This window comes from Stigmatopora argus, chromosome 22 (assembly GCF_051989625.1).
Source record: "Stigmatopora argus isolate UIUO_Sarg chromosome 22, RoL_Sarg_1.0, whole genome shotgun sequence".
In the NCBI taxonomy this organism is placed as follows: domain Eukaryota; kingdom Metazoa; phylum Chordata; class Actinopteri; order Syngnathiformes; family Syngnathidae; genus Stigmatopora; species Stigmatopora argus.
Window position 1 is genome coordinate 4632327 of NC_135408.1, and position 139527 is coordinate 4771853.

Here is a 139527-nt window from a genome sequence, read left to right on the forward strand (position 1 = left end):
TTTGGTGCGTAACGAGACGGAAAGAAACCAGACGGGAGATTTTGACACGAGTTCCGCGCTGCGTCGTTTTGGGCCTGCGGGGCAGACATTATGCTTTAGGGGATGTCTCCCTGACAGTCACTGGAGAAAATAGTTACAAGTGGAAAGGAATGTTGTCGGAATTTGACACACCGGAGATGAGAGTCGCAGTCGTCTATCGCCATTCGTGGCAGCCTTTGAGGTCAAGATTTTTTTCTTAAATGATGTTCGTTGGACGCTAAGGCTGATGGCTCCCATTTAAAAAATCTTATTGGTTTTGATCTGTTAAAATATGTTGTCATTCAAATACATGGTTCATGTCTCTTCTATCCGTATCATTTACAATTCCACATCAGAAAAAAATTGACCTGTTTTTACATTGTAAGGTTGTTTTGACCAAACTTGAATGATTAAATAAGGGAATTAGGATTTCAAACGGTCCAACTTCAAACTATTTTGCTCATCCATCAAAAAGTCAAGTATTGGACCTTTTGGAGTAATTTGACCTCATTAGCGATCATTCAAATTGAATTCAGAACCCAAAATGCCCATTCCCATTAATCTAGGACACAGGTGTCCAAGTTGCAGCCCGGGGGCCAAATCTGGCCCGCAGCGTCATTTTGTGCGGCCCGAGAAAGCAAATCATGAGTGCCTGTTTTAGGATCAAATTCAAATGAAGATTGCAGATGTATATTATATTTCCTGATTTCCCTTTTTAGATCAATAATTGCAATTTATTTAATCCTATTTTTGTTTTCTTTGTGTTTTTAGTTCAAAGAGAATTTTGTAAAACCTAAAAATAAATATAAAAATATTTTCAGTTTTCCACTTTAATATTGAACATAATTAAAAAATATATTTTGTTTACTTTTGTAATGCAAAACGAATTATTAAAAGGCGTTTTACCCTAATAAGAAAAAAAAAGCTCAAATAAACATTGTTTTAGATTAGTAAACAACTGAATATTTAGGGATTTTGATCCATTTCTTTTAATCTGATAAAAAAAAAAAAAAAAAATTCTAAATATTATATGTAAAAAAGTGCGTCGACGTCGAACTCGCAATGCAAAAACCGCTCAGAGCGCGGAAGCAACAATCGCCTTCACGGCTCCGTCCGCACTTAATCATTCAGCAGATGCGCCGTAAACGGCGAGCTGTCAATCAAACCGCCGGGCGCCCCTGTCGTAAGAACGATTTTTGTTTTTGACGTCTGTGTTAAACAAGGTGTCAGACAAATCCGCTCCCTGCGTGAGGCTTAGCGCGGTTACCTGGGGAAATCACGGCGCCGCCGCCGCGTGTGTCATACATATCCATGATGTCACCTCCGCGGACGCTAGCGTGTCGGCCCCGGCCGCGCTTTGCCGTTTGACCGACTCGCGGGTGTAATTGGCAGGCTCCCCGGCCCGGGCCGCTCTCAAGGGGGGCACTTAGAGGTCGACGCGCATCCCCCCTTCCGTGCCGCACCTTTCCTCGTATAGAATACATAAAAGCGTCTCGGGCGTATGCGGGGATTAGCTCCTGTCGGAAGAGGCGAGAGGGCGAACTAGTGGCGCGTGGGGGAAGTTATTTACTTATTTAGTCCAAAAAGGTGTGCTACATGCGGCAAGTAATTGTGGTCCATTAGCACACCATCAAATGTGATTTCATTAGAAGGTATAGTAATCAGCTTGTATTGATCCGTGAGGAATTATTCCACTTTTCCTGTGGATACGAGACTAGATGATCAGTTGAATTTTTATTTATTTATGTAATGAAATGGAGGATAAATGTTTACTTCAACTTTGAAATAGACCAGTATTTCCCAATCTTTTTTTTAGCTAAGGCACAGTTTTTGCTTTTAAAAAAATCTCAAGGCACACCACCACCTAAGAATCTTCTCCTTTAAAACGTTACCCATATATTAATAATATAAAGTGGTTTTCATCAATGTTTTATCATCAGTAATCAAATAAACTCCCCAAAAAGTATTTTAATATCTAACTTTTCACACCCACCTCATGTCGCCAAAAGTTGATGTCCACTTCCAGTTCAAATGATGTAAAAATAATAATTTAACGTTTTTAATCTCATAATTTTATGACTGTTTCCTCCGAATATTACTAACATCTCCTAAAATTACACGAAAAAACCCATTTTGTGCTGACACAAACTTTAAACATAAACCTTCCGGTCCATTCATTCATTTTCTGAACCGCTTTATCCTCACTAGGGTCGCAGGGGCGTGCTGGAGCCTATCCCAGGTGACTCCGGCCAATTGCAGGGCACAAAGAGACAAACAACCATTCAAGCTCACACTCATACCTAGGGGCAATTTAGAGTGTCCAATCAGCCTAATGTGCATGTTTTTGGAATGCGGGAGGAAACCGGAGTACCTGGAGAAAACCCACACAGTCCTGGGGAGAACATGCAAACTCCACACAGGTGGACCAACCTGGATTTGAACCCAGGTCCCCCACTGTGAGGCCGACGCGCTAATTTCTGCCAAACCAACACAGTGTAGTTTGGAGTTTTTGCATGGTTTTCAATATCAAACTTTTTTGATGTTCTCTTGTCATTAATGACGCTTTTTGTATATTTTCCTATTAATAAGGCATGCAGATCTCTAAAGTAGTATAGACATTTTTTGATTTTTTTCTCTCCAAAATGATAGTATGGATTGTAAAATATACACTGGTATGTATCTTTCTCCACAAAGATATAAATGATTTTAAAAAATATATATATCAGAAAACAAGATAAAAAAAGTTTGAAAACTCAATGAAAATAGTTATGATAAAAGATTGGTTTAAAAAAGATTGGGTCATTATTTCCAAAGGTAAACATTTAAAAACAAACAATACTCTATCTCAAATCTTATCTCACTTGAAAAAAAAAATAGTTGTCAGTTATCACGCTGAAAGAAATTAAAACTTTTTTTGATCGTGATAGCACTTTTAGAAAAATATTCATTTTAACATGGACGTTGTTGATAGTTGTTGCAACTTCTTGCATATTCATTTGATTTGCCGTTCCCTGATTTATGTGACAGGACGACTTTATTATGATTTATGGTTTGTGAAAAACGGATGTCATTTCATCCAATGAATGTCCAATTGTTGAATCTGAAAGCCAATGGGCACAGCTCAACTGAGCCGTACTAGTTCCATTGTTGTTTCCATCAAGTCGGCGACAGCCGGCGTTTGTGTTTTTGCAGTCGTTCGACAAAAGGCGTTTTTGTTTTCTGGCGCGTTCGCGACAGAACCTCCCACGCGCATAGCAAACACGTCAAAATCAACAGCGCAATGAAAATATCGCCTGGCAAAACCTCACACGGCTGCCAGCCACGACGTTTTGGAGGCTTTTTGTCTATTTCATTTCAGTTTGAAGGGTGTGGCCGACCGATGAGTCAGCGTTGCGTTGACCTCGTTTTGGAATCCTGTACAGTTGACAACAATCTAAAGTAGAAAATAATTGAAAAGTTGTCCATATTTTTGAAATTTCTCAGTAGATTGATTGCTTCATCAACATTGCAAGAATTAATGATCAACCTCCTTCAACACCAACCACACAAATACAAAATGTTTTTCTTTTTTTTAGTCTGTAAATTCATTTTCTGAACTGATTCGTGGGGTTGCTGGAGCGAATCCCAGCTGACTTCAGCCACGAGGCTGGAGACACCCTGAATTGGTGACCAGCAAATCTCTGACAATACAGTACCGAATTTTCCCGACTATAAGGCGCACTTAAAAGTCTTAAATCTTCTCCAAAATAGACCTCGCGCCTTATAATCCAGTGCGCCTTATATATGGAAAAAAATAAAATGTGACATTCATTGAGGGTGCGCCTTATTATGCGGTGCGCCTTATAGTCGTGAAATTACGGTATTTAGAATTTATTTTTCAATTAATACCCTGCCACTTCGCGGATCGACTATCGCGGATTCACCACATTGCCGCTCAAATCCACCATATGTATACCAAAAGTTTATAGTGTAGGAAAAATAATAGAAACTTGAAATAGGGGGGTACAATTTAGATCATTGTTTCCCAACCAGTGTGCCGTGGGAAATTACAAGGAGTCATACATCGTAATAATCCAAGAGAGAAATCTCAATATTAAGAGAAAATGTCGTAATATTACGAGATTTAAGTCATTTTCCTGTTTTTACGGTACGTGAACCGGAAGTTGTTTGGTTTCAGGGGCATCAACTTTTGGCGACGTAAAGTCTCTGTGAGCACATGACTTTTTGCGTAATATTGGGAGAAAAAGTCAAAAATTAAAATAAGGTTCAAAAACGTTGCATTAATTATTTTAACATCATTCGTACTGAAAGCTGTTTGCGGACATCAACTTTGATGACTTTAGATCGGTGTGAAAAAAATAGATTTGGGAATAATTTGGTGGGGGTTATTTAATTCCTGTAATTAAAACTTTGATGAGAATGACTTTATAATGTTAATATAGGTGACATAGTTTTAAATTAGAAGATTTTTAGCTAGTGGTGTTTCCCTTTTTTCAATGCAACAAGTGTGCCGCAGCTCAAAAAAGGTTGGGAAACATTTATTTAGATAGTATTTCACTTGGCACTAGGGGCAGTGTCAAAAGTGTTAAATAAAAAGACACAGAGGGTTTTTAAAAGTCAAAATAATATAAAATAGACACCATAAAAACATTGTCCCTATATTGCAGTTATTCACCTATTACGGCAAGTCTTGGAACCTATTAACCGTGATAAACGAGGTATGACTGTATTTCCATTCCTAATGGCAAGCTGTCCAGGCTATGCGATAGTAAAGCACCACAAAGACTTCCACACATCGCATTTCGGATAGGGTTTTTATTTAGTGGGCTATTTCTTTTGTCCTGAGCTAGGCTGGATGGAGGTCCACAATCACAGTTTTAAGCGACGAGCAGATTGTCGTGGGCAAAATGTAAAAGACAATTTCCCGTCTCTCCGCGCATCTCGCTACCAGAACACCGCGGCGCGCGTGTTCTGTCTGCTTCATTATCTTATCAAGACGCGTCGTCAACCGATCCCACTCTTAAGATCTGGCCGGAGGGCGACCACTCACCTCTGATAACCTGTCGCTTAATTGGCGACCCCTCTTGGAGCTTGTTCCCAAGCCCATACAATGGAAATCATTCTTGCAATGTATTTGTGCTGATGTCACAGAATGAGAATGTCTGTAAAAGCCAACCTTTTCTGGACTGATTCTTAGATTCCAATCGATTGTCTGGCGAGGCCACACGCAAGACTGGTGAAAAGTCATTCATTTACTGCTGGAAGGCAAACTGGAAGTAAACACAAACACATTAGTACTGTATTCAGTTAATCTAAGTACTCTGAGCCCCATCACCTTTTCCATAATAGAAAGAGCAGTGATAGGAATCAGTGAATGGGGCTGATCGTATCACAGTCTGCCTCACTTGAGTCTGTTGTGCTTTGGTGAAAACAATGGGATGCATCTCCGCAAAAGCACAAACCTGCCCCCCCCTTGGCTGGTAGAACCTGTAATCCAGAATCAAATGTGAAACCCCACCATCGGCCAGAGGAAAACAAATACAAACACTAGCAATTTCTAATCGTTCAACGTTGGAAAGGGACGAGCCGGGGGATCAAGATAATGCTTGTGATCTTGTTTGTTTACCTTCCTCGAGACCCCCAAAACTCATATTCCCCAGCAGTTCTGTCGTGGGTCTGGGCTCGGGAGGAAAACAACATGTGGGAGCTGTGGCCACACGTGGTTTTGGGTCAAACCAATCCAGTGCGTAAGTACGTGGACTCGTGGAATGCGCAAGAATCATAAATCGGATTTGGTAAATCGAGAAAGCCAACAGTAATGGAGTACGACTTTGTGCAATCAGGTGTCTATTTTACCCATTTCAGTGGTACTAGGAAGTGTGTCGTCCATGTTGTTGGAGGCGGTTGTGCACAGGTGTCAAAGTAGTGGAGCGGGGGGCCGGTTCCGGCCCACCACATAACTTTTTACCACCCCAAAGAATTATTTTTTATATACAGCACATTGGCAATCGTCAGCCTTATTACTGGAATACATGGCAGTTTGGCAGGCTATGTTTGTGGAGTCTGCTTCGCAAAATGTCAGCCATTTTTGTAGTGTCACAGGAGTGTGGTGTTTTGGGTAAAGTGGCTTCATTAATCAAACGTGCGTTAGTGTGTCGGCCATGTGTTGTAGAATCCCACACACTCACAAAAGCTCAGCTGTGATTGACACTCTTAAAGAAGCGTGCATTTAACAAATGTGTCTTATTGTACTTGTTGTTTCTGCACCATCATTACAAAGAAAGTGTTTTTCAATGTTTTGACTCTCACCTAAGCCCAACTTTCACGGTTGATCAGAAAGCTCTTCAGCTGATCCACCACATCGATGTCGGGGCGTTCACGGGCGGCTTGCCGTCAATCGAGAGCCCGCTCGTCTTTCGGGGCGCTGGCGTGCAAGGCAAAACCAACTGTGTCACATTCCTGTGACTCATCAGCGCTCGAGCAAATCAGACCATCATGTTTTCATTCACAGGTTAACAAACGATTGACCAATCTAACTGATCACACTGTCAAATGCAGGTGGGAAAACTTACCCGTCCTTTCAAATGTTTTGTTAATTAGGGCATCAACAGTCTGTTTAATGTCACTTTGACTAAAGCAGTTGCTTTCAGGAGTTACTGGTAAAGAGATAATTTCACCGTTCCATTATTCCATCAGGCCTTGAAGAAGCAAAGCACCCCCAAAGCATCACATGACCAACAACTCTTCCTCACAAACAAAATATGAAATTTCGCGTTCGCTTCGGGCTCAGGCCTGCAAATCAAATTAATTTGGCGGGTTCGGGTCAGGTTTTTAAACCGTCGGGCCGTGTCGGGTCGGGCTGGAATTTTTAAAGAAGGCCTTGGTGTCACCAACTCGAAATCTGATTGGTTAAACAACAGTTTTAACGATGCTTATTTTATACTACAGGGCCTGCAGAACTGATTGTGAAGGCCTCCAGATAGATTTCTGACCCTGGCAACTAATAATGGCTGAAATGCGATTGGTTAAATGCTTCAATCTGAAAACATACACCTGGAAGCAGCGCCACCAGGGGTAAAGCAATGAAAGGAAGCTGACAGGCAATTTGGAATTATTTAATAAATATTCATGGTCAAAATATAATTAACATCAGTCTGGGTTTTTTTAGGCCAGCAGAGAAGACCTTGCAGGCCCTGTCGGTCCACCACTGAGTTATTGTATGCAATACAATGAAGCATTCTTTGCGTTTCAAATGTTAAACTTTTAATGGAGTCAGAAGACCTGGAATAAAGGTGAGTTGATGTAAAATACTTCATCGCGAAGATGAAGCGCTTTGCTCTTGTCCTCTTTCTTTGGTTCGGATGTTTTGTCTGCTTTGAAAGGCCCCGCCTTAGGGGCAACCAGTGGCACGGTAACCCCAGGAGTAGGTGGTTTTGGGGGCAAAGGTTTGGAATGATCTGGTCTTGTTGGTTTCTCAATCGTCTCCGAGTCAAAACTCTTATTGATGGACTCTCTTTGCGGCGGGAGAGCCGGTTTGTCATCAGGCGAGCACGGGAGCTGGAGGCAAGGGTCCGGAGAAGGCGGAAGTTTTGTTAACGCCAGACTTCCAGTCTCTCAATTTGACTCGGGTGCAGGATTCAGAGACTGCGGGTGGCTCATCCGGTAAAGGCTTGGACCAGCTATCATCTGCACCCACGGAATTGGAAGAACTGATGTCTTCCTGTCGCAGCCGTTCCATCTCATTGGGCAGAGGGGCCAAGAAATTGGGCCGCACAGCATTACTTGTCTTCTTGTACTTCTCGATAAAAGTAGCCGGGGCCCAACCTTCTTGGTCGTCTATTTGAATGTACCACCAGCCACTGCCATTCTTTTCAATCACCTGGGAAGATAAGAATAAGTTGTTGCTGTGGTCCAGTGTCAACAACATTTTTCTTAAAAAACGGCATAATCTAGTAAGGCTTTTTTTTTTTTCTTTGAAAACAACATAGTATGGTAAGGCTTTTTTCATCTCCTAGGTGTTGCTGTGGTCCAGTGGCAAAAACATTGTGTCAGAATCTGAGGTGGGAACAAGTTCAACTAAGTAGTGAGTTCAAATCCACCACTCGCATCTTTAAAATCATTTTCCAATGTTATTGGGGTAATAAAGGAGAAATATAACTTCCAATCACTTTTTTCCAGTTGTTGCTTTGGTCCAGTGGCAAAGACATTGGGTCAGAACTTAAGGTGGACACAAGTTCAAATCAGGAGTGAGTTCAATTCCACTCTTTGCAATTCTCAAATTGTTTATTGAGGTAATGGAGAGGATGAATATAACTTCCAATCACATCATTACACAAGTCACTGTGGTCTAGTGGCAAAGACAATGCGTTGAAATTTAAGCTGGACACAAGTTCCAATCAGGAGTGAGTTCAATTCTACTCTTTGCAATGCTCAAATTGTTTATTGAGGTAATGAAAAGGATGAATATAACTTCCAATCACACCATTTCAGAAGTCACTGTGGTCTAGTGGCAAAGACAATGGGTTGAAATTTAAGGTGGACACAAGTTCAAATCAGGAGTGAGTTCAATTCCACTCTTTGCAATTCTCAAATTGTTTATTGAGGTAATGAAAAGGATGAATATAACTTCCAATCACACCATTTCAGAAGTCACTGTGGTCTAGTGGCAAAGACAATGGGTTGAAATTTAAGGTGGACACAAGTTCAAATCAGGAGTGAGTTCAATTCCACTCTTTGCAATTCTCAAATTGTTTATTGAGGTAATGAAAAGGATGAATATAACTTCCAATCACTTCATTTCAGAAGTCACTGTGGTCTAGTGGCAAAGACAATGGGTTGAAATTTGTGGTGGACACAAGTTCAAATCAGGAGTGAGTTCAAGTCCACTCTTTGCAATTCTCAAATTGTTTATTTGGTAATGAAAAGGATAAATATAACTTCCAATCATGTATAGGCGGGCCGCCTCGTGGTGCAGTGGGTTAGTCACCTGCCTGCGGCGTGGGTGTCGAGGGTTCACGTCCCGGTGTCGACGACTGCATGGCGTCGGCAGTCGGCCGAAGGCCGACTGTCGAACGCCACCAGGAACCCCCCCCCCCCAACTGTCTTCCGGTCAGCCGAAGGCTGACCGGAACAAATTGTTTTGCTGAAAAAAATGACTAAGTGTTTATTTTAATGAAAAAAGGATTACTCATTTACTGAACTACATTGTGTCGTGATCAGTCAAACGAGAGCAGGATTCGAACCCCAGTCTCCCACACGGCAGTCAAATCCACTAAATTGAGTTCTGACCCATTGTCCTTGCCACTGGACCACAGTGACTTCTGAAATGATGTGGTTGGAAGTCATATTTATCATTTTCATTACATCAATAAACAATTTGAGAATTGCAAAGAGTGGAATTGAACTCACTCCAGATTTGAACTTGAGTCCACCTGAAGTTCTGAAGCTCCTGATTGCCACCTCAAGTTCTGACCCAATGTTTTTGCCACTGGACCACAGCAACAACTAGAAGGAGAAGAATCAGGAGTCAGAAATTAGAATTCAGTTTTGTGTAAAGTTACATTAAACGTATGTTTGAGTGTCTGTATATATTAATCCAAGTTAATTTAAATTTGTTTGTTCCGTTTACGAGTGCGTTGTCATGGAAAAAAATACAAAATGTATGTATTTATGTATGTATGCATGCATGCATGTATGTATTTATGTATGTATGCATGCATGTATGTGTGTATGTATGTGTATGTGTATGTATGTGTATGTGTATGTATGTGTGTATGTATGTATGTATGTATGTGTGTATGTATGTGTGTGTGTATGTATATATGTGTGTATGTATATATGTGTGTATGTATATATGTGTGTATGTATATATGTGTGTATGTATATATGTGTGTATGTATATATGTGTGTATGTATATATGTGTGTATGTATATATGTGTGTATGTATATATGTGTGTATGTATATATGTGTGTATGTGTGTATGTGTGTATGTATATATGTGTGTATGTATATATGTGTGTATGTATATATGTGTGTATGTATATGTGTATGTATATATATATATGTATGTATATATATGTATGTATATGTATGTATATGTATGTATATATGTATATATATGTGTATATATACACATATATACATATATATATATACACATACATATATACACACACACATATATATATATATCCACACATATATAGGCACTCCTGGTGCTCCATAATAACAAAATATTTTGGAAAAAGTGGGTCATTATTCTTATCTAAAATGTCCCTTGACATCCCTTCATCAAAATTTACGCATTGATCATGCCAATGTGGTCCGATCTCATTGGGTGTTTGTTTAGACATGACCAAAAGAAGAGGGCGTGTGTCGTCTCGGTGTTCCTTCTTGTCTTGCGTTGTCATACAGCCGCGCGGTGGGAACCTCGCTCGCTGGCTTCCACTTTTTGCCCTCCAGCCAGCTGCTATTTTGTGCATGTGTCATGATGCTCTCTCAGTGTCAATCAAATGTAAATCTCTTGATAAAAGGAAAGGGATGCCGCTCACGGCCCATCCCTGTTATTTCCTACACCAAGGAGGTAATGCTTTTACTTGCCTAAAAAAAACCCTCGAGGACTTATGAACAAAATTGGAGAGGAAGTCGGTTACGTTTGCTGAAAGCATATTTTTCTTTCGATTCCTGGTCAATCATAAAAAGATCTTAGTCTTAAGTGCCCAAGAGCGTAATTCAACCAACGTGTTATATATCGCTAAAAGGTTTGCGACAAAGACTGTGCAAAAAGATTCTCGTTGCCAAGGTCACCAGGAATCCACACTACCGGCATATTGTTTAAGGGAGATGCCCACGGCTGACAAGTTAATCCTCTCCAGGAAACCAATTACTCCATCGACTCACCTGTCGGTCTGCAGCCCCGCCCACACAAGACGCAGCGGCGAGCGGCCATGTTTGTGGTCGTCACAACGCGTGGCCCAAGTGTGATCTGTAACATAAACTGAAGATCACACTTTGCTAAGCAGATATCAGATTTAAAATCTTAAGCCTTATTCAAGCGAGCAACAAATCTTGAAAGTTTTTCAAACGTGTGCGGGCACTCTCTAATCTTTTCATGAAAGGGTGACGACGCACACAAAAGCATGGAATGGACTATGTACAATACTATCTAAGTTTTATAGGCTTTTTAATTGTAAAGAAATACAAAATAATGTTTTTTTAACCTTATTCTACAACACTGCTCCTAATTTCTATCTCTATTTTCTTGTGAGAAACAAAAGCTTCCAAATAAAAGTAAATACTGCCCCTGTTTTTTTTATCTAACCTTCAAATTATTAATGATAATCATATTTTTCTTTGCATAGCAACAACTTAACAAAACATTTAAAGGGGTCTAACAACATTTTTATAATGTGTATCTCAGCAGAAAGAATCTTGTTTAATAGAACGACCACTCAATTCTATTTTTATAATGAATCGAGAACTTTTAAAAATCCCGTATTTCTAGAAAGTGTTCATCCATAGCGGTGGCTGCAGCTCGGAGGCTGAAAACCACTTAATTTGGCCCTCACCTGTCCCCCCTCTCTCCCACAACTAAATCCCCTCCTGCGGGAATTAAAGGTGCCTGGCTGCAGGAAAACATAGACCTCACTAAGCATTTGCTCTTTTTTTTCTTCAGCGTGTATGTCAAAAGAAAGGAATGAAGTCAAGACGGGCAGATCGTCACCCACCTTTTGTATCGCATGTACATTGCGAAGGAATGTAAGAAGTTGGGAGGGGAAGGGGGGGCGTAGGCGGTCTTTAGTAGTGATGATGCTAATGATGATACAGCCAATCAAGAAGCATGGGTGAAGCTGGACGGACCCCCACCATCCCATCCTGTCAAGAGTAGCAGACATGAGGTCAGGATCAACTAGTTTGTCTGTAAGCACTTTGGAGTATTATGCAGATAGGCTGACACGGACACGGCGACATGATGTCCCACTTTGCTTTTTTTTTTTTATCTTTCGGCTGAATGGCGGGGCAGAAACAAGTTCTGCATGAAAGTTATGAACTCTTTTGTCGTCCATGACAGTGATTGATGTCCAATCCAAACGGATTGGACAATCTCTCGCTGACAATGTCACTGAAACAGGGACATTCGTAACTATCGAGGCACCTAATGAATCTGTTGATTGCTTTGCTTTAAATGTAATGAAGTTGCCTTGATATACATTTAAATGTTCATTATACCCTCAGAGTGGAATCTCATTGTACCTTACCTTACTTCATCGTACTGTACTTTACATTACTGGACCTTACTTCACGTTACCATTTACTCGACTTTCTTTTAAAATGACTAATACTATTAATATTAAAAAACAAAGTAACTATTTATTATGAATTGTTTATTTAAAAAAAAAAATCAAAAAGGCCTAGATCAGGGGTGGCCAAACCGGTCCTCGAGGGCCGCTGTGGGTGCAGGTTTTTGTTCCAACCGATCCAGCCCAGGCACTTTGACCAATGAGATTTCTGCAGAAAACAAGAAGCACCTGACTGCAATCCACTGATTGCACTTGTAGGACACCAGATTGGTGAAAAGGTGTCCTCTTGATGGGTTGGAATGAAAACCCGCACCCACTGCGGCCCTTTGTGGAATAGTTTGGACAACCCTGGCCTAGATGAATGCATCTTGCAGCATGTTGAATAACATGGGGTATATATGTATATATATATACACATATACACATACATACATATATATACATATATATATACACATACATACATATATACATATATATACACATATATACACATTTTGTTTCATGTTTATACAACTCAAAATATATACATATATGCGTATATATATACACACATACATATATATATATATACACATATATATACGTATATATATACACACATACATATATATATACATATATATGCGTATATATATACACACATACATATATATATACATATATATGCGTATATATATATATGTATATGTGTGTGTATATATATATATATACATATATACATATATATGTATATATATGTGTATATATATATATGTGTATATATATGTGTGTATATATATACGTGTATATATATATATATACATACATACACATACATATATATATACATATATATATATGCATATATATATAGATTAGATATAGATAGAGATATATCTATATATACATACACACATATATACATATATATATAAATAAAATCTGACAATGTTAGACATCGAGCTAGTATTTCAGTTTTTAATAATAGTCGTGTCATTTTTCTCCATCCAATATTACAATTGAAAAGCGGGGGCTCTTGAAATCCTCGCAATCAACAAGAAGATAGATTGAACTTCCTGCAGTCGCCACAATTATCTGGAAATCCTCTAATGACTGGTAATTGCGTTTGACTCGCTTGCATTGCGGCGCGTCCACGCAGCCAAAGGCCACAACAACACTCGCGAGTTTGCTTCCTCTGTAATTAGCTAATTAGCTTAACTTGTCTGAGGGGCACCAGTTCCCTCTGGTCTTGCTTTGCCATGACCTTGATGGACCACCAAAGAAAGGATGAACAACTTTTTGGATGCCATTTAAAAAAAAAAGCAAAAAGTTGTCATGGTGGAGCCGCACCAAAATTGCAATACAATTACATACATGCATGTAGAAAAAGCTCTAAAAAAGTGAGTTACTCCACTCAATATTTCATTAGCTAGTTAAATATAGGGTGCTTGCCGAGCGAAAACTGAGCCGCATAACCGCTAAATACTGAATATTGTGTAAAAAGAAAAAAAAACATAAAATGTTTTATCGGGTCTATAATGAAAAACGTGTATCAGGATTTTTTTTCCCCGTAAATCACATTTTTTTTATGTGCATTAGTTAATAAGAGTGTCTACCACAGTACTTATTAAAGTAAAATAGCCTCCTTTTAAATTGTTTTTATCATAAAACACAAATTCATATCACAATTAACACTATAATATAATTAAAAGGTAGAATTACCTTACTCCTTTTTGTACTACATATATATTTTTTATTGCCACTGTATGTTTGCCTATAGTCTTTTAACAGTAAAAGTGCAAATGATTGTATACATTTTGACTTCTATTCTGTATAAATCAGTACAAAAAAGTCACAATTTTCTTTTGATTTACACATTTTTTTCCTGCTTGTAAATCTCCAGTTTACGCCATTATTTATTTCCGCCTCGAAAGCAGCAATCCCACGTTCTACATATATTTTCACCAAAGGCTCTTATTCTTTTTTCTCATGGCGTCGGCTTACCTCTGCTTTTCCATGATAAACTTAAGTTCTTTTATATCCCTTTGTAGATTTGACCTTTGAACTCACCCCCCCTAACTCCTTCCATCTCTTATTTTTAATTTTTTCATATTTCTTTTCCACCCGAGGCACATATTCTTTTTTTTTTCTCATGGCGTCGGCTTACCTCTGCTGTTCCATGGTAAAGTTAAGGCCTTTATATCCCTTGGTAGATTTAATCTTTGATCCTAACCCCCCCTTAACTCCTTCTATCCCCTTATTTTTAAAACGGACCGCAACGGGGATGACATTTGCGCAAAGGTTTTGGTCGCAAGTGACTTCAGGAGCGCCGCCATATGTTTGCTTTGCTTGACCCCACACTTAACCCAAAAATGATCAAGATTATTATTATTATTATGGGCTGCTTTTTGAAGTTTACTTTTTGGAAAGGTTTCTCAGCCAACCCACTTGATGCTTTTGCCGCTTTCATCACAAGGCGCTTAAGTCTTACTGTTTGTTTGCGTAACAATTATACACTTTTTTGAGAAACTTAATTCAATATTTTTAATGAGATGAATGGGGTAACTCCATTTCCTGTCATATTACTGGATAGGAATTCCAAATTGAATTCAGCCAGCTCAACAACTCAACAACTTTGCAACACGCTTATTTATTTATATGTATTTATATATTTATTTATATGTATTCATATATTTATATATTTATTTATATATGAATTTATATATTTATTTATATGTATTTATATATTTAAATATATGTATTCATATATTTACTTATATATTTATTTATATATGAATTTATATATTTATTTATATATTTACTTATTTATTTATGTATCTATTTATTTATATATTTAGATATATTTTTATTTATGTCTAAGATGTCTTTTACTGTGTCTGTATTCTCACCCTCTTGCTACTGTGACAGTGAAATTTCCTGAATACGGGATGAATAAAGTGATCTAATCTAATCAACAATCGTGGCACTTTTTTAACGGTACTTGATCGGACGAATCATATCTGAGTCATTGAGGACTAAAGTGGGCTAACTCCATTTTTGTCATGTTGCAGAAGATTGATTTAGAATTTTATTCTCGTAGTTGATGTTTTTTATTCAAAATCTCAAACAACTACACTTGGCTAAATTTTGTCATTTAGAGGAGAATGTTTTCAATTTCAAAAGCTGCAATGCAACCTGGAGGATTTAAACTTGATGATTTGTAGTACTTTTAATGTGTACTTGGGGTCTTTGAGGTTTTCCATAGTCTGGCATTTTGCCCAACGGAATGATTTGAATTTGGATGTGATAAAACAGCATGAATCCACAAAAGCCTCACTTTATCGTAGTGTTAAAAACCACGAAACAAAGACATTAGTGACCATCTTTCCACATCGTTTTCATCATGGTTCCTATGATTTTCAATCCGCAGCTTGCTTGTATGCGGTTTAAGTGGCTTGTTGACATAAGGCCCTTCATTAACTCTTCAAAATGAGGTTTCACACTCGCTGCCCCCTCATTAGATGACCACAAAAAAAGGGGAGCCTTTAAAAAGTTTTCAAAGAAATCCTGACATGGGCATTCCGAGGTCGTGAGGGCTATACGCTCAATTGGTTTGGTCAAGTAATGATTGAATTGAAATGAATGTGGGCACACACACATTCTTTTTTTCTCTTGTTGCCATCACTCTGCAAAAACTATTTAAATATGCACTGCATTATAATTGTGTGGATTCTTTCCTTTTTTTGTATTGATCCAAAATTATTTTTGTAATAAGTTCTTTTGTTGCAAAACAAAACTTTTATAAAATATACAGTATGTATGGAGGTTTATATACACTATCTGTTAATGTATACATATATATTGACAGTATGTATATAAAATGTCTTAATCTCATTATATATTTTGTTTTCCTCCAAATTTTGATGTTTTCTAAAAATATTCTTACATGTCGACATTTATTGAGTTTCATTTTCATTAGAAAGTCACAGCTATTTTGTTCAATTTATTAATAAGTGCCTTATTTCCAATTCTTGAAATGTAATCATTACAAAATGTCTGCTTTTACCTTCTTCAAATTTGTAATTTGAATGAATTTATTGGCAGTTCAAATTGTGCTTATCGATTCATTTTACTTTATTTCAGTATAGTCTTTTCCAACGTTCATTTTTACATACAAATGACAAAAATATTGTATGCTCTAATGCTTTTTATTTCTTAAATCCATAAACTATGATTTTTTTTAAAACCCTTGCTGGGCATTCATCGAAAATATTATATATTTGACAATGACATGGGCTTGCATTGGCAGAAGTGCAGCAGGTTTTAATTTCGGATGATAAAAGATGAATTTTTCAATCGAGTTGAGGGTTGTAAATGGAAGACATTTACCATTAAATAGACCAAATATTAATCTTCGCCCAAAATGCTGTGGGGCACTGACTCTCTCACCTTCACTTGCACCATGTTATGATGTTCTTTGTGGATTACTTCTTTCTCTAGCTCACTTTCAATTTCATATTCCAACTGGCTGCACGATGAGTCCACTAGTCTACCTACTCATTTTCCACAGTCTTACGTCCTCTAGCAGATCCTGTCCGCCCTTGCGTCATCGTATTTGAACACCGATCCTCAACCTTCCATCTTTTTTTTGGTACAATTTCAATTTCTATTCATTTGGGTGAGTCCTGATTATTTTATTATTCTTTGATAAGATTCTATCATTTAATTTAGTGTGTAAATATCTGTGAGGGTGGGATTTTAAATGAGATTAAAAAACTATTTTAGAGTTCTATGACCTGTCTGTATTTCTATTTTCATTCATTTGAATTCCATTAATTCTGTTTTTATTAATGTTATAATCATTCATTCATTCATTTTCTGAACTGCTAATCCTCACAAGGGTCGCGGGGCATGCTGGAGCCTATCACAGCTGACTTTGGGCACCAGGTGGGGGACATCCTAAATCGGTGGCCACCCAGTCGCAACCATTCATGCCACACTCATACCTAAAGGTAATTTAGAGCGGGGGTGCCAGACTCGGGTTGGTTCGCAGGCTGCGTTAACGTCAACCCAATTTCATGTGGGCTGGACCATTTTAGATATATTTAGATATATTTTTTTAATAAATGGATTAAAAGCACTGAATATTTAGTTTTTTACAGATCTAAAACAATGTTTATTTTAGCTTTTTTTAAATATATTTTTAGATTTTACAAAATGATTTTTGAACTAAAAAAACAGAAAAAATGGATTAAAAAATTACAACTATTGATTTAAAAGGGGGGAATTTTAATATACATCTATACTCTACATTTTAATTTGATCCTAAAACAGAAAGTCAGCACTCATGATTTCCCGGGCCACACAAACTGATGCGGCGGGCCAGATTTGGCCCCCGGGCCGCCACTTTGACACATGTGATTTAGAGTGTTCAACCAGCCTACCCTGCATTTTTGGGGGATGTGGGAGGAACTGGGAGTACCCGGAGAAAACCTACGCAAACCCAGGGAGAACATGCAAACTCCAGAGAGTGAGGACCGATCTGGGATCAAACCCACAAACCCGGAACTGGGAGGCCAACACGCTAACCACTTACCCACCGGACCGGACATTGTATCCATTTATACATATAATAAAGATAAACAATGTATACACTAATACAGTTAAATCTCGTTACTATACTAATGAAAAGGAGCAAAAAATGAAACGTTAAAAGTTTTAAGTGTCCATTTTTAAAAAGCTGTCCACTGTAGTGACCAAAGGGTTAAATTTGAGATTAAAAAAAATATATATATACATGTTAAACACCCCCACCCATTCAACGCAAAGGCCAGGGAGGCCAACTAGTGCCCCCTGTCGACCTCACGCGGCATCCTTGTGCCGATACTGACCCCCCCAAGCAGCAACTTTTTCCCATGCACAGCATTTAATTGACAGTAGCGCTTTGTAGCAAACATTCGAATTAAGGTCGGCGGCGGGTCTAATAAAAGCCAAGAAGAAGAAAAAGGTCGCGGCGATCAGCGTCCGTAAGCCCCGCATGGGAACGTTAATCATTGAAGGCTGTCGGGGGGTTAGGAGCTGCGCGGGAATGCCGGGAATGTCGGCAACGGGACCGCTTTTAATCAAGCCTGGATCTAGTTTTCAAATCCATGTTGCTGTTGTTAGACCGACAAATCCTCCATTTTATGATATGACGTCCACATGCTAGGGCAGGAAGTGCAAAAAAAGTATTTTGGGATGTTCCAAAAAGACAGATAACATTGAACATTTGCCCAGTTTAAAGCATGTACATGCACTTTTAATAAAAAAAAAATCAAAATAAATAAATATATATATATTTTTTTTTACATAGTGTGAATTTATATATATATATAGATCTACATGCATGATGTCTAAGTATAGTAAAGACAAGGCAATAAAGACCTCGTTTGCAACTGTAGTGTATTGTTCTTAAATGATAGATGTAAGTTTGTTGTTATAATGTCATACATTTCACCTTTTAATGTTGCATGCTTAAGGTTTAATTTGATAAGTTTAATCTTTCATCGCGATAAAGTTGATGTTTTAACTGGGTAGGTTTCACATTTCAAGTTGCATATTTCAACATGACACATTTAACAGTACAATGGGACAAATGTAATATTTTAATGTTTTACGTTTTCACCTTTTACCTTGAAATTTATTGTAATATAAAATACAAGCATTGAAAATATTTTAACATGATTTTATTTTCATTTTAAAGTTATAAATGTTGCATTTTAATGTTATAAGTTTAAAGTTTATCATGATGACATGTTTTAACATAAGACTCCTATTCCAATTTTAATGTTTTACTTTAAGTTTGACATTTTAATGTCATCAATTTCACATTTTATTCAGGCTGCTGTCCACCATTGGCTAGGATAGCCTCCGGCACCCCGTTCGATCCATGTGAGGATAAGCGATTAATGCAAAATTTCCCGTTTTAACGTAACAAGTTCCATCTTTTAAGGTTATCTTTCACATTTTGTTGTGATAAGTTTCATGTTTTAACATGAGGAGGTTCACAGTTTATTGTGACAGATTTCACCATCGAACATAATGAGTTTCAGGCTTTAGCATGACCTATACACAGATATGGAAATATCAATACTGATGCACACACAGACTTTGAAGACGCGAGGCTCGCTACTTGATTTAGAGCCCGGAAGGTCAAACGGAATGCATTAGAGCCTTTGGTAGGAAGACGCGACAAGAGTTACGAAGTGACGGGACGTACGCTGACACTTGCCTCTTCAATAACCGTCAAACAGGTTGGGGATGGGGAGATTCATGACACACGTGGTGAGGTTTGGGGGTGCGGGGGGGGAGGCCCAGGCGCTGGACCCCAGGCCTCACCAGCACGCGCCACTCTGAGCGGCGCTTCAACAAGTATTCCTGATTTTAATGGCAAAGCTAACCAGCTTTAGTGCGCTTATCTTTGTTTGAGCTGATTACGATGCGTCAATTAGCAAATAAATGGTCACGTTAGCCATTGGCCGCTATCGCGTCCCTACGAGCGTGTCGTTTGTTCAGTTTCGACTCGGCAAATCGCGGGGCTGATGGTTGTGGTTCAAGGGGCATCGCCTACGATGGGTTGAAACGACAGATCGCCATTCGGAGCTGTTGTTTACATCCACGTTTCGAACTCAGGAATGACAAACAGACACGAACGGGCTAAGTAGTACACATAGACTTGCGTCTGGACAGTGTCAGACTCACTTCAAAGCGGACCATCTCCACTTTTACAAGCCCGATGAGGCTCTTCATCAATGTCTGGATTGTGATGAAGCGTTGTTGTGAGTGCGTGCGTCTCTCTGCGGGTTTTTATTGGGTCTCGCTTTGCAAACGTGGACGCGACCGGTCCAGACACAGCATTTTTGAAGGCCTGCTAAATTCAACAACAACTGATGACTCATGAAGTCCATTAGAGTTGTTATTTATATTTATTTTTTAAATACTATTGATTTTTTTCCAATTTTTGTGAGCTGTTTATTCATTTATTTACCCTACTAATACTATTCTGGCTGCTTTGGCTATTTTTTATTTGTTTTAACCATCAAACATTTTTGATGATTGATTTATTTTGAAATATATAAATTCAGGAGAACTCAATTTCTCAACCACTTTACATTTTTTTAGATATTAAATTGGACTTATCTTTGCTGGAAACCAATTCAGGTTCCTACCAGTGGTTGGCTGGGATAAGATCCAGGTCCATCCACGACCCTTGTGAGGATAAAAAAAAAGTTGATTAAACAAATGCCATGTCTTTTTTTTAAACGTCACTTTTCATCCACTTTTTGAGACATTTTATTCAACATATAACATGAGATGACTGGCTAACAAATGACTTTTTATGTTACAAGTTGAATTTGACCTGCTCAACTATTTATAATCAATTTTTAAAGATATTTGTTTGGACATAGTATATATAAACAAAGGACTAAAGTGGACTTACCATGTTTTTTGATATGTTGCTGATGAATTACTGATCATTTTATCATAGTGTGATACGTTTTTGAGTTACCGTATTTTTCAGACTAGACTAGTCAAAAAGTGTACAATGAAAGGGTAAAAAATATCTAGTATTTGGTGCATTTTGAGAGGGAGGTTTTATCTATATATCAGAAATCAAGAACAAACATCATACCCTAAAGTAAAATAGAGAACAACAGACAAAATAGGCACCTGTTAATGGACAAATTTTAAAGTATTTTGGATAACTGTAGCCTAAAAACACAACATAAGCTGTTGGTGGTCAGAGTGAAAAGAATAAAGACATATATCGTATATAAGTCGCACTGAACTATATAAGTCCACTTACAAAATATGGTACTTTATTTGACATGAACTGAGAACTAGACTAGGCTAACTCCTATTTGGACATTTTACTTAAAAATAAAATCTTTGGAACAGTTTTGAAGAAAAAAAGTGTTCATTGTAGAGCGCTGCCTTAAAATGACAGCGTTATTTTTTCCACGTTGGCAACTCAAAGCATTTGTATCTCAAATTTGCGGTGAAATACATAATGAGACTTTTTGTCTTCTGTCAGTTGGTTTTTAGCTCCCTTTTAGATTCCTATAGATCTGACATGAGTTGATTTTGTTTTCGCCGTCGTCGTGGTAGCGGGCAAATAAATAAAACAGGGAGGGCGTTGACGAAAAGAGAAGGGGCGGGGCTAGCGGTTCTTTAAAAAAACACGGCAGCTCCCGTGAACGCAACTTTGACTTCTTTGTACGTGGAATCGACCAATCCCATGTGCATTAATAGCCACCAATTCAGACTAGGGGAAGCAGGACATGACTAAATTCTTGAGGTTTAATACAACTGTACCAATTTTAGATAGAAATCCCAATGAATTCATTCCCTCACACAGGTTGACTCTGGTTTTTGCACCATTTATCAATCTGATGCAGGCATATCTATAATTGGGGAAAAATGGAGTTGTGAAGATGATTAATTCTCATTTTTGGGGTCATTTTGGGTGTGCTTATTTGTGTGCGTGTGTGTGATCTGACAGGTTTTTGTGTGGGTGCTTGTTCCCACGCTGCTTTGACAAACTTAGTGACACCCTTATTTAAATGCAGTTATCTTTGTTTGTTTGTATATTTGTTCTTGTTTTTGTTGGTGCAGAAACATTAACTCGCTGTTGATTTCATGGTTATTAGATTAGATAATTTTATTCATCCCGTATTCGGGAAATTTCACCATCACAGTAGCAAGAGGGTGAGAATACAGACACAGGAAAATACATTCCAGACATAAATAGGTAATAAATAAGTTAATACATAAATAAATATTTAATTGTTATGTTTTTCCAATAAATTTGTTCTGTTTATCTTTTTTGATACAGCTTTTAGGGTGCAATTTCTCATTTTAAGCAATGAAGTGCCAGAGATGCTTTTGGAAATATAATAAAGTAAGTGAAGATTCAAGATAAAAAGTTGGTGTCTATTTTTTCCTCCCTCTTTCATGTTATTGTTTTTTTTTCTTCAATTATTTGATGTAGAGTATTTCAACTTTCCCCCTTTTCCTTATCATTGAATTCATATTTATTTGTATGTAAAATGCAGTCATTTTCTGATCCATTCATAGCTAATCATCCCATTTCGTATACTAAATCAAATAGCCATTGCGTGTATTGAGGCCATGTCGAATACTTGTTTTCAAGGGCTTTATAGTGTCTTTTCAGACCTCAATAAAGTTCTTTTTTTTCTTCAAGTGTCTAAAAGGCAAAGTAGAAGAAGCCAAAACCAACAAAAGATAACACAAAAGGTCCACTTTGAATCAACTGCACTTCTTCTTTGTCCCATTCACAGCAACGACTAATATTTGTGATGTATTCCGAGCGTGCCCATATTTTCCCTCCTTCTTTCAATCTGAAAAATGAGTCACTCAAAGGCGTTTTCAGTGCAGAGTAAACTGTGCGGAAAGCGCCATCCATCATCAAGTATGTACCGTGTTGCCTTTGCTCACACAGAAAGAGGAGGTTGTTTTAAGCGAGGGAGGGAGGCTTGGGGGGAGGGGGGTGCTGCTGCGTTTTACTGTGCCTACTCCCATGCATGGCAAGATTAACATAAAAGTTCCCAAATGATGCTGAAGGTTGCTAAGGCCCGCACACAAAGATCTTCATCATTGACAGCGATAGATTGGATGTCTAAAGGCATCAGTGGCATTCTGTTGCACATTCTTGTTCTTGAAAGGGTTGCGGGGGGTGCTGGAGCCTCACCCAGCTGGATTCATATACACATACATATATATATATATATATATCCAGTGTATGTATATATACACATACACTGGATATATATATATATATATATATATATATATATATATATATATATATATATATATATATATATATATATATATATATATATATATATATATATATATATATATATATATATATATATATATATATATATATATATATATATATATATATATATATATATATATATATATATATATATATATATATATATATATATATATATATATATATATATATATATATATATATATATATATATATATATATATATATATATATATATATATATATATATATATATATATATATATATATATATATATATATATATATATATATATATATATATATATACATATATACATATATACATATATATATATATATATATATATATATATATATATATATATATATATATATATATATATATATATATACATATATATACATGTATATATATACACATGTATATATACATATGTGTATATATACATTGTATATATCTATGTATATATACACATATATACACACATATACACACATATATACATATATACACATATATACACATACACTGGATATATATGTATATATATATATATATATATATATATATATGTATATATACACATGTATATATATATACACATGTGTATATATACATTGTATATATCTATGTATATATACACATATATATATATATATACATATATACACACATATATATACACACATATATACATATATACATATATATATATACACATACATATATATGTATATATATACATACACATATATAGATATGTATATATACACACATATATGTATATATAGATATATATATATAAACAACCATTTTCACTGACACTCATACCCAGGGGCAATTTAGAGTGTCCAATTAGCCTACCATGTATGTTTTTGGAATGTGGGAGGAAACTAGAGAACCTGGAGAAAACCCACGCAGGAGAACATGCAAACTCCACACTGGTGGACCGACCTGGATTTGAACCCAGGTCTCCCATTGTGAGGCCAACGTGCTAACCACTTATCCGCCGCGCCACCTGTAGTTTTTTTCTTTTACATATATTCATTTCAGTGACTGATTGGGTAACGCGTCGGGCTCATAGTTCTGGAGTTGAGGGTCCTCACTGTGTGGAGTTTGCATGTTCTCCCCCGGTTGCGTGGGTGTTCTCTGGGTACTCCTATTTCCTCCCACATCCCCAAAACATGCATGGAAAGCTGGTTGAACACTCTAAATTGCCACTAGGTATGAGTGTTGTCATGATCTGCCTCGGGTGCGAAGCGAGAACAGAACCCAGGATGCGAGAAGCAGAGAAGAAGGCGTGGGAAGTACTGGCGCACAACTTGGGATTTTAATACAAAAATACTCAAACAAAAACAATAAACACGGGGACCAAAATCGCGAGTAAACAGGGGGAGACGCACTCCCACAACAAGACATGCCAGACATAGGTGTTTAAATACACACACAAGGGCCGATTAACAATCACACACACCTGGCCACATAAGGTAAGGGGAGCCTGGAGGGACACAAGAGGCGAAAAGTACACAATCACCCGAACAGCACACACAAGGCAAAACACACACACATCCATCCAAAAAACCCAATAAAATGGAATTTTAATGAATGAAATAAAAATTAGGCCTAGATGAATACAGTATGTTGAATAATATGGGGGTACGCAGCGACCTTTTTCAAAACCTTAATAATACTTGTGCATTATTATATAAAGATCTGATAGCGTTCCACATATATCTAGTATTTTCAATTTTTACCTGTGAAAATTTATGTAAATTGAATGAATTTCTTTACAAATGTTAAGGCTACGGTAATTATAATTGCGTGCAAGTAGTAACAACATTGAAACCAATTTTGCCACATTGCCATTTAAAGGCGGAGGAAGACGAAAAGGACAAAGTCTTTTTCCCCTTGTCTCTCGTTAGTTAGGAATTTGTTGATCCTCTGTTTGGAGCCCTGACCTGTAATGGTGCACGAAGCCCCCCGGTCAACGCGGATTACCCGCGAGCGTGGGATGCCTCAGGGCAAACACACGCACGCACATACTGATAACAAGCCGGCCTAATGGAAATGAGTCCATTAGCCGCTTGTTTGCATCCATTGATTTTGCGATGCACTTTTTGTATCATTCATTATACTGCCCCCAAGTGGCCAAGGGTCGCGCAGCCAAAGGAGTGGCACAACGTCCATTGAGTTGAAGCAAAAATGTTTCATTCGTTTCTGTAGGTTTTATCAAAGGTTACGTTATACGGCGCTAGCTGTAAGGCTGGGCGCGTACATTTGACCACACAAAGCGGCATCCGTCATTCATGCTCGGACACGTTTGCCCGCTAAAGGCGGCGCTAAGCCGCGTGTACACATCGTCAAACTTTTGCCACTGTTTGCGCACCAGAAGGACTCCCGCCGCCAGGGAATGGCGCAGAGGACGCCCGGCTTTTGTTGGCCCTCATCCATTTTGCTATGTCCGGGCTTGTTTGAATTAAAGCCACTGTGAAAACTCATTTCCACTATCGAGCGTCGACTCCATCAAAGAGTTACGCGTGAATGTTTTTGACTGCAAAAAAAGTTACAAAAATATTTTTTGCCTCCCCCTAAATGGATGCAGCAACGTACCATTGTTTGCATGTTGACATTTTACCAATGTCATTTTGCAGTATTTTTTTTTCATTACATTGTAACTCATTCATTCATTTTCTGAAGGATCGCAGGGGGTGCTGGAGCCTAGCCCAGCCAACTATGGGCACTAGGTGGGGGACACCCTGAATCGGTGGACAGCCAATCGGATACATTGTATCTTTGTATTAGAAATAAAAATGCAATTCCCTCATTTGCTTCGTTGGTAGAGGTTTTGCCATCCTTCATGGGAAACAAAACATTCCTGTTAAGAACATAATTAACCTTTTCAGGGACAGTGGTCATTGCAGTAAACATGTTTTATTTGGCTTAACTTATTCATTGTCAGCCCAGGTCACAAAGTATAGTATTGAGGTAGTTAGTAAAGCAGGGAAATTGATATTAAAAAATCCATTCACAGCAATAAAAGGTCCAATTTATTATATTCCCATCAATGGCAACTAAAGGGTCACAAAAGATTTATAAAACAAAACAAGACAAAACAAAACAAAAATTTCCAAAGGAAAATACACACAAGCCATATTTATTTGTATAAATTTCTTTAATCTTTTTTTTAATTTATTATGATTTATCTCCACGACCATGTCAAGAACAAGCGGTGTTGATAATGTATTAATTTATTTTCCTTAATTTTTTGAAGTTTAAATTTTGTACATTTTATTTTGAAATTTTGACTTTATTTATTACCTATTAAATATGTATTTTTTTCTTCCCAAAAGGATTCCGTCAATTAACTCATTTTATTCTAAATTATTAAAGTAAAATGGCTTAATCTCACATGCAGGCAACACTAATACTGCAAATTAATGTCAAATTGGGGGTCACAAATATTGTCCTGTGGGCCGCAGTTGGCCCCCGGGCTGAAAGTTTGAGACCCGTGTCCTATCTGAATCTATTAAAAAATATTTAAGAAAGGATTAAGTGCATTATGCAATCTAAAGGTTGAAGTTGGGTGTTAGCGTAAGGACGCGACCTCTCGTTGTCAGCGCCCGAGTGTTCGGATTTTTAACGTTGTTATTTTAAAGATCTCAGCAGGGGTCAAAATGTCGTCCATATCGAAATCGCGCCCGGGAAACGGGCAACTGTCAGCAATGGCAACTCGCGAGCGGACGTGTCAGTCAGTTTGTATACAAAGATGGCTTAGCGGGAGTGCTAAAAAGCTTAAGCCGCTGACGCTTTTATACGATATAGTAAAGGGTTTCAAAACGACACGCCCAAGTTAGGTTACACAAATGATACCATAGCAAGTTTGTCAACAAATCTCAGTTTCCGAACTGTCTCCGAGGTTGCCACCGGACGCCCCCGGGCCACCGTCTGCCGGGCGACGCGGTCAGGCGTCGGCCCCGTGTTAACGCCTTGGGCGCGGTAGCCCGAGTCAAGCGAGCGGTTTGGCTGACAGACAGCCTCTGTCTGATGACCAAAGACAACCGCGGCCAATAATCCACGTGGGACATTTGGGAAGCTAACCTGCATCCCCCTTTTGACCCTCCACCTAAAAAGAAATGACCTCATATGTGGCACTACGAAGATCAAATGTGGGATTCCTCAGGGTGCAATTTTAGGCACCTTTTTTTGTACTTTATCTTTTAATTCATTTTGTGAGTTTTGTTTTAAACTCAATGGCTGACATTGATGGTGATGAATGAGAATTTAATATTCATGTTTTAGAGCAGGGGTGTCAGACTCGGGTGGGCCGGACCATTTTAGATATAATATTTAGATTTTTTTTTATAAATGGATTAAAAGCCCTGAATATTCAGTTTTTTACAGATCTAAAACAATGTTTATTTTAGTTTTTTTAAATAAATTTTTAGATTTTACAAAACTTGAACTAAAAACACAGAAAAAATGGATTTAAAAATTACAATTATTGATTTAAAAGGGGGAAAATCAGGAAATTTAATGTACATCTATACTCTTCATTTTAATTTGATCCTAAAACAGAAAGTCGACACTCATGATTTACTTTCCCGGGCCACACAAAATGATGCGGCGGGCCAGATTTGGCCCACGGGCACGCCACTTTGACACGTGTTTTAGAGCCATTGACAGTTACAGATAACGCATCTATTTTTACTGGGATGGCTTGTGTTTTACTTTCTTTGACTCTGATAGATATTTGCCACTTTTTAATTCATTTCTAATAGTTAGTTCAGTATTTCCCAATCATTTTTTTAGCTAAAATCTCAATGCACACCACTAGATAAATATGTTCTAGTTTAAAACTGTTACCTACATATTTACAATATAAAGTCAATTGCATCAAAGTTTTATCAACAGAAATCAAAGAAACACAAAAAAGTATTTAAATATCTCCTTACGTCGCCAAAAGTTTTAAGCCCATGGACCCTGAACAACTTCCAGTTCATGTGATACGAAAATAAGTAATGCATAAATGTTATTCTCATCATTGTATGACCTTTTCCACAAAGATGACTTCAATCTTTGAATATGACACAAAAATCAGTTTTATTGCCACACAGACTTTGCTTCGCTGAAAAGAACTAAACGATTTGAATCTTAAAATATTACGATGTGGACCGAGTGTCGTAATATAACAATTTTTCTCCCGGAATATTACAATGTACGACTTCTTGCCAGGTCATTTCCTGCGGGACACCTGACCATCGCTTAGGGCTGGTTGAGAAACGCTGAGTTAGTTTTTTACTCTTATTATTAACACATTAGCTGCCATTGACAGTAATAGACACATAACAAATTTGAATCAAATGGACAATTCCCAGTCAAAACGATCTGGATGTCAATTGCCGTCAATGAGATAATAATAATAAAAGAACCAATAAAAAAACTAACAAAAAAAGTTTTTAAAAAGTGCCAAAAATTGAACCTTAAGGTACCACACATTTCATTTTCGCATATTAAAATGTTCCAACATAAAACAGTGGAACCCATATTAATAAGATTGAGTTGTGGAACACAAGAAACTGTCGCGACAAATGAAATGAGTCTCTCCTGTCTGCAGACTTTTTCTTTTCATTTTTTTTGAAGGCCAATCCGCTGTCCGGGATCAACGAGAAAGCCGGTGCACCTTAACAAGGTAACCAGAGCTCTGCGGGCCAATGTGCACCAGCTGTGGGGGCTCATGTGCTACCTCACAAGGGATTTGGGGGCGACCGCATTGACTGTAATTGAGCATTAATTACAAATAGCGCAATTTCCCCCCTCAAAAATGAGTGCGTGGCGATTACGCTGATTTTTCAGATTGCTGGCTTTGTTGTCTCATTCTGCCTGATTTCCTGACACGGTGGCTTTGTTTACAAGCTTCACTTCCTTGCTGCTGAACTTCAGAATACTATATGGGGAAACCCCTAGTATTTCTTTTTGGTGCCTTTCAGTGTAATGCCGCATTTTGCCACAAGACTCAACTGAGAGAACAAGAAGCGAAATAAAAAATGCCCTCTAAATGGACATCTTGTGTAAAGTAAGGAGGACTGAACTCATTAGGGAGTGAGAAGAGGAGCCTTAATGGTGTCGGTGATGGTTTATCTTGACCCTCTCTGATTTCTTACAAGTATACAAATACCCGTGCGCTCCCTTAAGGTCAAATGGACAGCGGTGCTTTCATTCCAAAAGTCAAGATGGATGGACACTTCTATACAATGTAAAAGGTGTAAACAGCAGTCAATCTGCAAAGAGCTGGGGACCACCGCCGAATTTGAATTCATCAATGAGAAAATGAATGCTTTTTTTGTTCTTTTCTTCACAATAAAACTTCAAGTCAGCTAAGATAAATAACTGATTTTTTTTTCCATGGCCATCTCTATTGTAGAGGTTGCAATTTGTTGCCCCTCGTCATTGACTCATCCAAATTTTTCTGTAGGGCAGAAAAATAACTATTCTAACAATTAAAGGATGACATTAAAATAAGTAGAAAATACCATTTCTTGAGAAATTGCTGTTTTGATGGGTAACTTCTTCCCAAATCACATTGGAATTGACTGTTATTTCCGCCGAAAGAAATGACGAATGCAAACGTCATAAGAATTAACTGATATTTCTGTCATTGGAAATGACATCGGTATCAACGTTTAAAATTGACAAATATTTCTGTCCTTGCATTTGACCAAAACATAGCCGTCTTTGGAATTGAGGAATGTAGACGTCCTAGAAACTGACAAGCATTTTCTAAAACAATTATTAGTCCAGTCAATTGTGAATGTGCTTGTGGCCTTGTAACAAAAAGCAAAATGCCCCCTAAATAACACACACACACACACACAGACCGACACACAGGGTATGTTTATGTGTGAGAAGCCCGGCAGCAAAAGGCCTCAAATCCTCCCGTAAGCTCCTAATTGTGCCACATTGTCCTGATGGACTTTGAAGCCAAAATGGATGGCGCACGGCACCACACACCCACACTCTGTGTGTAGAAGTATGTGTGCGTGTGTGTGTGTGTGTGTGTGAGACAGGTCCAGGCTGGAGGTCCTGTCTTCCTGAATGTATAAATAGCCATGGCTTAAAACATCAAGATTTAGACACTCAAAACACACGAAACAAAAGATGTACATGTGTGGCCCGCATAAGCGTGATAACACACAATACACACTTTTCCAGAAGCTTTCGAAGCTTTTGATGTGTCATCCTGGCTTCTTTTTATTTCCCATTGAAAATAATGCCAAGGATATAAAGTGTTCCATAATTAAATGTATCCACCTCCACATTTTTTTGTGAAGTTATCTCTTTGGGTGCCATTGGCTGTGATAGCTGTCCAATCTATTTGAAGTAGGAGATGTGGCTGCATTAAATTTCTATTGGTGTCAATAGCCTTGAATTATGGTCAGCGATCTCATTTTAAAAATGTTTCTACTGTTTGATTGGGTTTTTTTTGTATTCAAAACATATTATTCTCTTAAAACAAAGTAAATTAGGAAAAAAAAATATTTTTTGCTATGTTGCCTTCTTTTTTATTTATTCTTTTAATATGTTCAAACCGATTTGATGTCTATCACAGACAAATACATGAACAATTCTTATAAGAAAAACTGAATTTCATAACCTACCTTTAAGGTGTTACACCCTTTTGGTCCAGAGCTGGCTATCACCTGAGGTAGGCTCCAGCACCCCCGTCCCAGACAAGGATAAAGGCCATTGAAAATGAATAGATGGATGACACGGTTGCCATAGAGACATCTTCAAAGCCTCGTGTCATGTGACCGCTAAGCCTGTGAGGAAATCAGACGGCGTCAGTCGGGCTGAATGAAAAAAAAACAAAAAAACATTGGCGCCAAGGACATGTGACTCGATGACAGGGAAGCGCCATCGGAAACTGCCAAATGCTGACGATGAGGCGGCGAACTAATGCGAAGAAAAGTTGCAGAGTCACTAAAGCTCGCCCTTGGGGTGAGCCTTTATCATCACCTCTCTACCTAGGTGGGTGTCAGAGGGGGTACATGAGTCTGTGAGGACATCAAAAAGCTTTAAGAAGGTTGGGATCCCAATTAGCCGCAGGCCAAGCAGCTATGACAGGTGGTCAGCAGCCCCCGCCCGCCCTGACACCAAAAACCTCCCAGGCATTTAGTGGAGGTGTGGCATTTATTGCAGATCAATATAGTTTTGTTTTGTTTTTAAACCCAGATCAAACATGAAATACAGCCATCTCTCGAAAAAAGGTGCTCAGTTTTCTAATAAAACGGAAAAAAATTCCAGTGTGCCATTCATTGAAGGTGTCTTACAGTGCGGAAAATACGGTATATCAAAAATAAAATACTTTTTTTCTAGATCCAAAACGTTTTGAAAGGATTCTTCTATTTAATGAACCCCACTGAACTGGAAGTGATAAATCTTTTAAGGTGGGAAAGGTGTAGTCTGCATTTTTTTTTTAATTTACAGAGATGCTGAATAAAATGGACTTTTCTCACGTCATTTTGCATTGCAATATCGTTCCAGCACAAACAAGAACTAACTTTTTTTTTAACCCATAAAGCCTCACAAGCACGCGATCCAATATGTGTACGAAGACATGATTTGCATGGAGATCCCCGGCCTGTCATCGCTGAGGCCGCTTTTATCTTCAGAGGTGCCTTGAGTGGCTCTCCTGAGCTACTACAGAGCGAGGATGAGCGAGGGAGGGAGTCTTCCCACAATCCTTTGGGGCAAAAGCACCGTGAATCACCTTGAGCTTAATGATTTGCAGATCTGCGAGAGTCTCGAAGCTCCAGGGTTGGAGTTTATCTACCGGGCTTGACCCCATAGGATCTGGCCCTCAGATTAACAAACGCACAGACAAACTACATCAGTGTGTGTGTGTCTGTATGTGTGTGATGGAATATGCAATCTGGGGTGGGAACATGTGTGCACGCGGCCTTGGATAACCGCAGTATGACCCCGGAGACCTGGTCAACACCAATAAAAAGCAATTTACAGCTGCCTGGAAGTTGGGCTCACAAAATGGTCTTCTATGTGTCATTGATACTCACTGGACACTTCATCAAATATAGTCAAATACCAGTGAGAATATCATTTTCTGAACCGCTTTATCCTGACTAGGGTCGCGGGGGGGTGCTGGAGCCTATCCCATATGACTTCGGACCAGAGGCAGGGGACACCCTGAATTGGTGGCCAGCCAATCGTAGGGCACAAGGAGACAAACAACCATTCACACTAATACCTAGGGGCAATTGATAGCAATAGACGTCTAATCCATTTTAACTGGAAGGTGATTCAACAATCAAGTCTTTACTAACTACCACAACACACGCACTTTGAACTTGGCTGGCAGTGAATGAGTTAAGCCATTGATAACTTTTGAATAGATGTCCATTGTTATGCATGTTGTTGCTTCACTGATTTATGGTTTATTCACATGGTTTGCCCTTTTTGTCATTTGTATGAATTGTATATTTTATAATATTATATTATCAATGTTTATTTTCCGACTCATTTAGTTTTGGGCAGTTATCTCTCATTATTTAATGGATTTTCCATTTTGCTTTTGTTTTTTGCAGTTCTCTTCACTGAACTCAAAGGCAAACTGACGACAGTAGTAATCCACGATGAATTGAGACGAATAGTGAACTAGCGCCATCTGTGGTCGTTTTTACGTCACTACAACTGTAATAATAATAATTTGAAAAGGCGCAGGTGGACCTGCTGATAACCAATGTTCCCTATAATTTTTCATATTATCTGGGCATACATAAACACACACTAAAGACCAGTGTGAGCAACATCAGAATTGCTCACTATGGCCACACACCAGTATAACATCTGCCATCAGTAGGTGCATTTTTACTTCCCATTAATGATCTAGCCATAACATTTCATCATTAATATCCACACATCAAGCATCTTAATGGATGACGCTAGAATTTGCACAAATCTGACTTACCTTATTTTTCACGTCTTCCCTTGAGGTAGTCTGCTTTCATTAAATGTCCATATTTTTTCCATCGGAAAACTTGCTCACAACTTTACCTTCGCTGCACGTTTTGCAGAACAGACGAAAAACACTCGAAAAACAAAAGATGTCCCCCAGTTTCGACGCTTGATCTCTTCTATTTGCACCCACTCCGACAGCGATTTCAACTTAAAAGATGCACCGTTTTATTTAACGCTGGTTTGGCGTGTCGACCCATTGCATTCACGTTAGCTGATTTAGCTTTAGCCTCGTGCGTAAGTGCGGTCAATGCCGTGATTGGCTGCGTAGCGTGATTGCATCGCATCCAACGATTGGCTGGACGCAGCACAGATCGGTGAGGTCACTGATTATTCAGCTGTCTAGGTAAACCAAAAGGTCAGAGGTCAAAATAGGCACCAAACAAAACAAACGAAAAGGACCTCAAAGCTCCTCCACCACAAGGCTTGCAAGCCTTACCCTAAAATCCGCCTATTTCAATTCCAACTACCTATTCAAGATAAAATATTTATCCTTAACCAACTGAACAGTTATATTATTATTAGTATTTACCAGGGAAAAAAATATGTCAACAGTGTGAGGGGCAAGTTGGAGGATCGCTGCTGTTTCACCGATGAGCATTGTGGGAGATGTAGTTTTCAAATGATAATAATAATTATATATGTACTATATTCATTATTAAGCATCAAAATACCTTTTTAAAATGAATATAATATTTTATTATTATAATTTGTTATTTAATAGAAATCTCTGTCTCAGTTTTGATAATATAGTTTAAAGCTATTTCCGAAGTACATTCTAAGTATTTATTTATTTGAATTATTTTGTTGAATTTGCCCGGGTATCTACAGATTAGGCATGACTTGCAGTTCATAGCTTTTCACGCTGCGGGGCGCTAAAACGCCAGATATATTTACAGCAAGGACGATGCTACTGTAAGATATTAATGTAAGTGAACTTGAAGGTGTAATACAAATTTAACGGTTGAAACGAATAAAAAATGTTACCTGAAAGAACTCCAAATTTTGTCAAACGTATCTTAACTTTTGTTAACCCACTCCCAGTCTTTTCCCCACCTCGGGATTTTAAAATAGGCCCAAAAACCTACTGAAAGACTAAATTAGCCTTTTTTTCATTTAATAGACATGCTCAATATTTTTCTTTTATTTGTGTTTGTTTTTAATTATTTTTAATCCTTTTATCATATAATTAATGGGAATTTTGTCAGTCTTTTTTAAATTAAAAGTTAAAGATAGTTAAGTCAGTTAAAACAAGCTTGAAAAAGCTTAAAAAGCTTGTTTCTTATGTTTTTATTTCAAAACAATATTCAAATTTTAAAATTGGGGGGACAAGATGAATATAGGCGGTCAGGTGGGAAAAGGTTAGCGCATGGGCCTCACAGTTCTGAGTTTGAGGGTTCAATTGCAGGTTCAGACCTTCCTGTGTGGACTTTACATTTTCTTCTCAGGCCTGCGTGGGTTTTCTTTGGGCACCCTGATTTCCTCCCACATCCCTAAACATGCTGGGTAGGCTGGTTAAACACTCTAAGACAGGGGTGTCAGACTCGGGTTGGTTCACGGGCCGCGTTAACGTCAACTCGATTTCATGTGGGCCGGACCATTTTAGATATAATATTTAGATTTTTTTTAAATAAATGGATTAAAAGAACTGGATTAAAAGCCCTGAATATTCAGTTTTTTTATAGATCTAAAACAATGTTTATTTTAGCTTTTTTAAATATATTTTTAGATTTTACAAAATGAATTTTGAACTCAAAACACAGAAAAAATGGATAAAAAAATTACAATTATTGATTTAAAAGGGGGAAAATCAGGAAATTTAATATACATCTATACTCTTCATTTTAATTTGATCCTAAAACAGAAAGTTGGTTGGCACTCATGATTTACTTTCCTGAGCCACACAAAATGATGAGGCGGACCAGATTTGGCCCCCGGGCCGCCACTTTGACACATGTGCTCTAAGGTATGAGTCTGTCTCTTTGTGCCCTGCGATTATTGTAGTGAGCTGGGATAGGCTCCAGCACCCCCCACGACCTTTGAATGAACGATGAATGTTCTTTTTTCATGTAATTTCCTTTTCACTTTTAGTTTTTTTATCATTTAAAACATGAATAAAATAGTAATTGAAAATTGACATCATGAAATTATACACCATGTTTGGTAAATTACTTGTAATTTTCACTACACCTAACACGGCGACCGCCCAAAAACTAGTCAAATACCAAACTAATCCTATTTGGAATTCAAAGAAGCATTTTTCAAATAGCCCACAGAAATGAGATCACAAACACATGCTAGATTTTACGCCTATTAACGGGAAGGATTGAGTTAATAAAATTCACATAGGAGGTAGAAAGAGAAAGAGAGAGGGAGGGAGAGGGAGGGAAACAGAGAGTGAGTGAGTGGTAGAGAGAGAAAGACACTGGGTGAAATGAAGCAAGAGTCCATAAGAGGATGAAGACGTAGACGAGCTGGATAACAAAGTCAACTCCAACACTTTGTAACATTTTTTGCTTTCACGTACCCGCGAATGAGAATAAGAATGCTGCTCGTGAGACGAACAACCTTCTAGAATGTTTGTGCGCGGTGAGTACCAAAACAACGCATCTTCAGTTTTGTGTGCATGTGCGTGTGTGACCTCTTGAGTCTATTTTAAACAATATAAAACTGTATATATTCTCAAATTTCTCATGTCCAGAATGATGATCATTATAATAACTCCAAGTAACAGCTTTTGCGTTTTAAAATAGTGACATACTGTATTATTGTTTGACCCAACATTTCTCATTTCATAATTTTTGGTGGCATTTAGTTGCTGTAATACCATTTTTTTTTTACTCCGGATGCCAATTCCGACACCTGGCTGTGTGGCAACGGCCAAAAGTGATACTGTACTGATCCTACATTTTTGAAAAATATTTTTTTCCTTTTATGCCGCATCCCCATCATGGCGTGGTCAGAAATTACTTAAATCAATATCTGCACTAGATGTCCAACCCAGTAGAAGTAAGAGAGTTGGTAGTAAATGAACATGAATTGTTGCCACCCTTCCAATTCAAATGGATTGGACGTTTACAAGTGATAAATTAATTTGTGGGAGGGTGCACCTTAGCCGGAGGAAGAACAAATGAAATGTTTTACCTCATTTGCTGCCACACACCCACTTAAAATGGATTGGACGTCTACTAGTGATAGTTATTAAAATTCACAGCAGAACAATAATTAGACGCCGTTTTTGTCCAACTTTACAACGTCTTTTTGAGTCTGTATCCGTTTTAGCTACCGCAACCAAGATGGCGCCGTTCAAGTGGCAGCCGGTGGCGGTAGCTCCGTCCACTCTTGCTCGTTTTGTGTTTTTGCTGCTTTTCTGTCTTAATGATTTGATTTGGTGATTCTCAATGATCCCATTTACTTTGATTTGCTTTGTACTTTGTGCTTTTGCTTTGTTGTTCTGTCTAATCACCCTCTTGCTACTGCCACAACAATTTCAATGAATAAAGTTATCCAATCCAATCCAATATTACGGCGGTGTGCGTAGCCATCTTGGTTAGGGAGACCAGCGCTTAGAAGCGAAATCCACAAAAGTATATATTGTGCAGCAATGATGCTAATTTAGCGTAGTATCGATACAATACGTAAAACACTATTTTTAACTTATCGGAAAGAGTGTTTGCCGCCATCTTATGTCATTACGGGCAATTATATGCGCGCCAGGTTGAGACGGTTAACGATTTTGAATGCCTTTGTCGTCAGAGCGAAGCGTCCCGGTTGATGGAGGTTTTGGGTGGGCTTAGCAGTCAATGGCAGTCATCCTAGAAACGGGTTGACATTAATCTTCTTAGGCCGTCGACGCGTCACGCGGCGTCTACTGACACGCCTTCGCTTTAGCTTTCCTGCGATGCGCTCACGAGTATTTTATTTTCATCTTCGTTGTCATCTTTAGCCTCAGCTTCAATTAGAAAAGATGCTTAGCTGGCACTTTCGGCCCACTCTACACTCACCATCTTTCTATTTTTAGTTCGTGTGAGTGACCTTCACATGAACTTGGTAAACACAGACAATTACTGATGTGAACAATGCAAATGGACATCTTGATGTTGGGCGCAAAAACTAAGGGAACATTTTATCTGAGTTTTTTGTATGAGTCAAAAATGGCAACACTCTGAGCCAATCAGAATCCCGAAATAGTCCCGGGCAGGAAGGAGACCTACTCAAAAATATTTGAAAAATGATTTCCAATTTGAATTTCCAACACACCGCGAGCCAGACACTTAGTTTGATTTGATGAAAGCAGACGGGCCTCATTTGCATAAGCAAATTAAGAAGAGAAATAACAATGTAGAATTTTCCAATAGAAGCCTGGATGCCAAAATCAATACAGTGGAGGAGGCTATGAAAAATAAGTGTGCATGTTGCCATGGTGACTGCAGTTTGGTATAAAGTTCCAGATCACGTGTGCATCTCATCTCCTTTTCTGAACCACTTTATCCTCACTAGGGTCGTGGGGGGTGCTGGAGCCTATCCCAGCTGACTCCGGGCCAGAGGCGGGGGACACCCTGAATTGGTGGCCAGCCAATCGCAAGACACAAGCAGACAAACAACCATTCACGCTCACACTCATACCTAAGGGCAATTTAGAGTGTCCAATCAGCCTACCATGCATGTGTTTTGGAATGTGGGAGGAAAACGGAGTACCCGTAGAAAACCCACGCAGCCCCGGGGAGAACATACAAACTCCACACAGGTGAACCGACCTGGATTTGAAGCCAGGGCCCCAGAGCTGCGAGGCCGACGCGCTAACCACTCATCCGCCGTGCCGCGCAGCGCGTGTGCAACCTTATGTAAATTTCTGCATGTTTACGGATGGTGCATAACATCCACAACACACCCACCCGCAGTGTGTGAAGCAGAATGCGGCACACTCACCGAGCTTATTTCAAGAATTATGAGCCTTTTCAAGCAAATGTTTATCATGGCTTGACTCGTCGACTATCTGAACATTTCAGAAACATAAACAGAAGCCTGCCGCGTGTTAGCTTAGCGACAGTCGTCGGACTGATCGCTGGTGTGTTGTCTGACAACGCCGGCGGGAATCGGCGCACCTGGCGCTAGAGTTGCATCCTCCAGGGAAGCGTCCTCATCGCGGGATGAAACAAACTTTGAAATGTGACGAAAATGAGCAAAAAGGGGCGGCTTTGGGAATTATTCTCAAGTTAAAAGGCAGGGAAACAATTTGTTTATAGCATCCACACATTTTTTTATTCATTCATTAACTCATCCCATTTTTCCTCACAAGGGTCGCTGGGGGTGCTTTAGCCTATCCCAGTCAACTATGGGCAGTAAGCTGGGGACACCCTGAAATGGTGGCCGGCCAATTACAGCCATTCACACTCATACCTAGGGGCAATTTAGTGTTCAACCAGGCTACTGTGCATGTTTTTTGGGATCTGGGGAGAAACCGGACACCCAGAGAAACCCCACGCATGCACGGGTAGAACATGCAAACTACACAAAAAGGTCGGAAATGACTGGGGATTGAACGCTCGATCACAGAACAGTGAGACGGACGTGCTAACCACATTTCTTTTTGTTTTTAAGACCACATTTAAAATGTCCCTCCCTGTCTATCCATTTATCATCTACGTCAGTCCCATTTTAGCAGATGGGAGATTTTTGAAGCAATCATTTATCAAATTCAACCAGCAAGATTTTCGGATCAGAGTAAAACTCTTTTACAAGGAAAATACATCTGTCGTAATGTACATCGATAAATTCATTGCATAATCGGTGTCTTTGGCCAGAAGGATGCTTTTTGTTGACATTTTGTGGAGATTAGTCCAACGCTTCAGAAGAGACCCAATTACTTTGGCTGTCACTCAAAAAGCAGCCACTTGGCATACACATACACACGCTTCTTTTCCAGTTGGCTCGTATGCAAATGCTTGCATGGCCTTGTGTTTGTGCGACCAAGATCACTTTGTTGTGGTGAGGGTACGCCAAGTCAACATGACGTCCTGCTACTGGACGCCAGCCAACAGCAGGGATAGTGAGCTCGCATTTTTTCATTTGAAAAAATAAAACATTTAAAAAAAAAACAGGTTCGGGTAGGGCTGGTGCAACTGAAGCGAGACATCAAGTACGAAGAGAGAAAAAGAACTTAGTGTGCCGGCCATCAATTATTGATGGAGTCCTGGGAGCATTTTCAGCTTTGCTCTGCTTGTTCCAGCATCATCTGTTGCCAGGCAGAAACAAACACACAAAAATGGATCACGCCAGATCGTATGCGAAACCGTCAAATGTGGTCTATAGTAGGTTGTCGTTTTGCTTCTCCGCATGTTAGCATTTAGTGTTTTCTAAATGTTTGTGTATCTAATGGCGTCGACTTCAAAGCGGCACACCAGGGGCCGCAGGCTGAAGGCGCACGTATGCTACTTTAAATAGGACGTGCACAAAACCGTCCACTTTGCTTTCATGCCATCAGACACTTCAAGCAAAAGCACTTGTGTGCGTGCACAAATGTGCCGGTGTGTGTTGGAGTGCCATAGACATTCCCATAATGCATTTGGCTACAGATGCTTTAAATGTAAAAAGGGGTGTGATTTCAGAAGTGGCTGGGATCACGACGCGGTCACTTTCCTACATATATTGAAACGCACCAAGGTTGGCTTGGAATCAAACAGAGACCACCTCTCTCTCCGGCAAAGTCCTGAAACGGGTTTTAGATCTTCACTAGAGTTCACTGGTTTGTATTCACGCCAGCCCAAAAATATATTTTAGGGGTCCAATCCAGATCAACCATTTGAGGTGCGAATCCGAATAGTCTTCACAGCGGATTCTTATTCTTGACTGCATTTCAATTTTGGCGGCGGTCCAAAGCACAACACGACAATGCCTATGATCACAAAGGCCATTTTGATTGAAAACAATGAAATGTGCACTCACATGACTGCCTCCCATTCAGGTTACGGTGGCGTGGAGCTGCTGCTTGTTCTTTGCGGCCTGGACGCGTCGCTGCCGTGCCCTCTCCACTGCATCTGCTACACGTCACCCAGCACCGTGTCCTGCCAGGCCCACAACTTCCAGACGGTGCCCGAGGACATCCCGCCGCACGGTCAGCGCATCTTCCTCCAGAACAACAAGATTGCCCGTCTCCTGCACGGACACTTTCCGCCGTCCGCCGCCACGCTGTGGCTCTACTCCAACAACATCTCCTACATCCAGCCGTCTGCTTTCCGCGGTTTCCGGCTGCTGGAGGAGCTGGACCTGGGCGACAACCGCCACCTAAAGGCGGTGGCTGTGGACACCTTCCGGGGTCTGGGCAACCTGCGCGCCTTGCACCTGTATCGCTGCGGTTTGCTGGGACTGCCGCCTGGCATTTTCCACGACCTCCACAACCTCCAATATCTCTATCTCCAGGTAAGCAATAGTGCCACTTCTTATAAATTCTGAGCCGTTGGTATCTCCAATCATCCAATATGTCAAAATCATCTGTTCTTCACCCTTTAAAAAAATAAAAACATTGTATACATTATATATATATATATATGTGTGTATGTATATATATGTATGTATATATATATATACACATATACATATATATAGACATATACATATAGAAATATACATATATACATACATATACATTCATATATACGCACACACATATACACACACATATATATGTATATATGTATATATATATATATGTGTATATATGTATATGTATATATGTATATATATATATATATATATATGTGTGTATATATATATGTGTATATATACACATGTATATATATATACACATATATATACATATATATACACATATATATACATATATAAATATACATATACATACATACACAGATGTACATGTATACATATGGTTGGTCTTAACATTCAGCCATTTGTTTTGTTAAAGAGCCTGACAGCTGATGACACCTGACAACTCACGATTTCAATCATAAATTATCGCCTCAAAATATTTTTCCCTGAACGTAAAATAAGTTTTTTTTTCATTGAATGGAATTGTTAAACAAGTAGAGCGATTTCTTTTTAATTCTCCCTTGTAGTTGCATGCTCAGAAAATAACAGAAGTAAAAAACAATAATCCATCTGTATCCTGGATTGGAAGGATTATCTGCAATAAATCCTACCATAGATCTCAATATTTTTATGGGATACAGTAATCTCTATTTGCTGGAGATAGTGGCCAAGCCCTTGACGAGAAAAAAAAGACAACTGTCCTATTATAAACTCAATTTACAAGATGATTTGAATAAATAAACAGCCTCATTGTTCAACGTATTGCCCGAAACAGAAACAAGAGTAAATAAAGCAACCTAAAAAAAACGTGGTCTCTCCCACAGGACAACCAGTTGGAATTCCTGGAGGACGACCTCTTCATCGACCTACTGAACCTAAGCCACCTGTTCCTCCATGGCAACCGCCTGTGGAGCCTCCACCAGAACACCTTTCGGGGCCTGGGCGCGTTGGACCGTCTACTCCTGCACCAGAACCGCATCCAGTGGGTTGACAAACTGGCTTTCCACGATCTGAGGCACCTCACCACGCTCTACTTGTTTAACAACTCCCTGACGGAGTTGACGGCGGGGAGCCTGGCTCTCCTGCCGGCCCTCGAGTACCTTCGCCTCAACGGCAACCCTTGGGTCTGCGACTGCAGGGCGCTCCCGCTTTGGGACTGGCTACGGAGCTTCCGGGGCTCCACTTCTTCCTTAGAGTGCCTTTCACCTCTGGAGATGGTGGGGAAAGACCTGAAGACGCTAAGAAAAGACCAGCTGCCCGTTTGTCCCAAGGGGGAAATCGAGATGGTGGGCGAATCGTTGAACCACCTGAATCGTCACCGGAGCCACCACGATCGGCACCAGCGGCCGTACCTGCCCCACGGCGACCAGCACAACCCCCCGCCACATTCGGCCCCGTCACGACCCCCCAAAGGGGCTCGCGGGAACTGCACACGGCGTGGGCGTAAGCTCAAAGGAGACTTTGGAGGTAAACAAGACAAGTCGACCACCGTGAGAAGGAAGAACAAGTGTGTCCCAAGAACTTCAGCGGGGCCCCCGAGTGGTGTTCAGAAAGCATCTAACATGGCAAGCACACCCTTTCGAGGGACCCTTTCCTGCTTAGTTCTGCTCACGTCTCTGATGACTGCACTGACCCAGGACATGGTCACTTTTAACTGGACAGCTTAGAGGGGACTCACAAATCCAGTGTCAAACAATCTTTGAGGGGATGAGTATGTGCAATATTTTATCAGATCATTGGGAAATTCTTTCAGTCAGGGAAAGGTACTTTTTTGCTATCGGTGGAGATTCTCAATCATCCAAGTCCGCAAAGTTTGAATGGTGACAGCTAACTTTCACCTTCTAAATTTTAGATGTAGCCACTATGTCCCTGGCGGATGGTCTTCAATTCAATGGAAGAGCAATTTCCTACTACATTCAACCTTTCCGAAGTTCTTGCTTGATGACAATAGACTTAAAGTCGCACTATCATCTCAGGTGGTACTTTACTGAATTTAATAGATTGGACTTTGCTGAGCCACAACCCATTGTCCATTTATTTATGGGGGGAAAAAAACAAAAAAGCGCAAACCTGAGTTTTCATCCGATTTTGCGATCTACTCAGTTTCCATTGAGTAATGCCCTCGCCACATTACATAATTTTTTTTTTGTATACAATGTCAAGAGTTATGGATCTTTTCCCGGATTCTAGCATTATAATTAATGTGTAAAAATCCATGATCGCATTACTCCAGAATTGTATCCATATGCCGAAGAGCCAATGCAAAACCCCAAGGCAATGTGACTGAACAGGAGAGTGCCTACTAATGGCCTTTCTGTCCTCAAGTTTGGAGACTTAAGTCAAAAGCCTGTTTTCAAAATGATGGAAGACGTCGCTTCCATTGTCAATGGACTACTTAGCCATGGATGCGGTCTTAGAGCCATGTTTCAGGTCAATATCTTGAGCCTGGTCTTTGTTCTTGACACAAGGCCTCGATCCTGCTGACACAAACAGTTTGTGTGCATCTTTGCGGCCACATTGGAGGCATGTGGTGCCTCTTGTCCAATCTTGTGTCCTGTCAGGAAGATTCTCATTGAAATGTGAATTGTTTACTTGGATCATCAACATGCTGCTCCATTTTCAACTTCTCCTTTCCATCTTTCCTTCACCTTTACCTCCTCCAGTTTTCATCATCATCATCCCCTGCCACTTTTTTTTCTATCTTCTCCATGTCCTTTACCGTCAGATCCGTGCTACTCCTGCCATGTCCAATCTTGTCCAGTTTGACCTCTAGTGCTCGCTATCTTGTCATCTTGCTTTTCATCTTCGGATCATGTCTTTTCCATTCTGGCCTTCTGCTGACCTTGTCCTTTCTCATCTCCTCCACCCTCCCGTCGAGCCATCTATTCCATCATCTTTTCATCCTTCACAGCTCGTTTCCGTATCTATTCTCATCTCCGTCTTTTATCCAGGCGTGCCGTCTGATTTTCCTCCTTCCCCCATTCGATTTTCACCTCCATGCTTGTTCCTAAATAAACAGAACGTGTCCTCAAAACGATTGTCTTGTATTTGTGCAACAGACCCGCTAATAAATGCAACCTGAGGCACACCAATAGTAAACCAAGGAGAGAACGAAAATTAAAAAAGTATTTTGCCATTTTTGGTGTCCTACTTTCTCTTTCCCATCAAATATGCAGCAGACTTTTAACACGCACGTCGTGTTGTCAGGGTGTATTAAAAGTGAGCTGAGCGGGAGGTCAAAACGAGTGTTAGTATTAACAAAGTTAGCATACTGTGTCCACGGAAAGAATCGATATAGGAGGGGCATTAGACCACGCCCACCCAATGCCAACATGCCCATATTTGGAATGCATGACAGAAAGTAGGCGGGTGTTACAAGATGTTACAATTTTATTACAAGTAATAGTTTAGGATTGCTGTGCCTCGACTAAGGTTTACGGTAAGACATTACAATTTTCTCATCTCATTTTCTGAACCGCTTTATCCTCATGAGGGGCACAGGGGGTGCTGGAGCCTATCCCAGCTGACTCCGGCCGATCGGTGGGCACAAGCAGACGGACAACCATTCACGCTTACACTCATACCTAGGGGCAATTTAGAGTGTCCAATCAGCCTACCAGTACAGATGGACATGACCTGGATTTGAACCCAGGACCCCAGAGCCATGAGCCGGACGCGCTAACCACTCACCTCACCGGGCCACCCACAATTTTCTGACACAACTTAAATTTCATTCACCCTTGATTAGATGAACACTTTTTTTGGACTGTGCGAATGAGATTTAGAAATTGGAGCAGTCCTCACGAGGCGGCGGCCACGTTCTCGTCAAGGCTTTCAATTAAAGCCTGTCGACTTCCTGCTTGCCCATCAAAGACGGGATAGAAAGTGTGCCGATGTGTTGGCGGTGGCAAAGAAAGAAGTTGGGGGGAAAGTAGGTACTTCTCAGTGACAAACAAGTAGCCCGGCTATTAATTTGAAGCCTCATGTCAGCTGGTTTATAGCTACAGAAGGCTTCCCTCCAATCTGTGGTGCCTTGACTGGTTACCATGGCAACAGTCTCCTCCTCCCACCTCTTTCTGTCAACCTTCGTGACACCGTTCTGCAGCCTCATCCTCACTGCCTGACAATCAAACCCTTCACTTTATGATGTCAATCACTTGCCAATGTTGTCAATACCAACAAAAACTGTGGACTTGTTTACGGCTTCATAATGTTGTCCAAAATATAGACGCGCGTCACACTGTTATGCAACGTTACAAAGCTAAATAAAGACATATTGAGTAACTCTTGGCTTGGGAGACTTGATTTGAACTTGATATTTGAAATGGTTCCATTTCCGTTCTGCAACTTGATTATTCCAACAACAGAGGAAGCAGCTTCTCTTTTTATACGCTACATGTTTCCAAGCTGCCTTCAAAAATAAACCAGCATTTTCCAACTCTTTTAAAACACAGTGTATTCCTGCCATCACAAATGGCGTCTGTGCCAATCCATCATGAGTCACTTGTTATAAAAGAACAACGCAAGCTGTGAAAACAACAATCTCGTTCAAATAATTTTTTTCTTTTGTTTTAAAAAAAGGCGTCCTATGAGCCAAGCCGAAATGAAGAAACGTGTAAAACTGCCCACACGAACACACAAAGTGAGTCACACTCAGACAATAAGTGCTTTTGGAACATTAGATTATGAAACAGAAGTCCATGCAGAAATGGAAGAGCACATTAGATTTGAAATTATTATTATTAAACTAGCAGTGGCCTGTCCCACTTGCTTGTTTAGAACCAAAAGATAGTTGTTGCGCTATAAAAAAAAAATCTTTTGAAAAATGGGTTGGATGAGAAATGAAAATTTCAGTTATAGGCATAGCACAGCCAACATTTATATACAATTATGTACCGACCGGTATGATACAGAAGAAGTTCAGCACTTCAAAGCGCCAGTAGGATACCAAAACAAAGCAGCACACAATATCAGTTTGAGAAATTTGTAGAAATAGAATTATCTTTCATGGGGATCCTGAAAAGTGAAAGAAAACATGAATATTCTGGAGAGAGCTCAGGTTAAAATGAAGTTTACGTACCAAAAACCAAGACAGCAGAACCCACACAGTCAGCCCAACCCCAATGGAAACAAACAACCACCAACACAAATTACCCAAATCAACCAAGCAGCAGCAGCACTTTAAATGCTCATTTACAATCATTTGATTGTGACGGGCATCAACTCGCACCCATAACTCTGCATCCAGGCCCTGTTTACAAAGCACAGGAGGCCCAAAGACAGCTACACCTTGAAATGCAAAAAAATCAGGGCCAATCAAGGCTATACATGAAGTCTGCATGAGAGCACAAACATATCTACCGTAAGGCGTAGTCAAAATGGAAAGAAAACAGTTTTACCACACCTGGAAACTCACCGACCAATGAGCCACGCCACGCCACCATTAAGGGACAACGATTCATACATCAACTCTGCTTTCAGCTTTAACAAATAAATAAAAGCTTGAGTTTACACAAAGTGTAGAAGTGAAGAAATTCAATCACTCGTCTATTAGGATCCGACAGCCGTTTCTGGCCACCATAAAAAATTCAACTCACTACGATGTACGGTTTGGACAAACGTAGTGTGAGAATCTTAACATATCCATCCATCCATCTATCTATAAATTGGATTGGATAACTTTATTCATCCCGATTCGGGAAATTTCATTGTGAAAGTAGCAAGAGGGTGAGAAGGCAGATACAGGAAAGGCATAGTTACAAGTTAGACAATACAGTCGCAAAGGCCGCAGAACAACAAAGCAAAATACACGCTTTATACAGATTATAGATCACAGTGGCGGTCCGTGAATTTCCTACCGACGCCTTCAGCTGTCTGAATCAATCCAACCCTCAAAAACAATTTTATGGCTATAAAACCTCTACTGCAGCTCCAGCTGCAACACATAAAAAACCTCAATTATAACCTCATACAATTGAAATATTATTTAGGAATAGAGCCATATTTTACTCACCCAAAATACTTTTAACCTGTACACAATATCCATCCTCCTTTCCTCCTTTTCTATCGCCATTGAAGCTAATGCTGAAAGTCGAGCCTGTCCTGTCGTATTTCTGGCATACGTTTTTATTCGATCTATTACTGAAAATGTTCGTTCCCGGTGGTGACAGGCTTGCTTGCTTCGGAGTTGTCCGACCTTTGTTAATGATGTCCAGCTTTTTTTTTTTAAAAAGTCTGTCTTGAAAATGGCTTTGACAGGAAATCTGCAAACAAATCAATTTCTTCGCCTCCTTCAGCCATTGCGGGTTGACAAAATCGCTATTAAATCAACACAACAATATATTTGCTTGAGCAGCTCGCTCCAGATACAGTTTGGTAGCTCTGGCTTGTCCACTCTATCACTAGCCAATCATAGTTGGTGAAAGCGATGACGTATCCCTACGCCTGCGAGAAGGCAATGATGAATGGAATTACCGTAATTACTCGAATATAACACGCAGGTTTTTGCAAAATAATTAATTCCAATAGTTGGGGGTGCGTGTTATAATCAAAAACTAATTTTTTTTTTTTTTTTTTTTTTTATTTAATTTTTTTTTTTTTTTTTTTTTTTGTGTCTTGTTACATGGCCCTTAGCCTGGTGCTTTTTCTTGCCAAATAAATTGAATTGAAATTGAATTGAATAAAATAAATTACAAATTTTCGATCGAAAAAAGCATTGTCAAACTCACTTTGACGCACGGATTTTACGTCATCTCGTAGAGCCGACGCACGGATTTTACGTCATCTCGTGAAGCCGACGCACGGATTTTACGTCATCTCGTAAAGCCGAGACCACCACTGCCCCCCTCTAGCCTCGTACCCGTCTCAGTTCACCCTCTCTCAGTTCAGTGTTATAATCAATAACTAAAATAAATTACAAATTTTCGATCGAAAAAAGCATTGTCAAACTCACTTTGACGCACGGATTTTACGTCATCTCGTAAAGCCAATCGGATGATGTGTTGTGGGAGGAAGAGGAAGTGGATGAAGGAAGCGTGGACGTTGATAGGATTCTCAACGAAGAGATGTATGAGAGGACAGACAAAGAGAGAGAGGAACTTTTCATTTGAAGGATTCTAATGAATAAATTTGTTTGAACAAAACAATCGTGAAACGAAGAAAAAAAGGTAAGATTTCTGATTTTCGTCAGCGGGAAATTTTAGGTGCGCACTATATTCGAGTACTGCGTTTTTCCAGATTTTTTTGGCCCAAAGTTATACCTGCATGTTATTTTCGAGTGCGCGTTATATTCGAGTAATTACGGTATTTAACAAGTATTCATGGACGAAACATAATTAACATCAGTCTGTGATTCAGATATTTTTTTAGGCCAGCAGAGAAGGCCTTGCAGGCCCTGATGGTCCACCGTAGATAGATCATATGATTAGGTTGCTCTTAGCCCATGCGACTTAGTTCTTTTGGGCCAGTGTGCGGATCCTGTCCAGCAGATTTTTACTGTGCTGCCGGTGGTCCAAAGGCAGAACCTCCAAAACCGTCACCTTCACGCGGCACTCATCCTGAACCACAAAAAATAAAATTAATTCATGTCAACTGATTTTTCTTTATTTTTTTAACACACATAGTAAATGTAAATAAAATTCCAATTCAAAAAAATAAAAACTACAAACTACCAAGAAAATACAAATGGAAAAGGCAACATTTTCAAATTTCACAAGGAAAAATTCAAAAACAAAAAAAAAGGTTTTACTTTTAGAATAATACAAAATTACATGTGCTTTCACAATAACATTACATGTTAAAAAGTGACATTTTTCTCCAATTTACAATTTAAAAAGTGTCATTTCTAAAAAATATATATAGTTTTGAAGGAAAATGCTCCATCACTTTAAGTATTTATTTTACCCAAATGTTTTCACAGAAGGGCTATTCTTGTGAGCATGAAATATGAATTCAAGAACTAAAAAAGACCAAATTAATGCTTAAGTAAGGCGCCACAAATACATGCGGCCTCACAGAATGGCGCATTACAAATGTGTGTATGCATGTGTGATTGTGCTTACGTTGAATATCTCCAGCTTGATTCTGTTCCTGAAGACATGCGTGCTGAAGTAGACTTTCCGGAAAACCTGGTTGAATGCGTCCTCATCCTGGCCAGCAAAGCACACATCATAATAATTAGAATCAAACACTACAAAAAAGGGGCAAGAGCACAGTGTCAAACTCATGTTTGTCATGGGCCACATCGTCGAGATGGAGACGTCGTTATGTTGGCTAACCCATATGAATATTTTACACTTTCCAGCTTCCCCTCCCAGTCAGAACGGATTCAGCACTGTCACTAACGGTGAAACTAGAGCACAACTGTCAAAGTGGGGGCCTGTGGGCCAGATCCGACCGGTCACTTTGTGCATCTTGCCAGGATAAATCATGTGTGCCGACTTGTTTCATCCAAAAAACATCAAATTAAGATTATACACATACACAGAGAATAATGTATGTATTATATACCATTTTTAATAAAAAATATTTTAAAATGATATTTAAAATGAATGCTTTATGAATGAATTTTCAATGAAATTTCCCGAATACGGGATGAAGAAAAGTTAACAGAAACAGAAAAAATATCATTTTTGTGTTTTGCACATATTTGATACCTAATTGGTATACTTAAGTGGTATACATCATTTTAAAAGCGGTTCGGGTGTACTATTGGAGCACTAAAAGAGTTGGAATAGGTTAGACCTTTTATGTAAAATGCATCTTTAATCATGAAAACTACGTTACGAAACCGCTTCTAGAAGGAATCAACTTCGTAAGTGGGGGTACCTAAGGTAATACTTAAGGCAGGAGGGGATTCAAGAAAATAAGAAGGACTTAGCAATAAATAACAAAATCAAACCTGACATGGAAGACATAGGGAAACAAGGAACGTGGAGCAGGGCATGGCAACGAAGCAGAAGATCCAACAATGACTAACAAACACACGGGGTTTAAATAGACAGACAAGGGTTGATAACAATGTACACGCAGGTGGTTACGAGAGGAAGGGAAGCCCGGAGCGACACAAGAGGTGAAAAGCAAACAAACCGACCAAAACCCCAACTAACCCTAACATTAGCACGTCAGCTTCACGGTTCTGAGGTCCTGAGTTCGAATCCAGGTCAGTCCACCTATGTGGAGTTTGCATGTTCTCCCCGGGGCTGCGTGTTTTTTCTCCAGGTACTCTGGTTTCCTCCCACATTCCAAAAACATGAATGCTAAGCGGCTTCCCCCTAGGTATGAGGGTGAGCATGAATGGTTGTCTCTCTCCTCGTGCCCTGCGATTGGCTAGCCACAAATCCATTAAGTGTAGTTGTCAGACCCAAGAACATGAGTTCTCTCTAGTGTCTAATGCCCACACATTTGTGGATAAAGAGAATTTTGCATTAAATTAGAACGATCACTCCAGTTTTCTGGTGTTTATCGGGGCAATATAAAAACTGGGAGATCGAAGACCTCACGTTAGATTCATGTTGACATCACTCTATGTGAAATAGTTGATTTTCTTTGGAGCTTTAAAGATGCCATGTGATTGATTCATCATCAGACTTGTGAGGGTTAATATACAAAGCAGAAAAATTTGCGCAGTAAGAAAAAGTCCAAACAAACTATAGAGATAAACTTGTACTGAAAAAAAAATTCTATATGGACAAAAAACTTCTATGCTGCATTATTTATGATGTTATCTTCACGACAAGCGACTGTGTCTCTCAATCATTGAGATGAGTAGGATTTTGTATTGTCATCCTTGTATTGTACGTTTATTGATCAAAAAGTTGGAGCGGCAGGGGCGATACATTTGGCTGCATTTTTTTTTTTTAAGTACCCTACCTGTATTCATTCCTTCTACAAATCAGGACACTATTTTAAATTTCATAAAAATACTTGACAAAGCACATGCCTTGTCAGATCAATACGGTTTCTGAACACAGGACGATTTCATTTTCTAAGGGACAGTGGGTAACCCTACTGGAACCACTTGGGACAAGTTGAACGTACTTTTTTACCAAACATTACAAATAGAACACTAGGGGAAAGACCCTGATTGTGTGCGTACATTACCGTGTCCCTCAGACCTCCCAGTTCTTCGGCAGTGAGACCTAGCAAGTTTTCCGCCGTGTCCTGGAAGCATGTAGCCCACGTGTTGTCGCCAAAGTCGGCTAAGTTCACCTTGAAGGCATCACATGACCACAAAGTTTGAAAGAGGAAAAGTTCACATTAGGAGATGACAATCTGACAGGAGGAAAATAGCAAAGAGTGGCTAATTAGTGGATCAGAACGGGAGAAGTATATGGAAAGGTGTATACTTACGCACAGAATGAATCGGTACTTAAAGCCGGAGTAGTCCTTGCCGCATTTGTCACAGTGGAAGCGTCCGTTGGGCTGCTGGTGAACTTTCTTGTGGCAGGACGTGGTGGGGCATGACTGGTAAAGGCAGTTCTTCTTGCGAGCGAACACCACAGTGGCTACGCAGTTGAAGTAGTCAGCCTGTCCGCAAACACAAGTCAGCCCCATAACCCGTGACAATTTGTGACTTGCACAATGTTGTCCTTCTGCAAGATCAAATGTGCGGCTCGCTCGCTAAAGACACAATTATTTACCACACGACAACCTCCAGTGTTCCCTAGGGTCAAATTTTGGGAGAGTTGACTCAGCCCCGCCTTTGGCGATCGCTGACCTAATCTTGCCCGATTCAAAGGAACCCTTCTTGCTCCTAATTGGGCGTCCATGAAGCAGCCAAAGCCCCATCACATCATTTTTGGTTCGTGTGTTCGCATTTGACCTTCTCGCCGTGTCCCAACTGTTGCGTCTCGACGTCACTCAGAGTCTTCCAGTTGGTGGTGAACTCGCCGGCTTTCGACCGGAACTCACTCAAAGAGTGAAAGTTGTAGGCGTGGGCCTCCTGGTTGTACCTAAACATTTAGAAGACATTCTTAATTTTTATCCATAACCTACAAAGCCTAAGTTAAGAAGCTCACATTAAATTCTTAAAATTGTAAAAGACAAGACTCTTATTTGAAAGATGCTGAACTACGCTAACATATCAAATGATTACGTGAAACTGACGCTAACAAAAGCGCTCGGCTTGTCTCCCATTTGCCTTTAATGACAAGATGAATCACAATTTCACAACGCGGCACCACACGCCGACTAATAAGCTCTGCATTTCTCCGTCCCATCTGCTTCCAAAGATACTCACGCGTGTAAAAATGTGCGCTCTCCTGAGAAGGAAAAGGCACGCAGATGTGGAAATCGACAATCCTACACAACGGAACAAGAAGTTGCCGGGGCTTTTAGGGGAAAATGTGGCACTCACCAGGATCTGAGTGCAAATGCCTCTGGGATTTCAGGGTTCACCATAAGTATGGAGCTATGGAACGCCGTCAGCGAGCGTCCCCCGAACGTCGACAAGCGAGCCCCTTTGATGGCCACCACGGGGTGACAGGGAGCATTGAACGTCTGAGCCTGGAGATGGAACCATACCACATCAATGTCAGACATTTTCTTGGCAAGCAGTCCTTTCCGGTCCACAAGAGAGCTCCCACGAGACCTAAGCCAGTAGCAAATGAATTGACAACAATTTTTCAAGTTGATGATTCCAATGTTTATCCACCCCTCCCAGTCAAAACGCATTGGACATCCAGTGTCATTGTTGGGAGTTATTTTGGGTACTATTATAAATGTGCTTGAAATATTAATCATTATATGTATATGTGAAATATTAATCATTATATGTATAGGTGAAACATTAATCATTATATGTATATGTGCTTGCAACGAAGACAAATGCTTATTTTAATGTTCACCAAAACAAACTCGAAGTTCTGTCGATTGTTTTTAACCCTGAAAGGTCTCTATCAAGTTGGACTTAGCAAAATTGTTTTGAAACCTCAACTTCTCACCCAGTCGTAAGTTCACAATGAAGGACTCTTAATTGTTTTGACTTGGATTCCGGGCCAGGTTGCGATACCGTTCGCCCTTCGAAAAGACTCGCAATTGTTTTGATTCCTGAGCTGAATGGATGCTTGCTTGTTTTAATTCTTATGCAATTGTTTTTTTATTTCTGACCTTAGTTGCAATTGTTTTGAATAGAAAACCTTAATTGTTTTGACTCTAATGCAGTTAAATGGGCAGAAAAGGATTCGGTTCTTGAGAATGATCTGGGACGAAGGCGAGTCAGGATCGATTCTCTCTTGCAAGATAAAGCAGAGTATGTTTCTCTAATCTTAAAGCGTATCTATTGGTGAACCTATCAGTCGTCAATGACAGCCCTTAAGTTAAATATGTGCACTGTAACACCCAAAACCTATCTAGTCCGACTACGGTCCGCTCAGTTCTGATCCGATTAATCTGATCTGATTATGTTGCCTATGTATTCAACACAAGTTGTTGTCAACACGAGTGTCTCAGAGTTCTCAGATCGAGGGTTCAATTCCAGTGGCTTCAAACACTTTCTCCCCGTGCTTGCGTGGATTTCCTCCAGCTACTCTAGTGTCTTTTCACATCTCAAAAACCACCCAACCTTGTGAGGATAAGCAGAATATTATCAAAAGTTAGGTTAGATATATTAAATAATTCAAATGTTATGTTTTAGTACATATTTTTCAACAAATTAGGCGATGTAGTCATCAAACGCGATTCAGCTTACGAAAAGAATAATTTACTCCCGTCTATAAACATATAATCATTCATTTTCAACACTTCTTATCCTTGTCAGGGTCGAAGGGTGCCGGAGCCTATCCCAGCTGACTTTGGGCGAAAGGTGGACTACACTCTAGAGTGGTCGCCAGTAAGTCATAGGGCACACCAAGACAGACAACCATTCACAATCAGTGAGACCCCCATTGCTGTCACTGTTTTCCTAGCTTGCCACTAAACAGTAATACAAATAACACAAAGCACTACTGACTTGTTCACCCCACAGCGCGAGGGTCACCATTTTTCCGCTGGAGTCGATGAGCCTCAGTTCCCGTTTGGTCAGCTGCTTGCCGGCCTTGGTGGTTATCTGCGCCAAGTCCCCGGCCTCCTGGCACACGGCGATCACGTCTGCGAAATATGACGGGTGAAGAAAATGACAGGTCTCCTTTTTGGGGGGTCTCTTTACCGATGATGACGTCGGGATCCTTATCCTCCAGCTCTGAGATGGGCACAAAGCGATAGCGCGTGGACGGCACGTCCCGGCCCCTGCAGGCCAACACGCAGGAGTTGCCGCACAGCGTGATCTCGTAGTCATTGTTGATCGTGGCAAACTGCTTGTTGGCCAACTTCAGCGAGGCTTTGGAGATCAGGTAGACCTAAGGGAAGGTCGGTGAAAAGCCATCTTTTTGTGATACAGGCTGACAAACACATCCAAACAGGTTCTTTTTTTAAAAAAGTGGAAATTGATCAATGCCATTTTATTTCATTTCAATGGAGAAAAATGAATAGAGATACTTATTGAACGTGCATCTATCGAGAAGGTTTGCAATCTTTTTGTATTTCAGGCTGCCACACAGATCAAAGGTGGAAATTGATCAATGGCTTTGTAATTCAGTTCAATGGAGAGAGATGATTTGAGATATAACTCATTAAATTTGTACCTATCTATAAGGTTTATATTTTAGTTACAAAGAAAAAAAAACTAAATGTAACTTCTTCATTGAGCATGATTAATGTTATCAAGTGATTCCATTGTATCAAAAGACATTACAATTTTTAGTAGAAATAAAAGGTACATATAAATTTAATTTTGGATTATTTTTATTCATTCATTCATTTTCTGAACCACTTGCAAATTCCACACAGGAGGACTGACTTGAGATCGAACCCGCGACCCCAGAACTGTGTGGCCGACGCACTAATCACATGGTTGCTGGGCTGATCCCATTATTTTTATGAATAAACAAAATTATTAATTAATACAATTTACAACAATAAATAAAAGGGTTTCAATTAATTGCTAAAATGTGTGTGGAGGTCAGGTTTCCGTTTTAGTTGTTCTTTTTTACAATTAATCATTATTGAATTTAAAAATTATGTTTTGTACTTTCCGTAAATAAATTAAATCTCAAAATAATAACAACTAGTTAACAAATCAGACGGAAGAGACCAGATATGGTCAATATGACATGGTTTAACAAAACCAAACTACAGTTTGATGAAAAGATCAAGATTCTCATTATGCCCTGTGATTGGCTGGTGACTAATTCAGGGTGTCAACTATCCGTTGTGAGCTGGGTTAGGCTCCAGCACCCTCACAATCTTCGTGAGGATAGGCGACATGGAAAAATGATTGAATGTTGATTAATCATCCTTCGTTTTTCCCTTGACGTGGGTGTTAATATTAAGGACAGGGGTGTTCGGGCTAAAACTAAAAAGACCACCTGCAGCCCAATGCCCATAAGTAAAGAGATGATACCCATTTCTATCATCATAATTGTTTTTAAAAATGTAAATATATTGATGTATATTTTTGTTTAATTTACTTTATGATTTTAAAATAATTATACTGACCATTTTTACTGTTATTTAATTAAATCAATACGTTCTAATGTATCATATATGATACATATAGGTGATTTTGAGCAGTGTGATATTTTATTTCCATGATAAAAACTCATAAATCATATAAATGTGGTAGAAATGTATGGGAAATTATATTCGTTTTGAGGAACCAGTCAGAGTTTAAATAATTTTAACTTGCCGTTATGTATTTAGTGGTTTGGGCTTAAAAGGATAGGTAATTATATAAGATCCTCTTTTGTTTAGATTGGACGTCTATCCCCGTCGACGGCGAGGATTTAAATAAGTGAAAAGTGACGCACTGACCTCGTTAGGCTCCACCAGGGAGAAAAATGTGTCCACTTGGCTGTTGAAGGCAGTGATCTTGATTTCTCCCTACACACATTGCAAGCCACGCGACATTGAGGTAGCCGCGTGACCCGGCGCGTGCTCGTCTCGTTCTTACTCACACTCTTGTCTATCACGTCAAAGCTGAAGACTTTGCCTTCCCCATTGGAGTTACTCCAATTGCGGATCTCCGTCTTGTGGGTCACTCGTACTCGGATTGTCCAACTGGAAGGTAAAAGTGCAGTTTGAAAAAAGCCATCCTTGTTTTTTCCCCAGTGAGAAAGGATGTAAGAAGCACATGTCTGGAAATGATGCATTTGCACTGCATGGTTATGTCATTGAAATATTTCTGTGTGACACGTGTAATCCACCCCCTTTCATACATATGTTAATATTATATGACATGTTTGCTTCGAAAAATTACCAGCCCAAATTGGCGCATTTCCTTTACTATTTTTTTAAGCCTAGATGTGCGCCTACCAGTGGCAGGCCGTCAGGGCCTTCAAGGCCTTCTCTGCTGGCCTAAGAAGATGAGATGAGATGTTCTGAGGACTTGAGCTACCTTGTTGAAGTAAGCTCCCCATTGCTGACAGACAGTATAGCCTAAATCATGCGTAGCCATCATCTCGCATTGTTATTAATAATCTATATTTTGATGTTTTTGTGCAGAAGTAATTGTTCAAGTAGAAAATCATCCGAATAACACTTCACGAAGGGGGGTGCTGGCGCTTAGAGCTAAATTCAATGAGGGAGCCCAACTCGCTAGAAGAATGGTTTGCCTCTGCATAGTTGAAACCAATGACATAATGGAAGGTAAGGATCCAGTAGCCGAGACTCGTCATTATCGTGCTGGAATGTGAAAGTCAGAGTGGTTCCAGAATCGCCATTACATGGCCTAAATAAGAGTGACCAGAGCGCTTGACACGGAATGTTAAATATCTTAAATTTATGCCCTTCTACTCTATAAGCAAGCATAACAATTGAAAAACGAATAACCTATGATCTGAAAATAGAAAAGAACTGTTTTTTTAACTAGTTTTCCGTTACAAACAACTAAATTTCTTGGAAAAATTCTGGCCGCCACAGCAATGAAACCAAACGGATGAGGGGGCCTCCCTTTTACCATGTACTGTTTGTTTGCAAGATTGGAACTTGCTTGCATTTTCCACCTCCCATTTGTTATCCAGATGGAAAAGAACTATAACAACAAATGGAAAAATTGACTTGACTTTGACACAATTTTCGCCAAATGAAGCGCTTTTTACTTTCTTGTAATGCCAGCCTATGTATATGTATAGCATTCATAGAGTATGTATTATGATGGTAAGTAAAAGACTGAACATGGCCTACTTGGATGCGCAGGCATTATAGTTCAAAACCATTTTCAAAAGGCTCCTAAGGCAGAGCTGCTTTCCAACTAATGAGCATCCCGACCGCTCACATCGGGCGCTTTGCGAGCCACAGCTGTGCGACTGCGTAATTCCCAGGGTAGTGCCATCAACCATTCAAATGTCTTTTTAAAGTTTGGGGGGAAAACGGCAGACAAAGTTTCAAAGAACCAACACGAAGGTACAGAAACATAACACTGAGTCATCGTTAAGAGGAATTGAGTCAAATGGATGCTAGAAAAAGTGAATCAACTCACTCGCTCAAGTACTGGTTGAGTTGGCTTATTGGGGTGAATTTAGTCCCAAACCTTTTCAAGGAGTCTTCCTTTATAGTATCTTTCATTGGAGAAAACTTCATCGGGGAGATGGCACAACCTTGGGAGAAACAAACAAATCAGTGATGCTAAGAGATATGAATGCCATAACATACACATTTTTCCAGATGTCAGTTATTACGACTCTGTTCATAAATCAGAATATACTCTTGGGATTCTACCTACAGCACAGGTGTCAAAGTGGTGGCCCGGGGGCCAAATCTGGCCCGCCGCATCATTTTGTGCGGCCCAAAAAGTAAATCATGAGTGCTGATTTTCAGTTTTAGGATCAAATTAAAATGAAGAGTATAGATGTATATTAAATTTCCTGATTTTCCCCCTTTTAAATCAATAATTGTAATTTTTTAATCATTTTTTTCTGTGTTTTTAGCTCAAAAATCATTTTGTAAAATCTAAAAATATATTTTAAAAAAGCTAAAATAAACATTGTTTTAGATGTATAAAAAAACTGAATATTCAGGGCTTTTAATCCAGTTCTTTTAATCTATTTATTTAAAAAAATCTAAATATTATATCTAAAATGGTCCGGCCCACATAAAATCGAGTTGACGTTAATGCGACCCGCGAACCAACCCGAGTCTGACCCCCTTGACCTACAGCATTTGTGTTCAAATATCAAGTTAATTGAGGTCACCTTCCACAGTACAGGTAGACACTCGTATCTCCAAATTTTCGGTGATAAATTCAAGCAGGCTGCTTTTCCTTTGCTAGGAATTTCTGGCATCATCAGCCGATCAAATTAAGACTACAGCGACTGTCAACCTTGTAAGTAATCAGAAAATCTTGGCTGTTGGTGGCATGGCTGGGTGTCAATTTTCTGAAAAAGTTTTCTTTCTCATCTCTTGGCAGGACGTCCTGGTGTAAGTGGTTTTTATCTTCCCGCCTGCTGCGAGCTCACCTCGCCCCTCGCTGGACAGCGACCAGTCGCCAATGACTCAGTCGACGCAACACCTCCAGCTTGGCACGGGCCGTCGGCCATATTGAAAAATTGGTTACATAACTGAAATTGCAGCATGGTCAAACTTTTCAAAAAAAAACATTCTTTGTTTGAGACATTGGCTGCCATTTGAAGATATAGACGTCCAATTCATTTGAACGAGGAGGGTTGACCTCCCCAAAAATAAGCAAGCCATGTGGTTATGGCTAAATAATTGCATTACAATGTGCCAAGTACAACATACAAACAAATTCCTATTCTTTCAGGGCAATGAAATATTTTTATCAGGTTAAACTGATGACAACTAACCACTACATTACAATATAATAAATGTAATTTACCATATTGATAATGAACCAATGTTCCTGTTGAGTATATTTCATATTGACAGGAAAACAGAAATGCAGCATTTCATGAAATTTGAACTACTACCATACAGAAAACATAGGAAAATGCGGCCTTGCCTTTTCCTGTTTACTTCTAAACAGCCATTTGTTAATCTGCACCGGCCCGCCAAACATAGTCATGATCAAGATTATTAATCGCATTCATTTCGCTGCTGTTCAACGACTTAACAAGACGCCTCGTCTTGGTTGAGTCAATCTTCATCAGTGCGCTCAAGAGCTGCAACACCTACGTGCACGCACGTGATGTTTTACCAGCATTCCCCAAATGAAAGACCACCAAAAACATGGAGATGCGATAAAACCACAATTCCACATAGTGTTATTATTACACCATGACCCTGGTCTTTCTTAAAAGGATAAATGTCGCCATCTGCTGTTTAGATTGAGAAACAACTGTCTATTAATACATTATAGTACTTCAGTAGTTATCAACGTGTCCATCTTGCTGCGATTTTGCTCATTCTGATAATTCATTACTGCCTTTTTCATAGGGAAGCATTTTGAAAGGGGGATAAAACTTACTGCTTGTGTTGTTTCCAGAGGGTCCGGGTATTTCATTGGAAATGGTAGTACTACTAGCTACCTCCTCATGGCCAGGGGTTGCATCTGCAGTCTCAAAAAACAAAAAAACAAAAAACAATCAGTGAACTAATTAAGTTTAATTTAGCAATTTGAGTTTTCATTTGTGTTCGCATCGTACAAAGGAAAAGTAAGAGTTGTGAAAAGTATTTGAACTACGATGACTGTCATTTAATGGATTATTATATATGTATTATATTATATCATATCAATTATTTTATATCAATTATATCATATCGTATCATGAGATTCAGGCATCAGATATCAAGAAAACATGTTCAATTGTTCAATGTTATAATTGAATTGAATGGAATGCTTTTATTGTCATTACACAAGTATGTACGAGATTTAAAACTTCATTTTGAAGTTCTACTTGATTTCTTAACATAATTCTTAGAAGAAATGATCACGAGAAGAAGGGTTAGGGGATTGTATGAAGTTCTATTTAAAATTCGATCAGACATCAATACTATATGTAATATAAAATTAAATAATTCTGACTAAATAAGACTGACTCACCATAACCTGCGACACTGGATTTCTGACTGGAACATCATTGAACAGGGACTGGAAGAAATTGTGATGTTAAAGTAAATGGGGTTTTTTGCCACAAAATACCAAATTTTGTGTAAAGGGATTACACCAGTAATACGCATGCGCAAAGGAACCAAAACAAATGAACCCCGATCACGCTTTTTGAATGTGGTGGTGATGGCGTCACTTATGTTCAATGTCCACTTAACACTAGTATCTTGCATGACCAACACAACATGTTCAATGTTCCATATCATTGTCACATAAAACTGAAAATAATCTCACCAAATGGCGTACACTTTGTCTAAAGAGTAGAGTTTGTGATCAATATGGTTATTTTGCATATTGAAAATTAGCCTGTGACAATGTTCAAATAATGTTAAAAAAAAAATCTTACCTCGATTGCTCCTTGCGTTTGCCTGACAGTCATATCTTAGTATAAAAGTGTTCTAAAAATGCTCTAAAACTGTAGGAAACACTTTCGTGCGTGATAAATTTCAGGTGCGGTTGTGCAGTAATTACGCTTTCAAAACAAAATGCAAGTCGCCAGTAAACACACAAGAAAGGAAGTACCACTAAGATCTAATATCACTGGCATAACTTTAATATTTATATTTTGTTTAATATTCAATTTAAACATTTAAAATCACAAAATGATCAAATAAACCAAATACTGCAGCGTCTTATATTTTGAAGGCTCTAGTTACAGGGAAACGTCATGCGAAAAAAATCGCATGTCCGTTTATAGGATGAATTTTGCAACCAAAATAAAAGCATAAAACCATCACATAGAGTTAGTAGAAATCTTCTAACAATATACATAGTAGTAATATTTAAATAATGAAAGTTCTAATATTTAAACGACACAGATAAACCACATGATTACATAAAACCCCAAACAACGTTTCATGTGAATTTTGTTTTGAAGGCTAATCGAAATAGAGTCACTAAATAACCAGCTAGGATGTTGGCTGCTTGCTTCCATTCGTATATGTAAACACATTTTTAGTTCACTAAATGGACCTTCCTTGTCTCGCGTGGCAAGATCACGTTGGTCAGAAATGGACCGGACTCGAACCTGCAACCAGGAAGTGTTTCAAATCCCTGCTTGAATTAGAAGATGTCTTTGAAAGTGCCATAAGTTGTACAACGTGAGTGTTTATTGGATTCTTATGTTGACTTTGTCCATTTAAATCTTGTTTGTAAAACTAGGATGAGATGCTTTTAAGTCATTGGCTGCTGTTGACTGCAATAGACTCATTTGAACTGAAAAAGTTTGGCAGCGATCAGCCAGATCGAATTGGACGTCTATCGCCGTCAATGGCAGTGAATGAGGTATAAAAAAAATGAATACTTTAGTCGTTCCAAAAACGTTTTGAACTTTTCTTCTGAAGAAAAAGATACATTTTTGGTGAGGAAAAATATATGAAATTGTCACAAAGTGAGGCTGTTTGATCACTACACCAAGAAAACCAGTAACTTAGTTTTTTGACATGTATGTTTCCAGGCAGGATGACGTGAAATGCTTACGCAGCATCTCTGCAGGACGACATCATGACATGCGGAAGGACGCCGTGGAGGCGGCGGCGTGCAGGGAACGAGGCAACGCCAGCTTCAAACGCAGGAAGTACATGGAAGCAGCACTACACTACTCACAGGTTGTTGTTGTTGTTTTTGTTTGTCCCTATTTTATTTTGAAATGCAGTCAAACATGATAGGAAGACAGAGTACCCACTTTTATTCTAGGGCAAGGCTGTCAGACTCGGGTTGGTTCGCGGGCCGCGTCAACGTCAACTCGATTTCATGTGGGCCGGACCATTTTAGATATATTTAGATTTTTTTTATAAATGGATTAAAAGAACTGGATTAAAATCCCTAAATAATCAGTTTTTTATAGATCTAAAACAATGTTTATTTTAGCTTTTTTTAAATATATTTTTAGATTTTACAAAATGATTTTTGAACTAAAAACACAGAAAAAAATGATTAAAAAAATTACAATTATTGATTTAAAAGGGGGAAAATCAGGGAATGTAATATACATCTATACTCTTCATTTTAATTTGATCCTAAAACAGAAAGTCGGCACTCATGATTTACTTTCCCGGGCCACACAAAATGATGTAGCGGGCCAGATTTGGCCCACTGGGCCGCCACTTTGACACGTATTCTAGGGAACAAAATTGTCTTATTTAAAAAACAACACTTCAGGACATAAGGCAGAGAACAAAAACCATCACTCCCAATTTCATGTGTCGTAATTGTCTCCCACCAATCACAGGGTGTATGTTTATCCCCCAAAAGTTCGGACCAGCTGCCACTGTGCTACGCCAACCGTTCAGCGGCACTCTTTCACCTGCAGCGCTACCAGGTCAGACCAATAGAAAGATTAAACCGTGTACAACTGGCTAGCTAATTCCAGGACTTAAGCAAATGGCGTTGTCCACAGGACGCTCTTGATGACGTGTCAGAAGCCGAAAGGAATGGCTACCCGGCGGGTCTGGCGCATAAGCTGGAGAAGCGTCGCGCCGAGTGTCTGGCGCGTCTCTCTCCGTCGGACCCGCGCAACGACCCGGAGGAGCGCTTGGACATGTCCACCAAAGCGACTGTTGGCTTCAGCCCGGAGAAAGGTCGCCACGTGGAGGCTTCGGAGACGATAGAGGCCGGAGAAGTGATTCTGAGCGAGCGCCCGTACAGCTCGGTCGTCATTCCGGGCGACGACGCATTCGGGTCAGAACGTCTGCGCTGCCACGCGTGCCTGAACCCCACCTGGCGACCGGTCCCATGCGGCGGCTGCTCGTATGAGCGCTACTGTGGCGCTCGCTGTAGGGACCGCGCCTGGGAGGAGCACCACCGCCGGGAGTGCCCGTTAGGGGCGGAGCTGTCGGCGGTGGGCGTCCTGGCGCAGCTGGCGCTGAGGGTGGCGCTCAAAGCGGGCGTCGAGAACATTCAGTCAAGAAGCGACGGCGCAGCACATCTGGACGCTGTGTATGCAGGCATCTACCGTCTCCTACACCACCTGGACCGGCACAGCGCTAGCATGCGATTCCTGTGTGCCGTCACCGTGGCCACGCTCTGCTTTGAACTCCGGCAAATAACCGCGGCAGATAGCGAGGCGTTCGACTGGCGGCGGCTAGGCGGCGCCGCCTTCAGGCACCTGCTGCAACTGCGGTGCAACGCGCAGGCCGTGGTCACGTTAGACGATCAAGGTGATGACCGGACGCCGTGACCGGACCTTTCATCGAAAGACGTTTGGTCCCCGGACGTTTGGTCCCCGGACGTTTGGTCCCCGGACGTTTGGTCCCCGGACGTTTGGTCGACCGGACGTTTGGTCGACCGGACGTTTAGTAGAACAGATGTTTGGTAGAACGGATCTTTGGTCGCCAGGTTCAAATTATGTCAAATTATGACAGTTTACTGTTGATATTTTGATATTAGATATTAATCTCTCTCTCTCTCATGATTATAATTTTGAGAGCTAGTTTCAACAGTAACAATCCGGCGACCAAACGTCCGTTCTACCAAACGTCTGTTCTACCAAACGTCCGGTCGACCAAACATCCGGTCGACCAAACGTCCGGTCGACCAAATGTCCGGTCGACCAAACGTCCGGTCGACCAAACGTCCGGTCGACCAAACGTCCGGTCGACCAAACGTCCGGGGACCAAACGTCTTTCGACAAAACGTCCGAGTACCACCGGACGCCATTCAATCATACCACCAAACATATCAGTCGCCGGTCAACAAATGTTTTGTGCGGCAGGATTTCTTGACTCCAACGTGGTGTCCTGTCAAGAAAGACGGATCGCAACCGCCCTCTTCCCGATGTTAAGTCTCATCAACCACTCGTGTCGACCCAACACCAGCCTAACATTCGGCGACAACGACGTCGTTACCATCCGAGCCACCCAGACCGTCCACCCCGGGCACGAGATCCTGCACTGTTACGGTGAGACCTTTCCTTTTCCCACTTAGGCGCCGTCAGACGTCAACTTGTTTTCGCTCAGGTCCTCACGCCGGCCGAATGGGCATCGCGGAGCGGCAGCGCCTCCTGCAGGAACAGTACTTTTTCTTGTGTAATTGCGAAGCCTGCGGGGAGGAGCAATTGCGGCAGGGGCGGCACGACCAAGCGTCCGGACTGCTGTGTGCCACATGCCAAGATTCTCCCATGGTAAGAGGATTGAGGTTAAGTTTTCTGATGTTGGGGTTTATTCATGTTCACTAGTTGAGAGCCAACAATTGTGTGTCGTGTGAAGTTGTCTTCCAGCGAAGGGGGTTGGTGCTGCCGTCTGTGCGGTCGCACGTTCGGCCGCCATGAGCTGACCGATCATTTGCGGACGGTCGAGCGGGACTTGGATGTGGCAGTTGAACTCCTGGAAAGCGATAAGGCTTGTGAGTGGCTAATTTTGCTTCCCTGGGCAGACAGCTCTCCCACACACACACAGCCCAAATGTACAAACACAGGAATGTTATATTATATATGCTTATCAAATGCATGCTTATAAAAAGCCATAGTTTAATCCCATAGAAAAGTAAAAATATGCTAACATAATTGAATGGTGATTAATTGGACCCAAAATTTTAGTTTCCTGGACTTTTGCGACACGAAATCATCAACTACATCATCATGAGAAATTAGTTACAGTGTGAGGATAAGCATTACAGAAAATTAATGAATAAGAATAACATTTTACTGCACCATTTTAGACTAACCACTAACTTGATGTGGAAATGAGGGATAATAGTCTAGCGCAAGGGTGTCAGACTCGGGTTGGTTCGCGGGCCGCTTTAACGAGAACTTGATTTCATGTGGGTGGGACCATTTTAGATATAATATTTAGATTTTTTTTAATAAATGGTTTAAAAGAACTGGATTAAAAGCCCTGAATATTCAGTTTTTTTATACATCTAAAACAATGTGTATTTTAGCTTTTTTTTAAAATATATTTTTAGATTTTACAAAATGATTTTTGAACTAAAAATACAGAAAAAAATGATTTAAAAAATTACAATTATTGATTTAAAAGGGGGAAAATCAGGAAATGTAATATACATCTATACTCTTCATTTTAATTTGATCCTAAAACAGAAAGTCGGCACTCATGATTTACTTTCCCGGGCCACACAAAATGATGCGGCGGGCCAGATATGGCTCCTGGGCCGCCACTTTGACACATTTGGTCTAGACAACTGGTAATATAATAGAAAAAATATAGATTTTAAGGGCTCTCGTGGTCCCCCAAATAAAATGTGCCCTGGGCGGTCACCAGTTTTTCCCTTTAGCAAAAACCGACCCTGGTGGTTGCCACTTCCACGCTAACTTTAAAAGTGTTTTTCCTTCCTTCGCAGACGAGGCCGTCGCCCGACTAGAGAGGATCGGGCACGGGGCTGGTGTGATGCTGGCCCCGACACACGCCTTGCGAGGTCGCGCCGAAGACATCATGGCTAGGACGCATGCCAGCCATGGTGCGCTAAAATGAAGACACCCCAACTTTTCCAAGTTTGTGCGACTGGAATTTTTTTTCTTTTTGCTGTAGGTGATTGGTCGCGTGCGGCGGTGCATCTGGAGCGTAGCGGCGCCGCCGTGGCAGCGAGTTTTGGCGAGGAAAGTGTGGAAATGGCGAGACAGCTCGCCAAACTTGCGCAGCTGCACTTCAATGCGTAAGCTAAACAAATTATCTAATTGGAATGTTTTATATATGTTTTATATTATGTATATATTTATATATATATATATATATGCACAAACTTTTTGGAAAATGATGTGCACTTACTGGTATTTTTTGTGTTATTGTGCTTTTCGCACAGCGGTTGCAAAGCATCGGCGCTTGGCGTCATCCCCGAGGCCCGACGTCTTCTGAGCCTGCACTGCGGCGCCCTCTGCCCTGAGGTGCAAGAACTGCAGGCCATGGAGGAGTGTTTACGGAACTAAGCCCCATCATTTGACTCAAATACCAGCTTTTCTTCTTTTTGTTGATATTAAAACCTTCGAGCTACAAGGCTTTTATTTTTCAACATCTTAAAAAGTGTTTTTTTTGCAGCCTACCGGCTTTTGGCTTTTTGCGTCATGACGTCATTTCAATTTGCCGGTCGATAGATGACGCCACGCCACGGCGGTCTGGTAACCTTCAGGTGGCGGCGATCGCCCTCAGGAAGCCGCGTGTAATTTCACGCCCCCGGAGCGGGACGACGGAGGAAGTCTCGGAGGATAGGTCGCCTTCCCGTTTTTTCACTGTCATTTTTCTGACATTAGTCTTTTCAGGAAACATTGGATTATCACTGGGAAAAATTATCGTCTTAATTTTTGGGACTGATTAAAATGAAAGCTTATTATGTAATATTATTGTGGCCTTAATATTCGAGCTGTGAATGTCCCATGCAACTTAAATTGATGCTCTGATTGTTTTCATTTTGTCCTAAATAAAGATGTTTTTGCAAATATCTCATTTTGATAAATTCCCTAGTGTTTAATTTATCTGTTTTCTTTGAAGATTACAAAAATCAATTATTACTACCTTCCCTATTTATTCATTTCAGGATGAAAATACTGAAATTCTACATTTTTTGTCAGATTTTACAACCTAAGCCAATGGGGAGCCACCATTTAAGGGACTATTTTCATCTCATGTTAAAACTAGATTAGATTAGAACTTTATTTCATCCCGTATTCAGGAAATTTCTGTTATGATGAATTATGTCAAATTCAATGATATTTTCATCATTTGCTGCAGGCCACAGTTTGGACACCCCTGGGTTAGCATTTTTAGCAAAAATATGACACTCTTTCCTATGGTAGGACTGACATGCCAGGTTATCGTCACCCTCAGCGCGCCCAGACGTGATGGCAAGCGGTCAGCCGACGGGCACTCAACTTGTGACTCAGCAAATCTTTTTTTCATTTTGACCCACCCTGCTCTATTTGCACTTCTCTCCGCACCAGGCAGCCGGGATATTGGTGCCTAGGAAAATAAACAATAAGCAAAAGATTGCACTTCCACAAAAATGGTAGTTCATAAAATAGAGGGAGAGGAAAATCACCCAAGGGGATTGTTTGTTTGTGGAGAAATAAGCAGCATCAGCAGTTGGCTGGTGAATTGTGAGGATAAATCTTCTTCTTGTGCCCTGCAATTGGCTGGCGACCAATTCAGGGAGTCCCCCGCCTGATGCATTTAGGCTCCAGCACCCCCCAGGAGCCTTGTGAGGATGAGTGGTATGGATAATGAAACATGTTTCAGATTTTTTTTCATCTGTTTTTGTTATTTTCATTTTTTGAATGGTGAAAATGTCCTAATTTTACTAATGCACAATAACATTATTATTTTTCCAAGAAAACATCCCATTTTTCCAAAACAGCCTTTTTTTCAAGGACAAAAAAAAAGATTATTTGGGACAAAACTTGAAAAAGGCACTACTTCCACATTTTTGTTTTATTAATTCAATTATTCATTTGTTATCTGTGCCCGGCGAATGAATGCTTAGTATGTCGGCCTGGGTTCAATCCCAGGTTGATCCACCTGTGTGGAGTTTGCATGTTCTCCCCGGGCCCGTGTGGGTTTTCTCCGGGTACTCCAGTTTCCTCCCACATTCCAAAAACTTGCAGGGAAGGCTGGTTGGACAATCTAAATAGCCCCTTGGTATGAGTGTGAGCGTAAATGCTTGTTTGTCTTCTCGTGCCCTGCGATTGGCTGGCCACCAATTCAGGGTGTCTCCAACCTCATGCCCGAAGTCATCTGGCATAGGCTCCGGCACCCCCTGCGACCCTAGTGAGTATAGAGCGGTACAGCAGTTGGTGGGGGACACCCTGATTTGGGTGCCAGCCAATCGCAGTTCACACTGAGACGAACAACCATTCACACTCATACCTAGGGACCATTTAGAGCACATGTGTCAAAGTGGCGGCCCGGGGGCCACATCTGGCCCGCCGCATCATTTTGCGTGGCCCGGGAAAGTAAATCATGAGTGCCGACTTTTTGTTTTAGGATCAAATTAAAATGAAGAGTATAGATGTATATTACATTTCCTGATTTTCCCCCTTTTAAGTCAATAATTGTAATTTTTTATCTATTTTTTCTGTGTTTTTAGTTCAAAAATCATTTTATAAAATCTAAAAATATATTTTAAAAAAAGCTAAAATAAGCATTGTTTTAGAGCTATAAAAAACTGAATATTCAGGGCTTTTAATCCAGTTCTTTTAATCCATTTATTAAACAAAAATCTAAATATATCTAAAATTGTCCGGCCCACGTGAAATCAAGTTGACGTTAAAGCGGCCCTCGAACCAACCCGAGTCTGACACCCCTGATTTAGAGTGTTCTACCAGCCTGCATGTTTTGGGGATGTGCGAGACACCAGAGTACCCGGAGAAAACCCACGCTAAACCGGGGCGGACATACAAAATTCACACATGAAGGAACACACCTGAGACTGAACTGTGAGACGGACGTGCAAACCACTCGCCCACCATGCCGTCCCAGTCTTTTGCTTTTATTTTAATTTTTCTGATGGATATTGGTACTGAAAAATGAAGCGTCTCATTTCCATTCAAATCCCATTTATCGCGCGTGTACGCCCGCAGCTTCTTCTTCTTGGTCCTTATGAATAAGGCATGAACGGTCGACCTGTCACTGCCTCCCGGGGGAAGGAGGATGGAGGAAAGGAAGACGCAGGCCGGGGGGAGTCGGGGTGGGGGGGCGTGTTCGCGGGGATTCGAAATAGATCTGCAGGAGTCGGTGTCGCCTGTCCATCCCACATCAATAAGTCATCGGGGCGAAGGGGCCAAACTCGGCCATTATGGATTAGCTTAGCATCATGGCTACCTCTTTTGAAATCAACAACAACAAAAATTCTGTTTATGTTCATGAGAGGAGAAATTGTTTTGTGTTGACATTTAGCATCATGCTAACACACAATGGGAAATGCTGTTGACATGGACAGTGATGCTCAAAACATTGAGGTAACGGCGATATGAACGCTAACGGTAAAGCAACTTATGTGGAAATAACTGTGTGTTTATGTTAAAATACAATACAGTGTTTCCCTTTATTTGAATGAGGGCAGAGAATTTGAAAATAATTTTTGATTTTACATGCTAAAAGCATTTCTTTAGAATAATGTGAGTGAACATTCGAGTTTAACATTCATTCATTCATTTTTTTAACCGGTTATTCTCACAAGGGGTGCTGGAGCCTATCCCAGTAAACTACAGGCACCAGGTGGGGGACACCCTGAATCGGTGGCCAGCCAATTGAAGGGCACAAGAAGACGGGCAACCTTACATGAATGAATAAACATAATAAAGAAGTCATGAGTGATGTCATCCAATATCTCAAAAATACATGTAGTATTCCCTTTTCCATTTGCTTAGCATCATTGGGCCAGTCCTATGCAATGGTTGAAGCCAATATGACAGATCACGCATCATCTAATATTCTATTTTCCATCTTTCTGACTCTGCAGCTAGAATTATTACGATCTTCATGAAAAGTTAAAATTCCAGCTGACATGGCAGGCGTTATGATGAATGTTTAGGAAGATGGCGTCACGCTGAGGTCTCTAATATATTTTTCATTCATTCCATTTCTGGACCGCGTATCCTCACAAGGGTTGTGGGGGGAGCCGGAGCCTATGCCAGCTAACTATTGGGACCAGGTGGGGGGACACCCTGAATTGGTGGCCAGCCAATCGTATTTTTTTTTAAATTTTTACAATATTCTTTTTCTAAAGAGAAGTAATTAACTGAATGGTCAGTACCAAAATACCATCAGAACTCGTCACAGTCACAGGCTCATATGGTAAAACAGCGCAGCGGCGCCAGGAATCGTATCAGTGACACGTGGCCCAGTCAGCGCGAGACCGGAGACGGCAGCCGAGCGCTTTGGAACCGGATCGAGTTCCAAAGTGCAGATTAAGTGGGGATTTTTCCTTCCACGTCGACTGGGCAGGAGCAAGAAAACGCTTTGTTTTATTTACAAGCGCTGAATGATTAGTAGAGACCATGAAACCCCGTTTAGCAACAAAGATACCTTCCACGCCCTGGCGAGAAAAGTTCAAATTCATCAACCAGACAAAAAAAATTCTAAATGTTTAAAAAAACCCATCTTATTTGTGACTAAAAAGTGTTTCTTTCAAGTACCAATATACCTACTTTATATATATGACAATCAGTATCAACGTGCTTATTAATGCAAAAAATGCTAATGATGGCTAAATGCTAACGTGACCTGTCTATTGACATCTCCTTGAAGTGCTGATATTCATCATAACAATCTCAAATACCACAAACATTGTCGCTGAACATGCCAATGATGTTTAAATATGTCACCGTCAGCTGCGTTGAGAATGTCCTTGAACACCCAGCGCCAACTCTTTAAGTGTGATGAAGTACGACGTCGGCGCATCCTTCACGTTGCTGAAAATACCCCGCCATTAGCGAAAGAGCGTTTTCGGAGATGGAGTAGGAGGAGAAAGATACGATGATGTAATTTATTAGCGTCAGCTTTTTTAAATGTAGAGCTAAAATTAACTTAATTTTCATCTTCCGTGCTACCCAATAATTAACATCTCACAGAGCATATTTTAAATTGTTTGACGCGCGCGTCATCTCTTTCATGGGTTTCTTTGACGTTGATAAGTCGAATGGAAACCACCACCACAAATCCCACTCTCATCTTCAGCACGGTAGGCTTATCAGAAGAATTGAAATAAAAAGAAGAAGATAGCCATTACCAAATGAAGTGCACACATCAGGGCTATGGTCGCGGTTGTTAGCCGACTGTCTTTGGTTGGAAAAAGAGTCAGGTTGCGGACAACCGTGACCAGGTCAGGTGCTCCACTATTAAATCAGGTGAGGCAGTTCTGAAGTGTCTGGACTGCTGTTTGCGGAGCACGCTGCTGGGTTATGAGGCTTATCGTTAGCTCCCAGACACGCGACCTTATCTTACACCACAACACCTTGTGGACCAACACAATGGCAATCGTGGAAAATACTGCTTTGATTCAAGTGTAATGTGCAGATAACTGTAAAAATCAAACACACGTGTGTATTTGTCCTATACACCAGTGGCGGGCCGTCAGGGCCATCAAGGCCTTCTCTGCTGGCCTAAGAAATATCTGAATCATATATTACATTTTGTCCATCAATACTTATTAAATAATTCCAAATTGTCTGTTAGCTTCCTTTCATTGCTTTCCCCCCTGGTTGCACTGCTTCCAGATGTGTGTTTTCATATTGAAGCATTTAACCAATCACATTTCAGCCATTATTTGTTGCCAGGGTCAGAAATCTGCCTCAAGAAAATGCACGGACCGCCACTGATATATTCACACCCAAAGACAAAATCTTTGGGTTGCCAGTGCATCTACAAAGTAAATCAAGTCCAAGTTTGTTCCTCTCTCGTCAGCAGGGAATTTGACCCTGAGATTATACGTAAATGAGAAGATTAAAAAAATGATTGGAAATGTTCAGAAAACTAGGAGAGGTTTTGTTTGCCGAGGATCACTCGTTTTTTTTGCCGAGAAAAGAAGACAAAAGTAAACATGATGTGCATGCAGGTAAATGTGCCATTCGAGAAAGTCACATGCATAGCCAATCGACTGCCATTCACAGCTATAGACGTCTAACGTGTCAAGGGCGCTGAAACTCCATAACACTGCCCAGCATTTTTTTTCTGCTGCAGGATTTAAAAAAAAAAGATTCTATATTTTTTTCTCGCTGATTTCATATCTGCTATCAGTATTTTTGACAAAAACAGGGGACGTACCAGTATTGTTCTGGTGAATGATTTGGTATGCCGTAATTTTGCATTTTACAAAAAATTACTGATCCTCAAAAAATAAACAACTACTTTCTATTATTTTTATTCTCTCTTAAAACTCACTGAAATTCATCAGGGCCCAATAAAAACTAATAATAAATTATATTTCATTATATTTTTTAAATAATTAATTATATTAATAATTATATATATATACACATACATACATATATATATATATATATATATATATATATATATATATATATATACATATATACATACATATATACATACATATAATTATTAATATAATTAATTATTTAAAAAATATAATTAAATATAATTTATTATTAGTACATTTATATGTATGTATATATGTGCTAATCAACACGCTTATTTATTTATATATTTATTCATGTATTTATTTCTTGACCTACTTATTACCTATCTATTTATGTCTAAAATGCCTTTCCTATTCCTGCATCCTCACCCTCTTGCTACTGTGACAACGAAATTTCCCGAATATGGGATGAATAAAGTTATCCAATCCAATCCAATCCAATCCAATATTCAACCGAACGTGAGGAAACCTTAGTACCTGAAAAAAAACCACAGGAAACTCCACACAGGAAGGTCAAAACCCACTGGGGATTTGAACCCTTGGTCTTAGAACTGTGAGGCGGACGGGCAGCACCCTAAAATAACATAAGATCAGCCACTTGTTTCTTGACCGGCGTGTATCTATTGCTGTCAAATGGCAGACTATGGTCAGGTAACGTAAAAGAGTGGAGCTCACGCCTCGGATAGACGATGACGTCATCGTCAGCAATTCAGCAACTTTTAGCAACCCTGCCAATTGTAGTTGGCCTCACACGCACGCGCAGACACGCGCACACGAGGGAGACGATAAGTGCCACCGCTCGCCGCGCCAGCGCTCACACGAGAGCCACGATGCGGACGCGCGCCTGCACGGAGCCGCGGCGGCTGTGCGTGCTCGTGACCGTGCGCTGGCGTTGCTGGTGGTGGTGCGGCTGGGCAGCGCTCCTGGCGAGTTGCCGCGCGGACCACGCGTGCCCGCAGACTTGCGCGTGCACGCGGGACTCCGCTACGGTGAGCTGCCTCGGTGACGGCGGCTCGGGGCTACCGCCACGCCTGCCGGCGTGGACGTCCACCCTGATCCTCCGCGGCAGGAACGTGACGACGCTGCCGGGCGGCGCGTTCGCGGCGGAAGACGGCGGCGAGTTGCCGGCGGCTTTTACCCTGTCGCTGTCGGCCAACTCCATCCGCGTGATCGAGGCGGACGCCTTCGCGGGACTGCCGCACCTGCGCCTGCTCGACCTGAGCCACAACCGCGTGGAGCGACTGTCGGACGGCGCCTTCCGAGGCCTGCGGGAGCTCCGCACGCTGTGCCTCAACGAGACGCTGGCGCCCGAAGCGGCGGCGGCGGAGCTCTCGGCCGCGCTGGCCGCCGGCGACCTGCGCAGCCTCCACCGACTGGAGCTGACGGGGAACCGTCTTCGCGGTGTCCCGCTGGTCCGGCTGGACGCCTTCCAGCAGCTGCACCAGCTGGTCCTGGTCAACAACTCCATCCGGAACCTCGGCCGGGAGAACGTCAGCGTCTTGGAGCGGCAGCGGCGCACTCGCGTCTACCTGGCGCGCAACCCCTTCCGCTGCACGTGCGAGCTGGAAGCCTTCTACTGGTGGTTGAAGAACGGCTCCCAGTGCGCCGACGCGACGCTCCTGCTCTGCGCGGAGCCCGAGGCGCGCCGCGGGCTGGCCGTGGAGGGCCTGCGCCCCGAGGACGTGGACTGCCTAAACGAGAACCTGGAGGCCGTGTCCTACGTCTTCTTAGGCATCGTGCTGGCTCTCATCGGGCTGGTCTTCCTCATGGTGATCTACCTCAACCGCGGCGGCATCAAGCGCTGGCTCACCAACATCCGCGAGGCCTGCCGGGACCAGATGGAGGTCTACCACTACCGCTACGAGCAGGATTCGGACCCACGGCTCGCCAACGTGGCCGTCTGAGTGCCGGAAACGCCAAAAACTCCAAACTTACTTCTACTATACTGCCGTACTATCAACTACATTTTTGGAACTGTACCAATTTGTGTAGAGTGTGCATAGAAAATACTATCATTCATCTTCCGTACCTCGCATCCGCCTAAGAGTTGCACGGGTTGGTGGTGCGAATCCCAGCAGACCTCCGGCGAATGGCAGTCTACACCTAGACTGGTCGCCAATCAGCCGTAGGGCACACAGAGAGAAAGACAACTCACAATCATATTTCCACCATAGCAGCAATCGATCCCACGTTTGCCCGGAACAAAGTCAGCCGATTGAACCACTACAACATCAGGTGGCCACAAAATACTAATATACATCAAATAGATAAATACTTCTAGTTTTGCAGGATTTTAGGTGCTCCACTTCACGATATTTGAGCCAAAAGTGGTATCCCACCACAAACTTTTTCATTTGTGGCCACAAAAAGTCATTCTAGCTTCTAAATGCTTATTTATGACTCCTAAATGTGCCGTATGAGACCACAAAAACTAATTTGTTGTTCCAAATTTATAGTTTGCAGCCACAATATACTAATATATGACCATGCTATGGGTATACTGCACATAATCTATCCTAAAGTTATCTACATTTTGGTCACAATGCACCAATAAAAAGCCATTCAAAGTGCACCCAAAATATTATTGGTGCATGGCCTCAAAAATACTAATTCATAGCCTTAAATTTGTAGTTTGTGACCACTAAAAATGGTTTATATAAAGGTCCAAATCTGTATTTTGTCTGCTCCGCACATGTACTGTAAAGCATATCCCTCATATTGTATTCATAGATTTTTAAAACTCGTTCTGTTAGAAAGAAAATCCAGCTTTTGTGCTGATATTGAAATGTATTGCCTTGTCAAGGAACTGTGTTGATGGAAGAGGAGGAGCTTCATTCCTAGTAATATAGCTATATTTTGCACATGTTGTATATGTGACATTTAGTGGGGAAAATGCAAATTCAAATATAAAGACTTTTACTCGCATACTCATTTTATTGTTTGTTTTTCCATTGACGTCGATACGTGTCCAATCCTTATGGATTGGACGTCTATCACCGCCAATGGCAATCAATGTATTAAATACGCTTGTAAATATGTTTTGGAAAAAATGTCATTAAAGCTTTGTTTGTACATAACTGTCTGAATTTAAATTGCAAAATAATGAAAATGAGAAGAAGGAAAATGGTTTAAAAAAAGATTTTTTCCTCTTCATCATCATCACTCTTGTTTTCATCTTCAATAATTCTATTCACATCTTCATCATCGTCATCTTTCTTATCTTTTGACTTCATTTTTGAACCTGCTAGTGTGTTATTAGCCTTAGCCAGTCAGCATTCTTAGTACAAGGCTTAAATTTTTGTGTGTGCGGACACATGCAATCAATGGATTCATTAATTCTGCTGACTTGTTTATCATGATGATGATAGCGTGACCTCCGTTCTGTGGCGAAGGACACACACACACACACACACACACACACACACACACACACACACACACACACACACACACATGCACACACATGCACACTATAAATCATTTGCGCATTTCACACTTTAATGAAAGCACAGCGGCTGCAAAGGTGACTTCAATGCTGGTAGGAAGTGGCAACTTGAAAAAAAAAAATCATTTTTTTAAAAATGGCATCTTTAATATCTTTTCAAACGGAAAACTGCTGGTTTAGCAGACGTCATCACGCCATGTTTGTTTTTAAACTCTGAATATTTCTACTCTTTTAGTGTGATGCGAGTTTTTATATTTTGAATACTTTATGATGTCTCAGTGATGTATATATGTAATAAATGTATATTAAGACAACAAAAGGGCAAAAGTACATCATTTTGTTGCGCTGAGATGTAATCGATACTTGGGGGAAAATCTACATGAATCTTAAAAAGTTTCATCTAATTAGGCGGTAAATGTGTTCCAAATTGATCCAGCTCATGAACCTCTCGCTAATTAGCTTAGTGAGTGTGTGTTGGACACCTGACCTTTGACCCAGACGTCATTAAGTACACTAAATATACACTCAGAGTTAATTGATCTAAATAGTCCTAGGGAGAGTATTCAGAATTAGTACCTATTCATGAGTAAATTAAATCTATATATATATATATATATATTTATATAGTATCTATACATTTTTGAATCGACGTATACAATTAATAAAATTAAATAATTAATTATTAAGTGTTAATTACATTAGCTAAATTCAATTTAATAATGTTTTTAAATTAATCATGTATCCATAAATAAAGTAAATGAATTAAAATGTTCTTTGATTAATTAAATTAAAATTGAATTACATTTTAATCAAATTTGTATATTTCTATACATTATGGAGGGTATTGGAAAGTGTCATTGGGTGACTCTAGTAAATTAAATGAGGGCTTATTTCACTGGGATGATAAAGAGGATAATTGTGCAAAGAATTAACAAGACAATAGAGGCTCATTGGAGGCTTATATGAAAATAAATAACCTCCAAAACTGCCATTGAAAAAATATCCTTGCAATTTTCCTCTCAGCTTTTGGAAAATGTTCATTCATTCAATTGCTATCTATATAAAATGTGACATTTTTTTCCACTTTCCACCATTTCATTTTGCTTTCAAAATCAACGATGTTTAGACAACAACGAGGAGAACTTTTGTTTTTCTAATCCCGATGTTTTATCGAGCACCTTGGCTGCCCTGGGCTCTTAATTACAACACAAAAAAATGAAATTAAGCAGTACCAAGATAAGCCGCGGCTTTTGTTCATGGCCCCACGAGGTTGTCCAAAGGTCGACCTGAGGTCAATCAGCGAACAATGCATTGTAAGGTCAGCAGTTTACTTGAGGAATAACATTATGTCTCTCAATGGCAGTCAATAATGCAACATTCTCGTCTTTTACAAGACAGAAGGGCTGTTGTGAATGACGGTGCTAGATGTCCAATTCATTTTGAATGGAAATTCATACTGACTGAGTCAAAAGGAAAATGGATATCTAGAGCCGTCAAAGGCAGCCAATGAGTTAGAAACTCTTCTTTTGTGGATTTTAAAAGAAGATCGTATATCAATTCTTGGCCGTATACTCCATTAGAATACAAAGTATCGCGATATCTTCATCTACTGTTACGTAGGAGTCGGTGCTATTTGAGTGTTGCATCAGTATTTTACACAATAAGCAAATAAAATAATTTAAAAACCAATAAGAACGATCCACAGTTTGTCTAAAATCGCGTCAAATATATTTGAAACGTATAAACAAAAAATAAATAAATAAATAATTATATAGCATGATCATTTTAGTGAAAATTATTTTTTACCAAGGTATTACATCCGGTCCGGCACTTAAATGTGTCCCTCAAGAAACCGGTAAACTAGCAACTGCATACTTTTTAACAGCATACAATTTGAATTGTATTCAATTTTGATTGGTGAATATGTTACAAAACAACTTCTGACCCCTAAAATACAAGGAAGCGATTTGGAAAAAAATTAAACTGGTATGGAAATACGAACTGACTGAAAGGTGACTTAAAGGACGTTTGGTTCACCTAAATAATACAGGTACAGTTACACAAAATGTAATCTAACTATCATACTGTATGATAAAATAAATACTAATCCAGAAGAAAATGTGTAGCAATAGCACGTTTAAACAGGAGAAATTGGATCTAAGTGAAACTATTGAAAATACTCATCATGTCATACTTGTTTACAGAATGACATCCCCATCTCCTCACGACCGAAGCACGAAGAGGTTAGACATCAAGGATGACGAGGACCCTGTGGAGCAAATGATTTCTCGCACGGGCTGCGCCGATCTGCACGAGGAGCTGCAGAACTGTATGGCCCAGCATCAGGATTGGCGAGCGTGCCAGAACCACGTTGACGCCTTCAAAAAGTGCATGAGCAACCATCACAAAGCACGGCAGGAACACTTGAGTAAGGCGCGTCAGATGGCCAAGATCACGCCCTCATAAAAGCAAACTCAATAGTATTGGGTTCCGTCTAACTTGGACTTTACTCTACCACCAGACTTGATAAACGTGAAAAAAAATCTGATTTACTCATTTAAATGGAAAGTTGTATAGTGTAGCAATGAATAATCGGGTTCAGATTTGGATTGGATTTGTTTTACCTGTTTGTCTCTGCACTAATTCAATCCCTAATTTAGATTTGACCATGTGAATGCAGTATAACAAGAACAAAAATGCAGAATATGCTTTACAGTTACTGTTATTATACACCTTTCAACGATGAAATTACAATCAGGAAACCAAATGTGAATAGTCCAGTGTCAAAATATGTTGTTAAAAATGTCAACTGGATTAGATCAGAATGAAACTTGGTTTCTTTCACATCTAGAAAATAGGTTGTAAAGAATATGAAAACTTTAGAGAGACCACAATTTTAATCTCGATTTCATGTCTTCTGAGATACAGTGTAATAACATTATTTTTCATGAAGCAGTAAATGTTGGGAATTTTATCAAGAATGATTCTTTTGTTTTGAAGTACACTCATAACTCAAAACACTCAAATCAAAGTCATAAGAAAAACAATTTTCTGGACTTTTAGATTTTTTTTTTTTTTTAAATCACTATGAAACAGTTTGGATAATAATAAACATATCAATGAAGACAGTTTTGACCAGTAGTAATATTTTTCCACCCAGGTTAATGAACATTTCAAAGCTGGGGAGTCATGTGACCTGCATCTGCAATTACAGTACAGTAACCCTAACCCTCACCACTTTGCCAAATGTATATAAAAAGTTTATCATATAGGAACAATAATACAAACATGCAATGGGAGGGGGAAAGCAAGTCAGATTTAGAGACCACTAGAGAGCAGTGTCTACCCTCAGGAGTTAAATTATAGTACAGAAAGTGTTTTAAAATAGAGAAAAAAGTCAAGTCACAATTGGAAAGTATTTTACAGGCCACTGGAGATAAATAATATGACAGAGAGGGTTTTAAAACTCCAAATAATATTAAATAGACGCCCTAAAAACACATCGCGGTTATTCACCTATTGCTCCAGATCTTTGAACTTACAAACAGCGATAAACGAGGTATTACTGTATTGTCGGGAACGTCATTTTTCCGTCTTTTTTGCCGTAACTCAATAGCGCCGGCAGGCTATTTCAAGGTTACATCGCGCTTTCGGCAGCGCGCTCTCCGGAGGAGCCTGCCGAGTGCCTCTTGGATCTCCTGCGTCTGCAGTGTGTAGATGACGGGGTTGAGCACGGGCGGGAAGACGGATGTGAGCGACAGGCTGATGATGCGGCCGTCCGGATGGATGTTCTCCATCAGCGTGAAGGTGACCAACAGCGGGGTGAAGTAGACGGCTACCAGCGAGAGGTGCGCGGCGCAGGTGCGCAGGGCCTTGAGGCGCCGGCGCCAATTAGCCACCTTGGCCAGCGTGCGGCCGATGGCCACGTAGCTGAGCAGGATGAAGGCCAGCGGCAGCCAGAACAACAACACCGGGTAGACGCAGCTCACCACGTAGTTGGGGTAGTGGCTGTTGCAGGCCAGCCGGTAGATTTGGCCGTGGTCGCAGAAGTAGCTGTTGATCACCACCGACTTGCAGAAGGACAGCCGAGTCAGCAGGCCCGTTGCAAGCGCCACCAAGACGGACACCGCCAACCAGAAACTCAGGATCAGTGACAGCATGAAGCGGTGAGTCATCCTCGCCTGTGGGGAGAGAGAGCTCTTAGTGTTGATCTTTGACCTTATTTCAATACGTGGATCACGTGTTTAACCATCATTAGGCTCTCATCAGGATCCTGCCCTCACTGGAAGACATTGCCAGCCCTCGTTACCTCAGCAGAGCCAGGAACATCATCGGGGACCCATACCACCCTGGTCACAATCTGTTCCAGCTGCTGCCCTCTGGCAGACGCTATAGGTCTCACAAAGTACGGACAAATAGGCTTAAGGACAGTTTTTTCCCCACATCCATCAGGACTCTAAACTTGCGGTAACACGACACTCAATCCCTTCTGTGTAATAACTTCGGGGTGAGGTAACATGAAAAAACGTTGGGCGGTGATCTGCCTCCTACTGGCTGACTGAAGGTAAGTGAAAGATAGTGAGAGGTAAGTGATCCGCACAGGGCTGATGCAATGTATCCATCACGGCAGAATGCCAAATTACGAGTCTGAAATTATTTTCACTTATTTGGGTCTTTTGCTGGGAAAACGCACCTTATGGAGAAGCACTACCAATTTCGTCATACGCAGTTTCTGGGTATGATGACAATTAGGCTTTTGTCGAGTCAATGATGATGACAAAGCCTATGTCCGATTATTATTATTATTATTAAGTGTGGTGCCGACAGCTAACATAAACGACCTGTCATGGCTGCTTGTTAAGTCGTTCCTTTGATGTTGAACACATAAAAAGACTTGCCGGGTCCATGCTTCCTTCCGGCTGCTCTAACAAGGTGAGCGCTGTCAAAAATGAATGAATGATTAGTGGTATCAACGTAGCTGTGTTAATTGTAGATCTCACCTGGTATTGCAACGGGAAGATGATGGCTAAGAGACGGTCGTAGGCCAGCGCCACTAAGTTGAAGGGTTGCATGGACAAGCAGGTATAGCAAAAGAAGAGGAAGGTGAGGCAGCTGCGGAAGGGAACGCGGCGATGGCCCAGCAGGAAGACGTCAAGGAGCTTGGGGACTAAGGCCGAACTCCCGAAGAGATCCACAAAGGCTAAGTTGAAGACCGCCACGTACTTGGGAGTCTGCAGTCGGCGATCCAGGCAGATGACGGTCATGACGGTGCTGTTGGCCAGCACGGATACGATGTAGACCAGGAAGAGGAAGATGTAGTACAGATGGATTCGGGGGAGCTTGGACAGTCCACTGATGATGAAGTACTCGGGGTGTACCATGGAGATGTTCTCGTCCTCGGCTGGGTTGAACAGATCCATGGCCCCGGCCTTCCCACCCCCGGCCCGACTGGACCACCGCTCGCCGCATTTGCCTATATGAGGGGACGAACCCCCATGCGAGACACGCCTACTTGAGGCCCGAACGGCAAGTTTGGAACCCCGGGCGAGATCGAACCAGTTGTAACCTGGCGACCATTTTGCAACAAAACAAGTGGAGACTCCAAAAACAAATGGAACAAAGAGAACGCGATACTAAAATTCCCCACCCTCAACAGTCTTGCTATTTTTTTATAGTACGTATCTTTAAAATCTGAATGCTCGTACAAAAAATGTCTCCATCTGAATGGAATATTCTGGAAAAAAACAAAAACTCATTAAAAACCCCAAGTACACAATCTTTATTAATAGAAGAGTTTTAAAATTAAGTCGTGTTTTTTTAGAGAGAAAAAAACAATCATTTTAAATTGCATGTGGAAGGGGGAAGCTTTTTTTTAAATTGGGAGACAAATGATTCATATCATTTTGACATTTGGTGTTCCAGTGAGATAATGTGTCACGGGACTTATTATTAGGCCCCATTATTAATAATTAGCATCCCCATAGAGGTTTGAGTGTAGTGAGAGTTGGTGAAAGAATGTGCTCGTTTTAAAACCAGGATTTCTTAAACATGGAAGATACGGAACTAATTAATTGAGTCATCTTTTTATTTTTAACAAAAGAAACATATTTGCATTTTATAAATAATTTTATAGATGCATTAACATTTGTATGTGATTGATTTTGCTGTTTTTATCCTGCAAATTAAAAACAAAAAATGAGTACATAATTTTTGTATGTTACCATTATCATTATTGTTATTGATATTTATTACCCCAAGTAATGGGGACATAAAAAAAATTGTAGAATATTTTGGGGGAGTATTTAATGTAAAAATAAGTAGAATATTTTTCATTTGATATTTATTCTCTAACATTATTACATATATTACATGAGGGGATGAGTGAGTTATTGTACACATCGAATAATTCTAATATTCCTTTTTTAAATATGAATATTTCATGAAACAATAGTTAAACTGATTACTAATGAGAAGATACAGCCTAATGAATTTTTGGACATTATTTTTAATGACATTATTCAGCAGGACCATGTTTTCCACTTGATAAGAAGAAAAAGACATTTTGATGAAAAAACACATCATTAAAGCGGATACACGTGTTGAAAAACATGTCAGAGCCTCACTCGGGGGACTTGACTTGTTTTTGCAATTAGCACTTCTGCTCCCGTTGGGCTTAAGCGAAGTGGTTAATTGATCCTCAGGTGACACAAAGCTTACTTTATTGACACAGTTGTTTGTTGTGTCTGGAAATGTTTCCACGTCATCGTAAAACTTTCAGCTGGAAGCACTGAAAACTTGTTTTCCAAGATGAAATGAAACGAAATAAATATTCTTTCATTCATTTTCCGTGCCGCTTATACCCACTAGGGTTGTGGGGGGTGCTGGAGCCTATCAACCTCATAGTTTGGAGAAATTTCAAGTTTCATGCATAATATAAATATGGAATATATAGACCTCCTCTATTAACACTGGATTCTAGTGTTTTCAGGGGGCGTCTTATACGAGAGAAATTGTAAAATTCAACGGTTTTAAGGCAATTTTAAGGGTACGGCTTATATGTGGAGGCGGTCAATATGCGAGGAAATACGGTAATTCACATATTTTATTTGCGTTTCAGTTCCAACATTTGACCATGTAGGGGCAGCATAGACAACTTTACGCCAGCAGCTAATTTCTCCAAACAAGCCTCAACATGTTCTGCTAAGTTAACAGCACCTGGTTGTCTCAAATTCTTTTTTTTGTCTCATTATCCGAATCTTATATATATACTTCATTTCATGGATTCCTCCTTGACTAACTTGTCTACAGATGTATAATTACCAGTGGCGGTCCGTGCATTTCTTAGTGACGCCTTCTTCAAAAACTATTTAATGGCTATAAATCCTCTGCTGCAGCTACAGCTGCGACACAAAAAATAATCAATAATAACCTCATACAATTGAAATATTATTTAGGAATATAGCCAGATTTTACTCACCAAAAATCCTTTTTAACTACACAATATCCATCCTCCTTTCTTTCTTCCTTCTTTTCTATCGCCATCAAAGCTAATGCTGAAAGTCGAGTCTGTCCTGTCGTATTTCTGGCATACGTTTGTATTCGATTTCGATTCGGCTTGCTTGCTTTGGAGTTGTCCAACCTTTCTTAATGATGTCCAGCTTTTTTTTCTTGAAAAGTCTGTCTTGAAAATGGCTTCAAATCAACACAACAATATATTTGCTGGTGCAGCTTGCTCCAGATACAGTTTGGTGGCTCTGGCTAGTCTATCACTAGCCAATCATAGTTGGTGAAAGCGATGACGTATCCCTACGCCTGCGGGGAGGCCTTGGTGTCACCAAATCGAATTCTGATTGGTTAAAGCAAGTCTTATCGACGCTTGTTTAATGCAGCAGAGCCTGCAGAACTGATTGTGAAGGCCTTGAGGCAGATTTCTGACCCTGGCAACAAATAATGGCTGAAATGTGATTGGTTAAATGCTTCAATATGAAAACATACATCTGGAAGCTGTGCAACCAGGGGGAAAAGCAATGAAAGGAAGCTAACAGACAATTTGGAATTGTTTAATAAGTATTGATGCACAAAATATAATATATGATTCAGATATTTCTTAGGCCAGCAGAGAAGGCCTTGAAGGCCCTGACGGCCCGCCACTGATAATTACTACAACTCACTGGAACTCACAACCTAGTTAAGATCTCTTATTTCAGCAGTCCCGTATTTTCCATTAGCTTGCATGGTTAACAAGTTAACATTGTTAGTAATCATTTCATGGAGTGTACCAACCTTGAAGACTCTTATTAATTTTACACAACAATAACCACGTCTTACGCCTTTCTGACACCACCAAATCAAGTGAGTTCCGTGATCCATCAATAAGCTTTATTTAGTTTAAAGGTGTGTTTAGGCGTTTATTTACAACACTAAATGTTGATTTCCTGTACATATTTGATTGCAATAATGATCAGTTTTCACTCCAAATAAAAGAAAATGAAACAAAAGCGCACATCAAAATCAATTCGTCAATCACAAAGAGGCCAGAAGTGAATGACACATCCTGTCCACGGATTTACTAGCATACCAACTCACACACACACACACATACTGTCCATACATACATTACATGTTATCGAATGTGCCTAAGGAAGCACGTGCTGTATTGTGCAAATGAACATCATTAATAATTCACGATTACAAGAAAATCATGAATACTCAAGCAGAGAAAAGGACAAATCTGTGCAGACAGCGCTATCCTGGAGCAAGTTCTTGGCATGAGATAGCCACCAGCACGTGTGTGTGTGTGTGTTGGCGTATTGATAAAATTCTAAAGAAAAAGAAGGCATCGTCCCCATGGCAACCAGCTCACCACCCATTCCAACCTGTATGTGTGAAGAAGGCTTACAGTGTTGTAAAACAAAAGCTAAATCCAGTTTAGTGGTCGAACGTGGGCTGTGTTGTTGTATTGAGACAGCGGGGACCCGAGGCAGGGTCTAGCGGTTTTGGAAAAAAGGAGGCGTCGGAGCTTTTCAGGGTTCCAGTTACAGGATCACACAGCAGTTACTCTCCCCACGCTTTTCCCGGTTCCTTTGACCTGTGTGCCAAAAGAACACAAATGTGTGGAGATATTGATAAGTATCAGACATAACGTGCGGCGCTTTACCTTGGGAGTTGGGCTCGGGCAGGGTCTCTCGGGCCACTAAGTGCATAACACTGGTCTTGCCAACGGGAAGCTTCAGGCCTGAAACAAAGACACCCCCCCCCCAAAAAAATCTCATTTTGGAAGCAATGTGGCACAATTAAATGGTAAAATATGCCGTTTTGAGACTACAGTGGTACCTCGACCTACGATCAGCTCTACCTATGACATGCTCGAGGTACGATGAAAATTTTGATCGAATAATTCGCCCTAGATACGATCAAAATATCGAGATGCGACCAAGCCAGATGGCCATGACATGAGAGGCTGTTTATCATTGTAGCGCACTGTCTTTTTTTGCCGCGTCTCTTTTGTGCATAACTACTATATCTACGAGGACTGAACGATTTATTCAGACGAGTTTCGACCAGAAAACGCACAAGGCGCATGCGCGGGCAAAAAGAGAGCTTTCTGGGTAATGAAGTATACTCGTGCACACGACACCGATAGCCAATGGCACCCTTTCTCAGAATAAAACTTCATTTCCCACAATCAATGCGTAGGTAGGCAGCATTTCCTGCTTTTCCTTCCTTAGACTGTTAGCTCCCACGATCGCTCATTCAAGACTACTTCTCGTTGGCAAGTGCGTTATCCTATTGTGAGGACATTTGTGTGCATCATTTTCGGAATATTTTGAAGGGAATAAAACAGCAAACAGCCCATCGATAGTGAACGTGAGGGTGGAGGCGAGGCAAACAGCTAACCCGCCCAGAACGAAGGTAACAAAAATTAAAACAAAATTATAATTCAGTTTTGTGTAAAGTTACATTAAACATATGTTTGAGTGTGTCTGTATATATTAATCCAAGTTAATTTAAATTTGTTTGTTCTTTTACGAGTGTGTTGTTGCCGTGGATAAAGTCCCCCCGAACACCCCCGCCTCTGTGTATGTTGCTGTCTCTACCCTCCGCAAAATGAGTCTAATTTTACTTCTATTAAACACATTCTATTACTATTAAACCACTAGTTATGTGTTACTTTGTTAATAGATGGCGAATTAGAAGAAATAAAACATTTTTTCCAATCCAATATCCTGTTTTTGATGTTTTTTCAGAGGGTTGTAACGAATTAATTTGTTTTTAGTTCATTTCAATGGGAAACGTCCGCTCCAGTTACGAAAAGCTCGACATACGATCTCAGTCCCGGAACAGATTAAGATCGTATGTCGAGATACCACTGTATATTTAAATGGATTTCTTCAAATGACAACATTGATTGCATTGTTGAACACACTTGTTGCTATAAAGATATATAATACTCTATTTTGAGACAAAATTGAACCGTTTTTTAGTATCTTTTTCATTTTCAAACAGGATTGGGAGCCTAAAAAAGTAAGGTTGTCAAACTCATTTTTGTTGTGGGTCAAGTCATAGTTACGGTTTTGTCATGTCGGCCATCATTAATCGGCTAATGAACTGACAGCTTTTCTGATGGTTGTGAAATCATTTATATACATTAAATGTTGTCCAGATCCTCTCTTTGAGGCTCTATTGCCAAATATTTTCTTACATTTTCCCAGTTTTTATTCGCGGGGGACACCCTGAATCGGTGGCCAGCCGATAAAATATGTCATTTTGAGTGAAATTGAGCCTTATCATGACCAAATGTATTTGTTTTGATGGCAATTCTCCAAGCCTTAATGCGGAAATACAGAATTTTCTTAGCAGAAAACAACATTTACTCGATCTCAACAAATCATGGCTTATTGGCTCCTTTTTGGTGAGATCTGAAGAAAGGTCAGAAAGGAATCGTTTGCCCTGAAAACCCAAAGTCAACTCCCAACTGCGCGTCCCCGCTCGCTCGCTACTTCCTGTCTGGCTCAAAGGCCGTTTGTCATGAGTACTGAGCACCCTCTGTTCTGCTGCGACAGAAAAAACAACAACACTGTGTGTGTAAGAGTGAGAAGGAGTAGAAGTGTGTAAGAAGGACAGAACGTGTGCGCTGACCTCCCAGCGTAACGTTGCCGTGCAGGAAGCGTCCCTGGTAGATCAGCCTGAGGATGTTGTTACTGCGAACTTGCTCATCCTCCCAGTCTGCAAATGTCAAAACACGCACGTCTTTGGAGGCGAGGGACTGCAAAAGGTCCTCGTTTGCCGCTAAAATGACACTTGAGGCGCTCACCCGTTGGCCAGTTGTCGTAAACATGATTGGCGATGTCGGCCGCCGAGTCGTCGGGGGAGAAGAGGAAGTCTTTGGTCTTCCCGCTGACCAGGATGAGTCGCAGGTTGATCTAAAAGTGGTGAGGAAAAGGAATTTTAAGAAGCAGCTTCGTTGTAATAATAGATTATACTTTTATTCAGAACTAGTGTGAAACTAACGAAATTATATGCATTACGTTACATAACAAAACTACATTGTTTGCTGTAACTTCTAATGTAATGCCTTCATACCTGTCAACCTCTGCCGATAACTGCCCTTATAAATGATTATGATTCCCCTTACAAAACCCCAAAAAACCTTACAAACACCGTACGACTCGTACAGTGTTTGTAAGGTTTTTTGGGGTTTGTAAGGGGAATCATAATCATTTATAAGGGCAGTTATCGGCAGAGGTTGACAGGTATGTGCCTTACAATTTTCAACACCATATTTACTCGCATATAAGCCACCCCCGCTTAAAATTGCCTTAAAATCGTTGAATTTGACAATTTCTCGCATATAAGCCGCCCACTGATTCACAATTTTCTCATCTCATCTCATTTTCTGAACCACTCAGTCATTAGGGTCGCGGGGGGTGCTGGAGCCTATCCCAGCCGACTCCAGGCCAGAGGCAGGGGACATCCTGAATTGGTGACCAGCCAATCGCAGTGCACAAGGACACAAACAACCATCCACGCTCACTCTTATACCTAGGCGCAATTTAGAGTCTCCAATCAGCCTACCATGCATGTCTTTGGAATGTGGGAGGAAACCAGAGTACCCAGAGAAAACCCACACAAGCCCTGGGAGAACAAGGATCAAACTTCCATCACTGTCACTACAGCCGCTAAAGATATTTTGCGGTCATCAACGGTCATGTCAATTTCTTCAAAGTTCCATGCATTCAACTGAGAAAGCAAGTATGCAGAACGTTGTCCCTGGGGGACAAATGGCGATTATGTCATAAATTATGATGTCACCGCAAGTCCACTGAAGTATGAAAGACAGGACTCTGACCCAGCTGCTACTTTATTGTGTGCACGCGTGACACAACGTGAGCTAAAGCAAATATTGATGTTGGCTGCCCGAGCCTCAGATCAATTTCCAATGCGCTTCCTGTGCCTCGCCGGACCCCTTTGACCGATAACCAGGAGATGGGTTGTACGTGACCACTTCCTGTGGAGCTACACGCTAATGACTTCCCGTTGGCATGGGCCGGAGAGATGCACTCATTAACTGGACCTTGAAGCTTGGGCTGCCATAAACCGTTGTGAAATCACATTTTTTGTTTTGCATCGTCAGCTCATATCTAAATCATGTTTGCTGGAAATTTTGATTGCAACCCAAAACTACGACTTTTATGTTTGACTGTTTTCCACTCAAAAAGAGATGTATATCATTTGGATTCAACTCAGACAATATCTTACTGTTTATCTCTGCTTTTCCAAAAATATAAATACTAATTATGGTTTTAAAATATTTCCCCTTTTTTTTTACTTATTTAAAAAAAAATTGCCCTCCTCAGTTTTTTGTTTGGTGCGAATTATAGCGTAAAAAATACAAGCATGAGTTAAGTCGAAAAAAGAAAAATTAACAAAGACTAGTATTAGGTTTTCCTTGTTTGTTTACCTCATTACTGAAACTATATGAATAACACACAATTTTAAAAATAAAAAAGAATAAAGAGAACATAACCAATAAGAGATAACTTATTTAGGTATACAGGGTTGCTCACCAATTCAAAAATAGTTGTGAATTAAGCTAGTCATCGATTAGTCGTCTCAACCAGGCAGCCCAATAGAACGAAATAATCACTAATAAAATAGAGCAAAAATACAAAAACTTTATGAAAAGAATTGGGGCTTACTATTTTAGTGATGGATAATATATAACCATGGGTGTTTTGAATCTACAACAATTTAGGGAACGCTCAGAACAAACTCACTGATGCAAATATTCTTTTTCTTTTGACTTCCCTAATGCTTGTGTGTAGTTTTTGTCCCGCATGTTGCCAGATTCAATAACAGCGAGACACGCAGGGGGTCTGAAAAGACATTTAAAGGGCAAACACGCACAACGGTGGGCAAGATGGAGCCGGAAAAAAAACATGAGAGAGAAGAGCGGCTTTAAGTCAACACGGCGTTTTTTTTCCTCCCGTTTCTCCTTCACATTGAAGGGCGCAGCTCACCATGTGAGACTGCAGGGAAGCAAAAATTTCATCTGTGCTGGAATTTACCAGATGGTGTTCGCACACACATGCTTGCAGAAAAGACTGACATGCATGGACAAATGTATAGAGAGAATCCAAGGTTATCATCATTAAAAAATATTAATTAAGTCACTGAAATGACATTTTGTTTAAAAAAAAACGGCAAAAATTTCTGTCAAAGAGAGAGACCAGAGTTACTCTAAAAATGAACTGTTTTTACATTAACCACATCGTGATTTTGTTATATTACCACTTCTAACAATGTAATTATAGGAAGACATCCAGAACATTCCTGCGGTCCAATCAGACGGTACTCGGACGATTCGCCGAAAGACGTTTGGCCGACGGACAGTTCGCCGAACGGACGTTTTGCCGAAACGGGATTTGCACGCTCGCCCCGCCCCCGGATCGTGTGTGTACATGTTTTTCAACCTCAGCCCGCGGGCTATATACGGCCCGTTACAGATAACATTCATTTAGGAATAACAAGGGAATGTACTGCCCCCCGCTGGACATATTTCTAAATACAAGTAAGTACTACACTACAATGTGCTGCCAATTTTTAACATTTTTTATTTTATCCTTTCGTTTAAAGAAGTAGCCAGTAGCGAAACGTCTTTCGGTGAATCGTCCGGCCACGCAATCAGATGCAGTATTATTTCATAAAATAAATACTTGGATGCCTTTGATGCCTCCATCGGGACTGGATGGCCTGGCAGTGATTGCACAACGTTAAGATTGGATTTGACGTTAGCCGCTAACAATGGCAGTGAATGTTATTATTATTTGTGTGGCCATTTTCAACAACAACAAAAAACTATTAAAACCCAGACTCACAACCAACACACACAAATAAACTTCTCACGCAAAAGCAAACCAAATTCAAGCGCGAAATTTGGCACCAAAAATAAAAAGTCAAACATTATTTAAAAACCAGCCAATGCTCACTCAGGGATTTTACACTTAAATAATGCATACAAAGACAAAAAAAAGTTGGCGGTTCCGCCACTAGGGGATGGTCGGTTGACAGCCGAAGAGGAAGCACCGTCGCACACAAGTACAAAATGAGTTGTGCAATCAGTCAATATTATGGCATGTGTGTACATCTGTCAATTGGCACATACGTGACGCCTCGGGCGTGGTTGAGATGATGTCAGAAAAACAGCCGACCCGGCCTGTTGCTGAGGTCAGTTCTTTTTACTCTCCTGCCATTTACTGCTTTTCATTTTTTCAATAAATAGTGAAAACTGCCCAGTAAGCCTTTTCCATGGGTGGATTACCCAAAAACAATTTTTTCACCATGTATTTTGAATTTTAAGTCATTCACTCACTGCCAAAATGTATGAAACAGCATTTAAGACTTATACTAGGAACTATGGTTGTTGATCTGTTTCGCAAGATTTTGTGTTGTAAATGACTATGTGAAAATGAACCTGTGGTAAACGCAAAAAACGTTCATCTTTCACAGTGACTTTGGTTTGTCAATTTATTTGAAACATTTTTTAATCAAAAAACAAATCTACCGCAGTCTACTATTTGGCTCACAATAGTGCTCTTTCATTTAAAATGTAGCATCTTACCATTTAAACACTACAGTTGATAAAATACAGAATGTAATAGAAATTTACATAAACTGGTTCCCTTTCCACATAATGGTTATTTCGCATTTGAGTTTAATGGGTCGCCCCCAATCTTGTGGTTAATTAGCACGAGTCTGTTTTTTGGTTGGATTGCAATACTGGGCAGAAATGGAGCGTGAACGCCTTTGAGGATTCATTGGGTACTTGAAAAATAAAACCGGTTATCCTAACCCTAATCCGTGCTGTCTTTCTATTTTTAAACACTGGAGTTGAGAACACACCAACTGGGAAAACAAATAAAGTGGACCCCCAGTTATTCACATTTCAGTTCATCAATTGACAATTTTTTTGAGGGAACGGCTATTTGTTAACTTATTTTTTTGTAGCACATTTATGTTAAGGTGGTTTTAATGAGCTTTAATTGACAAACTTCCACTGTCAGTGAAAACAAAGTATAAAATGGATACTCAGGTATAATCGGGTCAACATTGAAGTAAGGTTGCACTGATCAATCGTACAATCGACAGCCAATCAATGATCAAATTGATGGTCAAGTATTTTGATTGTCTGTGGATCGAATTCCAGAGATTGTTGACGTGTTTGGCAGCAAAACACCTGCGTTTTTACAGAAAAATAATCATGCCCTAACATAGTTCCATAACATTAATCGTCTAACTTCTGTCATCACAATTTTTTGGTTGCCTTTTTCAGCACCCAGAGTAAAAGAACAGGAAATGACATGGGATTTCTATATGGGCCGATGAGTCGAATCATTGCAAATATCGACAATGAATCGACTCCCAAAATAATTGTTTGTGGCAGCCCCAATGTAAACTAATTTCATCTTTTTGGGGGGATGAGGGTCTCACCATGTCTGCTGGCGTGCTGGATGTCATCTTGAAAGACGTTCAAACCCCAAAAAATCCACCTCGACAATGACAGCAATTGAATGTTTTATTTTTTCGGAGGTCTTGAATGGTCCCGGGAACCACAAATGTCAAAACTGCGGCTCAAGACTCTCAAGCGGGACCAGCAACAAGCCAAGCCAGACTGCGTCCGTCCAGGCCGGTCCTGGTTCGTCCTTTACTGGCCCGACATGTTCGATAATTCGCTAGGAAGGCAAGCTCGCTTCGACAACATCATGCCCACCGCCGTCAAGTTCGCTCGAAAGCCAACCTTCACCGGATGCTTAGGCCCGCGGACCACCTTCGTCGTCTCGGCTGTCCCCCAGCCTCGAACTCGAACGCGGTTCCGCCGTCAACGTGAAGCAGAATGATGATGACGAAGAAGGAATGGGAAAACTACGCCATGCGGAACCGGAACAAGCTGATGCACTATTTTCCTTTCTTTTCTAGAATGGAACGGGTCAAGGGACGTTGTGGATTTGAAAATTGTGAAAAAAAGAGTAGAAAGGCGAACAAAAAAATGGGTTCGGTGGTACGGGCTCACTCGTCGGCGTCGTCACGGAGCGATCGCGTGAAAACGTCACTGCCCGCACTGAAGGATAATCGGCTACTTCATTAGCGCGTTAGCATTAGCCCCTTAGCTGTCGTCAAAACGTATAGCAAAGGGCTACTACGCGCCTTGCCTGTTTGCCCTTCAACATAAAGTCCGTTCCTTTCGTTGTTATCCGCATTTGCCGCTGCAAATGGTACATTCATGGCCTAAAGTCATATACAAAATATATATTTATCGTTTGGTCAGGATTTATTAGGGTGATTTAAAAAAGAAATTGTTGGTATTATTCTACGTGTCATTGTTTTGAAGTTATAGCTGCTCTGCTTCTTTTCGGGTAATTTCTGTCATAGTTGCCGGACTTCATTTCTTTACTTCATGTCACTTATTCACATTAAAAGTCCTTATTTTAAACACTTGATTCCTTCAATATTTCTTAACCACTTCTTTGGTCACTGTATTTACTCTTTCAGCCATTCATTTTTCCATTCGCCACTCTGCTCGTTTCTTTCCATCATCCCCTTTTATGTTATTTATATTTATTTATTATCTTAATTTAAAATATTCTCTATTATTTGATCACCATTGGGGCTTACTTTAATTCTTGCTTTTATAGCAGCGACATCTAGTGGATTACCTGGGTCATTGTAGCTTTTCATGAACGAATTATGAATTCTGCACAAAAAAACAATCATATCAACTACTTGACATTGTTATGCGTGGTTAATTTCTTTTAATGCTGGACGGACAAACAGATGGGCTATCAAATTATAATTACTTTGGATGTTTACAGATTTCTAACCATAAAACAAAGAACATTCTTAAACATTAACTTTTTACGTTAGGTCAGCATGCCATTTATTTGTGTGCGTACACTATCGAAAGAAAAACATGCCAAATATTACAAAAATGTTTATTGACATCAGAAGCAATTTTAAACTTTAACAATAAACGAGGCCTTTTTTTCCATTTCTTCTGGTGTTGCTATAACAGTGGTACATAAAATCAGTAAAAGTGATACGTTTAACGGCAAAAAAAAGAAAACAATACCACAGTAAAACACGAAGAAATCTAACGTTCATCTTTTTTTTATGTGCTGTGCACGTCTAGCTAGGCTAAATACTGTAAGCCAGCGCCTGCCGACCCCCCAGAAGAGGAGGAAGACGAGAAAGAGGACACGGACACCAGACGTGTGTAGTGTTAACTATACAAAAAAGAGAAACAAACTGTACAGCATAAAAACAAGTGATATACACAGCCTTTTTCTGCAGTTTTTTTCATTTAGCCCCACCCCTCAACAACCCAAACCCCTTCAATGCAACTAATGGATGTTTTTTTTTTCTTCTTTTTTGAAGTGAACTGTGTACATGGGGCGTCTTAAATGCTTTACAAACAAGATGGCGACGCGAAAGACCGGCCGACTACTCATCGTCGTCGTCGTCCTCGTCGTCATCTTCTTCCTCGTCTTCATCATCATCGTCGTCGTCGTCATCTTTCTCTGCCTTGGCCGCCGCTTTGGCTGCTGGGGCTGGGCCGCTACCTGCCTTACCCTTGGCGCGGTATGCGGCCACGTCCTTATAAATCACACAGGACATGGTTAGGAAACTTTTCACTGCAAAAAATTGGCAATTTTTCGAACACATACTTTTAGATTTTATGACAGAAAAAGGCAGATTTACAAAGCCTTTTTTCCTATTGTCAAAAATCCTACTGTTTTGCCATTCAAATCCCTTGCTTCTATTCATGTCTTCTTTAACTTGAAGGAAACCTAATAACTTTTAAAGCAGTGAAAGTAAACTGACCTTCTCGTATTTCTCTTTGAGTTTGGCGGCCTTCTTCTCGAAGGGCACCTTGTTCTCAGCCGAGGTGCCGTTCCACATCTCGCCAAGCTTCTTGGCTATGTCGCCGATAGTCAGGCCTGGACTCTCACCCTTGACTTTGGGACGATACTCGGAGCAGAAGATGAAGAAGGCCGACCTGTGCCCAAAATTGGTCTGAGTGGAGACTTGAGGCAAACACGGTAGCGACATTTGGCACTTACGGAGGTCTCTTGGGAGCATTGGGGTCCTTGAACTTCTTCTTCTTTCCTCCACGGGCTGGCACGTAGTCCATCATTTCCCGATCATAGCGAACCTTGTCCTGCTTGGCCAGGTCCTCAAACTTGCCTTTCTCCTTGGGGGACATGGTCTAAAACACAGCGGGACGCCCTCGTCAATCCTACAATCAAGCAACTACTGACATTGATGAATTTGATAAACTGTCAAATATGAAAAAAATAACAGTGGGCAAAACTGACTTGCAGAAAATGATGGTTGTTATGTTTGTTTGCTGCCAAGTAAACCTAAATGTAGTAAAATACTTGGAAAAATGTGTGGGTTAAATTCAATCAGACCCACTCAATTTATAAAAATTGGCTAAATGTCTTTCTGTTTTAGTAGCTGTATTAAGTTTTGTCTTCTTGTAGTTATGTTTTGACTGATTTGTTTATAACAGGTCTTCTGTTTTATTCAGGTACCTCAACAGGTCAAATTGCCCCAATATATTTTCAATTAAATCAACTTCAAGGTTGACGCTGTAGTAACTTCTTGACTAAAAGACACTAAATATTTTGTTTTATATGTCCTTACGGGTCGAATTCACGGCACCTGACACCTCAGATTCACTTCACATCTTTGAGGTCAATTTCACCCAAGAACTAAATTATTTTACTAAATAGATTTTTTTTACACTTCCATGTCAAATTGACCCATCAAAAAATAAAAACCTTAAATTCACTTCACACCCTAGGGGTCAAATTGACCCAATGCATCGTGATTCTACTTGATAACATGTTTATAAGCATGGCTTAAAATGATCCAAACACCAACTACCAAAGTTGACATTGTAGTTAAATTGACTATGAGACATTAAATGTGTACATACACAAAAAAATTGCTGAAACAGCTTTCCAAGTCAAACTGAAGCCAGTTAATATCCTAGGATGTCAAACTGATCCAAGCAGTTACATGATCAAATATGCTACATTAACGGCTATGGGTCATAAAGACCTGATCGATTCCAAGTATAAAAATATAGCTAAACAGTCAAAGTGACCACAAAGATATTGGACAAAAATATATTTATATTTTATTTGCCATTTACTGACTGGTTGCCATTGACGGCAATAGACGTCCAATTAATGTTGACAGGGATGCTGACTAGCAATAAAGATGTTAAACAAACCCACCTGAATCAAATGCTCCGGAATCCTGATATCAATCATGATTATTTGATTCAGGTGTGTTGGAGAAGGGAGACATGGAAAACATATTTAATGTGTGTGTTGGTGAGCGCTCTTGTTAAACTAAACACCTTCGGGGCATAAAAAAAAAATATTTTGCCACTTTATTTGCAGTACCTTCCATCTCTCAGAGCACTTCTTGGAGAATTCGGCAAAGTTGACAGATGCTTCGGGATGCTTCTTTTTGTGCTCCTCCCGGCACGTCTGCACAAAGTAGGCATACGAGGACATCTTGCCTCGGGGCTTTGACGGATCTTTCCTCATCCTGGCACGGAAGAGACCTGAAGCCAAACTAAATCTGCAACCCGATAAAATAAATTAGAAGCGGGGAAAAATACATTCAACTAGGAATGAAACAGGTGAAAAGTCGGTAGGCAACTACTGCGATGGTCTACATTTGCATTCATTGATGCGAGCTACGTGTTTATTCAACTTTGTGACGCTGGCAACTTCTTTACGTTACGTCAGACACTACGATACAAAACCATAAACAAATGCGGCACATCACACAAAAAGACAAAAATCACACATAAAGGGGTGTATTTATTACAACACAATACTTCATAAAAGCGTGACCCACCACTCTTCTTCGACTCGTAAGAAGAAAAAAATGCTATTTTTTTAAATTTATTTTTATTATTATTTTTACGGAAAAAAATAATTATTCTAAACGCCGCCGTAAAAAGCGGCGAAAAGTTGCGAGAAAAGAGGAGGAGTGGTCCGGCGAGTTGAATGTCGATGGCGCTCGTAAGAAAAGGAGGTCACACAACAACAACGACGACGGCGATATTTCTTCTTCCATTTTGTGAGAATGGCCTCGCAATGAAAGAAAGTGCCCCTTAAATGTCACCTTCCGGCCCGCCGTAAGCTCTCGGGGTCTCGCCGAAAAGCTCCGGCGAGCTGCCCGCTGTCCCCCCGTTACTCTCCCGTTCCACATAGGCTTACATTGACTTGCATTGGCTCCCACTTGAACGCTTTCCTATGAGCTCCTAATGGCCGCTCTCGTCTTCATGGAAGGAATATGGCTCCCTTCTCTTTGTGTCGGCGCGCAGTCATTGGCGGAGGGAGCAACTAGACCCGCTCGTAATTCGGCCCAGCGACGCCGCACGGAACTCCGCGAGGCACCGTCGGCACCGCCGGGGTCTCGTCGAGCCTTTGCCGCAGCCAGACGACTCGCTCGCGGGCTCCGCGGGCGAAAAAAGCCGCTTGGAAAAAGTTGGTCGTCACCGTTGTGTGCGACGCTCGCCTTGTTTCCTATGCGAATACAGTCAGCCATTACAGTAAAGCGTAGCTCACTGTGAAGCTCGTCCTTTTAAATAAATATCAATTTGGGAGCCGTGAGACTCATAAAACACACATTCGGATGTGATTTTCCTCACCTTTCTTTCCTTTTTCCACACTTTTTCGCACATTTGGTCATGTTTTACGCCGTGACTGGCGGCGCTGAGCTAACATTTACGGCCAATCTGCTACCATTGTCGCCAGTGACGAGACGTCCTTCTCGGATTTTTCACGCGATAACCGCAAGACCACTCGCCTCCATTTTGTACACACAAGTGCTAAAAAATAGTAAAAATATTTCACCTTTGCGAATCCGCAGTCAACCGCCGTGTTCAGCGGTCGCGATTATTTGTATTTGTTCACAAATGCGACCGCGTCCAGTCCTGTACTCGCAAGCTACTCTTTAACCTTAACTGCATTTCACGGCTTTTTCCGCCATTTCGACACGACGAAACAAAAAGCAACTACCAAAGACGAGTCGGTGATGATATCTTGTGGCTTGTTCCTGTCCCGTCGGTGTTTCAAGACTGGAAATTTAACCGTGTTTCTTACTTACCAAGCGACTGTGACTGGGTTCTCAATACACGGCAATGGCTGTGTTGTGTGAAGCGATACGCAGTGTCTTCAGTCCTCCGTTCTCTAACATTACTCTCGATGGAGCTCGCTTCTCATTGGTCCTCACGCGGCCTGGCGCTCCGCTGATTGGCCGTGGTCTTTTCATTGTCCTAATAGAAGACGAGCGACCATTGGTGGGCTCTTTTATCACGTCACGAAGCGTTCCGGGGGCGCGTGGATATGAAAATATTTGTGTGGGAGCAGAGCACGCCGGAGCTTTTCGCACTGGTGTTACTCTGTTCTCACTGTGTGTGGGTTTACCCGGCTCGGCGAGTCACGGTGACATACTGGAAAGAGGCGAGGCGACGGTGCCGATAGCCGAACGTGGTCTGGGGTCTGATTCTTGTCACCTACATCAGCGTCTGTTCCGTCCACAAAAGGGATGGTAAAAGCTAAAGTACTCTAGACTTGTACATATCCTTGTGAAAAAATAAAAAAAGGCTCTGGTGGAAAAAATATATTGTATGTCAACAATTTTACTTTTGTATTTGTTAAAACAGTCAATTTCCTCTGTTTCATTACTTTGTTTTCACATGTAAACGTTTTGAATTGAGAGTTACAGTTTGGGTACTGGCAGGGGAGAATGGGGTTGGTTGTCACTATTTTGACGCATTCATGAATATTTTTCTGTTTGAGTAGTTATTCATTTCATACTGGGAAGTTTAAAGGCGCCTTAAACAGGTTTTCCAATTTTTTTTTTGCAGTTTCACGACGAAAAGTCAAAATGAGTGTGCACGTTTGGAAAGAGTGTCATGTTTTTCATTTGATTTCAAATGATAGTCTCTCATCTCATCTTCTGCTTTGTCGGATGATAGTGTCATGTTTTTTAAATTTAATTGCCATCACTTTTGTCAGCCAAATCACTCTGCTGATATTGGTGACATGCACCACTTTCTAATAACTACTACCTGCCCACATACATGACCAAAACACCTATCTAAATTCATTCATTTTCTGTACTGCTTATCCTCACAGGGGTGGAGGAGGGAGCCTATCTCAGCTGACTTCGGACACGATGGATGGGACACCCTGAATTGGTGGCCAGCCAATCGCAGGGCACAAGAAGAAACAAACATTACTCTGCATGTTTTGGGGATGGGGGAGGAAACTGGAGTACCTGGAGAAAACCCACGCAAGCTCGAGAAGTACATGCAAACTCCAAACGGCCACTGACCTATATATATATATATATATATATATATATATATATATATATATATATATATTTATTTATTTATTTATTTTTATATATATATATATATATATATATATATATATATATATATATATATATACGTGTGTATGCGTGTGTGTATGTGTGCATGTGTATGCGTGTTCGTGTGTGTTTGCGTGTATGTGTGTGTGTGCATGTGTATATATGTATATATATATATATATATATATATATATATATATATATATATATACACATATACACACATACACACATATATACACATATATGTACACACATATACACATACACACATATATACACATATATACACACACATATATACACATATATATACATATTTAGCAGCATCAGTTTTTACATATACTATACTACTATAGTACTACACTGTATGAAATCATTTGGCCTGTACATACTATGAGTAGCCACGAGGAGGCTCACTTGGACTGCTCTGTCATCTCCGCTTGCATTGTAAGACATCAACTATGGCAGTCTATAGTTTACTTTCGTTCCACCAATGGGGGCACCCACAAACCAGGGCCGGACTGGGAGACTTTCAGGCCAGAGGGCAGACGTTTAATAAATTCCACTCCTGCATTCCCCCCCGCACAAGGGTCAGGGTGCATGCTGGAACCTATCGGTGGCTAGCCAATCACAGGGCAGAAGTAGACGGACAAGCATACACGGCCACACTCATTCCTAAGGTAAATTTAATGTGTCCAAGCAGTGGGGAAAACCCACTCAAGCCCAGGGAGAACATGCAAACTCCACACAACCTGGGATCGAACCCTCGACCCCAGAACTGTGAAGCCGGCTTGGTAAACACTCATCACCGGGCTGCCCTTTTTATACATTGTTTAGAACAAAATCTGACAAAATGATGCTGGTATTGTCAGCATGAGCCGCTTTACCAAAGGCCCACTTGTCAATGTTCCAAGAAGCCGCAACTTTGTTTTTGTTTTTTTAATGAGGAGAAACTGCTGAAACACTCGGGGATATACAGGACAAGTGCACCTCTTTTCTCACTGTCAATAAAATTTGATGAAGGATCCGTTCGCCCAAGGCCACCTCTTTCTTTAGAAGCCGACTGATGTCCACAATGAGTCTCTGAATGACATTCTGTGTTCTGAGCCGCTATGATGTTCTCACTTACAAAGGAACTCCTCCTTCTCAAAGTCATGAAGAAGATGAAAAAGTTCACTCATAAAGTGTTTTGTACTCATGCTGAATGCTTTCTTTCTTTATATTTGTGATTTGTGGTCTCAGTTATTCTTTGTTTTTGGTACAACAGTACCACTTTTCCAACATTTTACTTCAAGACCACACATATGTGAAGCTCAATATTAACTATTTCACTGTCATTGACAGCGATAGACTTCAAATCCAATTTAAATAGAATGACATTGAATGATCATGTCAAAATGGATTGGCTCACTATCACCATCAATGGGAACCCATGAGTTAATTTACAAACTAACATTAAACCTGTTACAACAGTAGAATGATTGTTGACCCGTTTCTTCAGTTTTATTATTGTCCAAACTAGTATGGCAACGTTACGGTGTGGTCAATGTAGTAAAAATAGTTCATTTTTAGCAATACTAGTTAATCTTTCACTGTCCATGGAGCCCAGTGAGTTAATATGCAGTTGATTAACTCTTTGTCTCCCATTGATGGTATTAGCCCTAGATAAGATAAAAAGGAACTGTTTTACATTGACCACACAGTAAATGGCATATAACTACTTAAAGAGGTGAAACTAAGGAAACACTTCAATAATCTTTCTACTTTTTGCACTCGTGATATTTTATCAATTAAGATGAACACAGTAAAAGCCAATTGTTTAATGTTAACATTCCCCTTTTTGGATGCGTCTAATTTAGCTTGACAATGTTAGGTTTGACTTATAGGTTTCAGTTAGGCACAATTTTAGAAAAAGCACAATGTGGACATGCTGTTTGACATCAATTGAGTCATTCTGTGTGCAGTCAGGTGTTCCCGGAAGTGACCATATATGGTAGGATGTGTTATGAGTCACTGGAGACATTCTTCCTGCAACTTCAGGTGAAACCTGCGTCTGTTAGAAGGCCATGATGCGTATTGGATTTTCTTAGCGGGGGGGAGGGTTTCACAGGTGGCTTTTGAATGTTTCCTTTGCCTCTTTGAAGGTGGACAAACAGGTTTTGGCTGAAGGGGAGGAGAATATGGGCGTTTTCCTTAAGGCCCACACCCCCTTGGAGCAAGTTGATATGTAGCGGCTCGCTACTTGCCCTGCCCAAATTGAAAAGTCACTCGGCTGGTCAACTCCTTAAGAACAGAAGAAGAAGAAGAAGAAACAGATCAAACGTCCGCCATGGTGTCCGCGGGTTTCCAAATCCTGGGCGCTGCCCTGGGTCTGATCGGATGGATTGGTGCCATCATAGTGTGCGCGTTGCCCATGTGGCGAGTGACGGCTTTCATCGGGAGCAACATCGTGACGTCGCAGACGATCTGGGAAGGCATCTGGCTGAGCTGCGTGGTGCAGAGCACGGGGCAAATGCAGTGCAAGGTCTACGACTCCATGCTGGCGCTCAGCTCCGACCTGCAGGCGGCGCGTGCCCTAGTGGTCATCGCCATTGTGGTGGGCATCCTTGCTGTCCTACTGTCGGTAGCTGGGGGCAAGTGCACCAACTGCGTGGAAGACCAGACGGCCAAGGCCAAGGTCGGCATAGCGGCCGGGGCCACCTTCATCGCCGCCGGCGTCCTGCTGCTCGTCCCCGTTTGCTGGACAGCTCACACCTTGGTGCGGGATTTCTACAACCCCTTGGTGGTCAGCGCCCAAAAGAGGGAGCTGGGCGCCGCCCTCTATATCGGCTGGGGGGCCGCCGCCCTCATGCTCATCGGAGGTGGCCTGTTGTGCAGTAACTGTCCCCCCAAAGACGAGGCCTCGTACTCAGCACGCTACAAGGCGGCGCGATCCGACGTCTCGGCGCCGGCGTCCGGAAAAGACTACGTCTAGAGGTCCTCGCCTTCTGACATCTAGTGGAAGGGCCTTCATTTTTTGTTGTCGGAACCTCTACGACGATGGCATAGATAGCCGAACAAAGACACGTCATTTGTATTAAAGAAACGAAAATTTACATAAAATTGTACAAGTTCCCAATGGAGACAAAGGGCGACCGCCATCTCAGCAGGAAGTTGACAAGCTGATGCCGACTCCCTCAATAGGAAGTGTGGTTTATGTTTAAAATGTCATATAGTAGTTGTTCTTGTTTATCCTTTTTTATTTTTGACTTTTATAAATGGAACCTTCTCTTGTGGGTCATTTTGAATGACATGTAAATAAATATCTTTTAATCTATTCTAATAATCCCAATTTGCCTCCCTGATTTTATTCACACGACACCTGCTCACTTTTGGAGTGCGCTAATGCCTTTAGCAAACACTTGACTCCAGTTTCGGTACTCGAAACCTAGTAGGACATTATTATAAAAGGCGGCATTAATCAATTTAGTTGGAATGTAATTAGCTGTATTTGCCTTTGGTTGTTGGTTCGTTTGTCACTGTGCGATTTAATGTCTCTTTGTGATTTTAAGACCATTTTAAGAGGGAGATTTTTATGGGGGGGCCCTTTTAGACTGGAGGATGATTAGTCACCAACTAACATAGAAACTCCATTGCACTCACGCGCCACACCCAAACCAGATCGACGACAAACGACAAACTGCTAGTGCCTTGGGCCCTTTTTCATTGTGTGTGAAAACCAAGTAAGCAAGAGAAATTTAAGAGGGGAATGACATTTTCTCCCAATCTGCAAATTGAAATGGTTAACGATCACTGTACAGTGACAATGTATTGGGCCAATGGTCGATCTCAGTGGCAGCAAATTACTAGTTATATTTGTTCAATAATTAAAACTTTATCTGGTGTAAAAGTGTGAGCATTGGGGAAAAAAATCTTATTTGTTCCACTTTGACTTTCAATGATCGAATGATCGCCGACAACAACAATCAAAATGAATTGGACGTGGATTGCGGACAATGAGCTTTTTAGATGTAAATGTTCTACTTTTTCTAACTACCACAACATATACCCTATTATACATTCACTTGAGCCAACAGTAAATCAGTTATGCTTTGACGTCCTAACATTTGGGAATGAAGTCTCATCTCATTTTCTGAACTGCTTTATCTTCATTAGGGTCATGGGGGGTGCTGGAGCCAAACCCTGAATCGGTGGCCAGCCGATTGCAGGACAACCATGCACACTCACATACCTAGGGGTAATTTAGAGTGTACAATCAGCCTACTATGCATGTTTTTGGAATGTGAGAGCAAACCGGAGTACACGGAGGAAACCCACGCAGGCCCGGATAGAACATGCAAACTCCACACAGGTGGACCGACCTGGACTTGAATCCAGGACAGCAGAGCTGTGAGGCCGATGCGCTAACCACTTGCCCCACCGGGACGCCAGCCACTGGTAGCCATAGATATTAAATCAATTCGAAGTTGTATGGGTGACATTAAATTATATATATGTATATATATATATATATATATATATATATATATATATATATATATATATATATATATATATATATATATATATATATATATATTTATATATATATAGCTATATATTTTATATATATATACATAATTCAATAATAACCATTATTATTGTGAGTCTTGGATCACAAATCTTATCTTGCCAGGAGGTACTGATTGATTTCAACCTTTAATGTAAAAACTGTTCATTTTAAGAGCTGTGTGTGTGTGTGTGTGTGTGTTTCAGGTTCTCCTCAGGTGTTTCCAATCTCCATTAGGCTTGATGGCCAATCAACAGGCACTTGTTGGGCGCATAAATAGCACAGGTGAAGCTCAGTTAGCATCATCACATTCACCAACCAACAAGCCGTTAAGATGACGTCCGCAGGTGTGCAGATGCTGGCGATCTTCCTATGCGTCCTGGGCTTCCTGGGGGGCATTGTGACCTGTGTGCTCCCCATGTGGAAAGTGTCAGCGTTCGTCGGTAGCAACATTGTGACGGCGCAGGTGTTCTGGGAGGGCCTTTGGATGAACTGCGTGAAGCAAAGTACGGGACAGATGCAGTGCAAGGTCTACGATTCCATGCTGGCGTTGCCGAGGGACCTGCAGGCGGCCCGTGCCATGGTGGTCATCGCCATTCTGTTGATGTTGTTGGGTCTTCTGATGGCCAGCGCAGGAGGTAAATGCACAAACTGTCTGGAGGACGAGACCGCCAAGTCCCGGGTGGCGGCGGCGGCTGGCGTTCTATGCCTGGTGGGCGGCCTGCTGCTTCTCATCCCCGTGTCGTGGTCGGCCCACGTGGTCATTCGGAACTTCTACAGCCCGGTGCTGGGCGGATCGCAGAGGCGGGAGCTGGGTGCTGCGCTTTTTGTTGGCTGGGGGTCGGCTGGCCTGCTGCTCATCGGAGGGGCCCTGTTGCTGTGTCGCTGCGCCTCCCGGAAAGATGGCGGATACTCTGTCAAATACTCTGCACCACGCTCAGCTGCCAGCGGGGGGGCTTATGTTTGAATCTTCAAGACATGTTCTTGTTTTTAAATGAGTTTACTGATGCAATTTTAATAAATGTCACTTTTTAAACTTAATCTACCTTCTGCCTTGTATTCAATTCTCCAGCTAACAGGAAAAATAATGATACATTTGTCCTAAATGTCTGTAAAAGTGGAATTTTTAGGCCGGGTTCGTGTTGGTGAGTATTTCAAATCTTGAGGTTGTATTTCTTTTTTTGTAAGTGGCTTTGTCTCTTTGGGGGTGGCTTAGTCTAAAGAGGTAAGAATGACCCTCATTTGCACGTTTAAATTCTTGCTTTTAAATATTTTTGTGTTTAGAAAGCCAGTTTATGGCTAAGTCTGCTTGCATTGAAAATTGTACCTTTAGCCAGCAGGTGCCGCTTTTGTGGCTGCTAAATAAAATAAAGCTGGTTTATTCAGGTTATGAAACCAGTTTGACAATCATTAACTAGTCTTAAAAAAACAATTGGACGTTTTGCAGACAAGACATATTTCTGTCATCTAGTGGAAAAGGTAATTTCTGCATGTCACTGGCAGAATGCAGGCTAAATGAACACATTCAGGATTACATATTACCATGTGGAGAGTTTTATTTTGTGTTCTGGTTCCTCTTTAAAACAGGTTTAGCAGGGAAAGTGATTGTTTTGTTCGCTTCTAGATGAGCGATGTGGTCTTGTAAAATGCGTATTCCAACGGTGGTAATGCTGCTTGGCCTTATAGCCATTTGTGTGATCGTCTTTTTGATGCCCATTTACGATGTGATGGTATATCTGTGACATGGGGATGGTTTGTGGATTAACTGGGTGAAGTGGAGCGTAGGTTGTGCTGTGCAAGGTCTATGACTCCATGCTGGCATTGCTCTGGGACCTACATGTACCCCCTGCCATGTTGGTGATTGCCATCCTGCTGATGCTGATGGGTCTCTTGCTGGTTGGCGTGAGCTGCAAATGATCTTACTGATGGCCTTTTTACATCTTTTATTAAACTTTTTCCAGTTGAGACGCATTTGTCTTAAATTGTGAAGTCTTTTTAGCTCCAGGGGATTTTTTTTTTAAGTTTAAAGGCCTGTCTGGAAATACTTGACTCTCAAAGTGAGTTTAATATGAGATACTGGTCTTGAAAGTGAGGTCTTCTGGTTAGTTTGTCCCATGTTTTTGGCTTGCTAGGAAACCCTGATGTATAATTAGGCTACTCTAACTGGTAACTGTCAAATGCATTGGCTGTCATTGATAATGTCCAAACCATATGAATTTGTAGAAGTTGGTACTTGCTACTTATTTAGAATGCTATCTAGAATCCTGATGCCTGTTTCCCAGGGGTGAATTTAAGAAATTTGGGGCTGGCCCCAGGCAAAGGTAGATATGGACCCATTTGGAATGAGGAAAACACGAAAAAGCAAATACAATGCATATTTTAAAATGCGTTTTTGAAATTTCAGGATAATTTCTACTCTGCTGTATTCCGGACGTGAGTGCTAAAATAAGTAAAAACTGTTACTAGCTATTAGTGTATGAGGAATTTGGTGGGGCCCTTATTAACTTTGAGGGTATGGGCAACTGGCTAGTGTTGCCTAATCTTTTTTTAATAGATAAAACGGTTAATTAAAACAACGGATGTAATCACTTTCTGGCCATATCAGTCTGTAAAACGTCAGTGTAATGGGGCCTGTACTTTAAATTAATGTTTTATTTCATGAACGCCACCGATGCAGTAAAAATGCTGCATATTTGAAAATGATTATATATATTTTCTGAAAATCAACTTAAATCTTAACCACGTTTTTTTCTAAACAAACTGCTTGAAAATCCGTCAATAGTTCGTCGATAGAAGAATATTTCAGTGGAGAAAATCAAGAAAATCACTCAACACTAAAAGAGCCAGTGAAGTCTTCTGTTTAAAGATGGCCGCCTGTTACTGACGCCGCCGACTCCGACTTTCCGCAACTATCTCTGAATGTGATATGTATTAATTAAATTTACGTGGCAGTAAGGAAGGAGTCAGCACTGCAGAGATGGAGACCGTTGCTTTGGTTGCCTTGACTTTGTTACTGGGTGTACTGGTAGCTTTGGTAGCCTTCGCTGTTGGGAAACGGAAAGAAGAACTTCAAGAAACTGCAGAGCAGACAAGCGCATGTGCTGGTAAGACATAAAACGAAAGCTTGCCTTGCACCGAAGCTAACATGTGCTAACCTGACACTTGATGTGAACACCCCACCTTGATTCTAGGGTAATTTTCTCAAATGTAGTTGCTATGTTTCTTTTGTACTTAAAAATAAAATAAATAACCTCCATCTTATTTAACTTAAATATTTACGAAAACAGCTGGTGAAACAAACACTTGAAGTGTAGGTTGAACTTTGACCTTTTGGCCTCACCTCTTTACAGACTTCTGTTGTGAATTTAAATGAGTTTCGCTGCCAGCAAATGAACATTGCCAGTTAAAACTGTTGCAGGTCATCTACTTTGGGTTTTATTAGTTTTTATTCTCCTGTCTCAGTCTTTTTCCTGTAATTCCATTTTAAGGCAATGCAGTAAAGGCTCCTGTGTCCAAGAAACATAGTAAGCTGGACAAGAACCGCGGCCGCAAAGAGAAAACGTCACAACACAACTTCAGTCATCCATTGTTGGCTTCCTCGCTTAAGGTAAACGCAGAAGCAGTTGAACATTGTGTGGTGTGAATGGCTACAATAAAATAGTGTTTTCTTTATATTGCTCAGGGCCACGGCAGCTATGTGACATGCTTGGATTTCAGCAGCAATGGGAAGTACCTGGTGTCATGTTCCGAGGACCGCACTGTACGAATATGGAACACCAAAGAGTTCCTCGACCGGGAGCACAAATATCTAAGAGCTAACGTGGAACTGGACCATGCCACGCTGGTGCGTTTTAGCCCGGACTCTAGGTTAGTTGTGGAAGAAAGTTAATACATTTGAATAAGATTGCAAACGAATCAATAGCTTTATAACTCCCACATTTTTCCCTGCAGGGCATTTATCACCTGGCTGGCTTACGGGGACACGATCCGTGTCTTCAAAATGAGCAAAAAAGATGACGGCACCATGGGCTTCAAAGCTGCCCCCAAGGACTTTCCCATTAAACACAAGGCCAATGTCATAAACATTGGGGTTGCAGAGACTGGTATGTGGCACAATTGTTCAAAGAATGCGGTATTTGAATGTAACATGCTTTTTCCTGCAGGCAAGTTCATTATGAGTGCCTACAGTGACACCACCATAAACATATGGGACCTGAAAGGACAAATACTGGCCTCTATTAATACCAACCAGATAATCAATGCTTACGTAGCCATCTCTCCATGTGGCAGGTTGGACATCTTCTGTCTTCCTTTGTTATACAATTTCTTTTTAAAATGAATTTTTATTAACACTATTACAGCCTCCTATTTTTAATGTAAAGTAATTGCTATCATGGCTTGGTCAAACTCTGCTTAATTCATTGACTCCCGTTGATATTAAATATTTATTTGCTGCCAGACTCCTAATTTTTAGATGGACTGGGTGCCTATCGCCATCAATGGCAGCCATTGAGTTAAGAAATGTGCATAAATCCAACGCTAAAACCAACAAAATGCGGTTTATTTTTTAAATGTATTTGGTTTTCGAAATATCATGATATTATTTTCAGGATATATTCCTCGCCCTGAGCTAAATAGAGTTTCTCCTTCAAGGTTTGTAGCTTCCTGCGGCTTCACCCCTGATGTGAAAGTTTGGGAGGTGTGCTTCTCAAAGAATGGCGAGTTTAAGGAGGTGACCCGAGCCTTCGAGTTGAAAGGCCACTCGGCGGGAATGCACGCGTTTGCCTTCTCCAATGACTCCCACAAGTAAAACTCTTGTCTCAGCCACTTGTCATTTTCAGGATAATTTACTCTTTTTTTTTTTTTTTTTTTTTTTTTTTTTTCCTTTACGATTTTAGAATGGTGACATTGTCCAAAGATGGCACGTGGAAGTCATGGAACACCAACGTCGAGTTAAAAAAGCAGCAGGATCCTTACCTGCTTAAGACCGTCAAGTGTACGTCATCCGACGGCAGCCTTGTGGCGATGTCGCCGGACGGACGCGTAGTGGCAATCAGCAACGGCTGCAACGTGGCCATGTACAACGCGAGCAGCGGCACGTTGGAGGAGCGGTTTCTCTCCGTGCACTGCCTACAAATTGAGGACCTGCGCTTCGACACCACCGGCCGCTATTTGGCGTGCTGTGGCGACAAGGCCATTCGCGTGTTCCACAATGCCCCTGGCTACCGGGCGACCATTCGCGACATGCAGGACATGCTGAAGAAGGCACACAACGAGGGCATGAAACAGAGGTTGAAGCAACAGATTAGTGAAGCGCAGAGCGCCCTGGACACTGTGTTATCTGCTCGTGTTTTATGAAAGGACTTCAACTGAACGTGATTGTCTTTTTAATGAGTTTTAATAAAAGAGAATTTTTTTATTCCAAGATAAACTGTTGGTCTTTGGATGTGCCTATGTTTTGCCAAGTTTGTAAAAAAAAATGTTTTCAATTTTTTAAAGATCAGGGTGCAATTAGGCATGGGCCCTTGCATTTAAAATGTTTTAATTTTATCTTAAGTGTTATTTTAAGGAAATTCCTGAAATTACGCACTCTAAAAGTTTATATTAAACATTTTTACAGTCTTTGCTTCAAATATCGCATTCATGAAGGTGATATTAACCAGCAATTAATTTCTCAGGTGGATTCTTTCACAAAACTGAGGTTAGTGTTTTCTCAATTAAAATACTAAAATCACAAAACTATTGACGGATATGCAAAGCGTTTCATTCATAAGCTATTAACGTGGTTCTGATTTAAGATAGCTGTTTAAATATGCAGCTAGTTTATTGCTAATATATTTGTTATTATGTGTGCACTTCGTGGTGAAAGCTTATTATACTTGCATAATAACAATAACAGCATTCAATTCAAAATCTTGAAAATTGAGCAATGCTTTTGCATTGTAAATGGGCGTTGACACAAAATGTTAAATACAACCTCAATCGCTTGCATTATCTTTGTCAATAAAGTTTCCTATACAAAATATGACCCGGAAGTAGTCGCTTCCATAGGAACAGAGAAAAGAGAAGCACGTTTTTTACCTCCCCCTTTTTTGCAGCATGTTCCAGTGAGATCTACGCGAACATGGTGGATCTTAAGGAAAAAGCCTCCAAACCGGAGCGGACAGCCGGCGTCCTCCAGCAGAACCGAGTCTTTCTCGATTTTTTCTGGGACTTAGCCAAACCCGAACAAGAAGTTCGTGTCAGCGCTGTGGAAAACCTCCTTAAATACCTGAAAGACAGCAACAAGGTGACAACACGTTGTACTGTTTTCTAATAAAATGAAATCATTTAGAACACTATATTGTATCACAGACCCATATTTTTATTTCATTGCTATTTTAACGCATTAGTGTCATTTACAATGATGAACGATCCAGAGTTCTTTTAAAAATGAACAGGTTTTACTTTGAGTACACAGTATTTTTAGTCTATTCTCAGTTACAACACTGAATCTAAGGAATCACATCAAGTGCATTCCCAATGTTCTATTGGCTTGAAGGCTTTAAAAAAATAACATCAGCTAACATTGACTGCAAATCTGCAATATTCCTCCAATCTATTTAAGTGGGAGATCTGCCAATCTCCCACTCAAAAGGGATTGGACATTTATTACCGTCAATGGCATTGAAACATGATGAGTCAATGCCAGCCATCCCAGTTGAATGAAATAAAATAATTGATATATACTTTAGTTAATTAGGTTTCCTATTGTGTATTTAAATAACACATTTATCCTTATTTGTTGTTTATAAATGTTGTTTTCTGTAGGAGGATGAGCTGGAATACACACTAAAGAGGCTGGTGGATGGCCTAGCTCACACGCGGGAGGTGGCAAGACCTGGGTTCAGTCTGGCTCTGGGGCAGGTGGGCGATTATTCCCTCCAGCCCTTCCTTGGGTGTTCATTTTTTTTTTTGCCCTGCCATTATTTATGCTATGCTTAAATACTGAAATACTGTTTTCCTCTTTCAAGGTTCTCAGTGCTTTTGAAGATCTCACTCTGCAAGATATACTCGGCAGAATCCAGGAGAAATACAGTGTACAAAAAGCCACAAAGGTGTGTTATTTATTATTTTTGGGGTGTGAGATTACTTACTGTGGGAAAAAAATAGAAATCAATTATTTCTTCTGCTCATGCCGCAGAAATTTATCCGAAATGCTGCATTCGGGAGCTTGTTTGGTGTCCTCGCTCTCCATCAGTCAGGCCGCCTCTTCAAAGTAAGTACAGTACACTACACTGTAAGTATCCAGAGTGTAACTGTTAGGCTAATGAGAACAATTACTGTAGAAAGTGGATGGATGTTGCAAAATGCCAGCGAAATGAACTTGGAATTCAAAATAAATCAGCTACATGCAGGCAAATGCTAGCTTTTCCAGTGAATGTTAGAGGTATTTGACTTTGGAAATTCCCCTCATACATTTGTCATATTTTGGAACAACACAGGAGCCGCTGGTTGTGCTGGGATGCGTCCAGCTTCTGCAAAACCTCAGCCAGCACCGACAACACCTGAAGCATCTGCCCAGCAACACCATGATGGACATCCTAAATGAGGTAACCACATGAAAAAAAACAGAGGAGCGATTGAACAGAGCAGGCTTCCACCAAAGCAGCTAAATTCAAAGGGTGTCTGTATTTGGTGGACAAGGCATCATTAAATTTTTTATCGGGAAATGCCTTTTGTGACCTCTGTGACCCTTCACCTCTTTACCTAAAAATTTTATCAACTCTTCTGTTTGGTACAACTTTGATAATATTACATTTATCTTTGCCTGAGTTACTATTTTATAAACAGATTACATAACCAACGAGCAGAGGTATTAGATAAAGACAATGTTTACCATTGCCGATCTCCCATCAGGTCCCTGAGAAGGTGTTTCAGGAGGTCCTGTTGACCGCCCTGCAGTCCGATCTGAAGTCAGCCTTCCAAACTCCGGAGCAGCTCCAACTGCTGTTGGTGGCCCTGGAGCGATTTCCTCAAACACTTGAACCGAAGAAACTCAAAAAACTGTTGGGCTCCTCGACCATCATCCACGATGACAATATCGTAAAGTAAGAGGAACATTGTCAATCACACTTCTGAAACCGCCAAGGCCACTTGGGTGAACCAGTGTATTTGGCGTGGTAACTAATCATTTCACATTTTAATAACAGACTGATATGAAATGCTGTAACTCTTACATCGGCATTGAGGATGATAGACGTCCAATCGTGACCCTTTCCATCCTGCTGTTCTGAATGAGTTTCTCAGTAGTTGACGTACAATCCGTTTGAACGGGGAGTCGCATTACAAATGGATTGGACGTCTATTGCCAGTTAAATATTGGGCTAGTCCATCTACTTCAAGTTCTATTGTTTCTTTTTAACAGTCATTCATTCATGACACTTGCCCAATCATACATTATTTTGTCTCAGTTTATAATCGTTCCAACTTCCATGTTATGTTTGTATTTATGACGTTTTTTAATTTTATTTTTTGTAATCGTGCATCAAAATCTCAATAGTTTTACTCTGACCACAACATTGTGTCTCGTTGTCTCTTGCAGGCTGACGCACCTTTGTAGGTTGGCCGCCCAGGCCGTGAAAAAGGAGTGCGTACTCCCGCCAGTGGCGCTGGGCCTACTCAAGCTCTCACTTAGGGAAGACAGCTTCCAGCTCTTCTGGACCAAAGGCGTTATAGGGGGAATGCTAAGAGAGAGTTGGGGGCCCACACAGTGAGTCAAGAGAACAAAAAAATAATGTGTATATATGTATGTGTGTGTATATGTATATATATATATATATATATATATATATATATATATATATATATATATATATATATATATATATATATATATATATATATATATATATATATATATATATATATATATATATATATATATGTGTATGTGTATGTGTGTGTATATATATGTGCATGTGTGTGTATATGTGTGTGTGTGTATATATATATATATATATATATATATATATATATATATATATACATACACATACATATATACACATACATATATACATATACACATATACACATATACATACATATACATATACACATATATACATATACACATATATACATATACACATATATACATATACACATATATACATATACACATATATACATATACACATATATACATATACACATATATACATATACACATATATACATATATATATACATACATATACACATATATACATATACACATATATACATACATATACACATGTATATACATACATATGTATGTATATATATGTATGTATCTGTATATATGTGTATATATACATATACACACTTCAATAACGTGTGATTAAAATCAACCATTTCATTCGTGCAGCTTCATGGCTTTCCGACTGTTGGGCAGAGCTTTGCCTTTTCTGTCATTACTGCAACTTAAAGAGGTTCTTTCCGGGGAGGCGATGATTCACTACGGCGAGCACGTGGTTTCCGCTCAGGTTCGTCCAGAAGTATTTCTCATTTGCGCGGGAAGTGCAAAACTGAGCCTCTATATCTCATGTTCCAGAAACAAGAACGCTTCAAGCTGGCTCCCGAAATGGAGACATTCGTTTCAGACTTCCTGGAGGGTTGCGAGGATGACAAGAAGCAACTGGCGGTGATGGTGGGCTTCTCCTCGTTGGTCAATCAAGGCTACCCCGTGGTGCCCTCTGTGTGGCGCGTGGTGCAGCACCTGCGGCCATCGGCTGTCCAGGAATACGTAGCGTGGCTCAGGGCCGCCTTCTTGCGGCCCCGCCTGGAGGAGATGCTGAACTTCACTTCAGACAAGCAGAAGAAGAACCAGGAAGAAACAAAGAACTCAGAACGGTGAGTCCCAAGGATGATCCCTGGTGACTGCAAAGTGGACTGCTCAATAACTCTTTTGGTTCTGAAGGGAGTCCATATTCCGCTTGAGGAAGTGGATTGTGGCAAGGCTGGCTTCCATCGTTGATAACCATCAGGTCAAGAAGGACGAGGAGCTCATTATGGAGATTGCTCGGTACAGTAAAACAAAAGAGTCAAAGAAGTGTTACCACTGATGAATGACCATTTTCTTCTTTCCAGATTTGTCTTTTTCCACGCATTCTTTGCCACCAAGAAATCCTGTAAGGACATTCCGGAAACACAAGATGAGCTCCACGTTCCGCTGGATGAAAAAACCAGAACCGTGCTTGTCAGTTCCTTCTTTGGGTGAGTGCTCGCCCATCTCTCTACCAATTGACGTCCAAGCCATTTGAAGTTGGAGGGTTGGCAGCAAATGAGCAAACGTTTATTCTCTGCCACCCCAGGCTCCTCCTCTCCATGCATAACCTGCCCCAGGCGGACGAAGCGTCCAAAGAAGGGCCGATGATCCACAAGCGCACATTCGGCGTCACATCCGACGGCTCCTTGTGGATCTACCGCCTGGCCCAGTACGCGGAAGAGCTGCTCCGCAAGCACAAGTTTGTCCACTCCGTCCACCCTTTCAACGACGATCAGAGGCTGGCTTGGGAAAGGTAAGCACCCTTGTATTCTTTGGTGACAGCATTTCAGTTTGAAAAATTTGTTATCATTGTCAGGAAGGGAGTTTAGTAATGAATTAATCTTGTTAATTAATTACAACAAGAAAGATGAGCATTCTTTTAAAAAAATGGCAATTTTTTCGGCCGTTTGTGCAGTTCCTGGGACACCAAATATGCTTCTGGACTTAACATGAAGGCAACTTAATCAAGTACCATCACTACTTTATTGTATTGCACGACATTTTTCTTCCAGCATGTTGGAGTCGGTGGCAAACCTGCAGAAGAAAGCAAAGAAAGGCCACTCGGCCGACGAGAGCAATTCCTTCCAGCAGCTCTTCCTCTTGGTGGGCATGAACCTCTTCAAGGTATGATTGCCCGAGTTAGCTCTGCCATCACATCCATTTTTTTGAAGGCCCGCCCTCCATGGGTGAAAAATTACATATTACAAGACATTTTTTCGTATCTTTTAAGGCTCCAGATGAGCTCGTGGACGTCATGAAAGATTTGCAAAGCTGCGTTGAAAAAGCGCAGGAGAAAAAAGCCAAGAAAAAAAAGAAAGGTGAGCCCTGTGTATGAAACGTTTGTTATGAAGTAAAATTGTTTTTACAATAATGACACTAAAATAAAAGAGGACAAATTTCTCCCCCCAAAAAATGATGCTCGACCAGTACCAGCAAAATGCAAAGGGAAGAACAAAACTGAAAAATAAAAATAAAAATGTAATGAAATAACAAAAAAAGTACTTCTAACTGAAAGAAGTGAAAAAATATATATCAGAAAAACAATTTAAAATTGAACGTTATTGCGCATTTTTGGGATATGCATATTTTTATATGAATATGGATATGTTCATCAAAACTACTGTTTCGGAATCCATTATACTATTATAGTGTATTGATAGAATTTTGTTCGTGCATATAATGGCATTTTTTTTTTTACAAGATACACTTCTAAAATGTGTCAGTTTAAGCTGGAATGTCTGGCAGTGAATGATCAATCCCATCAATGGGAGTAAATGAGTAAAAAAATTATCTTTTCACAGCTGACAAACAAGAGGAGGCGGAGCCGCATTGGGTGGAGGTACTGGTGGACATCTTGCTGTCTCTCCTGTCACAGCCCAGCCGACACATCCGGCAGGTGTGCAAGACAGTCTTCGGCTCTGTCTCCGCCCATGTCAACGCCGCTGCCCTCACTGCCATCTTGGATGTAAGGGCCCTTTTTTTTCTCAAACTGCTTTTTCTTTGTCTGATAGGGTGACTTCTTTACTGTATATTGTTGCGCTTGTGAACGTGCAGGTTTTGGATCCAGATAAAGACGACGATGAGGACGGCCCCGTGCTCGTCGAGGACGATGCCAAGAAATCCCGGAAGAAAACGGAGAATGATGACGAAGATATGGTGATGGATGCTTTTTCTTTTTGAAAAATATAATCACTGACCTTTTGTCGTTAATGTAAAATTTATTTTACTCCTAAAAAAAAAAAGGAGGACGAGTCAGACGGGTCAGACGGGTCAGATGATGACTCTGAAGAGGATGACAATGAAGAAGACATGGAGGATGAGGAGGTGGACCAAAACTTCAAATTGGAGTTGATGAAAGTGCTGCAGCAAAAGAACACTATGGTCAGTCTTTTCAACTGGTGTGTAATATTAAGTTTGACCACGCGGTGGCGCCATTATATAGAAGATGGGCACTCGATTACATTAACAAAAAAGTCTATAAAATGTCCCCTTTTTAAAGCAACCCATGATGATGAGGTCATAATCTGTTTTACGGTTTTTGCGTATATCCAGGCTACAGAGGAGGAAGACAGCGATGACGACTTGGACGACAAAACCATGATGAAACTAGACAAGAACTTATCGGTACTCTTCTCAGAGCAGAAGAAGAAAGTCCAGGCCAAGAAGGATGGCAAGGACAAAATGCGCAAAGAGAAATTGCTTGTGCGCAACTTCAAGATAAAGGTGAGTGAAGGAATAACAATGCTGTATTATAATTTATGTTTAAGGCGTATATAAGTATATTGAAGGTTTGTATAAGTGCATTTGTATGTTTAAGGCTTGTATAAGTAACACGCATTGGTTTGTACTGAAAAAAACATTTAATAACATGGAGAGAATACATACAGTACTGTATACATACATTAGAGAGAGAGAGATTTACTAGAAACTGTCCGAAAGAAGCTATCTAATGACGATTGCAGTTTTCGTTTTTTCATCATAACTGATGCGGTAGCACTGTATGGCATCATTCAATTGATTTGCAAACTTTGTGCAACGTTCAATATTTGGGTCCTGCTGCTCGATCTTTCTGTTTATAAATGGTACTGACGGTCGAACGATTCAAGTTGTATTCACGAGCAACGCTCACCACTTTCTCACGCGCATCAAGCTTCGTTATTATTGCCACTCATTTCAAATGAAATGGCTTGCCTCTTCCTTGCACCTCCCTCAGTAGAAGCCTTTCGCTTTTCACCAACCATATTGAATAATGGATGCACGAGATATTTAATGATACAAATGAAAAAGGTTCTTTGCGCACTGGAGATACGTTCACGCACTTCCGCACGGCAACGAACTGGGCAGAGGAAGGTAGATGCTGGGTGAGCTGAGCGCTCACAGCGCCAGGCGTCGGTATTAGCGGCGGAAAGAAGCACTACTCGGAAAAAGGCGCGCAATACAAAATTGAACTTGAGAACATTTTTCGACATAAACGCAATTTGCAGACATGTTCGTATGTACTGTTGTTCGTAACTCGAATGTTCGTAAGTAGGGGAGCGTCTGTATAGCAGAAGCCAGCAAAAAATACTATGAACGTGTTCCTATTTTGTAGGTGCTGGATCTAGTGGAGGTATTCGTGGCCAAGCAGGCCGGAAGCCCTCTAGTTCTAGACCTTTTAGAGCCTCTGCTTTACATGATTGAACGAGGGATGAGATCTGGTAACGAACAGCAAGAGCAGGAGTTCCTACGTAGAGTTGCTGACATTTTCAGGCAAGTCTCAGTTAGCTTCGTAACAAAGCCACCTGTGATTTATGATGTTACATCTTGAATATATATTTTGTAGGAACCAGCTCTGCCGTTCCAAAACGTACTGCAAGACTGTCGACGACAGGCAGGAGCAACTCCACAACTTTGTCGAGAAGGTGATGGCAAAGACACAGAGGTTGTCAGAGTCTTCTGTTGCCCTCTACTACTTTAGGTAAGAAAAGCTCTGATCACATCATGAAATGTGGGATAGGCAAAGCATCTTAGCATTGTAGCATTCCTCCAATTGTCTGACACTTTAAATCATAGACATGTCCACCTAAATTTGTTTCTGCTTGTTTGAGTATATATATTTTTTCAGAAAGGCAGATTAATCATAATAGAGATGTCCAACAAACTTGTTTTCAACCAATGAAGCTGCAGAGGGAGGCAATTTTTTTTTCCTAAAGGCTGTGCCTTCTTTTATACAAATGATGCACAGAATGGAAGCTTAAAAAAACAGATGGCTGTTTAATTTGAGGCCATTTCATGATAAACACCAATCATTTTTCTCCCTTATTTCTACTGCAGCGCTGGTCTGTATGTGATCAAAGTGCTGCGAGGACCTCCCATTGCAGAAAAAGAGGAAGCAACGTCCAAAACTGCCGAAGTTGTACGTTTCTCCTATTTCATTTTTTCACAGTAACATGTACATTTTGGTCAGAACACATAAGTTAAGAGAGCAATGGAAGTACGGAAGATTTGACTAGTAATGCAGTGCCATTATCAAAACTGCAAATGATACCGTCCGTACAAAGTAATCTTTTTTTGTATGTAATTCCCGTTCCTGCATTTTACTGGGTCACAAAGTGGGTCAGTTTGAGATAATTTGGGCCATCCTGAGTTTAGGTCTTCATTGTCCTCAAGTTAATAGATTCTTGAATATCTAATCAGGAAATCCATAACAGTAGTGTGTTATAGATTTCATGAATTTATTGGATTAAATTTTGGGTAAAAAAAAAAAAATCCTAGATTTCTTTAGGGCTTTTTGCCTAGCCCTAAAGCCTATATGGTAAAAATGACGCTAATTTTGGGTTTCTTAATGCACAGTTGCGGTTCATGGGCAACGTGGACGTGGAGCGAATGGCCAGTGTCTTTCGGGAGATGCTGCTCTCCTTCATGAGTCGCAGAAATAGTCCTCTGACCACCCAGATGTTCACCGACCTGTTTAACAGATTTCCGGTGAGCCGCGCAACATGACAGCTGGTTCCCCGAATGATGGCGCTAATAAATACTTGTGTGCGTGTGTGTCTGTGTGCGCGGAACATGCAGGTTTTGTGTGTTAATCTATTGGACGCGACGGTGCAGCACATTACATCTGCCGTCAGAGAGCACCAACAGGTAATTGTCGTTCCTCCCGACTACCTTTTCCTTTTTTTTTTTTGCATTTTCTAATTTATCAAGGTCACTTACATTAGGATGTAGAAAAATTATTAACTCTTCGGATGCCATCAGAAAATTTACATGATGCAGCTTGCCTTGATTTCTCCCTTAATATTCACCTTTTTTGACAAAAATACCCGATTTATATTCAAAGGCAAAACCTAAAAATTTCAATTTTTTTTATATGATCGAATTGTATAGCTTGTGCACTGCACCGATCTGTGATCGAGGGTTCAATCCTAGGCTTTGGGCTTTCTGTGTGGGTTTTTACATGGGTATTTTGGTATCCTCCCACATTCCTAAAACATGCATGGTCGGCTGGTTGTTCACTCCAAATTGTCCCTAGGTATGAGTCTGTGGGTAAATGGCTGTTTGTCTCATTATGCCCTTTGATCGGGTGGCTACATATCTATACATATCTGCCCATATTTGGCTGGGCAGTCGGCTCCAGCACCCTCAGAAGATGATTGTACAGTAATACCTTGCGATACAAGCTCACCGCGTTCCGGGACCAAGCTCGTATGTCAATGTACTCGTATCTCAAATCAACTTTTCCCATATAAAATAACTAAATACACATTAATTTCAAAGAATGCATCCCCTGTTCGTTTTTAAAGTTTTCGAAGCAGCCACGACTTGCGTTAAAGGTTAAATGGATTGAAAGTCTACTATTGACAAACCCATTTCAATTCACAACAAAAGGATGAAAAGAGCCACTTGAGTGTACATCTATCATTTTCAATGGCACCAAAAGAGTTGATTAAATTCTTGTGTAGGGATTACTGTATTGATATTATAACGTGTGTGTTTGTAGGGACAAGCGTGTGTATTGGTGTTGCGTGCCATGCAGAACAGGGATGTGCAGCAATTGATGAAAGGCAAGCCATGGTTGGAATTTTGCACCAAGGTGGCGGCACAGCTGGCTGTGGTGAGTGACATTTTTTTTCCATTTTGCCGGTGACAGCGTTGTGGCCATAGGATATAATTTAAAAATAAATAACTGGACAAACCTGTTGTTGTAGCTTTTATCGAATGTTTAAGGTTGACTGTGAATGGTAATGTTTTAATGTTGTTGATGGCGCTGGATTTCCCATCCGTTTTGACTGGGAAGGGAACTGAACATTTGTTGCTTCATGAACAAACTCCTGCCATGGAAAGTTAAAATGGACCTTTTTCCTGTGACATTGAGTTCACCCCGCGGTCAAAATGTATTGGACGTCTAGCGCCGTCAAAGGCAACCGGTGACATAAATGAATGCCCTATGAAGGGTTAAAAGACTTCCAGGCTTCATTTTCCCTACACTGGTAGTTGCCCCTTGTTTATCGCTAGGCAGAATTGATTATTTGTCATGAGAGTCTCGCAACATGATTATTTAATAGAAAGAGAAACTCAGATTTTTTGTCATACACGTTGATAATTGAATCACTGCTCTGTATTAAATAAAAAATGCAAATAGAAAAGTTTCCTAATGGGATTTGTCCTTAATGGACAGTTGATTAAATCAACCACTTTCTCCTAAGGCTCTCAAGCTGCAGGGTCAAACGGAGAGGAAGGCTCTGCGGGAGAAGGTAGTGAAAGCTCTTGAGCTGTGTCAGTTTTTGGCCAAGCACGTCCATCAGCAGGTAAGTCGTGACCATAACCGACGACTCAAAAAAGAAGGAAGAAACAAACATCTGCTATCTTTGTGTTTGTAGAAGCTGGCAGTTGATCTGCTAGACCTCAAGAAGGTCCTGCAGCATATGCCGGAAGCCATCGAGTTTAAGAAATCAGGCACACTAGAGGACACCTTCTGGGCTGTCATGAAACACTTTGGTGTTGTGTAAGTGCTGCAATGGCATTAGATGTTGGGGAGCGTATTTAAATTCATTTGTTTATCCTCGCCATCTTCAGGAGGCCCAAAGTGGAGAAGGTAAAGCCCGACAAGGACGGCGGGCAGCCGCCGATGCCGCAGCAGGCTGCCAAGAAGAAGAAGGGCTTCCTGCCAGAAAGCAAAAAGAGGAAAAAACGCCCTCAGCCTGTCTTGGAGCCAGCCGCCGCCACCGCAAACTCGGCCCCAACGGCAAACAAAGCGGGGGTAGAGAAAAAAGGCAAGAAGAAGAGAAAGCAGGCGGCTGACGCCGAGGCGGCGCAAGCCGGACCAGCCAAGAAAAAGAAGAAAAACGAAAAGAAAAAAAATCGAGGAGGGCAAGTATAACTCCAAAATCTTTTGTCCCCTTAAATCTTTCAGTGCCATTGGCTTTGATAGACGTCCAATCACGTGACTCTTTGTAAAGCTTAATTAGGACTCTTTTAATGAGTTCATCATGGGTAGAGAGCCATCCATTTGAAGCGAGAGGGACCGTTTGTTCATTCACTGCCAACCCTCCAACTTCCAATGGATTAGATGTCTATTGTCGTCAATGGCAGTGTCTAGCTTGGGTTATTTTTTGTTTTTTATTCCTGTCCATAAGCCATTATGAACCACTGGTGGTTGAAATCGTGTGTCCCGAAAGAGTATGAGGATGAAATTGCTTATTTTTCTTGATGTGCAGATGCTATTTATAGAAGAGGAAAAAAAGCAACCACACAAGAATAAATCCTTTTCTCCTGCTGGAGATTTTTCACCAATTTGCACCCACTCTTCAACCTTTTGTGTGTTATGCAACATTAATTAGCTGTGGGAAATCGTTGCTAACAAAACAACAACAGGCATTGAAGGTGCAAACAGCCAGGAAATGTGATGTTGTCATTTGAGCAAAACCCAGCACTGTAATAATAAAAGCAAAAAAATTGTGGATAAATAGACAAAATTAAAAAGGCCAGCCGCATTGCCTTAAAAAATCAGTCAACCGGACACCACTTTCTTATCTTCTGTTTTTCGATGAATAAATCGCTTATTCATTTCATTCGCACCAATAATTTTAAATAAAGTACTCCATGACGTCAAACGGCGGTCAAAAGAGAGTTGTTGTTGTTGTGGGAGGCTCCAAGCGGAAGTAAAACAGGACGCAATACTGTCACCATGACAATTTCAAAATAAAATAACAGATACAGTAAATGTATTTACGTTTTAGGGGACTTGGTAACTAGGATCTGGCTTTCCTATGTTGGTCCCTTACATATCAAAGGGTTTGTAACCTGAAACGTTCGTACCTAGAGGCATTTGTAAGTAGAGGCACGACTGTATTTGGACAATTTTTAGGGCAACAATGTCGCCAAACTATTTAACTATTCACTGTCAAAATAGTTTTCGATCAATTTGCCCAACATGTAGTTGTCGTTTGGTCACCAGTTAATGTTGGCAGCCCCACTTCTACTGTAATTGACAGCACTAATCCATTTTAAGTGGCAGCGATTCTTGGTGTCATTTGGACAAAGACTAAAAATATAGTTACTACACCTGTCTGGAACATCTTACCTACTTGAAAGAATGCGCACTGCTCATACTCGGCCATCGAGCTTATGTAACGGTGAAAAATGATCTCCACGCGGGGTTTGACGTTGCGCCGCTTCGCCCCGACAAACAAACACACGAAAAGGCGAGCAATCACGGCAAAGCCTAATTTGGCTGTCCGAGGCTGATGTAGTGCTCCCTAGGACCGACGCGCGTAGCCCTAGTGAGGCCTCGCTGCCATCAATCCGGGAGACTTGTCACAAGGGCGGCCGCCTCATCCATCACCGGGCTCATTTGGGCCGCGGGAAAAACGAACGCGTTCCGATCCCGACCACTTGTTTGGAGCCGTGGGCAGTGGCTTAAGTGGGGCCTAGTGCAGACATGGGCAAACTACGGCCCGCGGGCCATATACAGCCCGTTAGGCTTTTTAATCCGGCCCACCGACGTTGTCCAAATTATGGTAAAAATCAATGACCTCATTCATTTCCCTGCAATACCCTTGTTTCCCTGATAGATGGCGCATTAGCCTGATAAAAGTATGTTAATGTGTGTGGGAGCTACTTGAGAATACTGACACATTTCTGAACATTTAACTTTTACTGTGGACATCCTGACACATGGACGAGCTGAATGTGAAGCTACAAGAAAAAAACAGTTCTGTTCATGAAATGCAAGCAAACCTTCTGCCTTCAAATCCAAGCTGGTTTTATTTTTCAAGGAAATATCATACAAGTCATTTGCTCATTTCCCCACACTGGTTGCGTTAAAAGAGGCCCCCGCATGTGAAAAAATACAGGAAATCATTGGATGACCTGCATGAGCAATTCTGCCGTCGGTTTTGTGATTTTGGAAAAATTGACAGCTGGTGTCATGTCCTTTCTCACAAGACCCGGAAACGGTTCCACAGGAGTTGCAGTTGGAACTGATTGATCTCCAATGTGACAAGTTCAACTCCCTGAAAGTCTCTTGAGTTTTATGCTTCATTAAGTGCAGCCAAATTTCCAAACATCCCGAAAGATGGCACAGAGGATTCTGGTGTTATTTGGCTCTACATGTGTGTGAACAGACCTTTAGTCTGATGAAAACCAAGAAAGCACCCCATAAATCCCAGATGAGTGATGAGTATGTTCATACTTTAGTCCTTTTTTTCTGTTTATGTTTCATATGTACTGTTAGCGGATGCAGTTTTTTTATATGTATCGTATCTTGTGCTGACCCGGCCCGTCTGTCAAATTTTTAAAGTCAATGTGACCCCCGGGGCAAAAAGTTTGCCCAACCCTGGCCTAGTGGCATCTTGATGTTTTTTTTTTGCGTTAATCAGTGCAGAATTAAGGGGAAAAACAATGGGTCCTAAGCAGGCCGGTGCAATGAAATGCATGACAATCGATATTAAGCACGAAATAATCGAAAACCATGAGTGGTGTACGCGTGACTGAGCTGGCTCGCCAATACGAGAGGAGTACTTCGACAATATGTACTATCCTTAAGCAGAAGGATGGTATAAAGGATATTAAGCCTGGCAAACAAAGGATTAACCATAATTTCCAAGCTGTACAGTGACATTCATAATGAGATGGAAAGCCTTCTTTTAATATGGATAAAAGATAAACAGTTAGCGGGAGATAGCATGACCGAGTCAATAATATGCGAAAAAGCCAGCGGAATCTACATGAACTTGAAAGCAAAGCAAGCATCTGAAAAAGACACCAGCAAAACCCTCCTAAGCGAGTAATGGCTTGTTCGATTATTATTTTTAAACTACCTGGACGAAACGAACACTTGGTTCGGAGGCATGGCGAAGCAGGAAGTTCAGCCTCGAAAGCCGCGGTGGATTACATTAACATCTTTGCCCCGGTTATTGCAGAAGACGGTTTAGATTTAGTGTAACGTAAGCTTAAAACTTATTTTTAAGTGTGTATAATTTAAAGTTTGTTATGTTACCAGCACGTCCGTCAAGTCTCTTCCCTGACCTCTCTCTCTCGTCTGCTCCATCTGTCTGTACCGAGTAATGTTACAGTTTAGTATTGAAGATCATAACCAGTAGTTAGGTATTTGTTACTTTGTGAGTAGGTGATGAATTAGAACCAATAAAAATATATTTTTCCATTGAAATATCCTGTTTTTTGGTGTTTTTCAGAAACTGGGAACGAATGAATTTGTATTTAGTTCATTTTTATGGGAAACATTGATTTGAGATATGAGGAAATTGACATACGAGCTTGGTCTTGGAGCACATTAAACTCGTATCTCAAGGTAATACTGTATATGTATATCTCTTAACTATAAAGGTATGTCATTTCATTAAAATCACTGAGTTCATGTTTCTGCATTAACTTTTAGACAAATGTGTTTTATTTTCTTATAATGATAACCAAATTTATCAGGATAATAACGAGCATGTCTTTTTTTTTAGCATTTTGAAGTCTATCAAAATTCACATGTTCATACGTTGTTATTACTTGTATGATGTTGTCAAAGACTGTAAGGTTGGGCCGCTCCTAAATCGAGAAGCCTCTCCTAAATTGTGCTTTGCTTTTCCAGTGATGGGTGCTTTTACCAAGGCCTACTTGTTATTCCCTCCCAGTGTTTGTTCCCTTCAACACAGAGCTGAAAAAAAGGCCTGTTGTAACAAGTCTGCTTGCCGAGGTGACAAATCATCTGATGAACCCGGACAGTAGTTGGAGGAGGAGGAGGCACCCCGGCGGCGTCCTCCTTGTCCCCCCAAGCGACATTCGGGAAGCAATCTGCTAATGCGACCGCGAGAAGCGACGGTGGCAAAGTTAAACGGAGGTAAGCATCTGAATTCATGCCTTTGCTTTATGGAGTGTTCTGGCCTGAATGTACTGTAGTGTTTTTTTTAATTTTTTGTTTGTTTTGACAAGGACATCTGATAAGTGTTTATTGCACAATTTGTCTTTGTGCCGAGTTTTTCAACAGTATATACGAGCACTCAGGCTTAAAACATGTTGCCCTCCGATACCACAGGTGGTGCTATTTATGCCGTCTTGGGGCATCTTTTGGTGCATTTTTTCTACTTGACTGGCAGGCAAAATAGTGTATTTGGTTTAACTCTTATAGTTCGACCTTATGACTATTTTCATCTTTCTGCTGGGAATTTTAATTAGTTTGTACAATTTCAAATAGACATAAACATATTTCATCAATTTTCTCCAAACACTCAATTCAAATAGCTTGGCCATTTGTCACTGGCAGCCAATGAATTAATATCTACACAACTGCAAATAAATTGCCACGCTTTTAATTAAACCACAGAGAACTGCAATGGGTGAATATGGTAGTAATCCTTTAAAGTCCCACTATCATGGATTTCTTCACAATAATTTAATTATATAATCTTGTCGACTAGAATGAAAATGTATATCAAGACTCAAATTGATTTTTAACAATTGAAATTTCACCCAAATATAGTAAGTGTCTGGATCAGCATTCTTAAAAAACAATGTACAGGATTCAGTATGACTCAATGGAAAAAGTTTGGAGACGAGTATAATAGTTGTTTATCATGCAACATGTTGGAATTAGGTCAGAGGAAGTCCCGATAAATATGACATTTTAACGTACATTTTCAAACTGGGGCCGAAATACTATAACACGGCCCCCGCGCTTGAGAGAATGAACACAGAAGCATCTTAGGCTTCATTAACTTCAGCTTTTGAAAAAGTTTAGCTAAAAAAAAAAACATTTTAATGACCATGCATCATTTTTCACTTGGTCATAATCTTCAGTCAAATATTTAGATCAAAACAACAGAATAAAGCACTTAGTTCTGTGCTCAAATCACTCAAATCATGCTTGGTCAGATGGAAAAAAACAAATTCCTACACAAAACACATCAACCATTTTTCTATAAAACCATGGAATTTTTGAAAAAGAGACTAAACTGATGAGACCAGGGTAGTCCGCCCCTTACGTGACTTTGTAGCCAATGGTAACATGGGATTAAAAGCTGTTTTGGGGTTCATTTTTACAAAGAAAAGGACTATGGGCTGTGGCTAAGGGAAATCCAATCTATCAAATTTAGTAAAGTACCCCCAGAGATGATAGTGCAATCTCAAATGTACTCCTGATTTATCAGTTCAACACTGGGCCAAGTTCATTTTCTCATATAGCCACTCCAAACTCCCCTGAAAGCAAACTTCACCTGCAAATCCATGTCAGACTTTAATAGAGCATATTATTTCACTTATTTCCTCCCATTGACATTGCTAGCTATCCAGTTTATTTAAAGTGGGAACAGTGTAAATGTGAATTTGCCCCTACCAGTCAAAATTGATTGGACGTCTATTGCTGCTAATGAGTTAAATGAGTGTCCTATAAAAGGTTAGCTAATTAATTAATCAATTTAGAGTCCTATACTAGTAATAGTTGACTGTTAAAAAACAGATGGCGTTTCATTGTGACTGTGTTCACTACTTTAATGTAAGTGTAAACATTAGTACTTACAAAATTGATATAGAATGGAAAATAAAAGCAAAAGCCACATGAGTCAACCCACTGTGGCCAAGCACTTTATTTTGGCAAATGTATCTCATGTCTCCTGGGATAACAAAAGCCTCAAATATGATAAAATGAGGACACGTGTGAAATCTAGGTTATTCCCCATGAAAACCTACATAAATTGTCTCTGTGTAACTTAATACAATGCGCAATGCCGGCAAACTTTCCATTGCAACTTCAATGCCAAAGAAACAATATTTACAATGTTTCAAATGCTATTTTTGTACGTTTCACATAATTCATACAGCGGAAAATTCACAAAACCAAGGTGGGCAAATGTTATCATTCAGGTAAAGAGATACAAATGAACAGAGTGATCCACATGATTACAGTAATTTATCCACAAATTGCATTTTCTGGTTAAACATCTTATCAATCAAACCAATCACGTGGACTCACCATTCATTGTTGGAGTCTAATTCCGCCATTTTCATGGTAGTTGAAATCCATTCATTTTCTAGTCGCTCTTGACCACATATTCATTACCGCCATTCCATGGTCAGTAGTCTGCAATTTTGACACCCACCCCCTCTATTTTTACCCATTGGATCGCAGCCATTCCATAGTCACTGGTCTCGTTTGTGCTTTGCACAATCCTAACAATTGACTAGCATTTTTTTGGACCACTGACCACCACTATTCCCTACCATTTAATTCCTTAGTCCCTGAAAATCCATCCTTGCGACTGACCGCCAAACGTTCCCGATCGACCCGCATTCCATACTGCCCTATATCCCGTGGTGACCGGTTTAATGATTGGCCCTTCCAAACCTAATCACCACTTTAATTACCACAGTATATTTGATTTTGGCTGACCCCCATCCTTTCCAGATTCTTCATTATTGTCATATATTTCATTGTCCCTTCTGTCCAAACTTCATAGGTCACTTCACTTATTTGTTGTGTTTCCTTCAATCCCAGCTAAACTCTACTAATTCCCTGCGTGGTACAACCTCCTCTCCTTCTTGACCTTCATCTATTCAGATCCTTTCCCGCCATCTTCTCTTTCTATTCCTGGACAGTTTGACCTCCATATCCATATTCCCATGGTCACTTTCCCCCCGATCCATTCCCAGTCACTTAAGATGGAGCTAATATCCATATATTTTCCTGTCGGTTCCTCTCTTTACGTCTTACCAAGAAGATGCGTGTTCATAAATTGCGCTTGTAAAAAAAAAAGCAACCGTTTTAGTCAGATGTGTGTTGGAAATGCTATCTGACACCTTTTATTCCATAAGTGTTCAATTATGACTGCGCCATGTGTGTATATATATATATGTTTGTGTGTGTATATATATGTTTATATATGTATATGTATATATGTATGTATATGTATGTATATGTATGTATATGTATGTATATGTATGTATATGTATGTATATGTATGTATATGTATGTATATGTATGTATATGTATGTATATGTATGTATATGTATGTATATGTATGTATATGTATGTATATGTATGTATATGTATGTATATGTATATATATACTTTTATTTGTTATTGTAAATAAATATATACATATATATACACACATATGTATATTATATATATGTGTATATATATGTATACATACATACATATATATATACATATATATACATATATGTATATATACATACATATATATACATATATATATACATATATATATATATATACATATATATAATATACATATGTGTGTATATATATGTATATATTTATTTACAATAACAAATAAAAGTACATAAACAGGAAATATTCAGGTTTATTTATTTTTATATTTTTAATAATGCTTTTTTAAAACTTAAAATAAACTGAAAAAAACTTTTTTTGTATTCAAAATGTTTGTTTATTTTCAAAAACAGGGGGAAACAGTAAATATTCTCTATACATCTATAATCTTGAATCTTATCATGAAACAAAGTCACGAGTTACTTTCTTATTCAGCACAAAGTCATGTAAACGGGCCAAATACGGCTTTCGGGTTGTATCATGTTCTCTTGCTGCTTTGAAGGACACATTTGTATAAATTCAGGAATATGGCCCCAATAACATTCTAAATTTTTGACCCGGAGGAACGAATAAATGAATGATAAAATGAATTTGACGTCTAGCGCCGACAATGGCAGGACACGAGTTCTATAGAAAGTTAATCAATCCAATCAAATTACCATCTGAGACAAATCGTTTCATCTACTTGCTCTCACAGCGATGATGTTATTGTGCAAAAAGCAGCCTTTTGTTCGCCTCGCCGATGCCGAGTCGCTTCGCACGATTTCCGCTGAGGCGCCATCTAAAAAGGAGACTGCCAGCAGCACATTGCGCGTAGTAACCTTCACGTCAATAAATCAGAGGAGACGATGCATGGGAATGTCACAGCGGACAGACGGGGTACTGATCTGCTCTGCATATGACGGGAGGGGGTGGGGGGGTTGGTGTTGTCTCTGTTTTTGCTCGAGAAGGTCATTTGTCCAATTGGATCAGAGTGGTAACATCCCAAAAGCAAACGCTGGAATAAATTTAGGAAATTTAAGGAAACATGACTGACTGCCCTTTACAAAATATTTCCGTATAAAGCAGAATTGTACCATCGGTGAAAGGTAGAGGCTAAATAGTATTGATAAAAATATATTTTTGGCTCATTATTAGAGGCATTATTTTGGTACATTGCCCAGGTATTGTATCAGGACTCGGTAAAATCCTGCTATTTTTTGTTAAAAAGAAATAGATGAAATGGAGAAAAAAAGGTTATGTACATCAGTATATGTTCATGAATAAAGTAATTGGGATCAAACCCAAAAATGGTATATTTGTAACATGAAATGAAGGGATTACATTTTGGGGTCACAAGTTCAAAGGTTACAGGGCCAAATTGAATTTTGTTCATTTGCTGCCAGCCCTCAAAGTAAACATGGATTCTGTGTCAATTTCCGGTTAAATACTATACTAATAATAAATGTTCCCATCATTAGAAGTGGAAAGAATTTAAGGAATTGCAGCCTCGCTGATTAAAACACCCATTCATTCACCTCCTCAATATTTATTTATAAACGCTAAATACTACATACAATATATTCCTTGTATAAGGCAGGTTACAGAAAACATTCCTCATTATGCCATACATGTACAGTGAACTGATAGAATGTATGTATAGGCCCACTTTAATGTTACTACAGAGATTACAAAGAAAGAAAACGCGCCGGGAAGGATTCTCATAATCACAATCTAGATAAAAACGCCAAATATTAGCACTCAATGGTTAGCTACTATCTGACACGGAATAAGAAAAAAAAAAAAAAAACAATCTCATGTGCATTACTACAGCCAAAAAGTCTTGCATAACTAGAGCTAAGATGTCTAAAAGAGACATTGGAGCACTTCAAGTCACTTCATATAGGGAAGAACGTAATACTACAATGCCCAAATGAAGAAGCCTATATGACTATATGTGCAGCGTTTGCACTGCCTAACAGCACCACAACATCCATTAAGAGTCTAACTACATTATGCTAGGGCGGCAGAGGACATGCCAAGGAATATCTGATAAGCCATTACGACATGTGTGTTGTGTCACCTCGTGTGAATAATTCAACACAATCGTGTGTCACGTCCCGAAGACCGGTTAAAATTTAAACGTCTCCAGAGTTTAACGAAGCTTTCTTAGGCGAGAGGCAGAGCGGGAGAATATGTATTCCGAGCGAGGCACTCTAGAGCAGGCGTGTCCGGGAAGAAAAGGGGTTTTCACCGAGGGGTCGCTCATATAGATCCGGGAAATCCTTTCGCTCGTGTTGTAGTTCTTCCCTCTTTTCCCTTCATCTTGTTTTGTAATGTCGCGTTTAATTTTTCATTTATGCTTCTTGTATGGACACAAATAGACAGCGAAATGCCGCTGCCTTAAATGAGGTTGTGATGAAATGCCAAGCGAAGGCAGCAGAGAACAACTTCTGTCTTAATGAAGTTCACCAATACATGTCAACATAGTTCCCTGACAGCAAAATGAAGTCAAAACATAATTTTATCTGATTTTTGTAAGTTGAATTATTTTCCCTGAGCACAAGACAGTGACAGGTGAGGTTTGCACTGAATAATGTTAAGTAGTTGACTGTACAGTTTTACACAAAAAGCAATTTAGATCTCAACGTTGTATTCCCGTTAAAATATGGGGGTTACTTTTCTGGGGGTCAACAAAGCAAAAATATAGACGCCCCTAGATGGGGTTTGGACACCCCTGCTCTAGTCCAGTGATTCCCAACTAATGTGCTGAAAGAAATGAGTCGTTATTTGTTGATTCAGGTTCTGTCTGACGTTTTTCCTCATGTAAAAAAACAATGGCGCTTTGAGATACAATTGGTTTGACTTTGGAGTTTTTTTTGTATGAACATATGATTATTTTGTGTCTCAAAATACAGGAAAATATTTAATGTCAATATGCATACTCTTCATTAAGCCAGTGGTTCTCAAAATGGGGCGGTAGTACTACCAGTGGTATGCAGACTCCCTCTAGTAGATTGACAGAACTAATAAAAATTACTTTTTATATATATAGATATATAAATCCACTGCATTTATCAAAAACAGTTTGAGCGATACTCTGAGTGGTCCTCTAGTTTTTTCCAGAATATTTTGGTTTCCTGCACTGCTGCAGTTGTTCACAAACTGTTTTTGCAGAGCCTCTATTTAATAATTAAATTAAAATACAAACATTCCTCCCGGAATAACATAAACACAAACTTGTCAATGTAGGCAGTGAAAATTCCTTTCCTGTATTGTTCTTCATTCATTTTTAAAGCCTTCGTTTGGTGGTCTTTTAAAGATGCTCGGTACTAAAATGAGCTCCACCTGCTGCTGTATCATAATCATAAAGCGTTCCAAGGTAGCTCAGCCGGCCGGGTTCCACAGTTTGAAAACCACTGCACTAAAAATACAAAAGCAAGTCTGGCAACAAACGTCAATTATTTTTTACAAACAATTAAAGTGAAGATGGTATTTCGAAAGCTGCGTATTCTTTATGGTGGTCCTAATGTTTGAGAACTATCTCTAAACGGCATCCTCTGCCGTTGACGCTGCTAGACGTCCAATCTATTCGGACTGTGGCCGATTGAGCGGTCGCTTCCAGCCCCAAATGGATCGGTCGTCAATGAGACGAGCCACTCCGAAATGAACCGTTAACAGTGAAAATTTGTGAAGGATTAATCTCAAAAGATGATTTGATATACCTACAAACTTGGATCCAATGAAATTCCCATATATGAGCGTCACGGTGGGAGGAATTGAACTTGTATGTCAAGGTGTTGGGAATCACTATTTAAGCTCAATATTCTGCGTGAGAGTCATCGGCAAGCAGCAGCAGAGACGGATGAGAGTTACTTGTGCCTTATTGCTTTTTCCTGTTTATTCCACAGTCTCGTTCCCTGAGTTTAACAGTCGGCGGCGGCTCCTCCGCCATCCTCCCGGTCGGCGGCACAGCGCACCGGGCGCGCAATGACGCACGGCCGCGCGGTCCCTCCCGCCGCCGCTGCCGCCGCCTTGCGACTGTCGCGCTCGTACTCCTCCTGCGCCTTCTGGATCTTCCGCTTCTTCAGCCTCCTTTTGTGGAAGTGGAAGGTGGCCACGGAGACGATCACAACGCCCGCCAGCGCGACCACCAGCACCAGGAGAGCCAGCGTGGACGACAAGGGCGGGAAGGCCGCACTCAGCTGCTCCGCGCACGTGCCATTGACGCCCGGGCACGACGCGGAGCTCGGGGGTGTCATCCGGCCCGCTGGAGTCTTCGTGATGGGTGAGTTTGTTGAGGTGTTTGTACGTGTGCTTGCGTGTGTGTGTGTGTGTGTGTGTGTTTGTGTGTGTGTGTGTGCGTGTGTGTGTGTGGAGGGAGGGGTGATGGCTCAACGCGGGGAAGCCGGACCACGCATGCGCTCACCTACGAGCAGATAACACACCGCAAGCGTTTCACAGTAAAATGACACATTGCATTGAAAATTGCGCCTTCCTAAAATGAGCACGTCAATAACAAAAGGCTTACCTGGCATAAGAGTTAATGCAAGGACGCAGTGACGCATTTCTGGAGGAAGAGGAGGAGGATGATGACGACGATGATGTTGAGGTCGGAGCTCACACCTTCCAGCTTACCTCTCTCGTCTTAATTGCCGCAATCCGCTCAATGCACAGCTCCTCATCTGCGTGCGTGAGAGAGCTGTCCAACAATGAGCAGAGCTGGAGCGAGATGAGGGGTGGAGGGGGACTCCTCCTTCCTCCCTTCCTCCCTCCTCTTCCTCCTCCTCTTCTGCCGCTCCACTCAGCATGTGAATGAGGAAAGCTGTATCTGCATTAAAGCTCCACTGGCTTCTCTCGGAATGAGTATTTCTGCCTCCAAGCGTCCGAAAGTGATAGTTCATAAAATACCGAAGCTTCAACCTGAAGCCAAATGATAAGTGTGTATAGGAGATAAATTATCGTCACGATGTCGGACCGCAATCAGTGTGGTATTCCCCAAGGGTGCGGTCGGCGTCTGAGTGCGACGAGGATGTTGGTCGGCTTCCGATTTGGATCTTGCGAGTATCATTAGGACCCCTGAGATGTGGAAAATAACTCATGAGCTGCCATTGATGGTGCTAGATGTCTATTCCATGTGAACATCCCAGACAAATGTGGCCCTGAAACGTGAGATTGGCAGCCAGTCCTTCCAATTTAATTTGGATTCAATATGTACTGTTTGTGTGTACATATGTATGTTGGTGTATATGTACATGTGTGTGTGTGTATATATATATATATATATATATACATATATACATATATACATATATATATATACATATACACACACATATATATATATATATACATATACACACACATATATATATACATATACATATATACACACACATATATATATATATACATGTATATATGTATGTATATATGTATATATACATACATACATATATGTATATATATGTATGTATATATATATATAGTGGTACCTCGACATACGAGCATTTTGAGATACGAGTAAAATTTCGAGCTAATAATTATCTCTAGATACGAGAAAGCCAGGTGGCCAAGACATGAGAGGCATCTTTTTCGTGTATAACAGATATCTACGAGCACTGGGCAGAGCGTTGCATTTTTTTCAGTGTTTTTTTCCGTCACTCAGCACGAATGGCGAAGCGATCGCTACCAGTATATATTACTTCTCGTTGGCTGCTCATAATAACATGCTGGCTCGCAACTCCCTCTTTGTAATGTCTCGGCGAGCACTGGGCGGAGCGTTGCATTTGTTTCAGTGTTCCCCCCCCCCGGAAGAATGGTATAAAAATGTAAAACAAAATAAGAATTAAGTTTAGTGTAAGGTTAGATTAAACTTAATTTTGAGTGTCTGCATCGTAATCCAAGTTCATTTAAATTTGTTTATGTTATATTACGATTCACCGGTGCTAAAAGTCTCCCCCGCTGTGTGTATATATATGTGTATGAATGTGTGTATATGTGTGTGTATATATGTATGTGTATATGTATGTATGTGTATATATGTATATGTATGTATTTATGTAAATATATTGCTTGAGTTTATTTAATGTCTTTTTAGAACAAGTGCAGAGTGTTTCGGATAACAAAAGGATTATGCTATTTATAAACCTTTGACGGACCTTAAGGTTTAGCCCAGTGCATCAAGGAATCAGCTTTTACCTCATTGTGTTATGATTTTATATTCACACATGGAGTCAAGGATGGTTAATAGAGGTGCAAGTGATCGACATCCCCCGATCCGATCATATGATCAGAAACTGAGCCGATGTTGTTATTTTCAGGGGACTGGAATTTGGCGAAAACGTTTATTTTTTTATTTAAAATTTTGTCTTAAGATCTTTTATTGTTAAATCAATGAATTTCCATACTTTTTTTTTCTCATCAAAAACATGATCTGATGAGACCCTTATACAAACATATTTTTGCCCTTTTTAATTTTATTTTTTCATAAAGATATCTAATTATCTATGATTACTTGTCACAAGTGGTTTTAACTTAACTGCTTTATATCAAGTTAGCATAAAATCATTAATGATAATTGATGTAGTCTGTGGATTATAGTGTGTTGCTATTTTCAATTGTCTTGCATGCATTAGTCACGTATGGTTGGCAAATGGCACCAAATTACAAAATTACAAAAACTATTTAATTGAGATTGATGGTAATAATAAAGCATATCGCAGGGGTAGGGAACCTATGGCTTGAGAGCCATATATGGCTCTTTTGATGGGTGCATGTGGCTCACCGCTAACCTGTGAGGTAAAATATCATTGATTAGCAACAGCATAAAAATGTTGTCAAAAGAATTCAGGGACTTTTCTACTTTAAAAGTGGTAATATGATTAAAAAATGTATCACATCTCAAGCAGAAGGCGAAGGCCACCCGTCTTGTTATTCCACAGCCCCACAATTAAAAAAAAAAGGAAAGAATAATTCTCACAGTCATTTCCCAGTCGTTCCCGCGAACGTCGCCAGCAGGCCTCGATGAAAAATGGATGTGCTCGGGGAATGTTTCGAAGGTCCCGGGATGATGAACTCACTGTAGATAAGTGCATGCTGAAACATTCATGCCCAGTTTAGAGCCGGCAAATGTTGGGAGGGTGACTAACCACCGTGAACATCGCTTTTATTTTATATTCATGAGACACCAAAACTGCGCAGTTTGTCAATAGTAAAAATCTACATCTCAAAGTCAAGCTCAACTTTCACTCCAAATCAATGTTATGTACAATATTATGGAGAAATTACTTTTGGTTGCATAAAGTTGGGACTACTCAGCTGTCATGTGTGAAATTAAACAATATTTCGCGATTTGGCTGTTTCCAGGCCCGGGGGAAGATCCGGAGTAATTTTCAAGCAAATGTTGTCAAAAACACCTGATATTGAGAGAAAGCTAAAAGGTAAGCAAAGCTGCATTTTTTTCAACATGATTAGCACAAGGTAAGATGTGATCAAAATTTGTGAAAAATTACTTTTTACATATTTACATATTCTACATATTCATTCTTAATACGAGAATATATATTCTGACTGGGAGGTGCGACCAGTCTAAATGGATTGGACACAGTGCCATCAATCGGAGTTAATGAGACTATAGGTCACATCTGTCAAAGTGGCGGGTCGGGGGCCAAATCTAGCCCGCCGCATCATTTTGTGTGGCCCGAGAAAGTAAATCATGAGTGCCAACTTTCTGTTTTAGGATTAAATTAAAATGAAGAGTATTGATGTGTATTAAATTTCCTGATTTTCCCCCTTTTAAATCAATAATTGTAATTTTTTTAAATCCATTTTTTCTGTATTTTTAGTTCAAAAATCATTTTATAAAATCTAAAAATATATTTAAAAAAAGCTAAAATAAACATTGTTTTAGATCTATAAAAAAATTAATATTCAGGGCTTTTAATCCAGTTCTTTTAATCCATTTATAAAAAAAACAATTAAAATATTATATCTAAAATGGTCCGCATGTCATAAATTTTGTAAATATTAGTGACAGGGTTTCAATTTTGTTGTTGTTTTTTATCTCTTTAGCTAGCAGTTATTGCTTATTAATAGAGTTACATGCATGCTGTGGTGCACACACATACAAATTATTCACATTTTAAGTATTGTTTAATATCGCTGCTTACTACCCAGAGTTGGCTCTGATGGGCTCCAGCACCCCCGCGACACTTTGATCCCAAAAATAAATGAATGAAGGAATGTGCTTAAAAAGTAATGTTGCCATATTTACAACTGATAGCAATGGTAGCAAAGATTACCCCCCAAAAAATCACATTTTAATTTTGTGTTCGCAGTTGTGTTTGAGATTTTAATTCAGTCATCTCATACGCCAAATTCGTACTTCAAACATATTTGGGATTTAAAAGTAATTTTAATCATTCTTTTTGCTAGTTAACTTGACTCCAAAACTACACGTGGTACATTAAACGTCCTTCCTTTCAGAAATGACTTATTAATACACTCACTGACCGCCATTGACAACCACAGACGTCCAATCCATTTGAGCACGGGGGAGGGCCGCAACCATTAATTTGGGGAATAGACGTTCCATTTTTCATGAGGAAATTCCTATTATGCACCGAGGCAAGAATGTTAATGGACGCTTTTTATCAACGCGAGAGTTGGCTGCGCTCCCAGAAAAAGACCTGGATTTGAATATTTACGACTTAGGAGCTAATGTTGTCTCTGAGCTTAATCCTTGTCTCCCTGCGTTATGTTCTGCCACTATTTCCCACATTGCTGTAATAAACACATGGAGAGGTGGCTTGGAGATGGAAATCGCAAGGGCTTTCCACTCACTATTGTAGTAAACGTCACTTGGACGTGAGAATGACTTTTAGATGGAAGAGTGCGGGTGCTGGCATGCATGGTGAGCAGATGACCAATTTAGTCTCCTGCAGTTGTTGACACCAACACAAGTCGAAGCAAGTGTGCGCAAGTGATGATCATTTTTCTCCCTCAAGGAGGCTCTGACGATAATTCCGTCAAAGCCAAGGCCGCGAAATGCTGATTTTTATGCAAACGTGGTTATTTCCATCGGGGTCGTTTAGCCGACGTGACGTAAAGCCGCACCGCTGGGCCCTAACAAGCTTAAGAACCTTATTTGCGTACTTTCCGTCACGTTAGGATGGACGTAACTCCGCTCTAGGGTGGGGTCCTGGCTGGCCCGGGCTATAAATCCATCAGGAAGGAGTTGGTGACTGTTACTGTGAATAATTGCATCAAGGGCAACTAAAATAGCGGGGCGGATGAGGTTTTCTTCTCTGGTTTCTTACACATTAAAGTAGGAGTGTTAAACACATTTCGTTGTAGTTACGGTTTCATTTGGAGGGCAGTTATGTCTGCCAGCTAGGTAAAAAAAGGGGGAGGTATTAAATATTTATTTTTATCTTTTAATATATATTTTTTAAACTGGAAAAATTCCATTTTGTTGAATTTGAAAAACTAGAAAGTTTGGATAAATCATTTTCATTTATTAAAGGAATGGCAGTAACTACTTACATATTTTTTGACAAAAATTTTATTTACTTTGAAAAATAAAAATGGAAAGCAGAAAATATTCCATTTTATTTATGTTTATTTTATTTTTATTTTTAGTCGAAAACAAATTAAATCAAAGATTTTACCAACTGAGGTTGAACATTTTTAGTACAGACTGATTTCTGCTCAAGTGCATGACATATTTCCAAAATATGAGCAAAGACTAACAAATATGGAAATTTGCAGGACAAACGAGCTAAAATATTAGCCTGAACTCTATTTACAGACAAAAAAATGAGGATTCTTTTAAATATTAATGGTACTAGGGTGTCAGATTCGGGTTGGTTCGCGGGCCGCTTTAACGTCAACTTGATTTCACGTGGGCCGGACCATTTTAGATATAATATTTATATATATATTTTTTATAAATGGATTAAAAGAACTGGATTAAAAGCCCTGAATATTCATTTTTTATAGATCTAAAACAATGTTTATTTTAGCTTTTTTATATATTTTTTTAGATTTTACAAAACGATTTTTGAACTAAAAACACAGATAAAAATGATTAAAAAATTACAATTATTGATTTAAAAGGGGGAAAATCAGGAAATTTAATATACATCTATACTCTTCATTTTAATTTGATCCTAAAACAGAAAGTCGGCACTCATGATTTACTTTCCCGGGCCACAAAAAAATGATGCGGTGGGCCACATTTGGCCCCCGGGCCGCCACTTTGACACAACACGACTTAGATGCAGTATCTCAAAATCTTATGCTTTATTGTGACTAACAGAAACTACTTAGCATTCAAAAAAGCCTCATCAACTATACCAATCTAAAGAATCTTTGTCACTATTATTTACTCCTGAAAGAAATCTGACAAGTATAATTCAAACCAATTCAAGGCTTTTAATTCTGCCCGCATGAACACACTTTATCTGCATGTAAATGCGGGCGAGGCAGCCAAGTGACTCTCATTTAAATTAGCGGTCAGCTTGATGACATTTGATTGATGATTTTAGTATCTCCCACATTCTGCTTATAAAAAGCCTCATTAGGAGAGTAAAAGTTCATTTTTCTGGGCCAGGCACACTCGTCGCACTCGTCCTTCTTCCCAACCGCAGCATTTTGGGGCTTTGTGAATTGCCAATCTACAGGCGGCTCCTATATCCACGTGCGTGCACATTGTTGTCCAATCTGTGCGTCTGTTGGCGCTTGATATCATACCATACAAAGAAGGTGCTGGGAGGCTGCAGGCCACAATCTTGATATTCCTTTCACGCTCACACAGGCGCACACATGGCTTCTTTCTCCCTGAGTCTTTGTCAGCACAATTTCAAATTAATTGCAGAAAAGCCTGTTTGCCACACTGGTACTTATGCACTAACACACACACGCGTATACACACTGCGTTATACTTTCATTAAGACACAAATGGCTTTTTGGAAGCAATGAATGGGGCATGCAGAGCGGGAAATCAAATGCTCAAATGCATTTATTGTATTTCCTAATGACTTTTGTCACGGATTTGTGTGTGTTTGTATACTAGTAAACTGAAATTCTTTCATCATGAAATGATGTCTTCTTATGATGAAAAATAGTGGAATGCCAATTCGGAAAAGTATTTGTCCCTGACCTGGTTTCTGTTGTTCTTCCATTTATTCATTTTCAACACTGTCTCTCCTTGTCAGGATCGTGGGGTGCTTGAGCCTATGCTAAACTATACACTAAACTGGTAAAAAAATAAAAAACTGCGATATAAAGGGCCTTTGATCGATGTATTACAGCATCATGTTTAACACAACCAGTTCCATTTCATGTTTTAGACACAATTATTTTTTTAACAAAGCAGCATATCAAAAAGCTGATGGTATAAATTGCCGTTTTTCGTTTTGATCAATATTGATTTGGATTGGATAACTTTATTCATCCCTAATTCGGGAAATTACGTTGTCACAGTAGCAAGAGGGTGAGGATGCAGAAATAGGAAAGGCATTTTAGACATAAATAGATAGGTAATAAGTAGGTTAATAAATAAATATATGAATAAATATATAAATAAATAAGCGTGTGTCTCTGAAGTGTATGTATGTATATATATATGTATGTATATATGTATATGTATATATGTATATATGTATATGTATATATGTATATGTATATATATATATGTGTGTATATATATGTATGTATATATATGTATATATATGTATGTATATGTATGTGTATATATATGTATATATATGTATATATGTATGTATATATATGTATATATATGTATGTATATATATGTATGTATATATATGTATGTATATACGTGTATATATATATATAATTAAATAAATACAATAATATAATAATATATTAATTGTGCTTCATCAATTATACATTCAGATTGATTATTTATGCCACCCGTACACTGTATTATTGCATATAATACAAATGAAATATCTTGTTTAAACACTTGACTAAGTTAATAAAAAGTTAAAAACCTATTATATCTAAATGAGGGCGGATGAGTGGTTAGTGCGCCGGCCTCGCAGCTCTGGGGTCCTGGGTTCGAAGCCAGATTGGTCCCTTTTGTGTTGAGTTCTCACGGGTGTTTCCCTGGGCCTGCATGGGTTTTCTTTGGGTAATCCGATTTCCTCCAACAGTCCCAAAACATGCATGGTAGGCTGATTGGACACTCTAAATGACCCCTAGGAATGAGTGTGGGTATGACTGGTTGTCCATTTTAAGAGCTAATTTTAAGCTCATTTGCCAGTGAACTAACACTTATTGTCTTTCCATCATCACTAAGCAGCAGCGCCACATGATATTGCTTTTCTTCACAATGTCAAGTGCATCAGATAGCGTGTGATGTGTAGACAGCGTCTCCAAATCCCATGAAAAAAAAGGTGCAAAGAACATAAATATGTTCAGGCAGTGCCGGAGTCCAACACCAGTGTAAACACAGTATGGCGAGCCCGCTCACTTCCAGTCTGGTAAACATTGCGGCACTTAGACTGCCACTCGCCAAATAGTTTGGATTAAAAGCCATCTTCCTAAAAGT

At 40.3% G+C, this 139527-nt stretch overlaps 13 protein-coding genes and 1 long non-coding RNA gene across 28 annotated transcripts in view; 9 read left to right on the forward strand and 5 right to left on the reverse strand.

Annotated features, from left to right (window-relative positions):
* LOC144068133 (uncharacterized) overlaps positions 1 to 12191 on the forward strand; it is a 29352-nt gene extending 17161 nt beyond the window's left edge. For 2 of the 6 annotated variants that reach the window (XR_013298123.1, XR_013298120.1), the window contains exons 3-6: positions 7187 to 7310; positions 8034 to 8101; positions 8197 to 8264; positions 11695 to 12191. This is a non-coding gene — a long non-coding RNA (uncharacterized LOC144068133). Of the gene's footprint in view, positions 1 to 6529; positions 6577 to 7186; positions 7912 to 8033; positions 8102 to 8196; positions 8265 to 11694 lie in introns of those variants that run through there. The other 4 variants (XR_013298122.1, XR_013298121.1, XR_013298118.1 and 1 more) reach the window with 4 other exon arrangements.
* A 23395-nt stretch (positions 12192 to 35586) lies between these two features.
* On the forward strand, positions 35587 to 43800 carry rtn4rl1a (reticulon 4 receptor-like 1a). Its single transcript, XM_077592441.1, has 3 exons — positions 35587 to 35769; positions 40145 to 40599; positions 41553 to 43800. Exons 1-3 carry the CDS (start codon positions 35757 to 35759, stop codon positions 42393 to 42395), a joined length of 1311 nt encoding a protein of 436 aa, XP_077448567.1. The 5' UTR covers positions 35587 to 35756; the 3' UTR covers positions 42396 to 43800.
* On the reverse strand, positions 41142 to 60468 carry LOC144068147 (replication protein A 70 kDa DNA-binding subunit-like). 7 transcript variants are annotated; one of them, XM_077592434.1, is made up of 14 exons: positions 60174 to 60468; positions 59762 to 59809; positions 59186 to 59276; positions 57242 to 57359; positions 55719 to 55821; positions 55576 to 55644; positions 53873 to 54062; positions 53678 to 53814; positions 52085 to 52233; positions 51551 to 51680; positions 51079 to 51255; positions 50825 to 50937; positions 48789 to 48875; positions 41142 to 43735 (listed from the first exon to the last, which is right to left on the reverse strand). In XM_077592434.1, the coding sequence occupies exons 1-14, from the start codon at positions 60204 to 60206 to the stop codon at positions 43672 to 43674; spliced, it is 1509 nt and encodes a 502-aa protein (XP_077448560.1). In that variant the 5' UTR covers positions 60207 to 60468; the 3' UTR covers positions 41142 to 43671. The 7 variants fall into 7 exon arrangements, with proteins under 7 accessions (XP_077448560.1, XP_077448564.1, XP_077448565.1 ...); XM_077592438.1 differs by having other exon boundaries at positions 41143 to 43735; positions 50830 to 50937; XM_077592439.1 differs by lacking the exon at positions 41142 to 43735 and adding an exon at positions 48038 to 48284 and having other exon boundaries at positions 50830 to 50937; positions 59186 to 59269.
* Positions 60469 to 60642: 174 nt separating this feature from the next.
* smyd4 (SET and MYND domain containing 4) lies at positions 60643 to 66219 on the forward strand. The gene is made up of 10 exons (XM_077592426.1): positions 60643 to 60927; positions 61284 to 61434; positions 62058 to 62147; positions 62226 to 62985; positions 63540 to 63725; positions 63784 to 63947; positions 64033 to 64168; positions 65126 to 65242; positions 65314 to 65437; positions 65585 to 66219. Exons 1-10 carry the CDS (start codon positions 60794 to 60796, stop codon positions 65706 to 65708), a joined length of 1986 nt encoding a protein of 661 aa, XP_077448552.1. The 5' UTR covers positions 60643 to 60793; the 3' UTR covers positions 65709 to 66219.
* Positions 66220 to 72460: 6241 nt separating this feature from the next.
* tpbgl (trophoblast glycoprotein like) lies at positions 72461 to 74730 on the forward strand. Its single transcript, XM_077592578.1, has one exon. The coding sequence runs from the start codon at positions 72484 to 72486 to the stop codon at positions 73555 to 73557; it is 1074 nt and encodes a 357-aa protein (XP_077448704.1). The 5' UTR covers positions 72461 to 72483; the 3' UTR covers positions 73558 to 74730.
* A 374-nt stretch (positions 74731 to 75104) lies between these two features.
* coa4 (cytochrome c oxidase assembly factor 4 homolog) lies at positions 75105 to 78203 on the forward strand. Of its 2 annotated transcripts, none has more exons than XM_077592581.1 (2): positions 75105 to 75191; positions 77303 to 78203. In XM_077592581.1, exon 2 carries the CDS (start codon positions 77304 to 77306, stop codon positions 77562 to 77564), a length of 261 nt encoding a protein of 86 aa, XP_077448707.1. In that variant the 5' UTR covers positions 75105 to 75191; position 77303; the 3' UTR covers positions 77565 to 78203. The 2 variants fall into 2 exon arrangements, with proteins under 2 accessions (XP_077448707.1, XP_077448706.1); XM_077592580.1 differs by lacking the exon at positions 75105 to 75191 and adding an exon at positions 76935 to 77148.
* A 521-nt stretch (positions 78204 to 78724) lies between these two features.
* LOC144068479 (olfactory receptor 1F1-like) lies at positions 78725 to 80518 on the reverse strand. The gene is made up of 2 exons (XM_077593050.1): positions 80099 to 80518; positions 78725 to 79279 (listed from the first exon to the last, which is right to left on the reverse strand). The coding sequence occupies exons 1-2, from the start codon at positions 80516 to 80518 to the stop codon at positions 78725 to 78727; spliced, it is 975 nt and encodes a 324-aa protein (XP_077449176.1).
* Positions 80519 to 83455: 2937 nt separating this feature from the next.
* On the reverse strand, positions 83456 to 91795 carry ubl3a (ubiquitin-like 3a). Its single transcript, XM_077592711.1, has 5 exons — positions 91089 to 91795; positions 86413 to 86521; positions 86238 to 86324; positions 84256 to 84333; positions 83456 to 84186 (listed from the first exon to the last, which is right to left on the reverse strand). Exons 1-5 carry the CDS (start codon positions 91113 to 91115, stop codon positions 84134 to 84136), a joined length of 354 nt encoding a protein of 117 aa, XP_077448837.1. The 5' UTR covers positions 91116 to 91795; the 3' UTR covers positions 83456 to 84133.
* Positions 91796 to 92573: 778 nt separating this feature from the next.
* Positions 92574 to 96936, reverse strand: LOC144068246 (high mobility group protein B1-like). 3 transcript variants are annotated; one of them, XM_077592597.1, is made up of 5 exons: positions 96792 to 96936; positions 95072 to 95252; positions 93716 to 93861; positions 93477 to 93651; positions 92574 to 93248 (listed from the first exon to the last, which is right to left on the reverse strand). In XM_077592597.1, the coding sequence occupies exons 2-5, from the start codon at positions 95216 to 95218 to the stop codon at positions 93096 to 93098; spliced, it is 621 nt and encodes a 206-aa protein (XP_077448723.1). In that variant the 5' UTR covers positions 95219 to 95252; positions 96792 to 96936; the 3' UTR covers positions 92574 to 93095. The 3 variants fall into 3 exon arrangements, with proteins under 3 accessions (XP_077448723.1, XP_077448725.1, XP_077448724.1); XM_077592599.1 differs by lacking the exon at positions 96792 to 96936 and adding an exon at positions 96539 to 96679; XM_077592598.1 differs by lacking the exon at positions 96792 to 96936 and adding an exon at positions 95900 to 96490.
* A 3395-nt stretch (positions 96937 to 100331) lies between these two features.
* On the forward strand, positions 100332 to 101400 carry LOC144068163 (claudin-4-like). Its single transcript, XM_077592475.1, has one exon. The coding sequence runs from the start codon at positions 100399 to 100401 to the stop codon at positions 101041 to 101043; it is 645 nt and encodes a 214-aa protein (XP_077448601.1). The 5' UTR covers positions 100332 to 100398; the 3' UTR covers positions 101044 to 101400.
* A 1514-nt stretch (positions 101401 to 102914) lies between these two features.
* On the forward strand, positions 102915 to 103659 carry LOC144068164 (claudin-like protein ZF-A89). The gene has a single exon (XM_077592476.1). It carries the CDS (start codon positions 102953 to 102955, stop codon positions 103583 to 103585), a length of 633 nt encoding a protein of 210 aa, XP_077448602.1. The 5' UTR covers positions 102915 to 102952; the 3' UTR covers positions 103586 to 103659.
* Positions 103660 to 105541: 1882 nt separating this feature from the next.
* tbl2 (transducin beta like 2) lies at positions 105542 to 108049 on the forward strand. The gene is made up of 7 exons (XM_077592403.1): positions 105542 to 105722; positions 106107 to 106225; positions 106301 to 106485; positions 106570 to 106721; positions 106782 to 106908; positions 107272 to 107424; positions 107517 to 108049. The coding sequence occupies exons 1-7, from the start codon at positions 105596 to 105598 to the stop codon at positions 107974 to 107976; spliced, it is 1323 nt and encodes a 440-aa protein (XP_077448529.1). The 5' UTR covers positions 105542 to 105595; the 3' UTR covers positions 107977 to 108049.
* A 615-nt stretch (positions 108050 to 108664) lies between these two features.
* mybbp1a (MYB binding protein (P160) 1a) lies at positions 108665 to 120184 on the forward strand. Its single transcript, XM_077592473.1, has 27 exons — positions 108665 to 108907; positions 109429 to 109524; positions 109632 to 109715; positions 109802 to 109876; positions 110103 to 110210; positions 110518 to 110708; positions 111203 to 111370; positions 112013 to 112130; positions 112199 to 112497; positions 112565 to 112669; positions 112735 to 112860; positions 112959 to 113165; positions 113425 to 113536; positions 113643 to 113730; positions 114214 to 114377; positions 114467 to 114568; positions 114656 to 114793; positions 114965 to 115135; positions 116004 to 116161; positions 116235 to 116369; positions 116726 to 116807; positions 117245 to 117376; positions 117467 to 117535; positions 118392 to 118505; positions 119098 to 119199; positions 119272 to 119396; positions 119468 to 120184. Exons 1-27 carry the CDS (start codon positions 108743 to 108745, stop codon positions 119769 to 119771), a joined length of 3738 nt encoding a protein of 1245 aa, XP_077448599.1. The 5' UTR covers positions 108665 to 108742; the 3' UTR covers positions 119772 to 120184.
* A 9793-nt stretch (positions 120185 to 129977) lies between these two features.
* Positions 129978 to 131757, reverse strand: LOC144068166 (uncharacterized protein C11orf87-like). The gene is made up of 2 exons (XM_077592478.1): positions 131479 to 131757; positions 129978 to 131376 (listed from the first exon to the last, which is right to left on the reverse strand). The coding sequence occupies exon 2, from the start codon at positions 131207 to 131209 to the stop codon at positions 130874 to 130876; it is 336 nt and encodes a 111-aa protein (XP_077448604.1). The 5' UTR covers positions 131210 to 131376; positions 131479 to 131757; the 3' UTR covers positions 129978 to 130873.
* Positions 131758 to 139527: the final 7770 nt, after the last annotated feature.

Bases quoted from the DNA above. Each gene is read 5' to 3' on its own strand.
- ubl3a (XM_077592711.1), bottom strand. From the start codon at position 91,115: ATGACATCCAGCACGCCAGCAGACATG. The intron at 86,522-91,088 runs GTGAGACCCTCA...CACCACTTTTAG, and splicing joins CCAGCACGCCAGCAGACATG to ATCAACCTGCGACTCATCCT. The intron at 84,187-84,255 runs GTAAAGCGCCGC...TTTGGCACACAG, and splicing joins GCCCGAGCCCAACTCCCAAG to GTCAAAGGAACCGGGAAAAG.
- rtn4rl1a (XM_077592441.1), top strand. The intron at 40,600-41,552 runs GTAAGCAATAGT...TCTCTCCCACAG, and splicing joins TCCAATATCTCTATCTCCAG to GACAACCAGTTGGAATTCCT.
- LOC144068246 (XM_077592597.1), bottom strand. From the start codon at position 95,218: ATGAGGAAAGATCCGTCAAAGCCCCGAGGCAAGATGTCCTCGTATGCC. The intron at 93,862-95,071 runs GTACTGCAAATA...GCTGTGTTTTAG, and splicing joins AGTGCTCTGAGAGATGGAAG to ACCATGTCCCCCAAGGAGAA. The intron at 93,652-93,715 runs GTAAGTGCCAAA...TTTTGGGCACAG, and splicing joins AATGCTCCCAAGAGACCTCC to GTCGGCCTTCTTCATCTTCT.
- mybbp1a (XM_077592473.1), top strand. From the start codon at position 108,743: ATGGTGGATCTTAAGGAAAAAGCCTCCAAACCGGAGCGGACAGCCGGC. The intron at 116,162-116,234 runs GCAAGTCTCAGT...TATATTTTGTAG, and splicing joins AGAGTTGCTGACATTTTCAG to GAACCAGCTCTGCCGTTCCA. The intron at 117,377-117,466 runs GTGAGCCGCGCA...CGGAACATGCAG, and splicing joins ACCTGTTTAACAGATTTCCG to GTTTTGTGTGTTAATCTATT.
- LOC144068479 (XM_077593050.1), bottom strand. From the start codon at position 80,518: ATGGATCTGTTCAACCCAGCCGAGGACGAGAACATCTCCATGGTACAC. The intron at 79,280-80,098 runs GTGAGATCTACA...CTCTCCCCACAG, and splicing joins TCTTCCCGTTGCAATACCAG to GCGAGGATGACTCACCGCTT.
- LOC144068166 (XM_077592478.1), bottom strand. From the start codon at position 131,209: ATGACACCCCCGAGCTCCGCGTCGTGCCCGGGCGTCAATGGCACGTGC.
- smyd4 (XM_077592426.1), top strand. From the start codon at position 60,794: ATGGACCTTCCTTGTCTCGCGTGGCAAGATCACGTTGGTCAGAAATGG. The intron at 62,986-63,539 runs GTGATGACCGGA...TTTGTGCGGCAG, and splicing joins GGTCACGTTAGACGATCAAG to GATTTCTTGACTCCAACGTG. The intron at 65,243-65,313 runs GTGCGCTAAAAT...TTTTTGCTGTAG, and splicing joins TAGGACGCATGCCAGCCATG to GTGATTGGTCGCGTGCGGCG.
- tbl2 (XM_077592403.1), top strand. From the start codon at position 105,596: ATGGAGACCGTTGCTTTGGTTGCCTTGACTTTGTTACTGGGTGTACTG. The intron at 106,226-106,300 runs GTAAACGCAGAA...TATATTGCTCAG, and splicing joins TGTTGGCTTCCTCGCTTAAG to GGCCACGGCAGCTATGTGAC. The intron at 106,486-106,569 runs GTTAGTTGTGGA...TTTTCCCTGCAG, and splicing joins CGTTTTAGCCCGGACTCTAG to GGCATTTATCACCTGGCTGG.
- LOC144068163 (XM_077592475.1), top strand. From the start codon at position 100,399: ATGGTGTCCGCGGGTTTCCAAATCCTGGGCGCTGCCCTGGGTCTGATC.
- coa4 (XM_077592581.1), top strand. From the start codon at position 77,304: ATGACATCCCCATCTCCTCACGACCGAAGCACGAAGAGGTTAGACATC.
- LOC144068164 (XM_077592476.1), top strand. From the start codon at position 102,953: ATGACGTCCGCAGGTGTGCAGATGCTGGCGATCTTCCTATGCGTCCTG.
- LOC144068147 (XM_077592433.1), bottom strand. From the start codon at position 60,206: ATGACTGTCAGGCAAACGCAAGGAGCAATCGAG. The intron at 59,810-60,173 runs GTAAGATTTTTT...AATTTCTTCCAG, and splicing joins AAACGCAAGGAGCAATCGAG to TCCCTGTTCAATGATGTTCC. The intron at 53,815-53,872 runs GTAAAGAGACCC...CATATTTCGCAG, and splicing joins GGATCCCGACGTCATCATCG to ACGTGATCGCCGTGTGCCAG.
- tpbgl (XM_077592578.1), top strand. From the start codon at position 72,484: ATGCGGACGCGCGCCTGCACGGAGCCGCGGCGGCTGTGCGTGCTCGTG.